Genomic DNA, 110,996 nt, shown 5'->3' with positions numbered 1-110,996 from the left:
TCTTTGATTTGTTTAAAAACAAGGTTCGTTGAATATTTATGCAAACATGTCGACATTGTGCTGTAAATTCACTCCAGGATTCTTTAAATAGTACTTGTGCGTAACAACAGCGCAACACGACGTACATCGCAAAAAATGCTCCCGCGGCGTTTCGGTTTCGTTTGCTATTTTTGAGGCGCTGTGGACATCCAAGTAACAGGAGAACATGCGTCCAGGAGGATACCTGCAATCATTGCCCCTTCGTACCAGCTGACGGAATTGCGCGCTCTCTCTCTACCTCATTGCGTACGCGAGCGGTACCGGTTTAGAACGGTATCGCATCGATCAGCTGATTTCCCCTCCGTGGATAGCGACAACGGTTTGTCTCGCTCTCGCCGTTAGAAAGGCGAACGTCTCGTTCTCGCGTGCGGATGATTACGGCGATCGGAACAGCAACCTGCCAATGTTCTGCGACCCTGTTACTTACCGGTGTTTTCAGTTCGCAATTGTCGATCCCGATTTTTTCGTTTTCAAGCGCTTTTTGGGTTTTGCCCAGAAATGGCAGATATGGCCATAAATTACGATTGGGGTCGATTAGACCAATTTGAAACGGGTTTTTCGAGTGAATGTGTGTTTCGTAATGATAAATACGTTAATCATAGTTATTTCTTTCGAATTCGCCAAAAGGATAAAATAATGGTTTAACAATACATCTTCAGCTTTTATTATGCTTTTTCACGTTATCATCATCCCTTCAGTGTTCGCGCATGCACACACACACAGATACATAGGGGGATGTTTCGGCGCATTCGTGCTGTGTGTTTCTGCCATATTTTACAACTTTTTACGTACTTTTTCTACTTTTCTCATCACGTTAGCTTAACGTCTCCCCCCTTCTTCGCTTCCATATCGATCTACATTTGCTACAATTTCTTATCACTTCTAGTACGCAGGAAATACGTTCACGTTTGAATTGGTTTTGTTTTTAACATTTGTTCCTAACACATTTTTTCCCATATTCCACTCCACGCTTCCAACACCCTGCCGGCATCGCATTCTGCAGCGCTATTTATTGTTGTGTCTATGTTCAACCCAGTTCTTGACCTATTTTAAAATATCCGATCGTTCGTTCCCTGCTACCAGGCTAATCGAAAATCATTCTTGTACGTAAATAGTTGCTTCCTGTTTGATTCTCATCTCAAGGATCTCGCCTCTGCTATGCATCGGAGTTCAACATCGGATGGGTTTCTTGACCTGCCTGGTTTAGCTACTATATATTTGTCAAGCAACCACATCTCACTGCCACGATTTGTGGGAATAGGTTGGCAAGCGAAAGGAAGGATGACAACGACGGCGGTGAAGATATATGCGCGGGTTCTGGAAATGGGAAAAATGTGCACTTTGGGGTAGAGGAGATGCACATTAACATAAACACTTTGAGATTTTGATTTACATACACATGCGAGTCAATGTAGGAGAGGGCAAAATGTTACCAACATTAGCTGGGGATCATTTTAACTTTTCCTTTCTTCGTCCTGTAATAGTGGTATTGAATTCGCCCCCACGAAAAGTGACGCGCAAGTTTGTGTTTACAAGGGGCAGCTACCGATCGACGGTTTTCCTATCTGCAATCTGCTTCGCATTGCTTATTCTTTCAACGAGTGCTGCCGTATGATCTTGTGCTCATTATATGACGATGGATAGAAGGTTTGGTATGGAGAGGGTATCCTCTTAGCTTCTTTACAAACTTTAGAGTATGCTGAAATTGGTTTAGTTTTTTTTTTCTGTGAGTTTAGTATGATTAGTGGTAATCTGCGGTAATAGCACAACAGGTAGTCAGATTCGTGTTGAAATTACTATGTTCACCAAACATGCATATGCGCCCTTTCCTGGCGTTTCTCTTACTACCTTGCCTTACACGCTACCGTAATAGTACACATCTCAGATCGCTGGTAGTTTTCGGTTACCTCCTGCACACTTAAGGACTCATTATCAAATATATTGCTTAAACTAACCTAAACCGAAGAGAACAAAGTAAAATATTTTCTTTTCGCCTAAGTTAGTCATTTGCTTTCTTTTTCTCAGCGAGATAACGCACCGTCGTGTGTACATCGATATTTTTGTTTCAGTTTTATCTAGTTTTTTTTCGCTCTTCGTTCGCAACTGCATCCGGTAGCTTACTTTCTTGCTTTACCCTCCACGATACAGTATGTTTGTAGCTCTTTTGTAAAGTAATGTTTATACCACCATCTATAAGGGTTCAGATAATTTATATATACTGTTCTTCCTCCTTTTTTTTTGCTTTCAATAACTACACCGGATCTGCCTGCCTCGTTGAGCTATTGCAGTTGTCGCTCCTTGCCTTGTTTCTTTGAATCTCACAAGCGCTCGAACAAATTCTACTCTCACTCTGCAGCTTCTGCTTCTCTACGTTTCCTTTTCGCTACAACAACAAAACACAATATAATCTATAGTTTACTCAAAAGTTTAACACATACGTAATATCTTTCTCGTCGCTATAGCCGAGCCCGGATGCTGCACGAGTGGGGCAATGGAAAACAGCCTCTCGATGCACTTAGCAAATGCATCCGAGAAAACGAGCAAGCTAAACTGATAACTGATGCACACATCGGCTTGGGGGTTTGAGCAAGTGCTGCATCTAGGGAAAAAAGGGCTATAATAGCTGATAAATGAACGCCGGAAATCTCACCCGAGTTAGCAAGGAAACCGAAAAGGGAACGATATGTATGGAAATCATTGGCGACAACCGCCACACGACCAGCGGGGTGGAGAGCATATATGAAACATTTACAACCTGCAGCGCCATCTATTGTTCGGGGATAAAGCGTTTCCAAGCGTTCATTTCTCGGACCGGGTGCTAGAATCGAATGCATTCTTTTGAAAACATTTTTTTCAGTCTAGCAAATTTTTAACCCATATTTCTAACGCGTTCTCGCAAGAATGATGTTGATTCCCTGCACATTACTGTAACTCCTACCCCTATCCGTCAAGAATGTACGCTAATTTTCTTTGCAGCTTCCGTTTGATCGAATCCACGCGTGTGTTTGGTTGTGTACGAATGCATTTGAAAACCGCAATAAAGTAAGGCAGTTATTGAAAACAAATGTAAAAAAGCAGGTATAAACGGGTCGATGGATTAATAAAAAAAATAACACTAAACATACTTCGATTACTAGTACACTATTACTCTCTACTAATAACATTTATCGAAATTCGCTGCTTCCTAATAATACAAAAACACGCTACACAGCACTACTTCCGAGCTCGGCCGCGGCGTTTCTTTTTTACTTCGGCGTCTCGATGAACGAATTTTGCCTGAACGATATTTTCCTTTTTCGCGAATATGTTAACAGCACCGCTTTGCTTTCCTTTACAGCACAGTGTGGTGAAACTAAGCCAACAAACAAAGCACACGCATGCAGTCACATCATCACACACTCCATAGGAGATGAAAACCATGTGTCTCGTGTGTCTGTCCCGTTGCGTTGCATTCTCAGGATGTTTTTTTTTTGCAGAAACACGAGCAAGCGGAGCAATATTATAACTACAAGCACTTGCTGGTGCTTGACGCTCAGTCCGTCGATTGCAAATCTCCGGCTTTGCTGCTTCTCGCCTGATTGCTCGTATCGTTTTTGTGTGTCGTCTATTGCCACCCACTATTTAATGTTCCGCCATCTCTCGCCGCATTGTCCGCCTATGTTACTTCGTGTCGGAGAAGGTGCGGCTACTGCTACTACACATCGCCTGGTTTTATCGTTCAATGCGCTTCCCGCGGGCATCGCTCTCGACCGTAATAATAATACCACGCTGATGCGGCCGCACCAGAGCAGTACGCGTCATCTCGTCGCCGTGATGGTGGTTACAGTATACAACAACTTGTGGAACAACATCTACTGGAACCGCCTTTGCTCTTCTGCCGCTGGTCTACAATGAATGCCAAAAACAAAACCAATATTTAGTTGAGTTGAATGGTCCTCCGCACGCACGTCCGTTATCTTGTAGCGCTGATTTGTCTTACTTACCCTGTGAGTTTGGCTCGGGTAGATTATCACGCGGTACCAAATGCATCACGGTTGTTTTGCCTAGTGGTAGTCCCAGCGCTCCTAACGTTACATTGCAGTGGAGAAAGCGTCCCTGGTATATAAGTCTTAAGATTTCTGCCTTTGCCACCGCTTCCGCTTCCCAATCTGTAAAACATACAATCAGAGGATTAGATATTTTAAATTGAAAGGGACAAAAACATACAAAACTATTGAAAACTTTTGAAAAAAAAACCTCTAAAAATATGAAAGACATGTCAAATGTGTGCGCTGTATAAGCTCGCTCTTCTCAACTGGTTCCATGGTGTAATGGTTAGCACTTTGGACTCTGAATCCAACGATCCGAGTTCAAATCTCGGTGGAACCTGTCAAACCAGAAACTTTTTTTCTTTCTATTTCTTTTTTCAACCAAGAACATATTTTGCCGTCATTTACAACAACCTAATAATTACCGATATGCGAGAATCGTTAATATGTATATTTTAAAATGATTTTTTCCGTGATTCTTTGTTTTACGTAGTAATATCTCCCACTGAAAAGGACACGCACACTCAAATCGAGGCAAGTTTCTTGCTTCTCCATCAATCACTATCAACGACATTTGTTCAACAACACGCAGCAACACGCAGCAACACGTGGGGCCACGTATATTCCTGCTTACTTGGCGTCTTAGTTACAATATTGCAAAAAACAATATTGTAAATGAAAAATATAACAAAGAAATAAAAACTCGTACAAATGTACGGCTTGCCCATACAGACAAAAGCTATGTCTAATGAGCTTTGGAAAACACCTGCCCAAGACCACGGCTGCACGGCACACAGGAATAGATATTATTGCTGCAGCGAAGGCTCATAGAGGCTAGAAGAAAATGGAAAAATCGTTATGGAAAAGAAAAGCATGCATGAAAGAAAAACTCTCCTCTCTTCTTCCCTTAACACCGTTGACCACTCTCTTTCTCGACGTACTTTCCACTGGATTTCTTCCCCGACATTGATTGTAATTAATGTTGGCAATTAATCACGGCAACGGTCCCTCTCTCCCTTCCTGCATGGTACCCGTGCTTCGCGCACCGCTCCACTGAGGACTCGGCACGACTGGAACACGGCTAGGACACGCGTTCATCCTCGAGAAGCAGTGCAGGAAAAATGTGAGTTTTTGCTTAGGCCCAGGCACAATTACCAAATCACCTAAAGTGCGGGCTGATGTATTTTCATGAGGGATCTACCGACGGAGGGAAAAGCACGAAAAGCGAATTGCATTGACCGTCGTCGACGCACCGAGCGCCATATTCACGCTACATTCCTTGGGGAATACGGTGTGTTTGGCGAATGGAAAGTTCACAGGGGAGCAGGCGTGTGGGTGGGCAAGAAAACGGAACGGGCATCTTCTTTTAGGGCAAGAAATGTGGATAAAGTGTGCCCAAAATAACGTACGCGAGAGTTTCCCGAGCAGCAGATACTCGTAAATACATTTGGAATCCGCGTTCTGGCAGAAGTTTTAGAACGGGAGGCACACGGATCCTACCGTGAAGCCTGCCTTTTTTTCTCATCTTGGAATAAGGAAGTTTGGCCTTTGGCCTGGAAGGCAGACGCTGGACGAGAAGCATAATTTTAGCTTCAGAAGCAGACACGTCTCGCGTTGCAAATGAACATCTTTTAAAACCGTTTGTGTTCACATTTTATCGCATATTTTGAAACTCTAAACACACGCCAATAAGCAACAACATTAGTTCAACAAGTAAAGCAAACGTGCACAATGCAACGACAGGTACCAGTGCCATTTATACGGTTGTTTCGAAGGGGTAAATAAAACAAGCACTGTTAGATTATTGTAAGCATTTTCCTGCGATTGAATGCTAGGTTTTTAAAAGACCACGAACGGAGCATGGCGAACCCAGGTGTAGGTACAAGCGAAATACGTTGTAACACCCTGGAACAAAGGGCTGTTTCGCTTGCTCCTGTAAGTGATTTGCCGTGCATGTTGCAATTGGCCGCGTACGATACACCTAGATCTAAAGACGAATCTTCTATTTCGTTTGGTTTCTGGGTGGTATCGTGAGCAGGTTCCCCCTATCGCTAGTTAGGAGCTGAAAACATCCCCAGACCAGAGATTTGTCTTCATTAGTGTCAAATGGAAATTTCGTTATCAACTTCCGTTGCTCGGCAATACTGTGCGGGATGGATAAGAGGGCTTTCAAGGCACGACCATTGGCACGCCCCAAAGCCATATTTGGGAAATAATGTTCGGTGTGCGCGAATTTATGGATTACATCGTAAATGTCCGTGCAAAATTGAAATGATGACAGGGGGACAGGACACTGCTTCTAGGGAGATGCTTGTTTGATGATGGCATTCCAGCTCCTGCTTTGTTCCTAACAGGCCTTCAGGGCGTCCAGTGTTCATGCCTATCACAGCTGTAGCATGAGTATGTAGCTCTCGATGCTTTGATAAAATTTGATGGAAGGTAGTCCATTAGTATTTCGCGAAAGGTAATGGCAGGTACATTTTTTTTTATTTCGTTTTGTGTAATATCCATTATCAATCGCATCCGATTCTATGCTTTGCCCAAGCAAAACAAGTGTTATTTGATCCTTTAACAGCCCCCTATGTACATTAAATCATCTCACACACGTGAAACGGCATATGCCCAACATGGTATCCCTAGTAAAAAGCTTCAATCTGTTTCGTTTCTTTTTTCCTTTGCTTTTCCACCCATGGAAAAAATGCAAAGCGAAGCATCTGCTGTTGAGATTAAATTATCAGCAAGAATCAGCTGATTTAAGGTTTTAAAATGCTCGCGAAATGGCTTTTGTAATGCATCATTTAGTGTACGGTTATACTTTTATATTATTGGTTTTTGCGCAATCTGTTAAGAAAGGGTTCGCTTGACAATTACCCTTTAGTTTGAAAAGCTAACCAATCGACATAGGTGTAACGAAGTGTGATCACTATGATGATTAATACTCAAGGAGCATTAAAATTATCTAAATCTTAATTAAGACATTGCCGCTCTATCTCTCAAGCTGCGTTTGGACCACTTGAATGGGTTTAGTGTCAAGTGATTGTTACATAAAAATGTAAGGGTAATAAACAACACGCACACATATATAACATAAAAGCAACAAAATGCACCTTGCAGAAAGTAACGAGAACTACTTACCATCGGGCCAGTTTTCGAATACTGTGAGTGCTATATCACCGGCAGAGTCCGTCTGACTGAAGAGGAATTCTTTCGTTTTGCCACTGACGAGTATTAGCCGCAGGTTTATCTGTATTACATTATTATACACCATGGTAAGAACGGAAAGGAAAAGAAAGAAAAGAAAGTTACATCAGTAAACAGAATAGATGGCAGCGGTTGACATGGAGAGGACGAATTGTTGTACTGCCGTTCTGGAATGCCCGGATAACACAGCTTATAAATGTCCGTTCGACGCAATAAATAGTTTGAAAATTGGTCATTTTTTACTAACATAAGAGAACAGGAAAGGATAAACATCAGTCGGCCGACGAATTCGAATAAATATAAATGTAAAGTTTAAAATAACACAACACATAGCACTGAAGCATGGAACGAAGCAACAGAAACATTTTCCTAGCCAACAAAAAGAATTGCAACACACGAACAACAAACAACAAAAAGGTACACTCGCCGCGCCATACATCCGGGGCTTGGTCAACAGTGCGCAAAGAAACAATATTTGATCATACATAAATAAACTGTAATAAAACGGGAACCCTCTCAGCTGTGTTCCGCGCGCAGCATCGTCTGCAAACCCGATAGCGCGAGGCCAGGTCGGAAAGCATAAGAACTGAAATAAATACAAATAACAGAACGGGATGATATCCTGTGCCCAGCTGCTGCCCTCGCCGGTCTCGCCTGGCAGTCGATTTCGATTATCTGATGTGTGGGGGGGAGAGAGAGAGTTCCCCGATCCGTTCTATATTAGAAGAAGGATTTTTTTCTTCCGCGGTTTCAAACATTCCACCATCATATGCTCTCCCCCGCGCACGTGAAACGACGGGGGAAGGGATCCCCCGGATGCGAAAATTGGTTAATCTTGGAGCGATGGTGGTTGTCAGTTGGGCCTTTCGCAAGAATGTTTCATCTCGTGGTAATGTGCGGCGCCGCAGCAACAACGCACCAGACGGACCATGCCGTTCGGCACATCGCTTTTCCGGGCGTGTTCCAAGGCTCCCGATTCGAATGGAGCAGCTGCTGACGCAACGCGCTATTGTGGCGGCTTTCGGAAGCGTTTTTGACTGTACATTCCGGAACCAGCGCCAGTTGTGGCATGAAACTAGACGATTGGAAGGAAACAGTCATGCCCAAAACGCCAGACACATGCGTGTTCGTGGACACGCAAGATATTGGGGGATAGTCGACCCAAGCCGGACTATTATGCGATCCTCAAAATAAATTCAAAACATAAATAATGTATCTTGGCGGAAACCGTAGCCATCGTAAGTTCGTTTCAGAAGCTCACGTGTGTTGTGTTGTGCATTAACAAAATGAAGAGAATTTGAAGCCCATCGTAAGTCCACAGTGTAGACGATTGGAAAGTGTAAGCCGAAGGACAACTTTTTTTTACAAATAATGTTGTTGAACACTTTGAAAAACATGCTGAATTAGACACTCTGTTATTGTCGGTTTCCGGAGTTAGTAACGCCACTTGTTACTTGGTTGTCGCCTTCGGGAAAGCCCTTCTCTCCACATCCTTTTCGTCATAAACGTGGATGGATCTGACGATGCAAAGCTAAGATCACTTGACGGCAAGAGACCACTTGATTTTGTTGAACGATTTAAAGGCTTTAATCGTGTTCGTTTTTTTTTATGAGCGTCATAGCCGGACCTTGTATTCAAGGATACGGTGGCACGATTTGAAAAGGAAAATTTCGCTGATTGTATCAGATTTGAAGCGCCATAAGAATAGAACAAGAAAGGAAACAAAAAAAAACACACACACAAATCAAGAACCATTGTCATGTTCTTTCACTAAGCACTGATCCAAGTGCCAATCGGTGGGGTTGCTGATTCGTTTTTCTTTTTTACATTATTAAATGGGAAAAAAGAAGAAAAAAACCATCAAGGTCATGATTTCCATTCGCGAAGAAAAAGAGCTCTGTTGAACGTTTCTTCGACAAAGCAACACCCTTCGCCTGTTGAAAGACGGGAATTGTCCAGGCCAAGGCTCGCGGATGACGCCAAGCATCGTGTGTCCTTGACCATGAAGAAAATATATTGGCTTGCTTCTTCACTGTTGCACGGGTGTGCTTGTTTAAACTTTCTTTTCGCAGATTCCATGTGAAGGAAGACGTCTTCAGGTGGGTTTTTAAAAAATGATAATAACCACGACGATAACAAAATGATAATTAATTTGAACAAACAATTCAAAAATGAACCAAAAAAACAGAACCAAATACAAAGCCATGTTATTACAAATATTTTATATTACATAAGTGAAATGCAAAGTACAATTCTATTTCATTTATCTTATATTGAAGTAATCGTGGAACACGTTGTTCGGATGCAGTATTGCAAGCTGCCTACCGAACGAACCAACTTACCTGAATGAAGCCGCGCATATAGTAGCCAATTCAAGCCAAAGTCTCCACAGGCGGAGAGCCATCTGTGTACGCATTTCGTGAGAGAGCAACAGAAATGCAATCAAAAAAGATGCTACCATGTCGCTCTGTGCACGCGACATTCGGCATTCCTGCAGGGTCCTTTTTCCCGATGCGTAAGCGCAACATGGCACTTGCGAAGTTGGCACCACGCTTGCCCGGCTCCGGCCAACCAAACAAGCCGGAGCACAGCAGGCCATCCGCCGGAAGTGTGAAGAGTACCGAGAAGCAAAGACAACGGTTAGCAACGGATTGTACGGTCCCGAGCCGGAAAACCGTTTTGATCGCACTGCCCACTGATTTTGGGGGTCAACCGCGTGACAAACTGCTTGCTGGGCAGGTGTAAGCGGTAACGACCGGTGGCCAACATTTAACGGCCACGGTGAAACAATCGCGAGTAACAACGCGGCGCCGTTTGACGCTGCCTGGTGGATGATAACGTTCGTGGTTTTGTTTTATCATTAAAAATCGGTGACAATTGACAGGTAACGTAACGTTCGTGACAGCCAATGGGTTTTGTGACAGGTGACAACAGTCGTGACGCTCAAGTGAGAGCAAAACAAAAAAAAAGTACACTAAACAAAAACACAACACAGCATCCGGGGGAGGGATGATTTTTCCGCGCGTTTTCACTCGGCGATCCTCCCCGTTGCTACTGGCGACGGTTGCGTACCTTTTCCTAGCTTTAACCACCGGTTTAAACGCAGACATAGCAGCGGCGGAGATGCTTTTCGGGTTGGTGGGGCGCAACAGCGGTACCAGGTAACCGGCCGAGCTCGGAACCATCGCTGGGAAGTGCCCGATCCCGTTGAACGCAAACGGTTGCAAACAGGACAGCTTGAAGCCGAAGTTAGCAGCCGCAACAGCAGCCGAGCTGGTTACCACGGGTGAAGTGACCGCGGCGTGACTGGACACCATCGCTGCTGCGGCGGCTGCTGCAGCAGCTGCAGCTGCTGCCGTGGATGCGGCCGCTACCGTCGAAGGACTACTGATGGGTGGTGCATGGACAGCCGCCGGAACCACCATCACCGGGCCAGCACCTACCGGTGGTACAATGGGCGGTCCAACGCCACCGTGGCCGTGTGTTGTCGGTGGCATCGTGGCACGTAATCCTGCACCACTCGTGCTGGAGGAGCTATTGCTAGCAAGCAGATGTGGAATGTGCGCAAACGGACTGGTGCTGTTGCTGCAACTATCACTGTTGTAGCTCACATCGATGGGTTGCTGTTCGGAGTACTCCTTCTTCGGGACGACCGGCAGGACGGCTCGGGAATCGGTAAGAACCGGTGCAGGCATTGCCACCAAAGCGGTTGGTTTCTCAAGTGTTGTCGTCGTCGTTGTAGATGGTGGCGGTGGCGTGTCCCGTGAGGTGACTGAAATGGATCCGGATGAGCCACCGGAACTGGCACCGCTGCTGGTAACCGCTGACGATTGGGCGGACATCGGTGGAGCTGATCCAGCGGCACCACTGTACTTGCGAGTCGTCGAGAGGATGTAGCGTTTGCGGGTGCCTCCGTTAAACATGGCCTTCACGTCCTCCCAGGCGTACACGATCTTCTCCGGTGGGCTGCCCTGAAGACGCAGGTGGCGCCGCCATGAGTTGAAGTTGGCCGCGTCCGGCTGCACGTACTTGTCGTGCGGGCTGAGCCGGTGCGAGTGGAAGATGAACTTGTTCGGTGAGAAGAACAGGCTGCAGTAAGCGCACTTGATGCACTTGGCCCGGGACGAATTGTAGCGTGCCGGGGAGAATGAGCCAGTACAACCCCAGGCGCACTCGTGGAATACGCTGAATGCGAAGCCCTCCGGTAGCGCGGGTTGCGAGCATTCCCCAAAAAAGGATTTGCATAACCGTTCGGCTTCACGGCGCGTGATCATACCGCAGCGGCGCGATGAGGCCGGCATTGCACCCGCTCGACGCAGGATCTCTAGCTGCACCGGCGTGCATTGGATGCAGGTGATGCCGAGCGCCACGCGCCGGTTGTGAATCTCGTTGTAGCTGAAGTCCTTTAGTAGCGTGCTGGAGATCTGCGCCAGACACAGGCGCTCTTGGTTCTCCACGAACAGCGAGATGATCGGTTGCCCGTAGATGTACACCGTCCGGATCTGCGAGAGTGTGAGGCGGCGAGACGAACGCGAACGGGTGGGAATGAGGAGGGAAAGAATGGCATGAAATCAAATATGGAAGCAATGGGAAACTGTTCGTCCTCGAGCAGCGCCGGCTCGTGTACTGGCCACGGGCCAATGATGGTTAAATTTATTGTTTCCACTGCAAGTTTTCACACAGTTTGACCTTTTTAATGAGCGTTTTCTATCTTCTCGAACCGCAGATCATCTCACACAAGGACGTGGGTCGGTTTCGCGTGTGTGATTTAACCCAGACACCGACGAAACATCCCACCAGCACACAAAACGCGGCCTCAACGAACGCGCTTCCTTCGAGGTCCTCGCAAGTGAAGACCCGCTAAACGCCGAGGATGTATTGCCGCTTCTCTCGGTCAACTAAAAACCAATGCCAGATATCCCTTTGGTGGTTAGCAACGCGTGTAATTTGAGCTGGGCAAGTCGGCACGTCGTCGGACGGAGCCATGATTTCCACCGTCGCAGGAAACCGGCACAAACCACTAAACAGGGCAATAACGAATTATTTATCGAGCGTACTACCGGCTGCGGGGTTTGGTGGCCTCGGTCACTGTGGAACCATTCGTCTGGGCCACAATCCGCGTGCTGTGCAATGGAGACACGTCTGACTCACACTTGTGGAGTATTTAAGGAGCGTGCTCTCGACAACCCGACACCGAAACCGGCGCAAAGTCCGCCCCAAGTCGAGGAGGTCCCCCCGGGAGGTCGTGGACTAATCGGTTTTAATTAATCCCATGGGAAAGCAGCGTACAGTTTATCGTTCGCGAAGGCGGTTTGAGTCAAGAGGACGCTAAAAGAGTGCATCGAGTAGGGGTTGGGATTTGTTCCGTTTTCTCCGAAAAGAAAGCGACGCACGCGATGTCAAGTACGCTTGTCGAGTGTCAGCTTGGGCCTAATTAGACGCAACGCAATGCAGGCCATGCCCGACCAGGATACGAATCCCCCCAGATAAGGATGAGCAAAGGAAGAAAGCAGACGTTGCAGTGCCACACCAAATACCGATCTCTAACCCGATGGGTTCTCGATCTGTTTGAACAAACTCGACCCCCAGGACTGGCCATTTAACGCAGGCGGCCAATTTACCATCATCAGCGACGTGGCCAAGCTCAATGAAGGCAAACGAACTTGCAATTGCAGATGCAGTTGTTAGATTCGCGTTTTGAAGTGGACATTTGCCGGCAAAGGCAAGGAAGCTCCAGTCGCCCCCCGATTGACGCCCGTCACGCGTCGGGAGTTCACTCCATTAACCCTATTATAACCGCGCTTCCCGGAGTCTGTATGTAGGGGAGGAGTTTGTTTCTCCTCCGATGGCGTTCAATTTAGCAAAAGATTATTAGCTCCGTTGCTTCACTGTCGCACACGGAGCTTCGGAAGGCAGACGACCCCCAGGCAAAGCGCCAAACTGCAACCCGCGTAGTCGATGTTGTGACCGATAACGACTTCGGTGCGACCACTGGGATGTGAGTCTTCATGGTCGATTTAACAATCCACCATCAGTATGCCACCGAACTGCGGATTAGTGCTGCTACTGTGGCCTGGTTCGAGGTCTCGGAGGTTTTCTCTTTTGACGCGCGGCCACAAATTCCTATCGGTCGAAGGATTCGTCGCTTTTATGTGTGCATAAGCTATCGATATCCGTTCGCAACTGTTAGTTTCTTCTGCACGAGTCGTGGATTGACCGCGAGCCGTAACTAATCCGTTTTTATGCCACTGTATCGAAATAAGTGTAATTAAACATCCTCGCCGATTTTCGCCTGTCCGTTGCTGAGACTCCTTCACGGTGAACTTCCTCGAGACGGATTCGTACGGCACCCTCCTTCCCTCCTTCGAGTGCCATCATCTATTGCACAAACCTATTTCTTTCACTCTTTCAAGGTGCCTTTTTTATTCACAACGTGGTTGAGGGAGTGAATTTTTATAAACACATCAAAACGAAAACTAAGAGTACAGTCATTTAAAAGTTTCTTCACTGCTTTTACACATTCCATTTTGAGTAGTAGCTCATGCGTCCTGATGTGGTAAAGTTTGCTGGCTTTAAATCACTGTTACTCATTTCAATTTTAGGTAAATTTTATGTCAATAAAAAAGCCATCCAGACGAAGTATTGTACTTTTTTCATACACACTGTCACAGCCAATGATTCGATGGTTCACAGTGCATTATCAATCAACTCTCCAAACAAAAGATGAAAACATGTTACACCAAATCCCATGGTCAGCTGTTTCATGGGCATGCTTACGCAGCCAAATGCTTTTTCTTTCACACACTCATGCACACATGCATACGTACAGTTTTGGAGCATAATTGAAGGAACAACTCCGTCCACCGGATGGTGGCCTTGGTTGAACTTTACGAATTCCCCGATTCGCCGTAACGTGACTCTACACTTCCTGTCTGCGGACATTACGCACACGAGACGAATTTCTATTCAAACAGCTGCTGTGCGCTACGGGATACACTTACCTGGGGAGAAAGAAAACATAAATGAAAACAACAAAATCGACGTTAGAAACATAGCTCATCATGCGCGGGTTGGAGGAGGTGAAGTCGAAAGTAGTCACAACATGACGTCGCAAAAGTTGAAATTCAACACACGTGTTCGCATATTTTTCTCCGTATTTCCCTTCGGATGCGCATCGCATTTGACGCACTGCACGCCCCTGTCGTTTTGCACAAACAAAAAACGATGACGAAAAAGGAACGAAAAAGCACGTGAGGAAAAAAAAAAGGGAAAAGCGCTACATACATCGCTATTCAGCTGACACCGCCATAAACGATTCATCTTCAAGACAATGACGGTGACCGCTTCCGGTTGGTGCTTTTTGTTTTGTTTCGTTCGTTTACTTAGTGTGATTTTTCCTATCATTCGTGTGGGGTCCACTGAATATGAATGAAAATGAAGCGCTTTGCGGGGAAAAACTTTCAATGAGTGTGTTTTAAAAGCAGGATTTTTTTGTAGATAAGACAGCATAAATATCGAATAGCAAAAGACCGTTCAACTATCATTAAATGATGGAATGTTATGAATCGTGCAAACTATCCTCCACAAGGCAGAATGTATTTAAAAAAGTGTTTGAACAATCATTCTTTAGCCGATTAGAACTTTGATAGCAAATAAACGATTTGACATGACAGTTGACGTGCTTCAACGCTAAAAAGAAAGTCCCAAACTACAGCTTCTTTGTAGGACATTAAGCTCGAATATGCTACCACCCCATCCACCCATCAATCGACCTACTGTAGAACTAGCCGATAGACGGATCATGTCACTGCTTATGTCAAGAAGATGTTTTGCGGTCCTTTGACAGACTCCTTCCATGTTCCGATCAACATCCTACTGCCGCGATTCCTGTCCGATAGAAGGCCAATCTACCTCCACCCGATGGCGAGTGGATGCTGTTTTGAAACGAGCTCTACACGTCCGCTTTGCAACTGTGTGTAACGTTGTCGCTAATTATCGCCGGTTGCTGCAACTTGCCACACACAGCCGCTTCGGAGTGGTGTGATAATTTTGCACCGTTTCACATTACGCAACGGATTCGATCTCGTAGAGCAAAAAACTCTCCCACACGCAAAGGGCATGTGTGGTGGTGCTGAAAATTAACGATGGCCAAAAACAGACCGGAAGTTCCAGACCGGGAGGTTTCTCGAACCATGCACTCTTTAGGCCCACGCAACGTTCTGCCCTGAACATATGTGTGCACATCCGCGAATGAGAACTTCTTATGGCTCGTCTTTCTGCATCATAAAAAGTGCCTCACTGTTCCGATAAATTCCCAATGAACCCGACCCTTGGCGATGCAAGGACGTGGCTAACGAGTGGTACCAAAAAAAGAGGAGCTTAAATTCGACAACTCGCCAGAGCGAATGGAGTTCCAAATTTGAACCCACACGCACTCAAGGGTTACAAACGGTCGTCCAAAAGACGACGATGACGTATAAACCTCGCACACAAAACGACGGTCCATTTCGCTTAGTCGGAGAGATGACCTACAAAAAATCGGTTGCCTCCGGTGCCACGGCAGCACCAAAAGCAAAAATTGCATCAGCTGGTGGTGGTGTGTTTCGCCTTCCTTCCTTCGTGCCATCCCTCACTTAGTGCATATTGTGCATGCATGCTATAAGCGGCCCGAAAACTATCACTAACGTCACGACGATGCTCATGCCTCAACTGAGTGTGGGTTTTTTTTTCTCGGCGAAGAGATCACAGACACCCACACACACACACACACACGTGGAACGCGCCCACTGCCATTCTCGTCCATCTGCAGCTAGCATCGCGTGCAACGATGCAATGGCTAAAACTGCATGCACGATGTAGTGAACACTAACACCAGCGAGCGAGCTTCACTGCACATAAATGCTGGTGCTGGTCATGGCGTATCACATGACAAGGCTAGCATCGTCGTGGTGGCGGCGCTCGTTTTGCCATGACTTCCAGCATCTCTCTCATTCTCTCTTTTCGCTTTTTTTTTCTCCGTACGCCACATGCAGGTCGGTGCATTCGGTGCACCCGAATCCTGGCAGTTTACCGAAGGGTGGTTATTTCTTGACCTCCCCGACTTATGGTCCTGGGAGTCCAGGTGAAAAACATGAAGTCCTGTGTTCGGGCGAATGCCTACAAGTCCCCACCACCAATGATGTCCCGATGATGATGCGGGCGAGCTAAGGACCTGAGGTTAGGACAGCAAGTGGCATTTTCCTGCTTCATGATGCACACACGCAAGCATCGTGGGATGCGCCATGCGGGTTTGCGTATGAATAAGTTGTGATTTGTGTTTTTTGCCTTTTCCTTAAACACTTCCACCTCGCCGCTTAAGAACGTAAAGGATACGGCAGTAGTTTGCGTTCAGGAGACGCTAAAGAAGATGGTGGTGGAAATGCAACTGTGTTCTTTTCTACGGCTCATGGCAATTTGTGTGCTAAATTTGGATTTTCCAATGAAGAAAATATACAGCGTGCTTTTTGTTTCATTTCTGCATTCTACTACGAGAAATGGATCGCTTACGATGTGGACGTACATGGGGTTAACATACATAATATTTTGCTTGGGTTCGATAATGTCCCCAATATGGAGACCATCGTCGGCGGGTATATAAATAATATATGCGATTTGTATCAATAAATTCAAATCATTTCACAAATATATATCGCGTTGCTTTCACAGTACTATGGAATTTCTACCTAAGGAAATAGTTTTTCTGCACATTTTAACATTACATCAGGAACTACTCTCCACCTCGAAAGCGAGTGGTCATGTTGTACAGCGCTCTTATCAACCAGCCAGACAATAAATCACGTGGCTCGTGCTTTGCTGCGCTTGAAATATTAATTATGCTCGCTTGGGGGAAGCAACCGGTCGGTTTGATCTGCAACCCCGGGCGGCACTGGGATTCGCATCTCGATTACAATTATGCTAACAGTGCCGCACGGCAAAACAGAGAAAGAAAAACTCCGGCAGGAAGAATTTTTCCGCCCCAGTAGTGATCGGCGGCGTTATTGAATTTGTATACTCCCGGGTCCATTACTTTGCCCATCTAAATGCCGGTGGGCCTCCGTGGCCGTCCCCGAAGTGAAGAAGGAAACAGCTCTTGCGCGTTCTTTCATTTTCGTTTTTCCTAGCCATAGCGAAAAATCTTTATCCGCTGTTTCTTCGTGGCAAATTGATTTGGGCTTTTGCCAGCGTGCCCTCCTGGCAGGTGCTTCGTTTGGGGATTTTTTTTGTGTTGCTTTTTCCGCCGTTAGTCTCCGTGTCCAGATCCAGCCGGCGGCGTAACGCGTTCAGCGAAGAGTAACGACTTTTAAATACTTCAAACCAATCAGTCCGTATCAATTATTCAAGAGCACCAAACTTACCCTACTTTATTTCGGAATCCCTCGACCAAGATTCGGCGATATTTTCACAGATAAAAAGGGAGCAAAAGCAGCATCCCGAGCATTGCGCCGCCGCTGCTACACCACTAAAGCGGAATTAAATGCCGTAAGCCTATCATACTGAACTTCACCGTACGCCGGTGCCAGACCAAACTTATTGGGAAAGTCAACAACGGAACGGAAGCCGCACGCTAGGTTTGATGAGTAAAGTTCGCACACAAATCCTTCCTTACAACCCCCCCCCCCCCCCACGTGAACAGAGACGTACGGCTCAATTTTTGGAAAAGAGCAGCAAAGGGGTGGGAAAAGTAATTATGCTTCCGTTGGGATTTGTTTTTTCGCTCGGCAAGCGACCGGTATGCGTAATTAAATTTTTCACCATTCCTATCGAGGGCCCACCGATATGTAGGGTGGCATTTGCACCCCAGATAGAATGGAAATTTTGTAACCAAGTAACATCATTAAGGACCACTAGGCGGGAGAGCGCATTTAACTCAACGGGCACGGTGTGAGTAATCGTTCAAGAACCGTAACGGAAGCGTGTATTGTATGGTGCAAATTCGTCGAGCTCCCGAATCCGTTCAATCATAAACGAATAGGGAAAAAACCCCATCACCCCAACCCAGCGTTTAAGATGGGAAAACCTCAGATAAACAGACCCCATTCCACAACGATCGATACGTTTTCGTACATCGCTCATTTGGGCCGACATTGTTAGGCTGCCTTGTTAGTACGCCAGCCACCAGGTTCGGGTGCGAATTCATGGTGCAGAACAAAAAGTACAATTATCGGCCTCAGCCATCACGATAGTAGCGATAAAATAATACTTTCCTCTAATTGATTCGAGCGTGAACGTGGAGCAGAGCACGAACGACGCCTAACAAGAGCAAACGCATCTTTGGTTAGGGATTGATGGATTACCATGAAATTTAATTAGTGCACATACTCACCACCACCCCTACCCCTATCGGACGTACCATAAACCGTAAATTGACCGCACCCCCCCATCCCCCATAAGCCACCCCATTCGTTGGTTGCTGAACGGACGGCACATGGAAGCGAGAATTTAACGGCTGTAAATGTGATGTGGCAGCAACACATTTTCTGTCCCATTTATTCACTAAAATGCTCGCTCTTCTCCCTGCAAGGGTAGCACACGAGCTACCCATCGAATGTGTAATAACCGGCACTCATCGGTTTGGTGAAAGTGTGCACAAATTGCAAGTGAAAACGAAAAAAGAAAAACAAACGGGCATCTAATATGGCCCCGATTTCACCCCGCAGAACACGCGTGTCTGCCACGGATGGAAATTAAATTTATATTCATCGAATCGGGACCTTCGCGGGGACGTGAAATTGTCGCAAACGACATTAAGCCACCGCTTGAACTCATCCCATTCTGATCCTGATGGCAAGGCCATGAGGATGAAGTGCAGCTTCTGAGGATCTGGGGAGTTGTGTCACATCGAATTTTCCACACAAAGAGCACCCCACCGGGTTGGGTGCATATGGTGAGAAACCGTTTAGTATTTGCCTTTCAGCTCGTGTAGCTCAAATCGAAGCGGGGGTTAGAGAACTAAAACAAACGACGACGTTAGCAGCCAAACGGCTTACAGGAATTTTGATTATTACATCAATGGTACCCGTGTACAATCCCCCGGACGACGGACGAGAGGTAAGGGCAAAAATGTAATTGAATGCTCGTCCTGCAAGCTGCAGAGCAAATAGTTCCATAAACAAGTGTTAGCAACGTGTAAACAGCGGAGCGTTCATCACTGAAACGGTGCTCCACCGGCAGAAGGGCTGGTGTATGAAAAAAAAAAGTGAAGCGGTTCCTACACGCTGCTGGTCCTTTTGCAAGGCTCTGGTAAGGCAAGGCGCAAGGCGTAAAGCAACCTCGAAGACCGCAAAGCCCGGACATCGTCTTCCTGGAGTGCTGGACAAACATATCCGTCCCGACGTCAGCTTACGTTACACGCCAAGGATCTTAGCCGTTGCGGTTACATTCGGGTGTAGCTTGTCAGATGAAAGGCATGCAGCTATCGGCTCGATGTCCCGAGAAGGTGGTGCGCGCGTGTTTTGCGCCCGGAAGGATGTGTAAAGTGTTAAAATCCCTTCCACAGCAGCCAGCGGTAACGAGCAGATGGATTTGCATAAACGTCACCACGGGTGGGGTTGGAATGTGCACAACCATTCCGTAATCAGAGCATCTTCCTTCGAGTATTATGCTCCGAGAACGACCTCTTGCTTACCGGGACCGAGTTCGAATTGCACGTGCGGAACCAAAAGCGCGCCTAACGCACACAAAAAAGGATTATCGTTGAAAAGATGACATCCCGGGACTCACCAAGAGGACGGTAAACATCCAGGACTGTGGGACGGGCAAGAAAGGAATTCAGTCACGTTGCCATGGTTACCGGGCATTGGCTCCTGGCGCAGCGGATTTTGACGTCAGAACGGCAAAGGGAGAACTCAAACCCCTTTCCCTGTGCCTCGCTGGGTGAAGAAGAGTGTGCTTATGAAATTGTCACGTTTCTCCCGATAATAAACTGTTCGAACCGATCCCACCTGCCAAAGGTTTGGCCGACCAACGAAGCGATACAAGGAGAGAAGCAAAAAAAAGGCTCCACCTGGGGGATGAAGGTTGCCTGCCTGTGAAGTGGAACCCGAGGAGGACTTGAACCAAGAGCAGGGTGTGGCAGATTGATTATATTGCCTCACACACACACCGACACGAACGCTCACGTTCCCGTGGGTCGTATGTCAAGTGCAGTTGGCGTGATCGGCTGTTGGGAGATGATCCAGGACGAAGGAAATTGCCACCAGCCATGCGAACGATTAAAGGCACAGGCTGCGGTCGGCCATGTGACGAACAAGCGGTTAACTAAGATGACACGTGTGCCGATGGTGGAATGTAAAGAGGAATGAGGGATAGGATGTCATTGTAGCGAGATAACGTAAGGAGAAACCACACTTTGCAGGTTAAATATCTGACGCTTTTTTTGTCCGATGTGCAAACAACTTAATGCCAGTGTGTAGTTGCAATTTATTCATAAACACTCACAATCAATCATTCGTAATAAAAGTAGTAAAATAATAGTCGTATCGTAGTAATCGTAGAAATATAAAAAAAGAGCAGAGTAATACATTCAATAATTTAAATCGGAATTTTTTAAGCACTGTGGGTTTTTTATTTTCCTGAAATAAGTTCGAATAAAAATTCCGTTCCATTCCTCAGTTCAATACTAATGTACGTACATCAAATACTCGCCAATCACGAAACATCGGGTGGCGTTAAATATTGTAAAAAGTCGTCCATGACTAAAGGAATACGGTACACGGTGGTGCAACCAAGTGAGGTAATGGAAAATACGTCAATACGTCGTCGTGCAGAGCCTTTTCAACTCCCGCTTACCCGGCACTTTTCATGCCCTGCCCTCAGCACCAGTGGTGACAACACACACACACACACACACACACACACTGCTCCAAAGTCAAAGGACATTTCTGCCACACACCCCCGCACCCGGGTTCGAGTGCCATCCGCCGCGTGTGGCGCGCATGACCTTCAGAAGCTTTTCGCGTCATCACTAAAAGGCTTGCACGGCCCTTTTCCTTGAGCGTTGGGCCTGGCCTGCTGACGATGGATGCCGATTATGCTCACTTCTGAACTTTAGTTGCGCAAGGTCGGCCCCGCAACGCGTATCAGGCGCGAGTTTTGCTGTGCGCGAATGCCACATTTCGTTATGCAAATGGGTGGCGCCGTGAGCTGACGGTTGGCGCACAATACTGCTCGATCTGCATTGTGCAACACACGCTGCTGCTGCTGCTGCTGCTGCTTTTCCCCAACCCAGACACTCTGGTAATCCTTCAACAACACCGCCCCTTCCCTTGGCCGGACGGAATCGACCGTTCGATACCGTTTTTCCGACTATCCGAGCCGTGCGCCATCGTGGTGGTGTAGTTTTATTTTTACTTCTTTTTTCATCGCTGCGCTATCGCACCTTCTCTCGACACCGGGGTTGGGCAGTTTTCTTGGCTTCGCCACTGACGCACAACACCACCGTTTTGTGGAGGGAAAAATTGGATTCGTTATGGCGTTGACACGCTTTGATACCGCGCGATCGAACGGGGCTCGATTGGTTAAATAACGCCAGCGTGATTGTTGTGGCCATTTCCTGCTGTTCTCGGGCACCGTTAAAGAGCTCGCTGCTGTGCATATCGGACGCGCTGCTAATTTGAGCATCCACTGGGTAGAAAAAATCAGGGTTCGGCCACTTCAACACCGATCAAACCCCGTAACTGGGCTGGATTGATAATGCAAAAACATAACGGAGCATGAGCTGGCATCGTTCCGTGTATCGTGAACGTTTTCAAAACGAACTGTTACATTATTTTTACTGTATTCTGTGCAATTTCCACTACCCGTGTAGGTGTGACAATTTTAACGAGGCAAATTAATACACTTATCACGAAGAGAAAATATTGAACACCATTCCTCAAAGCCAGTGGGTGCGGCAAAAATGCCTATTCGTGTGCCAATCGATGCGCGCATGTTTGCCGCAAGCAAATCATCATCATCAGTTAGAGATTGCCTCACCACCTACAACACCTTCTTGCTATGAAAAATGGCCCCCCAACGCATGAACTCCGCCCCCATCGTTAATTAGTCATCGACGTCGAATTCCCTACCGCAGTGTGTCACTTTTCGCGATCGCGAAAAGAACTGCCTCATTACAAAACTTCCGCCACGCACACCAAAACCAGCTACCACGTCACGGTAGCTATCGTAGGGGGTGATGCGCGAGTGCTTAAAACGCGATATCGGCATAATAAAGCAACAAAGACCCCGCCGCCGTTGTCGTTTTCGTTCCCGGCCAGGCTTGGCAGTTCAAGCGGAGGAGGTGTCCTTCGCATAGGACGGCTACTGTCTCCCTTTTTAGAGGGCGGTGTCGTGTGGCTCGTTTACACCTGGCACAGGTCTTTCACCACCGCTGGCGGCCGGGTGGGCCAGACATTCGATGAGTCGACAAAAACGAAGACGCACAGATAAAATGGCCCCTTGGGTGTGAGAGCGGAAGGAGTACGTATGGTGGAGCCAAAAGTCCATCAAGCCCCGGTGCCACGAGGTCTCAATGGACGGTGGACACGCAATGGCCGATGCATTGATACACTCTCTGCCATGCCACGCCAGTCATCGCGTGTGTGTGTGTGTGCGGAGGTTATTTACCTCCACTGGAGACAGAAATGTAAAGCGACACACAAAACCCGACTACTCACGATGTCGACACAAACAAACGGCACACGAGCGGAGGCTATCGCCCTTGCTAAGCTGAGGCTAGGCGACAGAGCGAATGCAATTTACACACAAATTGATAACGATCGCGAGTGGTGTATGCGTCACGCACACGAATCCCAAACGTCATTTGCTTCCCAGCTCCGGGGGCGTGTATGTCAAGCGGTATTAGCTGATGCGTTCTCGTAATGCACGCTTTTCTTAACAAATGGATCGTTGTCGGGGTTGAGGTACGACCTCAACCGGCGAACCAAGATAGCCGAAAAGGGATGGCATTCTAACTAGCCCTGTTCCGCCTCGATAAAGCGACGGATGTCGGGTCGAAGTCAGTTCCGGAGGCACGACACAGCTCGGTTCCATCATATCGCCATCGCTGCGTCAATAAGCCGAGATTTGAGCCCAGAACGGTGGCGGCCGCTAGCAGAAGGAGGTTGGCTATTCTTTGTCGGTCGTTTTTCTTTGTCTCACGCGAGCGTCGTGCCAACATGGCAACGAGATCATTGGGAATGTCGCTGCTACGACACCAACAACGCTGGTTGAGCTGCCGGTGGTGGCCTACTTGGTGACTCAAAGGCAAATGTTATGACAGCAGATCGTCGGGCAACAATACACAATGAGGCATGGCTAATGGAGCTGGCGTTGCCTTGGTGAGGTTGCCTTATTTTCCATGCACAACCCCAACAAAAGGTGGGCATGTTTGTGTGCGTGTGTGTGTACACACAAATGGCAAAGGACAGGATATATTTTGACATGCGCGTCATACGGTGTCCTATTCTAGAACTATTAAATGGAGTTCTACAGCGGAAAATTGATGGGTGATAAGAGACGAAAAATGGCACAAAGAGTAAAGCGAAAAAGAACTACAATCTGTCTTAAAAACTTGGTTGCATATGTCTCAAATCTGGTAAAAATGGAAATTAAAACAAACAAAGGAAAAATAGGATATACATTGATAACGCTATAACAGTCATAGTATTATGACGAAAATGATGCATTCGTAAAGCAAAATATTCGCTGTTGGTTTACGGTGTATGTGTACTGTATATGGATACGCAATTCCAAAAGATAACAAATATGTAAACTTTGGATGACGTAAATTACTGAAGTAGTTACATGGTCTTGTTTGAGTAAGTCCTCATCCAACACTTTACACACTCGGTGAAGCACTCCGTGAGGTGAAGCCTAGTAAAAACCTTTACAGTGTGCCAATGTATTTATAACTCGGAGAAGGTCATTTGAAGGCAATTTCCATCAATGATATTTGATAGCTGCGCAAGATATTCAATACCTTAGTTGAGTCATATTGCACTTTTATATCACTGGTCTAGTCAGGAAAAAATGCGGACCTGCCAAATGCTTAGACTCTGTTTGCCAAATACTCCTCAAATGCCAGCAAAACAACGCATCTATGAGTAAAAATGCCCTTTATCAGCTTCTTTTACAAGTTGGACAACAAATCAAGAAGTAAAGATTGTCGTTCGCGAGCACGTCGTGGCGCTTTGAAAGGACATTTCTAAGGATTGGATGTTTGCACGAGAAAAAAGGGACGCGAGCGAATGCGAGGAAGAAAGGTGAAGAGAAAATTAAACATGCTGCTAATCAACGATCCCCTCTGCCTGAAGCAAATGGCTCCAACAGGTTTCTCACGAATCCGATTAACGACGTGAACGGCGCGGCCGATCGATTGCGCAAATGTTTTACGATCGTCACCAACTCCTCCTTTTCTCCTTACGACCACCAACTCCGTGAACCAATCATCACAACCATGAACAGTGCGCGCGCGTAAGGGAAAAACACAATAACACGCGTGTGTGCAACTCACAACAACGCCACACTCGCAAGGATTGCAAAAAAATAAAATCAAATTGGTCCCTTCTTGGGTCGAATTATGGCGGCATTAGAATCACATTCAAAGGACATGTACACACACACACGCTTTGGTATCAGAAAATTTATTACGACGAAGCCAATAAACACACACACAAACTGGTGGGGGTGGGGGCCTTTTTCTCGCCATTTCCTGCCACCGGTGAGTCCGGTGAACCGTAACGGCAGGTGAGCGGCGGTACTCGTGGAAAAACCCACCCCGTGTGCAGGCGGAAAAGCTCGCTCGTAAAGTGAGCATTCGTCAGAACGTTACCATGGGAGTGGTTCGAAATTCGCACGACAACGTTAAGCTGCTGAATGTCCGCGCTCACTGGCATCCATGGAGTGTCGTTAGGCAACCGTGAAAAATTCCACCTCAACCCCCAGCGGTATCACATCGCGTCTTGCGTGCTCTGTCGATGGTATATGGCTCGAATCGGACGACATAAACACACTTTGTCCATGTCCAGATAAGGAGCACATCGGGGCAGGGGCCTATAGTTGAACTCCTCCAATACCTAGACTATGGTGGAGTCGATTGCACTGCGAAACACATGCACCGAGATCGGTGGCGAGTCGCTATCCGATCAATGCCGCTGCTGACTGGCCAATAATTAACGCTTATTTCGTTAGTCTCGCTGGCCAACCAATGGCCGTAGCGGTTCGCGTTTCCGACGCAACCATTTCGTCATCATCGTGGCCTCATCGGAGTGCTCTTTCTGCGCGTACGAGAGCTTGCGAGTGTGTGGCTGCCGCTTTGGGAAGGAACAGGTTTTTGAAGAAGAAAAAAAATAATACAATCATAAGCAATAGATCCGTCGTCTTCCGAGGCCGCAATCGAGGTGGTGTTGATCTCGTCTGTTTGAGGCACAATCTTCGCCTCGTTACGTCCCGCTCACTCTCACTCACAGTGGCCGGAAACGTGTGCAGATCAAATTGTGGCGCAAGATGAATAAAGATCCGTTGCTGGCCGAAAACACGCAGTATGCAACCAGCTGTGGGAAGCATATTGATCAATAGTATTGCTTTTTTATGGTGCACTCTGAAGCTCGACGAGCTTCAAGTCCCCAATACAGAAGCAAACATAGTTGCAAGAATCTTTCTTCAATGTAGTGCAGAGTTTTTCACTTAATCTGTGTGGAATGTATATATTACATGTGAAAGTACCTAATCTCACCATAAATACAGTAAAGATGACGGTAAATATCGCATTATTCCTTGATTGTGATAAAATCTCACAAAGAAAAAAATATTAAAAAAAATTACTAACAAATGCTTCTCTAATAACAATGAAATCAAGAAAAGTGGTAAAAATATGTTTCGTGTCGAAAGAACGGGCACGTTTGGGTTCCGTTAATCACCCAAAAGCTGTGGTGGTTAGCTCCGGAAAATAGCTTATTGTCATTAACATTTGATCATTGTCAAAAAAAAAAGAAAAAACAACACATCCCCCCACACGTAAGCCATCATGCACGACGCAATTTATACGAACCGTTCCATAGCCTGAAGAAACATAGCGCGACACTCGGGGACACTGGAACCATCTCTCACCACGAAAGAAGCCGACACCGAGAGAAACTTCACCTCGAAGTCCCAGTGCCTACATGGCCGTATGCTTTCGCAAGTACTCACTCTACCAAAAGACACCGACTCAATGGCTACACGCATCGCGAACCTCGCGACATGAGTGGGTAAAAAAGCGAGAAAAAAAAACAGCTATGCGACCAGGAAAAAGCGGTAATGCTGGTGGTTGTGTGGCGCACTTCCTCGCACTCACTTCTCGACTTCAGGGTTCAGAAATGGAAAACAAGCCGGCTCCGACATCCTCGTCGACAACGATGGCTTGAGAGAAAGTTTTCCACCGTCAGTGACGTCTGCCATTAGAGCGATCGTCTCCCTCCTGTCAACTGACGCAGTAAACTTCGCGACCGATCATAAGGGACCGATCGGTGAGGGCAACGAGAGGAGCCGTGTGTTAGTGGCCTAGTGACGAGTCGGAGCGTGGGGTGTTGTAACGGAGGAGAGGGCATTTGGTCGTGAAAGCGAACCTCCCACCAGTATCTCACGCGCGGAGGAAAGTTTGCAATTTGCACGACAGTTCCCGGCACACATACACACACACACGTGCCGCAATCTTACATACAACGCTTGCGAGAGGCACAAGCAAACCGTCAATTTCCCTTTGACTCCTTTGGGAAGGTTCCGGAAGAAACTATGATCCAACGCACTGTCGCACGGTTTGCTCACCGCACTGATCATTGGCGCCTTTGTGGGGTTTGCGAAGTCATAACGAGGGAATGTGCTTGATGGCGAATCGATGTATTGCGATTGCTTACCTGTAAGCGCAAAGAAAGAAAAGAAAACCAAAGTTAGTGTCCAACAGTGCCTTTTGTAGCATTCGATTCTAGGAAACAATTTCGAACGGAAACATCTGAACCATGTGTCTAAAGTTTCGCGAGGTTAAACTGGATTTTGCAGACAACGCGAAGTAACTTTATGAAGAGCGCGGTTTGGCTCATTATTGACAGGAGAATTGACGTGATGCCAGAAACTGAAGAAAAGTTTATTTTAGATACTTGACCCTACTTGCAGCCCATTGTATACATGGTTATGGTTCTAGCTCGTAGTCTAATACTTGTGAGGAGTTTCATCCTCAATTCCCAGACCTCCCTGAGTAAACTGGCCCGGAAGAAAAATGCAAACAAACGGCATTTTATAATCATTCCCTTATCAAAGCTGCATCCCCAACAGACGAAGCGCATCGAGAAACGCGAAAAACATAAACAAACGCACAAAACCGGACCAGGTCAGTAGGAAATGCATGCACACTTAAGGCGCGTGTATGGGAACAGCCCCTCCTCGTGGTCTTCTTTCCCACTTCCTCCCAGAGCGAAATGGCTGATGGACCAAGATGTGTAGTTTCGCCAACATTCACCCGAGAAACCGTGGAAAGCGAACAAGCGCGGAACAGAAAACCTGCCCTTCCGAGTAAGGGTGGGCAGCATGGATGAAACAAACAAAAAAATCACACCAACCCGTTCCCATCCCACCGGGTTCAAGCTATAAACCGGTGTGCACAAGGAAGTCCAACACACCCGATGTGATATCAAACCATCCACGGTAAAGGGAGAAAAAAAACTAAATAAATAGAAAATACACCTGATGTCCGTAACTCATGGGAACGCGCGTTCCGTTTGCGTGCATTGGCACAGAACACCACGTCCGGATGTTGTGGCGGCACACCGTAAACGTGAGTTGCGACAGGTCGTCTTTGCTTACGGGGCAGAAACATTTGCAACGGTAGCAGAAAATGGGTCTGGCAAAAAAAAAACAAAAACATGCACCAAACCCATTCGATTCCTTAGAGTACAACATTGTTTGCTGCGCTTTTACGCTGCGGTGCAAAAGATTCATGCACCTTTAACGAAACTCCGAACGCTTTTGTCGCGCGTTCATTGTGAAGATTATAATCATTAGCCGGGCCCGACGATCTCGATCCGAAGAACGGTGCCACCGGCTCTTGAGCAACCACCACCGCCGGCTCCGCGCGACGGGGTGGAAAAATCCGCTCAAGTAGCATACACACATACATACCGCGGCGCTACACGATGGCGAAAGCGAGCGTGGCGTGAAAAAAGGGCCCACCGGAAAAACGGCAAACGGCTCCATGAACCGACGGCCGGGCTCAGACGGGTGTGATGCCCTGGAAAGGGTGGGTGGAAAAGGAAGGGAGAGGGGGGGGGGTGCACTCACAAACTGCGCAACGCCCCGCACGTGCACACCACGAAACAATGACCTCTTTGTGCTTCCTCGGTAGGAAGGGCGGCATCGTATAATCGTCTTGGCTGGCTGTGCGATCTTATTATATGTTAATTACCCCGTGTACGCGCGCGCGTGTGTGTGTCGCTACACACACACAGTTTGCTTTTTCCACCACCTCCGCTAAGTGAGATTTTTGTTTTCCACGTTGTTGCACCTGTCAATCCTTCACTTGAACCCGCGCGTACGGAGTACTTCCTGTTTGTTGTCGATTGGATCTAAGCTCTGGTGTTTATAGTGCTGCAGTTCGCGTGCCGAGAATGCACACGCAGAGTGGGATGTTTGGTTGCCACGAGACGGACACGATCGCGCGTGTGCGTGTATGCATCTTGCACTGTAATACTAAATGCAGATCGCACAAATTGCCTCTTGCGTGCTATCAGCCAATGACTGTAAAGGGAGTGACATTTGAAAGGATACTCGACAAGGGCGGGTTAGGAGAAGCCAAATATTTTAAAAACCCATATACACATCACCATCAGTATCAAGTAGACGTTGTTTTTGTGCTTTCGTCCCCCCTCCCCAAATCCCCCAATTCTTCTCTCCTGCCCTGTGGCAGCGCTTACACGCGCAAGCGAGCTGAATTTGTTTACATACACACTTCGCGCTTGAATATCAAAACAAACAGATGTCAAAATCTGCTATCAATCCGGAACAAATGGGAAACAGGTCGAATGGCAATCGATCGGTCAAATGTGAGGGCTGTATTTTCTGAAAAGCTTCCAAGAACCGTGGCTGCAATCAAACAAGCTATCTAATCGTGCCATATAAAAAAAACGACATCGCTCGAAATAATAGAAATGTTCGCGCCAATGTCCTTCGGCGCGCAGGCTCGCAAAGAAGTGAAACGGTGCCAAGCGAGAGGAAAAGCATGGGGTCAAGAATTTTAGCAATTTCGCAGCCGTAGCCTTATTGCCAAGTGACGGGGTTTCGGAGGATCCTAGCAACCATCGCGAGGACGCCGGTGTTACTTGTTGACCGATCGAAAGTTGGGCTCCGTTTGTAGGTCACGCATCCGAAGGCCACAGAGTGTGTATGTGTGTGTGTGCGTGTGGTTTCCATCGTAGGTCAAACGAGAGTCACTGCTTGGTCTAGACGGGTGTGAGAAATATGATGGATTGGAAAAACATGTGCAATGATGCATTCACTGCGATAAGCAGCAGGTGGCTGGCAAATAAAGTGTATCAAATGAGTGCGCCTTTAGTAGAAACAAAGCCCTACGCTTACGTGTGATTGAACGGGAGTTTTGTGCAAAAAAAAATTTCTGCACATCTACCTCTGCAAACAGGTCGTAACCTTCAGCATGCCCTCACCATTAATCACGCTTTAAGTGACAGGAATTCACTCGGAAAGTCCCTCATTTCCATCGAAATTGCGAACCAATTCCATCGCCGTAAAGAGCAGCGCGCCAAAAATGTCCCCTATTTCTGTACGTTAAATCACACACGCATCCACATCTTTCGAAACCCTGCCCGGCGGATAATACGGTCGTCCCATACGGGAAAAATCAACCGTGTCCTTCCCGGGCCCGACGCACCACCACCACCCCCAAATGGATGCTTTCAAATGTGTGCCTTTATGGCGCGATTTTCCCAGATGTCCCCCTTCGATTGTGGCGCTTGGGGTGCGGAAATTGCGTGTGAAGGTGCAAATGAAAAGTCAACATTTCCTTTGTCCTCTGTGTCGCCACCAGAGCAGAGCAGAGAGAGAGAGAGAGAGAGAGAGAGAGAGAGAGAGAGAGAACGAGAGAACGAGCGAGCGACGAGAGCTTTTAACGTGCGACTCCCGGATGGTAAATTCTACCAACGAGGCCCCACTCCGGAAGGGCGGTAATGGAAACTGTGCGTTCCACAAATCGTACCAAATTTTCCCGACCACCGGGAACGCGCTCAAAGCACCGAAACAGCCGGCACCAGGTATTATATAGTATTCTCGCACCGTCCACCAATTGTTCGGCAGGAATCCAAGCACAGCACACGCAGTCGGACACGCTTTTCAGCGCTGGTGGAAAGCAAACCTTTCCCCAATCCATCCCACCCCCACCCCTGACCGAGAGAGAGAGGAAAATTGCCAGGAGGCCGGAGAATAAATCATAGACATGCCAGGAGGAAAATTGTGCAACCACTCTCTTTCTCCCCCAGGCGTTGGTGCCCATCCGCCTGCCTTTTGGGTTGGGTTTTAGGGCGCCATTTTGCACGTAAACGGGTCCCTCTTTCGCACGATGGGTGGTGGGTGTTTCGGTCAAAATAATAAATTAATAGACGGTTGTTTTGGGCAGGATCGCAATGTCGGGCTCCACCATAAATGGGTTTTTGGAGGAATGCCGAAAGGGAAGGATTTGATATCGATCTGCCATTTGGCCGGTTGAGCGTCGCAGCTCCTACCCCGCCTACGCGCGCACATGCCTTGCACCGCACCGCGTTCCCTGATACCGAGGGATTGTGGAGTCATGAGTGCGTGTTTTGAATCGTAGAAGAATGTCCTGTGCCCTTTTTCTACGATGGTGAAGCAGCAATCGTCAATTTTCTGCTTCTTCGGGTAAAACGTGCTTTTGATCCTTTCCCATTCGAAACCGGAAAGCACATCCTTTGCATTACGCGAGTCGGAATGGTTATAAGCATCATAACTCAATGAGCATATTGTGTTTCCAACAAAAAATGGACAGCTTTTCGAATCTAGCGTACGTAAACTACTGGAATTGCAAAGCTAAAAAAGGTTTTTAAACTAGCTTTTCCATCGTCCGAACTAATCGAACAAAACTGCTGAGGAATGCATTTTAATTAAATTCCCTTCGTCACAGTGGATGCAATTGGAACAATGCATCCATTTGCAGGTTGCATTAATTCATGCACGCTTAAACGATGCATGGAGCGATTTATGTTTCATTGCGAGTCCGATAAGCACTTCCCCCGGATGCCATAAATCTTCAGAGCAGGGCTTAAGTCAATAAATTATACGGGCTGCTTCTCTCCGGTTCCTAATTGTTGTGTTTTTACAGAAAGATTGCTCTAAGACACATTCCAATAGTTTATCAGTTGAGTTATTCAAAATGTTGCATCAATACATGCCAATGCCATAGCTGTGTCATTTAAGGTTTACACTTACATTTTTAAGGATATTTCGAACATAGTTTTTCTTCACCGGTCGCTCAACCAGCAAAAATGCAGTCCAAGGCGCTATTTTACAAGCGAATAGTTGCGCTACGGTTCATCAATTATTCCGCAAGGTCCAAGGGTCTTGATGAATCGGTCGGCCTGGTTATTTCAACACGAGACTTATAAATACACAAAGTCCAAGGCCTTTTGATGCACTTTCCAGTTACCTCGAAATGCTTCCATCTAACAAGGTGAACGTGGACTAGTAAAACGTGATTGAAACACATTACGATAAGGAGCAACCAAAATTAAACGTCACACTGAATATTGCCGGATATCAGACTAAAAATAAGTCCTATTCAAGTTTATGTTTTTTAGCCATTAACAGTTTAGCCATTATAATAAATGGAGTAATGTTAACAGTCAAACATAAATTATAATCTCGAATTTCTGTTCATTGAAAATGAAAAACGCTAATATCGAATGTGTGGCTTTATTTTTAAAATAAATTCAAATAAGGAAGCAACGGCTGGAGCATCTTTTTGACCTACATTTCCAACAGCAAACGAGGCTAAAATCCCTGCACACAGCCATCCTTCCTGTTAGGCAACCGGTTCTTCCGGTTGAAGACTCCATTTCAATGACTGTCTTTTTTTTCCCTTCCTTTCATTATGCGTTATGCTACAACACACTCCCTCCTCCTCTCCTCCGATCGTTGCATTATTTATTGCTGTTTGCTTCGCATGATGCGCGGGAATCTAGTTGCAGTTGCAGTATGTACCACCACAGCTCCACTAGTGCCATATTTCCGTGTTTTCTACGTAGGTAGGAAAACGTTGGCGATCAGAGGGAATAACCAGTTTTGTTTTGATTTCTGCTCCAGCATGTGTACGATGGTGGACCTACCCGGTGAGAGGACCTCTTTGCGAAAGTGGTTTAGTAGAATGTGAAAGCTCGCATCGAACGATGCAAAGAACATCCGGACGCGGTTGTTTTGTTTTTCATGCTTCAACGACTGGACTTCAGCATTTGTACGAGAGCAGAAAATTAAATGCTCTATGGTCATTCGAACACATATGTAACCTTGTTTAACGGTTTAAAATGGTTGGATTGTCACCATTGATTTCATATTGAAAGTTTTAGCCTAAAACATTACAACTGAATGTTGCTATCCAACAGAAGAGTGATGCAAATGATTCCTCATCATTTAAATTAATAATCCCTAAATAATGATCTTAAAAAATAAATCCTTAATACTGTTGTCCAAACTTTCAAGGTTCAATAAACCGATGAAGCCCGGGTTCACGCCGTAGGTACAATCATTAATTAAAAAGTAATTTAAGAGATTAAAATCTACAAAGGTCGCGAGCATTTCCATCTTTAGCTAGAATCTCCAAGGTACAATAAACTGATTGGAATAATCCGCGCTCGTGTTGTTTATTTATAAAAGCAACCCTCCCATCCTCTTCAATGAGGAGAAGGAGGAGGAGAAGCAGCAATTCCACTTCCTTTCATGTTACTTCAAACCGACCGTTGCCTCCGTTTGTCGTAAATTTGCGCCACGAGGTTTGGACAAGAGATGTGCGCGTTTTTCACCTTCCTCGTCTATCCGCCGCCCCACCCGTCGTCTTTTCCCCGGCGTCGTTCCAGCGTAAATGTGAGCCGATTATTTTGCTTCCTCTCATTGTCTCCCTCCTGCCTCCACCCCTCTGCCCTCTAGCAAGCCGGTAGACAATCTCTGCCAATGTCGCTAGGTGGCGCAGTTACCCACCGGTCGACCGGTGAACACGCGCTTAGGAGGTCAACGAGCCTCCCAACCGGCCCAGTCACGTATTTCTTCTCCTGTTCGAAAGGCGAGCAAAAAAAAAGGAAAAGGAAGGCATCATGTCGCTGAATCGCTCGCTTAAATATGGCACCACGCTGTTGGCCCGCGAACTGGGTCAATTACGCTCCGATTCCTCTCCTCAAGAAGAGGTGGCGGGTGGGTGGCGTGGGGTTTGCATTTTATGTACCACCACCCCTGGGGCTGCTGGTGTGCGTTGAGAGGGATGTAAGCGACGCATCATTTCTCAGCACGAACCGAACCAGGCCAGCAGCGCGATCTCGACCAGGAGGGAACATTAAGATGCGCACAATTTGGATCTGATTTACCCCCTTTTAGTGGGGGGGAGGGGTACTTGGAAGAGAAGTCGATGGAGGGGAGGGGGGGGGGGATTCCGTTAACCTGGCTGGCACAACAATAGGTTGTTCGGTCAGCTGACCAATCGCTTCCCGGTTGTTCGCGCGGTTCGTTCGCTTCCTCGAGAGTATAATTTTTAACGCTTTCATTTTCCCTCTCTCCAGCGAGCGGGTCGCTGGGAAAGGAAGATGCGATTTCTTTTGAACCCAATAGCAAGCACACACACCCACATACGTGTGCCACAACCTCGTTGGGCACTGAATGAAACCAGGGTGGCTGCGCAGAGCTACGAAATGCGACGGTTTTGATGATAAAAACCGAGCGAACAACTAAGTAGCAAATGAGCACAAAGAGCAAACGAATCGATGAAACCTGGTGTAGTAATTCCTTTAATATCCACCTCACCTAGCGGTATTAGCAACGTGTTTTCAACTGTACTAAGCGGCAGCTCACAAGGACTTTTGCCGTCCATTTGCATCGCGTTCTAGCGTGGCGTGAAGCGTAAATTTAGTTCGAACGCATCACCAAAGCACGCGCGCGTGTCTCCGGCGGATTCCGCACATCAGATGCACTCCGCCCACACACGCGCACGTGCTCCGGACTCAACCTCCCACTCACACGCAGGGCACGGCACGTCCAAGCATCGATCTCATTTTGAGTGACGCATTCCGCCGACGAACGCGCAGCACCACATCATCTTTGAGGCAACTCAAGCGCGTTCGGCTACGAGGAGCTCGATTTCTTTGGGCGAGGTCGTGGTGGTGAGAAAACGGTTCACTCAAGGTCGCGCCAACACGACCGATCGGCGGCTAATAGCGCCGGATGGATGCACACTACGTGAAAATTCTGCCATCCGGCGGCTGACGACGCTGAAGAACCATGAGTCGGATCGATTTCTCAACGATGCGGAGCGCCGAGCAACATTTAAAACGAAACGGCGAAAACACGATACCTCGTGGCGCTGCTGAAAGACCCTGATGATAGGGAGGGAAAGGAGGGGAGGGGGGGGGGGGTACGAATGTGGAGCAAAATCGGTTCAACTTGAACCTTGAAGCGACACGGCCGACGCACCGGTAACGCACAATTGAAACAATGAAACTGAAGCTCACGGTGATACTCATCTTGCTGGATGTATGGTTGATTATTAACCGTCTCAAGGCATCTTGCGCGTTTTACTAATTTAGCCTTTCGGAATCAGTTAGCTCTCACAATTAAATGGCACAAGAATTCACAATGCCAAGCAAAGGTTGTCCAAGAGAAGATTCTCCGCTCTAAAGACGGTTGTCTTAGCTAAATAAAAGTTGGATGAAAACGTTCTTGGATGACGTTCTGTAGCAGTAAGATTCAACTGAAACATTAACATTTTTAACCTACCAATTCAACACGTTTAAAGTATCACACTCATGGCGCACACATTTATAAAGCCAATTTGAACATCGAATCCATCATAAGCATTAGTGGCATTTATTGGCCCTTTCGAATGTAAAATGGAACATTCCCCACAACGAACAGTGCGCTCTCGATGAGAACATCGGCCGCAACACACACACACACACGCACACAAATGCCGCAACATAACAAGCGGTCATACACACGCCGAGAATGCTATTTTTAATAGTACAAATCAATAAAATTGATGGCGCAATTGTACCATTACCCCAGATCGCGCCGATCTGTTGAGTAACGAAGCGACGGCATTCAAGGAAGCCAACGGGTGTCACGGAACGAAGACCACGCCATTTATTGGTTTCGGGTTCCAACGAGTGAGACAGAGCCCAATCCTGCCCAGGGCCAAGTGCGAGTGCCGTTGAGTGAAGCGAACCAGAAGCAGCACTCTGCAGCAATGATGCAAAAGCTGGGATGAATCTTCACCACCCGGCCATTTTAGTTCCACACGTCGACGACGTGTGTGTTGGCGCGCGTGCGATTTTTCCATGCGCTTCCCATCATTGGTGGCCGATTATTTAGTACGGCGATCGGCGACCTTGGAACAATGGCACACTGATGTTGTGTCGCCACTTTTGACAGCGCTTACGGCCACGCACACGTTGTTAGCCTCAAACTGACAAACTGCCAGAGGTGATCAGGGGCAGTGACTGGTTAATTGAAAGGGGTGTCCGTTTGAAATACTCAACATAAGATGCTGGACCGTTAACACGAGTCACGAGTAAGTGGTATCGTCGTCGAGAGGGAGTTTTGTTTCAACGTAAAGAGTTTTAAAAACACTAACTCACACACACGTGCAGATATTACGTCACATGCCACTATGCGAAGGTCACGGCGCTTGGCGATGGTGCTGAAAAACCTCCGAACGGTCAGGGGTTAGGCCGTTTCTCCTCTACACGCGAGCATCAAAAGCTCGACCATGTTTCATGGTTGCGACACATGGGCAGCATCGTACGCATTCCTCACGCGATCGATTGTTTGATTTAACACTCCTGTTTTGTCTTGCTATCTTGCCCCTTCACATATGTCTATCGGCTCTCTCATATCTTTGGCAATTCCCCAAATGGCCGCGCTTTTTTCTTTGTAAACAATAAAAAAAAAGCTATAAAAAGGCACAGCAATCTGTGATCCACCGATGGATGGAGACAACATAAGCATATGCTTTGGTTCGAACAGTAGCATATACATAACCATTTGGCAAACAGGTGGTCGCTGGAAGCAAATATTGATTTTCTGCTTCTTTAATTATTGTTTCGTAAACATTCCCCACTTGCAACATCGCCGATACTCGTCATTTCTCCTACGCCACCCGTAGGAAAGATTTACGGTGGATTTTTGTGAAATATATTGCTTTCTATTGATGGTGTGGTTCGCAAAAGGCGGGTGGTTGGGTAACATGGGAAGAGAACACGTTGCAATATCATTGGAATTTGAATAATATATGTCGATGGAGGATAAATGTATGTGCATGTTTAGGAATGGAATTCCTGTACACACAAAAAAACCTTCCTGATGTCGCAATGATTTGCTATAGAAATAGTGTTCTTTTATTTCGAACACACTCGATTTCCATCATTCTTTGGGCAACGATTGCACTGACTCTAACAAATGTCGTGGAACAGAACAATTTAAGACTGGAGAAATGGATCGTGATATGCGCGTACAATGTTTGATCAATTGTACAGATAATTGCACAAAAGACATGCAACTGTTTGAAACGTTAATAGCCAGGAATTAAACAAGACTCCAGCAAGATCGGATTTCAGTTTCGAAAACTACCCCACCGGCTAGAAGAGCATGAGCATATCATAAGAACAGAGAAAGAAAGCAAGTGAAAAGGCAGACACACCGAAGGCGATTGACCATCTAGCCATTGACCTTTGCTACGAACTCAACCCGTAGTCGCGTTCGAGCGCAAGTTCGGTTCGACGACTGTGAACGGAAACCCAACCATTCATGGTTCCCTGAAAGTTCGAATCCTAAACGCATGAAAACCGGTGCCCAGCGATCCCTTGGGGTCAGGTAAGAGGCAACCATGGCAACCCTTTCATGATCCCGGGATGGGGCCAAAGAAGAAAGCAGTAAGTTCAACGACAGGAAAATGCTTCTCGCATCGAAACGGGAACCATCATCTCTCACATATATCGAACTCCGATCGGAGGTGAGCTACATGATCGTGATCGTCACTCCCGAACGTTCTTGGGAGCGAAAAAAGAAGACAACTAAGCATTCCGACTTCTTCATCCATACACGGAGGGAATCAGTTGGTATGGGAGGCGTTCTTGCCCTAGCTTTGAACGAATTTCTCCACCATCATAGATGATCATGGAATGCTTGTTTGCTCACCTTCGTGAAGGCAAGCAGCGATGTCTCTCTGCACTCTTTGCACACGGATCAAGGGTCGTCTCTACCGAGCCAATGTTCAGAAGCGAATAAAACACGCATCTCATTCCATGCCATCGTAGCAGCGCGATAAGAAAGTGCGTGCGAGATAGAAGTGGCAAAGGCAGATAAAGTGAAAAGGTCAAGATGAGCTACAAAAAAACAAGCACACACACACACCAGCATGCCCAAACGGTGAAGGCATTGGCTAGTAGCGATTGCTGACGTGATGCTGCCGAAGAAGGTGCCCAGCTAACGCACTTACGAGCGGATTAAAGAAGACCCGCAAGGTTGAAAGCGATGTATATATTCGAGAACAACGTCAGAAAGAGCAGATTTACACGTCCACCGTTCAGGTAGTGCTATGATCAGCTCCGAAGGGGCAGACTGCTTCGACCAAAACTTTTCCATAAATTATCACTACTTCGCTAACCGGGAACCGAAACTGATCCCTTTGAGCGCTTTGCTTGAGTTTGATTTCTGGGAAAGGAAAATCATAGCATTGGAAAGCCATTAATATGGATTTAGCTCGATGTTGCTTTGTTCCAAGTTCGATGGTTGATGCAAAGCAAAGTGCCGTTTGGAATATTCGATTATTTACAAAAAGCTAAACGTTAAAGATATGATGAAACCAGAGGGAACAAAATGCGAACATAAATTGATCGTATTGCTTTTGTAAATGAATTACAATGTTTGATGTTTCATCAATTATGCAAATGGAATTGCTAACGCACTTGTTTTTTTCCTCATTAATACAACCTTTAAATGTCATTACAACAAATACGGAAGCGCTCAAAACATGTTTTAAACGAAAACATGAATAATCAGCGATCCCAAGCACGTTATCAGAAACGTCCACCATCTCACGATAGAATCGATCGGCTGATCGTATCGTAAAATATTTAGCCAATAACGTGATGCACAATCGTGGTTCACAATCACTGCTAGCGTTCATTATAGCTGCCGGAACATCGTCCACCAGCAAACGACCGCATGTAGGAAGCAACGGAAATCTTCTTAGATAACCGACCCATGCGTAAGTAATACGATAGTATCATAATGGCAGTATGTTTACCAAACAATAGCTCATAATGGCCATTGTTCGGCCCGTGTCGCTCGTTTGGTGGCTATCCGTTCCCGTTGTCCCTAAACCCGTGACCCAACGGTGTAACGTCTTCCGACTAACGCAAAGACGTTACACCCTGCAAGACGTCACAATGCGTGCGGGCGACAAGCATCGGAAAATCGACCCAAAGGTTCGAGATCCATTACGACGCTAGGCCGAAGAGTTTTCTCCCGCAACATTGTCGTCCTCGTCCCTCTTTTCAGGGTTAATCTTTCCTAACATTCGAATAGTGAAGCCATCCCATAGCCGTTCTTGTTATCGACGCACTGATACTTGCTTGCGCTGTGAATGTTCCATTAGAATTTGTGGGTTATTGCGTACCGGTAGAACCCTTTTTCCTTCCTTTCAAGACTCACACGTGCATTGGCGTAATGTCACACAAGTGGCTTAATATCATTACCAAGAACCGGAAGCACCGCGCATCTTCATTCCGACAGTAATTTCCAACGGAAATGACGATAGACATTAAACACTGGCAGAAAGACGCAGCAAATATGGTTGTTTTAATATGAAATTAATATAAAGAGCTAACATCTGCCGCATGATTCAGTAATAATGATTTAAAACAATAATAGCTGTTTCAAAGGACTGAGCTAAAAACAGGGCACGTCATTTGATTGTACAAGCTAGCATGAAACATCTTTTTGTAAAAAAAAGCTGCAAAGAAACCCCAGCAAAAGGACAGTATGTTAGAAAGGGCATCTTTGACCGCAGGGACATCGAAGGTAATCCTCTTTAGGAAAACAATTCGTAATGACACGGACATGAAGCGGGACTCGCCTTGAACAGGGAACCAATATCCAATTAGCGATCGTTCGAACGGAACGCAGGGTTAGGCAAGGACCGAACCAGGACACGAGCCCATGCCGACGAAGAAGCCACGGAAAGAATACAAAATTTTCCAAGAAGTCGCTGGATAATATCTCTTTCAGGGTTCGACTCGTAGGCGCCCGCGTTCCAACGGACTTACGGAATTGAAGTGTGTAAAAAAACGTAAAATTTATTTCTATTTAGCTTGAGGAATTAGGTCAGGATCAACTGTGCTATGAACAGTAGGTTCATAATATTTAGATATTTAAAGTATAAATCCCTGCAAGGCACCAGCCTTTGTACCTTTTCAACACAATTGTGTGTTGTGTACCATTTCAACACAATTGCAAATTTACACCTTAGTAATTTCGTTCTACCCATCAAAACCTTCCAACTAGCGTGATTTCGACGTAGCGAACAGCTTTTTCAACAGCACAGCAGCTGGCAATCGTATTGCGTTCCACCTTTTCGGGGAAGTATCATCATTCACATCCGACTTGTAGTCTACGACCTGTAAATCATGTTTTCTGCCCTTCCTAAAAGCTACACTCCCGGTTGGTTGCTGTCCCAGATTACTAAGCATAAATTTTTACAAGCTAGGATTGCTCTAATGCCACATTTTTTAACTACGTGTCTCGCGACTCCCACGCTTGATTTTTTACATTCGCAGAATTTTTATCTCCACCAAGCCATTATCGACCGATATTAAATTTGCTTCCCATTTCGTCCCTTCCTCTCGAAAAAGTCACCGTAAGCCGAACTGCTGCCCGTCACTCCATTGCCTAGCGTTTTCTCCAGCTGCTAGGGACAACTTTTCCAACTCAAGCGCACACACATACACTTGCGGCAGGGTACATTTAATTTTTTCCCCTATTGTAAGAGCATCGATTTTTAGCTCCCAGCGCTCGGCGAAACCCGAAAGGATAGAAGAAAAATGATGGAAGACGTTCGCCTTATCTTCGCCTTCCCAGTACATCACCGATCGGTGGTGATTTGTACATTTTCCCTTTCCGTAAGGTTGCACACAATGGTGAAAATTGAAATTCCCTCCCCTTAGAGTCCTTCGTGTCCTTTGCAGTCCCTTCAAATAGCGGGAATAAAAATGTTGGAAAAAGGAGAAATTTGTAGAAAGAAGGACAAAACCAAGCTGGTGGGTTTCGAACATTTTTCCAGTCAGTGAGTAGGATATTTCGTTCCCTTGGAAAAGGCGTGGTTCAGAGATGGAGCCCTCTTTCCGCTATCTAGCCATACAGATAGCCAACCCGCCAGTATCACGATCGGATCTCAGCATGCAGCTTGTGTTGTACCGCGAGAAAAAAAAGAAGCATTAGCGATAAAAACGTGAAGTCGGCAATAAAAGAGAAAAAAAAACAACCGCGAAGGGAAAACTCATTCGCGAATGACACGGCAAGAGTTCTGGGAACACTCTCGAGAGAAAATTGCGCCACACAGGAAATTGATGCACTTTACTTCACTCTGCAGCTTTCGTCGCAAATCCATTTTTCCGGTATTTAAAACCAAAAAAAATCAACCACCACAGCCTCCCATCCAGAACACATTTTATGTTCGCGGAGGGCTCCAGGGCAAGTGAAAAACATCTAAGCTAACAATTGAAAACACGACGCGTAAGCCGACCGAAGTCTGTTTCAGGAATAGGCCACAATAAATGGTTGCCATTCGCTCAAGGGCGATGTTGAAGAAATTTCGTTTTCCCAAACGATGGTTCGCTTCAATTGATATCGAATTGTAAAAGCTTCTGAGGAAAGGAAGACTAACACAATAAGTTCTCTCATTGTTAGTACACAATTACATAAATCACATTTACTCTTGCTAAAACTTATATTTCCATGCTGTTCATTAATAGCTTGTAATGCTTACAGCATTCTAAGAAATCTAACAGATGCTATTTTTCTAAAATGGACCAACTCAGCGCGAGATAAAACGCATTCGTAATCCGTCGGAATTCCGAAAACCTAGGAAAGGCAATCAATGTCAAGTAGCAAGTGGCACACGCTGAACGAAGGATGCCTAAAGGACATTAGGACGAAAGTCATTAGCATACAGCTGACAACCCAGCCAGCGAGAACGAGAACCCGTCCGGAGGGGCCCATTCAGCAGTCTTTTGCCGTACAGGGGGTACGAAATAATATTCCACTGCCGTTGATAGTGGAAAGGCTGCCACATGTGGCACAAGAAGCGTGTTAAACAGGCAACCTCCACCACCACCATGTCGGCTGTCACGCGGCGTTTGAGAACCAAGTGAAGGATGCGCCACAAGTGAGAGAGCACAAGACGTCTTAAACCATAGATCCAGCGGGGGTGGCATCAGCTAAATTTGTCCTTTTCGATCAAAACATCGCGTTAAAAAAAATCCTTAAACTCTTGAAGTAATGTACGTTGCTCCTTCGCTAATGTTTCGATTCTAGAAGCGTATACCGTCGCCGTGCCTGCATCCGAGACTGCAAAATGTTCAACCATCCCGCGCTGGCCACGAAAACTCTGCTTTCTTTGCCCAGCCAACCGCGACCGAAAGGAAGCAATTTACTGCAAGCTGTCACCAGGCTGAGATTGAGTAATCAAATTTACCCCAAGAGCCACGCCTTGATGAACATGTGGCTTAAGCAATAGCATCAGCAGCAAAATCAATAACAAAATCCTCAACAGCGAGCGAGATGGAAGGAGAGACGCAACACTTCAAGCGTGGTAACACTCTCCCCCGCGAAGATAATTCCGATTGGCGGGGAAGAGAAAAAGAAAAAAAAACACATAAAAGTAGACTCCTAAATCAAAGCGAGCGAATTGTAGCTTTAAAATGCGGTGTAAAGTTATAAAATGTGTATCACCCGCGATAAGGCTGATGATGGAGTTACATAAAACTGATTCCTTAAAAAACAGAATCATTAACTAAACAATTGTGCATAGTGGACTGCGCATCCGAATGCTATCTGATAACTGATAGCTAAGGTAGCACAAGCAATAAAAGCTGTTGCAATTTACAAGATACGCTCGTATATTTGCTACGAGTAATAGCATCGAAGTACACAAGCGCATCCACAGCCTCACCCAAGCAAATGGACGATAGTGCGCGAATGCAAATGCATCCGGGGGCTGATGACGTTTGCAACGTTGTATGCGTTAGATTTTCCTCCAGCCGTCCGTGCGAAAGTGCAACGGCATTCAGGAGAGAGAGAGAAAAAAATCCACCAAACCACTGTAATACTCAGCAGTGGGCAGGGTAATGTAAACGCTGCTTTCCCGTTCCGGCAGAGAGTGCGAGAGCGCTACACTGGGACGCTGAGCGAAAGCAGAATGACGATCCCGATGGCCGTGGCAACCGGGATGACGATGATGATGTTGATGGCAAGGACGAACTTCCACATCCTGGTGGTTACATCGCGCATGCACTCCGTCGGTTGGCACAGGGATTCCGGGGCCGAAAAATGCCGATTGTTGTTGTTCGACCAGCAAGCAAAAGGGTGGCAACATTTCGCTCAACAACGGCTTGGATGGAGCAATGAACGAGAAGACTTCATGGAGCCGGGATACGGTCGAGCTGGTCGATGCTATGCATCATTGGAAATAATTATTTTAGCAAAGCGTTGCTTTGTTTTAGCTCTAATTTGTCGCCCTATGATGACGAAGAGGAAAGATTCAAGTATAATTCCATTTAAATCAAAAGGTTTGAAAACTATGTTTACGTTTCTATGCACAGAAAACATTAGCTACAGTGTACATTTTAAGCAACGTTCAATTTTCACCTGCCTCGCTAACAAAATGGTGCGCTAGTCTTTGATCAAATATTGTTTCTCCTGCACTCTTATCATAAATATGTTCACTTTTGGAATAAAGGTATAATCAAATGTGAAATTGCAACACTAATAGCATCGAAAATCACAGTTGAAACGCGAGAAAATCTGAGCTCCCGGGTGAATTGATTGCAGCGGAAGCATAGGAAACATCCAATAGCATTACGATATCGGCTTAATTTATCATCGCGCTCATTAGTTAATTAATTGATTTCACCATACAATCAGTAGCATACATCGTTGGTGGTGGTGTTTGTGCCGATTGTACAACGTGAGAAAAAAAACCCCTTAACATTCTGGTGAATCCACGAATATGAATCACGCGTCTTCCTCTGAAATATAGTTTTTGCAAATTGAAAATTGTTCACTATCAAAAACTCAATCTTCAACGGTTGACAGAAATTTGTTTTTTCATATTCCAGTTTAATATAGTTGCAAAATTTTTATTGTCGACCGTTCTATGAAATGGGAACGACATAACAAAAATGAAATATTAATCAAAACTGAATATCCCAGTCCAAAAAGTGCCAGAATCCAAAATCAAGTACTATTTCCTGTTATTCGCCAAGCAATCCTAAAACCGCCGGATGCGAAAAGAACACTTCAAAAATGCATACAAACTCAAGGATTCGTTGCTTGAGTGACAGAACCAGGAACAAAGAACATGGACTAACGAACATAACTTTGATTGGACTATTCGGCACTGTTTACTTTTCAAATCTATTGAATGAAACCCAAATACCAGCAACATATGAACTGCATATCTCTCGGTCTCGTCCTACACAAGGTTCATTTTGAGTGCATGTTCGCAATGCGCGGAAATACATATTGCATTTTTCGAATCGAGCCACTCACCTTATCAGCTGGTATGTTTTTGGACGACATCCTGCCTCCTTCTTCAGCACGGTCGTCTATCGTACAATATTGCCTGTTATCACTCTGCTGCTCCTCTTCGATGTTCACGTTCGTAGACGGTTGTATGGTGCGCAGGTGACTCCAAGTGCAACCTTTCCTGACGGCCGTCGATTTTCCTGCGTCCTTTCCCTTGCAGACCCTTCTTGTTGTCGCTTTCTCTTCACGACGGCGAAGGGTTTCACAACGCTCCACCCGAACGCCCCGGAGGTTGGGATTGATTTTTGTTCTACTTTTTCGTCGCTTTGTGTTCGCGGCAGCTACTACAGCCCTTCCAGCACGCAGAAGGGAATGCGTAGACGTTGCGTTGTTCCACCAGAGCGGCGAATGGACTCCAGTCGAAGGGTAACGGTAAGGAAAACAAGATGGTCGAGGATGATGATGATGACGATTTTTTGGTAGCGATGTTGTTGGTTGAGAGATTCTTTGCGAATGTTTCCTGCTGTCGTACGGGGCACTGCCAACAATTTTGCCTTTGCTGCACACAATCAATCATACAAAACGTAAGCACCCCGCCTTTCACTGCTTTACCATGAGTTGTTGAATTTTACAACCATCGATTAGCTGCGTAGATCGATGCACGCTGCACCTTGCTTATTAGGAGCTACCTTTATGATATTTCAGCATCATTTGCAGCCGTGCAGCACACACAACACCACGGACAAAATTCACATTATTATAATTTTCTTATCACACAGTGCCAAAATGCAGCCCACACACCGAACGACGGAAAAACTGGTGCCTGGTGGATATTTTTATTCACACAACTTCCGGAGCATTACCACTGAGCACTGCAGATGACCTTTTTTTCTCGTTAGCACACACTGGGAGCTTTCGCCACTAGCCTAGGGCAAGAGAACCTAAAAACACAGGAAAAGATTCGGGAGCGAAACGTTTAACTCGTCTGCAACACCACTTATTTTGCGCATGATTATGTTTTCACATGATCGATTTCTTTCCACGGCGTACCTCTAGCACACGATATGCAATTGTGACGAACCGTTTCCCAATTATCTATGTAGGAATGGATGGGAAGCGGTAGCAAACGGTTCGCTAACGCAACCTCGCGGACCAGCAATGACAGCGACGAGAAACCAGAAGAAAACCACTGCCCGTCGTTGCTGCTGCTTGGTGTTCCGCGGCAAAAGAGAAACAACGATGTAAACACCCATACAGAGAAGGGGTATTATTTTCAAACAACACGACCGCCCTCTCTCTTTCCTTTCTCCTACATCGATTCCGAGCGCACCAGCTAGCAATGCGTGGCGCAACTTCAGAATTTTCGCTCCCACCAACACCAACTTTGCGCTCGTAATACCGACACCCTCACGGATATGTAGTAGTCAATCAGCGCCACTGTTTGCTCTCTTTGGGGAGTGATTTTTTTTGGAAAGATGAAAAATTTCACCCAAAACCCGTCTACAACAACACTGCGCACACGTTCGCACAAACACACATCCCTACCAACTGCACACTCTTTCCCAACCGCGTGCCTCGGGCACACAAAAAATGATTTCCTTAGAAGAACGATAGTTTTGCTGCGTATTCGCACTTATCGATTTGAATATTCACTTTCTGGTATAAAAGTCTATCACGATAGGATAATGATATACACGAAACGAGCAGGCGCTGATGTGCCCAAAGAGATGCGAAACTTTGTACCGTTGCCAGCTCTTGAAGTTTTCTGTAAGGTTTGATGTTTCCTCGATGGAACGTACCAGCACCAGGTGTCCGCGGAAAGTGGTTGCTTGCTCTACAGCAACCACAACTTCGATCCGACTGCCGTCAGGACGACCTTAGGCGTTCACTCAGAGTTGGTACTTTTTGCTCGGGGCATTACTCTTCTTGTTCTTCTGCTTCTATTGTTAAGCCATCACGAGAAATACGAATAAAGAACACTGGGATTAGCCCGACAATGTATAGACCTATCTACAATCACACATCTTTGTTACATGTCCATGTAGCTGCCGTTTTGATTTAGCAGGTATAGATATACATAACGTAATATTCACTTTATTAACTTTTACAGCGTGCAATCGCTTCGATAGTCAGCCATATTTTGACAATAATTTGGTAAACAGCCGTAACATGACAGCAGTGTCTACATCACAACGTTGTGTTCTTCAAGCATTGGTACAACACCAGAAGAAGAAGTATTTTTTCATAAATTCAATACATTTATTCAGATGTTTAAGCTTGTTGTTTGATGTTGGAACATATTTCACTCCAGAAAAAATTAACCTTTAGTATTATATATCAAAATAAAGAGTTTTAAACATAGATCGAAATATATATTCATCCACAATATGCCGATGCCAATTCCGAATGAGCTAACCGTTTATACTTATAACAACAACACAACATTGTAATGTTTATTTTAGCGTAACCCATATCGCGGCATTCGTAACAGACAAACTGAAACTGAATAACTTTAGCATTAACATGGAATTTAGTGATTTGCTAATTTGCAGATTGTGTTTGAATAATTCTGATGATCTAAGATTGCTGTTTTATGCAGAGTTTAAAATAAATATTTTGCCCATCATACGACACAACGTCGGATTAGAAGTATGTACATCCTACAGTTATGAATATTGTTATTTTTCATCCTCTTGATTGCTATTTCGAATATTTGTAGATCACGGAAGACGATGGATATTCTAAAATGATATGCTCACAATGTATCACAAAACTCAAAACCATTAAAGAATATATCAAACTATTTCATGAATCTGACCGAAAACTTCGAGATACGATCATCGCGAAAACAAATATTGAAACTTCTGATAATGTGTCAATTCGAGATGGGTAAGTATAATTAAGATACTTCGTGAACTCGACCAATTGCTAATATGGATGTTATTGAGAGGCAGTATATCCGTTGGAAACGTGCCCAATCCTCTAATTGTAGTTAACGATTTGAAAATCAATTCAAATATTGAATTAACAACAAACTACTCCCGCAGGAACAAAGGATCTACCAAAATTCGTCGATCAGATCGTATCATAGCTAAAATCGACCAATCACTGCATTCGGGGACAGCTTCAGATTGTTCAGATACAGAATTTGTCCATGACAATGATAATGAGTTAGACAAATCATCTAAAATACCAGAAGTCACTACCGTTAATAGGTTTAATTCAGATGATTTTTCAGAATCCATCAGTATTGTTTGTGATAGAATCCCAAATTCGGAAATTAAAGGTAAATGTGAAGAGAAAACTATGGTACCCCATAAACCTAGGCAAAAGCTAAAAAAGGAGCATGAACATGTTCCACAGTTACATAGTTTCAAATGTTACATTTGCAACAGTGCTTCGCTGGGGTCTCGAAAGAATTTGATAGAGCATTTAGCTACACACGTGGATAAAGTGCCGTACACCTGCCGCCTTTGCGTCATGGATACGGTTGTTTTAACACGCGTACGAACCTTGAATACTCACATGAAAATGCATGAACAACCGGTTAAATGTGATTATTGCGATCGTCGCTATAGTAACACCGCTGGAAAATATTATCATACACAAACATACCATCTCGGTGGTGGAGCTCCATGTACAGTATCATGTGAAATATGTGGCAAGCAATATGGCTTAGAGGTATCTTTGAAACAGCACTTAAAATATCACACGACCATATTGAAGTGTCGTGTATGTGATAAGGTGTTCAATCACCCGAATAAAAGACGCAACCATGAACTTACGCACAATGAAACCAAGGGCTATGAGTGTGTTGTTTGTAAGAAGGTACTGCAAACGATCGAATCATACGATGTGCATCTTAAAAAACACACTCAAGAACGCAGCTATACATGTTCTCTCTGTCCAAAGAAATTCAATACCTCGTTCAATCTCATCTTGCATTTAAAGGTACATGCCAAGAATTATAATTACCGCCCAGCCCGATCATGGGTAGAACACTACACAATACTAAGTCGCAATCCTATGCAATACAAGTGCAAGTATTGCGAGCGATACAGCACCGATAAGGTAAAGAATATGATCTCTCATTTGCAAGCTCACTTCAAAGAGTACAAATGCGAAAATTGCGATCGATCGTTCGCTACCGCTAAACAATTACGTGCGCACTACACTACACACACGGGCGAAAAGTCCGAAATATGTCAACACTGTGGAAAATGTTTTTCAACTAAAAATAATTTACGTATTCATTTAAAGTCTCATAATCATGAAGTTGTTACACTAGTTGATCAACACTTTGCCTCAGTAGATAAGGTTTCTTCTCCCCAATCCTGCAGTAATTCTTCTGTAAATAAAAAATAATGTATAACTCAACGGTTAACATAAAGTTTTTAATATGCAAGTAGATATGTTTATAGATATAATGAAAACAATTTTTTAAACTATACAAAAATTCTTACAATGTTAGTAATCACCATCAATAGCAATATTTTAGCTCCAATTTATTTCAAATTTAATTCGTTTTCTTAATGAAGTTAAATTTAAATCTATCACTTTATTTAGTTACGCATTGATCGAGATGTTGATTGATTGAACTCATAGATACTACTTTACTACATATTGGACACGAACAGTAGTCATCTATAGAAACAAGCTGGACATCATCGTCGTCCGAACCATCATCAAGTGCTCGTATGATGTCGGTTTCCGTATAACCACACTCCCGTAAAACGTTTTGCTTAAGTGTTGCCATGTTTGGAGCAGCAATGTCCTGTGAAGTAGTATCCTCCAACACCTTTGATATCTCATCTTCTCCGTAGCCACAACTTCGCAGAAGTTGTTGCTGAGCCGTCACGACATCTGAAGCAGCAGTTTTTTTCTTGGATACTGGTGTACCTTTGGACGTAGATGGTTGGCTCAGGTCGCTGGACGCTACTAATTGAACACTAGTACCACTGGTTTTCGTTTCAGTTTGTGCGAAGCATACTTCGAAATGGTCACTGCTTTTGGCACGGGACATTTTTTGCAAGCATATCGGACAAGAGACGATTTCATCGTCGGAATTCTCTATCGTTATCCTCGCGTTAGTTCGATTGAAATCATCCATTAAATCGTCTCTATCATTGAACAAATCATCAATTACTGACCGATCCAGAATAGAATCATCGATTGAAGAAAGCTCTTCATCAGCTAGTTCATCATCAAAATCATCATCAATTAAAAATATTTCATCATTCTCTTCGTTGAGGGATGATTCAATAATTTCTTTCTTAATCGCATCCTGCCTTTCTTTTTTAATATTAGCAACAGTTTTTTCCACCTCTTTCAAATCAATCTCGTCAAATATGTAATCCGAGTCATCCGAAAGCATTACTGCTTCTAGCTCACGATTCGAGCTGGTACTAGGTAGCTGTTCCACACGGCGTTTTTTTGAAGCCGACGGGCGTGAACTAGTATCAGGAAATTTGTCTAATAGTCGACTTCTTCTTTCTCCAGAGTTTCCAGAGGATCCAGATCCTAAAACAAAGGCCCTTCCAGAAAACAGAGGCTGTGTTGGACAATTATGTTCGTCACTGGCTAAATCTCTAAGCTGTTTAACGTTCGGCAGATTGCCTCTTAAGAGTGAATGAGCCGGTGCTGTAGGGATTTCAGATTTTGGTGTCACGGCAGATGCTTTTGCTGCAGGAGGTTTTTGAATTACTAATGTACCACCACCGAAATTAGGTTTGGCTGCGGGAGTATACGTTTTATTTTTTGGCGGAACGGTACGTGCAGTGGGCAAAACTGCCGTTCCTTCGTTTTCACTGGAGGAATTGTTGAAATAGTTTGAAATCACATTTTTCTGTTGCTTGGTAGAGGTAGTTTTCTTGCTATCCTGAGAGCGCTCTTGATTAGAAGACTGAGACCCCATTACGTTTTCTTTATTTTTACTTCTGGGTAATTTCCTTTTGGGGGAGGGTTCCTTCACCTTTATAAATTCACCTCCACATGTGCGCTGATGTTCTTGCCACCAAAAGTCATATGTACCTGGTTTTCGATTGCTAGTACGTTTCACTACCCCATAAAAAGGGGGCTTATGTTGGCATGGTCCGTTACATTTCCACCAATGCGTTTTGTAAAGATTTACTTCATCATGAAAAGTATGATATACCTAAAATGATATAATGTTATGGTTATATATATGGGTTTCCATCGTTACATGTTTCAAATATTCTTTTCGTACCGTTATGTTTGTGCCTGCAATTTTGTTGATTCCATTCATAATTTTTTTGAACGTTGGACCATGTCCTCCATTTCCTTCACGAATTCCAAGTACAAAGCAGTACGCGTGAATCATTTCATGAAGGAGTGTTTCAATCAAATTCTTTCGAGTCCGTAGTTTTAGTAACGGTTCACTAAGTCTTATAATACAGCTCTTACCCAAACGGTTCGAACGTTGGTAACAAATTCCGGCACAATTGTACATTTTTTTACTCCACTCCAGTTGGACACACGACAATCTTTCTTGAAAAAATTTTCGATCGAATAGCGGGAAAAGCGCATAAATATCGGGTGTCGGGTCTAATATTTCCCATTCTGGATGTACAATATTTTGGGTACAATTTAAATCGTGATCTTTCCCCATTGTTTTTAGGTTTTCTTGTGCAGACCACAAACCGTAGCTTGCAACGTCGATTGACACCATAAATAAAAACAAACGATTACATTTTGACAATTACGCAGTTTCTGTGCTAAGCATCCAAGCTCACTTTGATCTGCCTTTTAGTTAACTTGGCTAAGTAATTTGTATGAGTATTTAGAATGCGAATACTTAGTGAACATATGTTGAAAGTAGAAGGTTCTTAAAGTTAATAATATATGCCGATTTTCTGTTACATCTTGTGAAAGAGATTATTTTCAACGTATTTCAAGAACGACAGATTTGAAACGCTAACTGTGATGTCATTTTTGACGTTGTAAATTTTATGCCTAAAAGATTGTTTTGGAAAGTGCGCGAGATCGTACCAAACATTTTCAGCATTTTACTTAATTTGAAACTACGTATTGTTTCTGAAGCTGTAAAAAAAATTAGGTTAGATTCGTAGCTAGGTAATTGGAGATTGCATTGTTTTTTAAGCCTCGATCACTGCATTAATTTTCTATAGCGATAGAAATAATAACACGAGGGATTGTAATCATGGCAGCCGATGCCCAGCAACATAGGTGGTACCTAGAAAATACGGCAAAAGTTTGCTTTTTCCCCAAGTGCATACCAAAGCATCGAGATTTTGTAGTGTTCCCTTTCAGCCGTACGAAGGAATTTGAAAACTGGTGGATCAAATCTGGATGGGTCAATGTGATACGACTGGAAAGTTTACCGTCTAAAATCCTAATTTGCGAGGAGCACTTCGAGAAGGATCTCATCAACAGACGGTACAAAGTACCGAGATTAGCACTAGGAGCCTTACCAACACGCAACGTTGAATGTCCAACAACAAAACGCAAGATTCCAATAAAAAATCCAACTAACGAGCTTTTCCTGCACAGAGTGTTTTGTCGACTGTGTGGCCAAATGCAGGCAGCAAAGCTCGATGAAGATATGTCACTATTAAAACAATTGGATAAAATTTTTCATCACCAACTGCAACTTTCCGATTCCGAGATGCTACCATTAGGAGTTTGCAGTACATGCAAGGAAACAGCAAATATTATACAAACGTTCTGGAATGAATGCAGTGAAGCGCAAGAGAAATTGAAAACTATTTTTAATGACGATCACTTAATAGACATTCCTAACCCTCCACAAGCGAACGATGCCAATCAAAACAGCTTTGACGATTCTTTCATGAGTTTTAGAGAGGAAGACGATCATATGTATTTAAATAAACAAGATTATTCGGCAGAATGTGAGGAAATTGAAATTGATACTACCGCATCCCAACAGTTAGACGAGGAACATTTTGGAGATGAATATGTGTACGAATCTTACTGTGAGGAATTGCCAAACCAATCCTGTATTACTGATGCATGCGATCAGATTGAGATGACGTCTGATGAAAATCAATTAATTCAGGAAAACTACGCAATCGAGTATGTTGATGAGTCTTCATCTCAAGAACTTCCAACGGAAACATTCTTCACAGGCAAAGCAGAAAGTACTGACAAAGGGTTAGAGAAAAAATCATCCAAACAGGAAGCACATATATGTGAAGTATGTGGTAAAACACTCAAGACACTGCATCGGCTAAGATCTCATTTAAATATACACAGTACAATACGTGAGCATCAGTGCAATATATGTGGCCATAAATTTAAAGCTCGCCGTGCACTAATGGAGCATATTGAATCGAAGCATGAGCGCAAACTCTTTCCTTGCAAAATTTGTGGTGTAAAGTATCGCTGGCAAAAAGGGCTACAACGGCACATGTCTAGCCACAAGGGAATGGCTCTGAAACACAGCTGCAAAGTATGCGGCAAGAGTTTTTCGGTCCCGCATAAACTGAAGCATCATATGATGTTGCACACTGGAGATCGAATCGAATGTGACCTTTGCGGTAAAGGATATAGGTGAGAAGTTTTATTCTTTGCATATTCATTCGTTTTGTTTGAAATGTATAATCAAACGTGTATTCTCTTTTCAGATTTAATTATATGTTGACACAGCATAAAATTCGAGTGCATAATATGGTAATAGAAGGAGTGAAATTGTATACAACCGCTAAGCAAAGGAAAAACGCAGATCGTAAAAAATAGAAAAGTTACTATTGTACAAACAAACTTGCAGTGTATGGCACGATGCACTAGGCCCTATTTACTTTCATTCATTTGCTTGTCAAGTGATACTAAATAAAAATAAATAGAAAATTTCTTTACCTGTAAGATAATGCAAGGAACGTGTGTTTGTTTGATAAATATCCAAAACTATTCCCAACTATTAAGAAATATTTACTTTACTTTTCATTAGTGCAAACAGGTTTGTAAATACAGTTGAGTTTAGTTTTAGGAAATAGCATTGCGAGTCACATGATAGATTATTAAAAACAATAAAATGCAAAAACATGTCGACAGATCTGTTTAATGATCGTTATCAACAGAATGTTAAGATACATCAAAGATTTTATATTTCACACTATTTAAATACTGCAATTACACACTCTTTAAAAACGTGGCAATAGACTTTCTGTACTGAAATTTATTGTTTAACATATTCAAACACAGCTATCCTTTTCTCAATTAGCCTTTAAAGCAGATATTTATGTTTGATGATATGCCTTAATACAACATTTACAAACAAAGTTTACGTATGGTACCCGTCAACTGGTAGCTTGCACGTGGTACTTTCAAGCTTGTTCTGTTTCCTCGCGGACGCGCATGTGCAACAATTTGCTTGGATATGCTTCACCTAACAAACAGTTGTATTGCGCTTACAATAGCAAAATAGGAAAAATCTTTAGAAAAACGTCAATACACAGCGTACGATATGATAGGACATGGAAGGAGATAGCTTACACAAGGGCCATCGTAAAGGGATTGCTGCCGAAGTCAAAGGCACAGTGTTTTAAAAATCGATGTTCTCTTGATCGTTCTTAAAAAATGTCAAACAGGTTTTCTTCCGTTGTTTGTGAAAAGCTAGCATAGTGTGTTGAACGGAAAATACGAAAGTTCTTCAATTCGATTGCATATGGTACTGAAGGAGGAAAAAAGCATACTAAATGTCTGCGTCAATGTAGCGCCCACACGTAAAATATTTTCCTCATGAACGTCACAGGTGTCCTGTTGAAATGACGTGAGAATTGGAAAAAAGCATTATTTACAAGCTGTGTAGTTTAATTCTGTCCGAGGATAGGCTGGTGCTAGCTTCATTACAACCGCATATTAAAGCTACGACGCTTTTAGAGGGACAAAGATGTCCGTTGGTGTAACAATTAATGATGTCCTCACCATGTCATCTCCGGATGAAGCAAGTGAACCAAAGGAGAATGAAGAATATGGCAATTGCGTTGATGGTGCTAATGATGAAGTCGAACTGAAATTTGGTTTGTACGTGGAAAATGAACATGCCGTGTTGAGAAATGTGTCCGAGGATGAGTTCGATTTCGATTCCGCCTTTAGTTCCGAGTCGAACCAGGGGCTCACGGATGAAAGCACTATCGATCAGCACGACGATAGTACCATGCCGGACGGATTGGTGGAGCGCGACCGCTTGAAATCACTGGAGGACGAACACGAAGTGTTATCCTCAAATCTGATTGCCTTAACATCACACTTTGCTCAAGTGCAGCTTAGGTTGAGGCAAATTGTTGAAGCTCCAGCACAAGAACGGGATGGGTTGCTGAAAAACCTCGAAGAGTTCGCCTTTCTTGGCATACCTGAAATACAGCAGAATCCGGTAAAGCAGAACATTCCCGAGATTGTCGCAAATCTCGACCGAAGTCCCGAGTCGGTGGAAAATCTCCGCGAAAAGCAGCAAGAACTTATAGAGCAGCTCAAATCGCAGCTAATGGATCTTGAACGCTATGCGTACGAGTCTGGAGCCGGTATCCTTCCGCAATCGATACTCCTTGAGAAGCAGAAGGTGATAATTGAGGAGATAAAGAAAAAAATCAATCTAAACCTAAATGAGCTGGATTTGCCGCAGCTCACCTCGGAGGACTTGCGGCAGCAGGTGGATAGCGCACTGGATGAACTGGTCAATCCGCTGAAAATGAAAGAACAGTTGGTAACGCAGCTTAAGACGCAAATCCAAGACCTGGAGCGTTTTATAAGTTTTTTGCAGACGAACGAGAAGGCAGAAATCAAAAAGCGTTTCTTCGAGCAACAGCAACAGCAGGAGAAACAGCAGAATCAACTGGGAGTAGGTGGTTCTAAGGATAATCGCCGATCGCAGAACGCCGCTGATCGTCGAACACTTTCGAAAACGGAGACCGAACGCTGTCCATCAAACAATGTTACCAGTACAAGCCAGGCAGCAACCAAACGAGAATCGTTCAACAGCAAGGCTTTCGGTTTGATGGATAAAGCTGGCACGTTGCTGCAAATGTTCGCTTTATCGCAATTCAATTGCGGAAGTGATCGAAACAACGACGCTCACTACCAAACGAAGATGATGGCTCGAACGCGTCAAAACTGTTGGGGTGATATACGGGCGAGGTTGGAGTACGACGTCCAAGAGATCGCCTCCTTGGCACTGACCTTGCAAGAGGAACTTCCGATCAGAGAAACGGACCAAAATGAGGACGACGAAGAAGATCCTACCCGTCCCAACGGTGGTAATAGAAAATGTTACGAGCTAACGCTATTGGTACGTAAACGTTTATCGAAAACCATCCAACGGTTAATGCAACATGGGCTACGAGGAATTTCCGAAAGTACGAGCAACAGCCTGGTGCCATTCATATCCGGATGTTTTTCATCTACTAGTGGCAGTAGTAATAGTAGCTCTAGCATGAACGGGAGATCGAATGAGGGATTCTACAGATCGGACGTAAGGCGAAAGAGTACTGGAGCTACAACAACTGCTCCGAAAAAACAGGCCACGTCGTGTACGGAGGATTTATCCAATGCGAACAGAGAAGAAAATATTTTTTCACAGCTCAACGACGAAGAAGAAGACGATTTGGAACAACCCATCGATAGTGAGGACATGATGCATGCGTGGGAGTTACTACTTGTGTACTACAATATTAAAAATGGCGACCGTTATAATTCGACACCGGCAAGAAAACTGTCCGAAAGCTTCAACTTGGACATTATCGATGGCAGACCATTGTCTAATAAGCAGGTTCATAATTGTTGGACACACTGAGAGTGGTATCGCATATTTAATGCATTTTGTATTTACTTGCAGAGCCTTCTTAGTACTATCGGATCAATTGTAGCATTGCATAGCCCTTACAAGAGAAGTTATGATTCGCAATTTAAGGCGTTCGTTTGTGCAGGATTGAAGTAAGTTGAAACAAGGGTTCGTCGCCACTAGTATATTCGTTGCAAACTTTCTAATTCATGTTAATTGATTTTTCCCCGTTTCCGTTAAATAGCGCGCAGAAGTTAACACAATGGCTGTACCTTATCTTCCAGTGTAAGGAGCTTGTCAGTTCTCATTACTCCAGTTGGAGCTATGTGGCCAACACAGGTTTTCGTGATGCGCTGAAAACACTCGATCGCTTAACGCAGTACCATTTTGATCTTCCGGTGGACTTATCGATTCGTCAGTTTAAAAATATCAAAGACGTTTTTATGTAGGTTTGATCAGTGTAACGTGGAGACAGTGTACATTATTTGTAATAGTATGCCGCGTAACACAATCTTCATTTCAAAAACAACATATTTCCGATACCTTAATAGCTATTTCGTCATTGTGGGAAAGTTCTTCTGAATTCCCCTCTATTTGAAACGATCTGCATAACTAACAGCACTGTTATTTAAGTTACAATTGCTATCGATACCTTACAACATAGAACTATTTGTTCGGAAAGATACATTTTATGGAATATTCTTTCAAATATCGTTGTTTGTCCGTAAGACATGGTGTATATGCAGAAGTATTTGAAAATGTGATGGAGAATGAAAGCTGTTAAAAATATCAATAAACACAGGACCTTATTATAATACCAATATTCAGAGACATCATATGGCACATTTTTTCAGAAGGTGAATAATTTTGATAATAGATGTATAATATATATATATATATATATATATATATATATATATATATATATATATATATATATATATATATATATATATATATATATATATATATATATTTATATATATATATAAACCTGTGTGGTTCAAAGTCAGCACAACTGGAAATTGAAAAATCAATCATGGATGTTGAAAACCGTTATTGTGTGAAAGTCGAAGTATGGCGAATTCATAAGGCGTGTTAGATGTAAAGATGAATTAAGGTATGTATAGATAAATGTATGTGCAGCAAATTTATTCAAAAGTTAGCACCGTCAATAGTATTAATATTGATACGTGATTTGTCCAATGATCTCGAACCACTTTTTGCTCCTTTTTGTGCGTTAAGGATGTTCCACGCCTGTTCAGAAGATTTTTTGAACTCATATGTACAGCACAATTGAAGAGTCGTTATAATGAGTTCTATAAGCTGAACATGCAGCGAATTAGAATTACCATGGTCATGTCATTACAATAGTACATTGCCCGTAAGGTCTTTTTTGGATGTCCACATGAACGTTAAAGCCATGGAAGGCCTAAATTGCAGTACAGTGATGTCTTGATTTTTCCACCACAAAGGCCAGAATTAGTAATAAGCTGGCGATATCTCTTCATAGCATGAGGTTTCAGTGTCTGTTTGAGCAAAACGCTAATTGGTTTATAACATATTAAATAGCATCTTTAATTGTTTTTATAAATAAACTTTGGCCAGTTAAGTAACGAATATTGATAGAACAGTTGGGCAATTTGAATGTGACGTTTGTTTTGTCAGTGATTTTCTTTTTATTGGCACCGGAGCATTTCTTAAGCATGGATTGATTCAAGAAAGAGCCTGTTCGGTTGCCTGTGCCATTGTTTATAATATCAAAGGTTAACGAGGACATCAAAGGATAACTGTTGTTATCAATTGTTATCAAAATGAGTGAAAAAAAGAAGGCCCTTTTCATCTGCCTAGGTAAGCAAGATAATGATATGCATAAGGTCGTCTTAGCACCTCTCGCTTCTTTGATATTGTAGGTAATATCTGCCGGTCCCCTATTGCCGAAGCGGTGTTTAATAAAACAATCAGTACTGCTGGTGTTGCAGAACAGTGGGAAGTGGACAGTGCCGCTATTGGTTCATGGCACGTTGGTCGTAGTCCTGACCATCGTGCTCTGGCAACGATGAAAAACCATGATTTACCGTACAGTAACAAAGCCAGGCAGATCAAGAAAGATGATTTCGAACACTACGACTATATATTTGGAATGGACGAAGAAAACATTGATGATCTTAAGCAAAGGGCGCCCAAAGCCAGTGTTGGCAAAGCAAAAATATTGTTGCTTGGTGATTTTGATCCCGAGCAACCGGGGGCAATTATCCGTGATCCATATTATGATAAAGGTTCAGAAGGATTCGAACAGTGTTACGTGAAGTGCGTAAGATGCTGTAGTTCATTCTTAGCTAAAGCTCAAAAGAATGAAATCTAACTAATTGATTTTCAAAAGTTTTAAATATGAACAACAGAATAGTTTTGTCCATGCATGGGTTTATGCTCATCATCAGCGGCTGCAATAATTTGAAAAGTGTATAATAATTCTTATATCCCCAAAATATGTTTCTAAATTTATAAAAAGCTGTATTCAGTTCGTTATTTGTTGCTTTCGGTATTAAATGCAGAGCGAGTTCTTCTCCACAAGTTAATAATGAAATGGTCCATCTAATATGCCAACCATTTAGAGCTGATTAATTGTTTTTAATGTAGATATTTAAAGGTCGACTTTATTCGGCTCTCAAATTGAGATAAAATACATTACTCAATCTCAGTATGGGCAGTTCAGTGATCGCCATAATGAGAAGTGTGTAAACTGATGTTGTAAACTCCTATGCTGTCAAAATTGGGCTGTTTTTACCCTGATTTCTCGTTTTCAATTCAAAATTATTTCAAGAAATATTTATATGCAAAGAATATTTGAATAAAAAATCAATTTAAATGAAAATAAATGTAATATTTTGTAGATACTGAAGAAGGGTTTTTGATTTTTTTAGGGCAACTCATAGTTCATTTCCTAGAAACTCATGAAGGGTAAGGAAAAAAGAAGAGTCTCTCTTCCTTGGTCGTCGTACAGTCGACGTCGTCGTCATTGTTGCTTCTTTTGGTGCGTGTTTTACAACGTAGGAAAATTATGGTGAGCCGGCTTCAATGTGTAAAGATATCAACATGATCGGTGCAAAAGGTTGATTCGTTTTAATGTCGATTACTTGCCTAATCGGCCAGTTTCCTATGTACATTACGGAAGCGCTATGCGGAAGTAGTGGTGCCCTGTGTATGGTGAAACTTAACAGTGTGCGTGCTACGGACCGCTTGCGTTTAGCAAGGAAGGTGAAAGATTGAGGCATCGAACAAGTCACACCGACAGACAAAAGTGAAATCGTCACACTGTACGTTCTGAACTGCATGGTCTGGGACTTAGAAAATTTTCACAGCTCGAGTGTCCTTCGGTCCAAGTGCTGCAGTTAGAACCGTGCACGGCGCACTGACGATCTCGTGCCCTCTTCTGAACTATCATCATCAAGATCAGTGCTATCGTGGCCGCCAAGTTGCTGTATTGCGAAGATCTGCAAAAATAGTGTGCTAACATGAGTGTGGAGACGGCCATTCCTCCACCAGCGGTAAGTTACATTGCTCGTTGTTAATCGAACAGGATCGCTCGGCAATAAAAGTGCACTTGTGCCCTGAACCGACGGAAATGTAATTCTTGTGCATAGGTTGGTTTTCTTATGTGATACCTTTCGGCTGCGGATGGATGACTTTTTTCATCGTCATTCATTCCATTGAAATTTCATTCGAGCATTCGTAGATGTCTATAACTTAATGAAACAAAGACAAATTAACTTCACGTTCCGTGTGCCAGCCAGTGATAGCACAAGTTCGATGCCCGCTACGCAACCACACCAAGTGAAGAAGGAGGTAGTCTATGAGTTGGTGGCCCATTCGGTTTCATTTTCGATATAAATACTATCAGAAGAAGCAATTTATCTGCTCGCTCGTTATCGGTATATTTATTATTCGCCATTAAATGCGTCATTGTTCGGGAGCAAGTCCTTGTGCAGGCTACTTGCAGACGAATGGATGTACGCAAGTTAGGTGTTCGTTCGTATTCCGACTAAGTGCGCGATGGCTAGCCGTCCATCCGTCCGTTCGCTCGTGTTCGCCGATGTTAGCGAGTGAGCGAACGAACGAGAAAAATGGCGTCCGGAGACTAAGTCCCACGTCGTTAGGTATAGGGTTGGAAAGTTTGAAATCGAATAAATCCGATTTGCTGCCTCGCAGCGACCTGGGAATGGTGGCAAAACGCGTTTCAAATAAAATGCCACATTCTGAGCGAGGGTTGTTTTTTTCGACATTTTTCGACTAAGTCCCAACATTTTTGGGGACTTAGAAAATTTTCGCTGCATGCTAGCGCGGCGCACCTTTCGCTCGACAGAGCTCGACATGGCATGACATGGGGGATGTGATAAATCACGGCCTCTGCAGTGTATTACTCGAAAGGTCACAAGTGCGTACTTAAAGCAATGGATCTCGAATGATATGCTGCTGACTGTAGGAACAAATATTTTGCCATTTTTGCCTATTTTTTGTGACGTGTTCAAGTGTGTCTCCACGGCAAGTACCGTACCGTACCGCACCGTATTTTACTTCGGCATCGCAACCTTGCTCAAGTGAGAGAAGAGTGAAATGTATTTTAAAACGCTCAATGCAATGCCAGCTTTTTTTTCGCAGCAACTTGCGAGGTAAAGTCGACGTTTTAGCTGCGATCCTTTCCTTTGCGTGAACGTAAATGTGGCGGTGCATTTTACTATCAGTCAAATTGTTGCTGTTCGATTGGAAATGAAAGAGGAAATGGTAGCGGCACACCACCATGATCGCGTTTCGTCACACTGTGCATGTTGTGCGAGTGATACTCTATCATATCAAGCGCTTCACACATTTCAGTTGGGTGAATGGAACAATTGGGAGAAAAAAAAAATCAACTGGTATGAACGCACGTTTAACGTAACGTGGTAATAGCCAGGCCGTAGAGTGGTATTTTTTTACAAGCCAGCGCTGTAAATTGAACAAGCATATTTAATTCTTTATGGGTCATTGCAGTCGGAGATATATTTTTAATTTTGTGAATAATTTTGTAGCTTCTCAGGGGTTCATATTTCAACGGGGGCAAAAATGCATCATAATTTGTACGTGTTTTGATTGATGTCCGGTAGCAAAACGAAATGAAAAGATAATAGATGGGGGGTAGTATGGTTGGGATATTTGTTCTAAAATACCGGATGCCTTTTTCGGGGTTGACCAACTAGATACGAATACGTGCTGTGTTTTGTGAACACGTGTGGGGTACCAAAACCTGCCTAACCTCTTTAACACAGCAACAACGCTAGCTTATGTAAAGTTGTTCTTTTTATTCATGTTTTATTCTTACTACAGCACCCCTATTTTAGCACACTCGTATTCGTGTTGTATGTTGACCAAGGGAGATATATGCGGGGTGATCAGCTGTTGCGGTGAATATGTGTCGCTGTGAGACATGGTTCAACAAGGCGCCTTGCTCAAGAATATGACATCTTAAACTCGGTCACTGTATGGCGATTCAATATAAAACTTTCCTATCCAAACACTTTTGTTTGGAACGGTGCAAACTGTCAGATTTTTTATTCTTATTGTGAATAGCACGTGGTCATTAAGCAGTTAGCACGTGGTTTTTAAACAATGATTATTATTGAAAATTGAAACAATCTGAAAATATGGCAGCGCTGGAATTTCTTTGGCAAAATAGAACCGTTAGTATAGAGTTTGTTGTATTGTAAAAATCTATAATAATGAAAGGGAAGGGAAAATTGGTATAAATAACATTTTTGTTCAGTTTCATCGGTCAATCACTTGTTGGTTTAGAGGCGAATGTAGCCAAGCTGGCTCAAAGTCTCTTTAAAAATGCACAAAAAAAAATCACTTGTTGGTCAATTTTCTTCCCAACTCAAATACCGTTTGATAGAAGATAATTTTCACATAAATCAAAAATGATAACGGAACGGGTTGGGAATTAATATATTCGTTTTTTTTATTTATCGACGCGGTTGCTGATGCTTTATAGATTCTTCGACTTCTCATAAGTCAGCAGCGAATGTAGCATTTTTTTTTTTTCAAAAGAAATCACATTCATACATTAATTATATTTTTGTCGTTTGTTTTCCTACAGGACTCCTCAAAGTTGATGAATGGTACAACGGATCGACCAAATGGAGTAAGCAACGGCCATTCTGTCTCCGGGGGCGAAAACGGAGATCGTCATAAAAGTCACAAAAGTTCAAGTAAGGATAAGCACCGAGACAAGGATCGCGACAAAAATCGAGACAAGGATAAGCACCGTGAGGATCGAGAGAAAGATAAAAATCGCGATAAGCACAAGAGCAGCAGTAGTAGTCAATCGACATCCACGAAGAGCAGCAGCAGCTCGTCGAAGTGAGTTGAATTGGCAGCCAAAGAGAATGTGTGTTATAGGTCTGACTGGGCACGATCAACATTCTTTTTAGGGATAAACAACGTTCGGATAAAGAGAAGCATAGCTCAAGCAGTAGTAGCAAGGACAAGGAAAAGAGTCACCATAGCAGCTCTTCGTCGCACAAAAGCTCCAAAAGTGATAAGGATCGTTCGAAGGATAAAGACAAGGATAAACATCGCAGTCGGGATGATGGCAAGGAACGCGATAAAAAAGATACCGATCGGGAGCGCGATAAAAGTAGTCGCAGTGACAAGGATAAGCACAAATCGTCGAGCTCTTCATCGAGCAAAGACAAGGACCGGGAGAAGCATAAGAGCAGCAGCAGTTCGAGCAGAGACAAGGATAGAGAAAAAGATAAACATTCCAGTAGCAGCAGTTCGAAGAAAGACAAGCATTCATCGTCATCGTCGTCCTCGAAACATAAGGAACACCGTAGACGGGAGGAAAAAAATCGCCGAGAAGATGGTTTGACTGAGGTGAAAGAGAATACGGAAGTAGCTGTAGCTCCGGAGGCTTTCCTGAACGGCGATGGGCATATTGTAGGACAAAATAATTCAATGCATCAAATTCATGATGGAGGAGTACCACCGATGAATATTTCGCAGGCCAGCTCGTGCGATTATTCTTTGTCGCAATTCCGCGACGACGAGACTCCTTTTGCACTGAAAGTAGAGCCCATGGGCCACGATACATCTAATCAGAACGAACATTACCGAACGAGTAATGAGGATGAGGATGATGACGATGGCAGCCACGCAAACGATTTTAACAATGAGAGCGTACATCATGAACAGCAGCAGCAAATGCAGCTACTCTATCAACAGCAGCACTTACAGCAACAACACCACCAAGGATATTTCGATGGCATGCAACAGCAGCATGGACAATATCTGCAGCATGCAGTAAACATCAAGGAAGAACCTGTCACCTGCAAACTGGAACCACACTCAAATGATGGATCTGAAGATGATATTCCGTTATCAAAGCGGAAGAAAAAGGATGTTGATGAGGCATTCGAGGATCCCGCTATCAAGAAAAAGATAAAGACAGAGAAGAAAGAAAAGAAAAAGAACAAGAAACGAGCGTATTTGTCAGATGACGACGAGGATGTGAGCACCAAGAAGAAAACGAAAAAATTAAAGCCTAAAACTGAACCAACAGGAGCGCAAAAGGTAAATATTGTATTGTTGTTTACTGTACTTAAGCTTTTTGTGATTCTTGTTGACCGTTCTATTTTCTCTTTAACGCAGTCCGTCACTATCAAGTCTGAACCGTCGACGGAAGCAAGCCCCAAGAAGGGCCGCAAGGTTAAGGAAGAAGAGGAACAAGAGGTGTGGAAATGGTAAGTTAGTGTATCGCGCCTGGATTGAATGTTTTTGCAAGAATCGTGTGTTGCATGGTTTGACTAATGGAAAAGAGAATTGTTTTGAAAACACCGTGCCGGCGAAAATATCACCGGCTTTTGTGTGTAGTGTGTCGGATCTTGTCACCAGTGCGCAGGAGTCGTTCGTCGTATTTGTGGAAGGTTGGTGTGGTGGAGTGAAGCGTTCAACTGTTGTGTTGGTCTGTCAGTGGAAATGATAGTTTTTGACCTATCCGTTTTATACCGAATGGCGCTACTGAGCGTACGTCTGCCGAAGTGTCAAAACGCCGTCATTGTAGCTAAAAAGTTACGATTTGCTTACGGAACTCATGGGGAACAAACGCTAGCAAAAACAGTTTCCAAAGTTAATGTGGACTACTTTTCGTTCATTCTGTTTCATATTTTCTTTGCATCATATTGCACGTAGAGTTTGCTTTCTCCCACCTGGATCATTGTTGATGGTTTCACCATTTTCTCGTGCATTAGTGACAAGCGGTTGTCGGCATGTGATTGGGAAAGTTTTTCGTGTTACCAATCCAACATTAACCTTCCATTGGACCAAAAGCCTTAAACACGATTCTGCCAATCGCAGGAAACTTGTTCGGTGTGAAAAACATATAAATGATTACAATGTGTAGACAACCATTGTGTGACGGTGCTAATGTTTTTTTTTCATTTTATAATTCATTCTATTCCATCGCTAGGTGGGAAGAGGAGAAACGCGATGATGGCGTCAAGTGGAATTTCTTGGAGCACAAGGGACCCGTGTTTGCTCCACCCTACGAAAGGCTCCCTTCGCACGTGAAGTTCGAGTATGACGGGAAACTAATGCATTTGTCGAAAGAAACAGAAGAGGTGGCAGGCTTCTATGCAAAGATGTTGGACCACGATTACACCTCCAAAGCGGCCTTCAACGAAAACTTCTTCAAAGATTGGCGCAAAACGATGACGGACGAGGAACGCAGTCGTATCAAAGATTTGGCAAAATGCAACTTCCGTCCTATGGCCGCCTATTTTGCAGAAATAGCGGAGCAAAATCGTAATCGTACCAAGGAAGAAAAGGCAGCTCTGAAAGCAGCAAATGAGGAGCTGGTGAAAGAGTATGGCATATGCGTTATCGATGGACATAGGGAGAAGATAGGCAATTTCAAAATTGAACCACCAGGCCTTTTCCGCGGCCGCGGCGAACATCCGAAGATGGGCATGGTAAAGAAACGCGTCATGCCCGAGGACGTCATCATCAATTGTGCGAAGAACAGCAATGTACCGCCTCCCCCTCCGGGTCGTCGGTGGAAGGAAGTACGCCATGATAACACTGTGTCTTGGCTAGTCTCGTGGGTTGAAAATGTCCAGGGACAGGTGAAGTACATTATGTTGAATCCAAGCTCAAAGCTGAAGGGGGAGAAGGATTGGCAGAAGTACGAGACGGCGCGTCGCTTGTTGAAGTATATTGATCACATTCGGAACACGTACCGTGACGAATGGAAGAGCAAGGAGATGCGCATCAGGCAGCGCGCAGTTGCCATGTATTTCATTGACAAGCTAGCGCTGAGAGCGGGTAACGAAAAGGACGACGATCAAGCGGACACGGTCGGCTGTTGTTCGCTGCGAGTGGAACACATTCAACTGCACAAGGAGTTGAACGGAAAAGAAAATGTAGTTGTTTTTGATTTTCTTGGCAAGGATTCGATTCGATACTACAATGAAGTAGTTGTAGAGAAGCGTGTCTTCAAAAATTTAGAACTATTCAAGGAGAACAAAAAAACTGGGGACGATCTTTTTGACAGGCTGAACACCACCGTAGTGAATGAGTATCTAAAAAACTTAATGGATGGTAAGTTATAGAAATTATAGTTTGAAATAGTTCTTCAGCAATGTAACATGTATTGAACATGCCTTAGGACTCACTGCCAAAGTATTCCGTACGTTTAACGCGTCATTCACCCTGCAAAGTCAGCTGGACGAGCTGACGGATCCCAATATGTCAGTACCAGAGAAGCTGCTGGCATACAACCGTGCAAATCGTGCCGTGGCAATTCTGTGTAACCATCAGCGAGCAGTACCGAAGACACACGAGAAAAGCATGGGCAATCTGAAGGAAAAGATTCGCGTTAAGCGTGAACAGGTCGACCAGTGCCAAAAGGAATTGAAGGTATGTCTTAATCCTTAGTGATCTAACCGCGTTGGATGAATTAGATACCTAAATTTGATTTGGATTTGGATTATTTATTGCAGGATCTTAAAAAAAGCAATGTTCGTGATGCAAATGCGTTGGAGAAGAAAACTAAGCAAGTGGAAAGACTAAAGGAACAGCTGAAGAAATTAGAGCTCCAAGAAACAGACAGAGATGAGAATAAAACCATCGCTCTTGGTACATCGAAATTGAATTATCTGGATCCTCGCATTTCTGTGGCCTGGTATGTATAACAATGACAATGAAGTCCCATTGGTCGTCGTTGACACTGGTTTTCCCTTTTATTTTAGGTGTAAAAAATTTGAAGTACCAATAGAGAAAATTTTCAACAAAACACAGCGTGACAAATTTCGATGGGCTATCGACATGGCGGATGAAAACTACGTGTTTTAAAAATGCCACATACAATCGGTATCTTTTTATTAAAGTCTTTCGCGAGAATGAAATGGAACTTCACAAATAGCTAATGAAGTCATGGATTTATAGGGCAGTGTAAATCGGCCAATCTGGGAATTCTTTAACTCTGGAATCACCTTTGGTAAGATCACCGTTGTTCGGTTGATGATAGTTTGTCTAAGTACAAGCAAAATTATCGTGACTTCATGACTATCGTTCACCCGCTTCCCATGAGTTTTAGCAATTGAAATGGCTGGCAATTTAATGTTGTTTAATTAGGGAATTGAAAAATAATTCAATTTTATTAAAAGTAATTTCACGCATTCACCCCATTTCCACTACGCTCAATTTTGCTTCTAGAAGCAAACGTAGTGGTGAATATTTTTTTATCTTTTGTGCTAAGATATACAAAAAGCTCAGTCAGTAAGGAAACAACAGTAATTTTAGTTAAACATTTTAGTAGGGGTCGCACACGTGATAGCATACTCCTACCTACAGTTAGGAGTCGGTATTGGAAAGATTTTCTTACCTGTGGATAAATAAAAACAGACGTAAATATCTAGAACAAACAATATAGAGTGAACCATTGCTAAAAAACAGAGGGAGTTCGTATGTTAAAGTTTTCATGAAATTCGTCGCGTAAGTGCTTAGAGATAAAGTTAAACGTAAAAAGATACGGCTATAGGAGCGAGATCCGAAAGACAGAGAACGTTTAATTTATTTTAGCAAAATTCCACCAATCAAAATGCTCGACTATCCTACTACTGCAACCCCAACGTCGGATAAGAAGGTTTTCAAGAGAGTTACAAACGGAAGCTCGTATTCCATCGGTTTTGGATTTTGCATGCGTCTGATTCTAGTGTTCTCTTACTTTCTCTTCCCGGTGAGGGGTAAAATGTCTCACAGTCCAGTTATTCTCTCTCATTCATATAAACATTTTAGGGCATAGACAAGAGTTTTGGAATTTTTGTTTCGTTTTTAGTAAAACAAAAACTGTTAGATAAATTAACGTAATTGTGAGTAAGGCGAGTGAGCGAATGAATTGAAATGTATGTGAAATTGCATTCGCTAGTGCAATTCGATTTTCGATCTATCCGGTGCGATGGAGGCAGAAACCCATGCCCATGCAGAAACGTGTGAAGCATTAGCAATAAGGGGTTGCTTTTTCATTATAATTACATGGGATGAAAGAACGCGGCTCAATTGTTTGTATGCGGCGCAAGTTTCTGTTCCCTCTATTAGATCGTGAAGCCGGGCCACTGCGAGAGCGGGGCCCCCAAGCACCATTCTCTTCCGGCAGACAAACTTCGTCAACGTATGCACACGCATACGTACATGTTTGCAATATCTGCACAATCATCAGTTTCATTTAATGCGATAGTGTTTAAGCGTATAAATTTGTTTTGATTTGTAACACGATGTTACTAGGAGTGCACTCAAAAAAACAAAACAAAAAGAAAGGAAACCCATCTGTAAAGTACTTTGATAGGATAAAGATGACTCAAAATATATATATTAAAATCATACTACATGTAGAACACATAATTACACAAAGCGGTATGAGAAGAATGAAGAAGCTAATGTCTAGTTTTTAGGAAATGACAGATATACACACAGCAAGACATAGGATCAGAAGATCGTGTTGTGCACTTGCTGTTGAATACGATTGCCTATCTTTGCAGATTACGCGAATGTATCTCTTGTGTGTTTTAAGTTCGATAATCGAGATAAAAAAAAGGAAAGATAAATACAAATTTCTTGATGCTACGGAAAATGCACAGATTTATAGAAAAAAAGAATGCCACCCCATCGGGCCGAGGTGTTCAAAAGCGGAAGTAGTGGTGATACTATTGCGAGACAGAACGTTTCGCTCAAGTGGTGATAAGGATCAAGTAACATCGTCGGTGTAACACAGGCGACGCTGGCTGTTTATAATTGCATCCCCCCTAACGCACCATATCCAGCATAGGCATTTTTAGGTTGGCCAAATTCGGTTCGTAGTAGCTTTTCTCACAATGAACCGCTAGATGGCGGTTGATCATCTGATCGACTGTTGCGGGCCAAACATGGAGAACCGATTGTCGATCGTCGCAATTTACTACTGGCGATTCCGTATGGCGATTGCCCAGACATCGCTACGTCGATTGTCTGTTGTAAGAGCTGTTAATTATTGCCGTTACCTTAGCGAAAGTATCACATAAGGGGCATGAACCACCAGAAACAGAAGATTATATTCGTCAGCTAAACAAAGAGAAGTAGCAAACAAAAATACGACACAGTTTACGAAACAGTTTAAAAAACGACGTAACCATGCCGAACCATGCAGCCTGCCGCGTACGGAACAAGAAATGGCTCAGACCTACAATGAACATAACAAATTGGATATAGGATACTGCAACACGTACGCTGTTTCTCTTGCGGAACACAAAGAAGCAAAGCAATCGACGGATAAGCAACGTACGCGCGAAGGAAATAAATTGCGGTAATAGTAACACGAAGGGGGAGGGAAATGCAACACTTACGTTGGGAGGAGAAACACATTGAGGAGAGAGAAGTGCGAAGGGCTGATGAATAGATGGATTGATGCAGACGATACATGATTTAAATAAATTAAATTAAGTGATAATAGACACACCGTGATTGGGCGAAGCACTATTGCGATCAAGCAGCAGAGGTACATTCGGAAAGAATCGTGATTCATTGTGATAATTTTTGTGTATATTTGCCGGCAGTGGCACCAGTTTTTGCCGTTCCAGCTTCTCCAACCCGGTACTACTGAATACTACGGAGCACAACATCAAGTGACGGCAGTTCCTGGAGTGTTCGATCCAAGACACATCTGCATCGCGATTAAGGTATTTTTTATTAAGCTTAACTGATCATAGTACAAGTTCACACCCCCTCCCTCTCAATGCCAATGTCCCCAGTGGTGGCGCGTCAACCTACGGAACCTCATGGGATATGTGATGCTCGTAGTGAATCACCCGCTCGCTAGCGTCGGATCCGTCTAGTGGCACCGATGCCCGATCCCGGCCAGACTCGGAGACAAAACTGCGGAACGACACCGTCCGCTTGACGGTTTGACTTTCCTTCGCGGGCCCACCGGTGGACGACGCCAGAGGCTCAAGGGCGGCCAACTCTCGGCGGGAAAGCGGCACCACTCGCTTCCTTTTCCGCAGCGCCGGTGGCGCTTGCACGATACTGGACGCAACCTGACGCGATTCCGACACGTACATACACTCCTCATGGTTCACGCCGGCCGCATCCTTGCACTGGTAGCACGTCAGCTCGTCATCCGCCATGCGTTTACCCTTGCGACAGTTGGACCAGTCACGCGTCCGGAACTCGGCCAGTACCTTGGCCACCTCGTCCTGGTCCTCGTAATCCATCACGTAGATGTTTGCGTCCTTCGTCGCGTCGGGTTCGGCCGCTCGCAGTTTCATGCTGGCACGGTTCGACCGGAGGTCCTGTGGCTGGTACCGATAACCGCCACCGTTCGTCGCCGACTGGTGCGGTTTGGTGCGCAGGGCCGGTTTGCGAAGTGGCAACGGAGGGACACGCCGTCCGACCGACGGAACCTCACCGTCCGTTTGCCGTTCCGCACGCGTCTCACCATCCTGATCCTGCTCATCCTCGTCCGCGCTGTCTGCGGGAGACGGCCCGCTGGCCTGCCGGTTCGGATCGTCCTGCTTGCTGTCGTAGTTGCGCTCCTTCACAAAGGCGTACTTCCGGTGGTGCGGTTCGGTGGCGTACGCGCAGCTCTCGGACGCACTGTCACTGGCCGGATCGTGGCAGACGCTGCACACCATGCCGTCCTTCTCGTACGTCCGGCAGTTCCGGGGGTCCTTCGCTAACCGGCGGCTCTGCTCCTCGGATTCCGCCTTAATGCGCTCGTAGTCCTCCGACGAGCCGTAATCGAATCGATCGAATTTGTAGTCACCATCTTCCTCGGCACCATCGTCGGCATCCTTGCCAGTGGACTTGGCTTTCGGGGCTTTACGCTGTGGGGCGGACTTTTTCCGCTCGCTGGCCAGATCATCGAAGTGTTTCGCGATGAACCGCTCGTACCGCTCGGCGTAATCCTCCACATCGCTGCGGTCGTGTTCGGGCGCATCCTTCGCTGCCTGCTCACCATCACCATAATCGTCCTCATCGTCATCCTCGTCGGCGTCGCGCTCATCGGCAAGTGGTTCCTTGTGCTGCTCTCGTTTGCGCTGCTTGGCGGACCTTCGCCGATCCTGCCGGTTGGCACGCTTGGCCCGGGCCGGAAGAACATCCGCGGGTGAAATGTACGACGGGTCCAGCGTGAAACCGGGCGTTGGCGATATCGGCCGGAACGTCGCTAGGTTAAAGTCGGACCGAAAAAGCTCGTCCTCATCGTCCGGTGCTTCTGGCACCGGCAGGAAGTACGATCGCCCGTCGAAGGATGGCAAAAGATCCCGTTCGATATCGTGCTGGTGGATGTCACTGGCGTAGTCGTACTCGGGCAATAGTAGTGCGCTGGCGGATGGTCCCGAGTGGTCAAACCCGGGCATTAAACACACCACCAACAGACACACGACCGGAAGCGGTTGGTTTCCAGCACTCAGCAAAAGTACCATTGTGCGAAAAGGACGAACCGCGCGTATGAACACACCTTTCCCGTTTGTTCACGGTGTTGATGGCGTTGATATGGAAACGGACACGATCGCGATCACACTCAAGCACGTCAGTTAACAACGAACAACAACAGCCTGCTTTGGGCTTCAGCAGACAACGGCCATTTTCCGACTGACAACGAACCGACTCGTGGTTAGACAATTTTATAAAACCCAGCCTCCTACCACAGCATCGGGGCTCGGTTGTTGAATAATGCGCTCACGCTGCCGTAGCCGTTAGCGACACGGCACACGTGCGTGGTGTGGTGGTGCTTTTTCTCCTGCTGCCTCGGAACCGATCAAGCATGTCCTCGCGTTTCGAGCGCGTTTTGCCACCTTCGCCATAGCGGATCGGTTCACGAAATGTTGGCGACAAATTGGTCTGATCGAGCGTACTCGCGCAAATCAATCGATGCAAAAAGAGATGAAGTAAAACGCCAGAGTCCCACTTTTCGGTGGGTTCCGCCAGCTCGTGTTTCTCGATGGCTGCACCGATGCACCGATTCCGTCATCCGACATCGCCGGCTATGCAAATGGGCATCGAAATTGGTTTCTTTTTGGCGCAAAAGCAAGCCCCAGAAGAAAAAAAACGTCACAACCCGTGGAAAGAGCCCCGGGTTAGCAGTGAGTTTGCGGAAAGGGACACCAAAAAAAAAACGCATTTGCGGTTGTTTTGCTTCTCTCCCATTTTACGCACTGATTGCACCGAAATTGAAAGTGTTCGTTTTTTTTTTGGTCAGTTCGTGAGGGGGGTTTGGGTAGCAGCTGGCACGCAGTTACTTAATTTGAATGATCATAGCAACCAGCGACAATGGCGTGCTATTGCGTGTGAAACAATTTTACGTTGCTCCTCGCAGACAAATGCAGTCAGTAACTCAGCGTTTGTAGAATAATGTAGCTATCAATCGAGCTTATGCTGCTGTAATAACCCTCAAAGGGCGTTTTTTTATCATTATCACATAGCGTAAATTTGATAAAATTAAATTATATCTTTCGTGCTGGGCGATTGCGTGCACTGACCATACATTGCGTGGTTAGCACGCAGGAATGAAGGCTTTAATGGGGTCGACCGTGTGTCACCTGGGGGAAAAGGAAGTATAATCCAAAATCAATCCTATCTGTAAACGAAACGGCCCGGGGACACGTGTCACACGTGTCTTGTCGCCGCTGTTAGTCCATCACTATGGCAATGCCGCGCCATAACATCATTTTCTCTACACAATTTCTACGTGTGCGGTCAAATCATAGGAATGTCGCGTAGTTTCGGTTGACCGTACATCAATCAATACTGGAGCGTGGTGTGTGCTGGAGGAATCATAAATTTTCGCTTCATTGCCGTGGGGCTCGCGTTTCCGCGCTCTAGCTGAAAGGGAAAGCTACCATATTTTTGTACAATTTGCAGTCGTTCCAGCCTATAGACGAGTGCCATGAAACACCAACAAGTGGTACCGGATTATGTGGCCATGGTAAAAACATCCGGCACGTGCTTGTGCCTGGTGTTCTCGGGTTGGGTGCTGTTCAAGTAAGCATTACTCTGTGTAACATGATGGAGGATTCGCGCAGATCCCGGGTTGATTTGTTCACTCACATTAAAGGCTTGTGCAAGCAATTTTCTGGCTTCCGGGATATTTGGAAAAGACCCAGGGAAATTTATACCGGCGACTAGAGCTACGGGCAACCGACGTTTGTGATGAAGCAGTAAAAAGTTCGCAGGATCAAAACGCCACCTCGAGCAAATGCACTCGTGAACGATCATCGCAGGAAGACCTGAACGCAAACGAGGACGATGCTCTCATCTCTGAGGAAAAGATGGAAAATGAAGCGATCGAGCCGGAAACCGACAGCAAGAAGGACAAATAAGCTAAGCGTACGGGAATTGTCTCATTTAATGACCGTTTGGACATTGTGGTGGAGAAAATAAAGATTCTTTTTGGGAAATACGCTTTAACCGAATCCTTTTTTGTATCAATGTTGATTTCATGTTAATTAAGTTGAATATTTGAGCCCCACCTTCTTGGTGTGCTGGAGAAATTGTGCATAAATAAAAATGAATGCTGATTTAAAAGCAATTTTATACATGTGCTTTTTATTACTTACGAGAGTTCATAGCTATATCCGAAAATAGAAGGAAATAAATCGGAAAAACTCGCTCAATCTTTGCATTTTTGCAGGTGGAAATTGTTGTCTTGATGCACAAAAACTGCAGCCAAACGCAGCATCAACCCTTAACCTTCTAAAACCCTTCAAACTCTCCCATTCATCCCCATCCGTTCGATGCTTTTCACTCCCGACTCGCGAAACCAAATTTTCTTCCACACGTGATCCGGACAAGAAGGCAGGCACCTCGTGACGACGCTCAGCGGGAAGATTTTCGACGTTCAATTTTGCTATCAAAAACCGGCATATTCTACCAGGAGAACATGCTCCAAAGAGGCTGCCTCTTGCCTGGTACTACCGCGGCAATCAGCGATCTCGCTCCCACGCATTTGCCGAGTTGAATTGCGTGCTCCCTTTACCGTTATCGATAACGTTAATACGTAGCGCCGCTCATTCTGGCGCGTGATTATCCGCATGCTATCTCACCTTTGCCGTCGATCGCTTATTTTGCTGGGAGCACTATGGACTATCGGTGTCATGGGATCATAACATTCGGGCTTACATTATTTAGCTGCACATGTAACTATTTCATATTGATTTTAAAACAAAGAAGAAAGCTATGTGAGATGAATGTCTATGAGGTACGTCTCTGCTCGCACCTTGAATTGAGTGCATTTGTTCGACAAAACCGAGTGAAATCAAACGCATAAATAAAAACGATGTGAGCTCAGTACGCATTGCTCCATAGTGCAGCGATGATCGATTAGTCCAATCATGTCGTCGCTCGTCCAGAACGAGAGAAAGCACCTTTCTTATTTCGTTCTCACGCCCACGTGCCAGTGATACGTTCATCAGCAGTGCCAAACGTGCGTTCACCGCGGGCGGATGCTACGCTCGGAGGCATCAATTATGACGCAAATATTGGAAAAGCTAACCGCTTTCGGAAGGATTTTTACACCGCAGCGGGTAACCATAGTAACAGGAGATCATGCAGCAAAGAGGTTGCATGCGTTCCATCTTATCGTTGATAGGGTTGTCACGTTCTCGCATCGATCAGCTAGTCATCTCTTATCGCTCTTATCGTTAAACCAAGCAAAAAAGCAGCAATCTGTTGCATTCTACTGCCCTATTAGTAATTTCGGTAATTTTAGCTCGGGTTGTGTTTGACGCGGATTCATTTTTTGCCGTGCCACGTGATTTTATTCTAATCAGTACAATATACCTGCCCTTAAGAAGTCACGTGCAATCGATCAATGAACGAAGGAAACAGTCCCAGTGTGGATGAAAAAAGATTATAATAATTCAAATCAAGGTTAAATACATATTCACTATTTTACTAAAGCCTAATGGCCAGATTAGGATATGGAACAGAATACCTTGTGGTAGCGAAAAGGTAAGTTCAAATCGATCAGAAACAACAGTATTCGACTGGGTGGACTCCATGCTGAAAGAAATAAGCTTTTAAACAAAACGAATGTAGCATAAATGTCCAGGGGAAAAGAAAATCAACACGAAGAGTTACATGTAGGTTACAATATGCTGCGTTTTGACAGATGTTTGGTTTTATTTTAAACGGTAAATCAATCCTCTTCCTGCTGGTGTAAGACCCTCTCCCTTGTCCCTAAGCTAATACCGGCACCGTCTACAATTGGCAAGGGACAAATTGTTTCACTTTTTACTATGCAATCGAATCGGAATCGGAAGCGAAAGGAAGCTGTACACAGTTTTAATATACGCACAAATTACACTCATGCACACACATACACGCGTTTACACACACACACACACACACACACGCACGCATGCATACAGTTATGTTGGGACGAAAGATTTGTGAATTAATTTCACAAAACACGAAAAGCAAACAGCACCGGGCGCGGTATTGTTCAATTGCACTTGAATTACGCTCACTTGCAGTGGTGCGGGATCGATAGATCCGGTTACGAAGCGATACAATAACTAAATCTTACATCCGATACACTAAACATTAGCCGATGCTTTAAGGATCTTCAATTCCTGCGCGTCAATCCCTGGGCGAAAAGACGTTCGTGTGTAAAGTTTTACTGTGAGGGTATGACCCGAGGGCTCACGCGTGAAAAATTACGCAGGTTCAAAAGTTCGCAGAAAAGATGTTTTACCCTGATAGCGTTACATCTGCACCTTATGAGGTATTGATATTTCGTGAAACTTCTGCTCCCTGTTCTATTTTGTTGAATTTTTTTCCTCCATCGTTTCGATGAGAGCCAAAATGATACATCCTCCAAACACGTTATCTTATTATTCTAGGGAGCATGTGAACCGGACTAAAGGAAAAAAAACATAAACTCATACCTAATCATTTTTATGACGCGGAGCGATATGCATTTCTGTGTACGTGGTGCGCTTATCTTTCTCCCTTGCAGCTCGCTTTCAAGCACATTACAGGCGTAATACTGCGTCGTCGTGTTACAGATAGTAACATCGATAATTACCGTCGGTTTCCGTCCAGCGTTTGCTGCATCCTGGTATGGAGTTTTTTTTCTACTGCTTTACACCCTTTACACAATATTGAGGGAAATGATAACGGCTCGATCCCCACTCAAGGTTTATCAATCTAATGTCCTTTCTAGCACACCAAATCATACACACACAAACACACACACTCAAATCTACCTAAATTGCCGTTATCCTACCCAGTGTTATTCCCCCAACCGGTTTTTAATTTGTTCGCTATAATAATGGTTACGCAAATGATTCCAGCAGCAAGGCGGCTATAAAAATTCCTGGCTAAAGTTAAGGGATGCTAGCGTTGCGGAAGCATCACAACGTTTTGTGCACAGATAGATACGTGTGCGACTAATTCTATAAACCGGAGGCCAATCGCTGTAAAACCGTGCACCTGAATGTGCGTCCACATGTACCGCGTGGCATTTTTGCGTTACCCTTTTCTTTATCACCCTCTCTCTCTCTCATTTGGCACAATTTGCTGCTGCTTGCATGCAACGAAAATGTGTTGCTTTCCAATTTTCGGTACTGATTTCAACAACCGAACACGCTTGCCAAATGCTTCAGATTCCTCATCAAGACCATTGCCGCAAAAATAATAATGCTTTACAAGCTAGTTGATAGTATGAGCTTTTTAAATCCTGCGCAAAACCTTTCTCACGATCTCCCCTCAATCGGCGTCTGGTAAATGCCAAGCACTCGTTCTAACCATATTCTGCGTTTGCTGATGCACCGGTTGCAGCTAGTTGCTACTTTTACGTCGTTTAATTTTACGAGTTTCCCCTTCCATAAACCAAAAACAAAACAATTTTTTTTGCCCATCAGCTCAAGTGATGAAGCGCAGTAATGAGCTAGTTGCTTAAGGGTTAATATAGGTAATATACATGCGCGGCTGCTCGTCGCCTATCGTCAGTTTTAGGTTGAGTTTGCAGGGTAGCGAATGTCACGTGCGTCATTTTAATAGTTTTTTTTTTAGCGCAAGTGTGTGTTTAGCTTACTCCAACGAGCCGTAATAAGCGCAGGCAGACGCGAACCCAAGAGCAACCTGAAGAAAATATGCGAAAGAGCACCTCCTTGCAAAAAGAAACCCTATAGTCTGTCGCTACTCGGCACCATCATAACATGGCCACGTGGTATATCTTATCCGAACCTTGATTATAGTTCCTGCAATTCTACGATCGCGTCTTAGCACCTCGCACCGCATCGTGTTACTGTTTGGTGGTATTACTTTTTATCCTTACCGTTACAATTATTACGAAAATTATTCGTACAGTTATTATTATAGTCATAATAATTATTATTATTATTGCATAGCTTCCGGAAGAATCCCTATTCCTTCCGCGCTTCCGTGTGCCGTGGCCGGGGCCATTAGTATGTTAGTGGTTTGATCACTCGATCGTAACGCAATCGTAACACTGCAATCTCCCATGCACAATCTCGCGCTCACGTACATGCATACTCGAACACAAACACACATACACTTTGACGCGTGCACCTTTTAAACGTCCTTCCCAGACACAACCCGGTACTGTGTATTGACTACTGACGGTCACTGTAAATGTCCCGCTTGCTTGCCTATTCCTATTTAACGTGGCATTCGGCGGAAATGGGCAGAACCGGCCGGGAAAGCGCAGTTTCATTCACTTCCCGCCAGCTCAATCCGCGAATTCATCCACAGGCATCGGTGATGTGGATATCGTTTCACTGGCAGCGGCCCCCGTCGATTCTGTGCCGGCCTCGTGATGGTGATGATCGTCCTCTTCGCCTAGAGCACCGTTTCCATTAGTACCATTGGTGACGACGGGCGGTTCGCTCTGCACGACGGAAGCAACCGGTGCTGCGGCCGGTTTCGCGCTGTCCATGTTCGGCACGTAGTCCATCGCCATCAGGCACGCGAACACGGTCATAATCATCTTCGCCTTCACCTCGGTGATGTCTTCCGGCAGGGCGTACACGCGCGCACCGATCTTGCGTGCCATCGAGACGGCGTACTTGGCGTTCTCGAGGTTTTCCTCCGGGTTGCCTCCCTCGCGCACGTTGTCGTAGTTGATGCTACCCGGCTTGATCGTGTCGATCAGATCGATGATGATCTTGCCGTCGGCGATCGCCGAATCCTGGAAGCTTCTCAGGCTCGTGCGCTTTCCGGCGCTCTGCAGCTTCGAGTTGACCCACTGCACGATTTCCTTCTCGATGATCGGATTGCCGGTGTTCGCCAGGCGCGACAGAATCGACAGCGTGTACGCTCTCATCAGCTGCCAGATCAGTGCTGTTTGGGAGAGGGAAAAAGCAGAAGTTTGAAACCGGGCACTTGTGACGGTCCTTCCGGAGGATGAGCCTACCAAGCGTGAGCGTCGCATTGCCATCGCTTAGATCCTGCCCGGCGATGCCGACCAGCGAGAACTTAAGCTGCTTGCCCAGCTCGACCGCGTAGTTGCAGTTTTCCAGCTTTTCCATGAATTTGCGCAGCGGCGTGAACTTCTGATGCACGCGTTTCCACTGAACAATGCCCGGCTGGATGATGTCGAACAGCTGGAAGATGATCAGCCCGTCCGCGAGGTCCGAGTACAGCCAGTTGACGTGCGGTTTCACGCCCATCGAGTTCATCCAGTTCCGGTACGCTATTTTACCCCCGGGCAAACGAAGGCAGAAAAGAACAACAGCGTTAGTTTCGCGCCCACTGTCGTCCTTTCAGTCGCGGAGGGAGTTTGCCTCTGAAAAGCGTGCTTACTCTTCTCTTCGCGCGTTTCCTCGATCGATTCCAGCCCCTCAATCTCTTCCGGCTGGTCCAGACCGGGGTGGTTGTTGAACAGATTGGCCACGAACGCTAAATTGAGCTTGTAGACACCGTTAACGACGTCTTGCGGGGTGACAAATGATCGGCAATTAAGCTTGGCCGCCTGCTGCAGCATCACTTCGGCACGGTTTAAGGCGTTTTGTTCCTACGGTAAAAGAAGCAAGAAAGAGAGAACGATCACGTCAGTGAACACGATCAGTAGTTTGTGTCGTCAGCAACCCTACCCTGAGTGCTTCCAAGTTGACGCCAGCATCCTTGGGCGCAATTTGGTTCAGCAAGTACGAGTACACCTCCGAATCGGAGATGTCACTCTGGAAGTTGGTGCAACGTCTCGCAACACCCGCTCGCTCTAGGTGGTGATTGACCCACCGCAACAGGATCGCCTCCGGGGATAGCTTCATCAGATCCTCGAGCCGTTCGCCATCCGACAGCAGTGTAGCCAACCCCGGACAGCTGTCAAGTGTGATGTGACTGAACAACCCGATGCGGATGATCTGCCACAGCAGCCCAAGCACCAAATGGGGTTTACCCTTCGCCAGATCGTGTGCGTCGATGTTGACGATGTTGCACCCGATCGCCTGCGACGACACCAGCGCCAGCGTGAGGTTCTCGAACTTCGTGTACACGGTTAGGTTCTTCTTGTTGATCGCTCGCTCATCGATCGTGTCCGGGCAGGAGTGGTTCACGATCTTGCACAGCAGGATGCCGTCCTTCATCTTGTCGTACAGCTGCTTGCCCTCCGAATCGAGCGGCAGCAGGTGCTTCAGGTCCGGGTCTTGCAGCAGGTTCGAGTTGATCCAGTCGCTGAATGCGAGCTGCTCCTCGACGCGCACCGAGTGCGTGGTACCGGCGGCCGACGAATCCGACATGCCGCCGAGCGTTTCCAGGTTTTCCTTCTTGGAGACGACCTTCTTGAACGTGCTTGCCACATCCTGCGCCTTCAGTTGCATGCACATCGTCTCGAACTCGTCGTACGAGAGCTTGCCGATGTGCTGCGATCGCTGCTTGTTCGTGTATTCGTCGATCATCAGCCGTATCTGGTAGCCGGGCAGTTTGAAGCCCACCTGATCGAGCGCATCCTTAAGCTCTTTCAGCTCGATGAAGCCGTCTTTGTTGGTGTCGATCTGGAAGGAAAGTAATCGAGAGAAAAAAAGAGGTGTACTTAAGGCAATTTGGTTCGTCGTATGACCACGCGGGGGCTTTGGTGTATATGATGACTCATGCGCGCATTTACGGGGTGTATGCAAAGTTTCACTTTCACATTCGCACGTCCCAGGTGAACTGGTGCTAATGCATTCTATACTTTCGTCCTCGAAACACGCCCTTCCGGTAGGGTAAAGACCTGCCATAACAGCGTACATGCTTGCGTACCGAAAGGCACTACTAGAATTCGAAATGAGTCATCGCCAACCCCTGGCACGGAGAACACGCTAACGCCACAACTCAATGGGGTGGCGGTACATCAACCAAAGCCCCACCGGGAGCCGGTTGAAGGGCACGTCCTTTCCTGGGAAATTGTGCTTCCCGCAAATCGCGCTAGAACGAAGCAATTGGAAGGAGGACAAAGGAAGGAGCAAAAAACTTGTAAACATTGATAATGGGGTGGTGTGTCGTAAAGTGGGTGAAATGGCCCTAATGGTATCGGCGTGCAATGACCTTGCCCGAAGGCTATCGGTCTTGGGCGGTTGTTTTCCGTCTAGTAGAAAGCATGACGAACCCGCCGCCCGAGGGCAACAACCAAAGGGGGTCGCATAAACGGGTGACTCTCTCGACCGTCCGTCGAGGGTAGGGTGGTGTTCGTCACCACCCTCTGAAGGGGGTGCTTACTCATCGTTCGATGTTGGTCTTTCGCTGGAAGCGGGTTCCGGAAGTGGGTGGAAATTGTGGGCGTTTCGAGACCTTCGAAAAGCTTCGTTCGTTTTTGGGTGAAAGGAAGAACGAAAAACGTAAAAACTACACAATTTTCTCCTGTGCCACCAAAAGCTACCCAGAAATCCGCCCAACAGCGCACTCGTAGGAGGTTTGTTTGGTCAATAGGGGTTGTTTAAAAATCGATCCATCGGCCGGGGTGGTGAAGGCTAAGCTTGCGCATTTTCGATGGTTTAAAAATATAATAAAAAGGGTCAAAAGGTTGCACCAAATTGCCACACGATGCCAGGCTGGAAAGCAATAGAAGCGAAAGTCGACACAAGCAAACCCGCCCCCCGTTGCTCACTTTCAGTTTTCATCCGCGTTCGGAAGGAAGCCATAAACAGCGACAAAACATAGCGAAAAAAAAAACAAACGTAACGCCGACCCACTTCCTTCCGGGCCAGCAAAAGGGCGCGAATATGGGGGGTCGATAAACATCTCGAAACACATTTAATGATCATCCACCGTTTCGGGTGGGTGGGTGTTGAGCGAGCGTGCGTCCGCCCTGTGCACTTTTCCAACGCATTTCCACTTTCGTGCATTTAACAGTTTTCCCTGCCGCGCGGCTTCTTCGTCTGCAATTTTGCCAACCAGACCTTGACACATGTGCTCACCACCACCTTCAATATGATGCTCGGGCCAATGTTAACCCACCAAAAGACGGAAGGCAAGAAGCAACACACCTTGACACGTACGATGAATATTGAGCGGCATAAATTAAAAAGCGACACAATTTTTCCGATGCGGGGAAAGAAATCGACCCACCCCCACCCGGCCTCGAGACACCCGGCTAGTTTCCACCCACACCCATCGTGGCATTTAATTGCGTACGTGTCATTTTGACACTCGAGTGAATTTTCACGTGTGCCCGTGCGAGCCGTTTAGAAAATTTCCTTTCTCTTGGGATCTCGTTTTTTTGTTATGATCGAAACGGTGATGCGTTTTCGAAATTGTTGCCAAAAAAATAAAATAAAATAAAGTAAAGAAAAAAAGACGGTGGTAAAAGCCCCACCAAAATGATCACTCTCCTTGCCCACCGAGTAGTTAGGTAGAGTTCGTATTTTATTTAACTGCTGTCAATTAATCTGCGGCTCGTTCCGGTGATCCGGCATCGTTGATAATTGCCCATTGCTTTTGGCTTCTTTTGCACTGATAATTTTAATCCCTTTCCGCACAAAAACGGTCTTGCGCTTCGCTTATCGAGCGAGTGGCCACTTGATGGTGCGTCCACGAGTGTCCTCTCTTGCCGGTCTCGAGGCGCGTGATACGTGTGTGTGTAGGTTTTTTTTGTTTCACTTATCACACCCCAGAGGCTCGCTCTTATCAAATCAGCACCCCACCACCACTCGATCGCTCTGCAGCGACTCTGCTCTTGAACCCCGTTTCAGCTGGCGGCCGTTGTGGCCAGGGGCTTGATGTCCCCGAAAACCACGCTGGAGGACGAACAGCTTATCGATACCGGCATCCAGCGGACGAAGCAGCAGCAAATTGTGCGGAGCATATTTTACAATCCTTTGAGCCAGGCACACATGACGCCATCAGTGTGCTTTGGGACTTTGGAATGAATGAAATCGGGATTTTTTTTCGCCTAAATATTCACGGTATGTCAGCCATTCGACATCGACAAGTTTGTCGCTAGCACCTGCGAAATAAAGGTGGTAGCAGCAAGCACGCTTCGTGTGCGATGAGTTTCGGTCAGAACCGCCGTAATCTTATCTACAAACTTTGGTCAAGACCGATCATGCACACACATGGGGGGTTGGCACGCAACACGAGCTGCACTCCAACACCTGACCACGAGAGTTGAAGGGAAAAGGAAACACGCTCATGAAAGAGATAACCGCCGATCGTCAAACAACAAACAATAGCGCAATATATTACCACCCCTAGGGGTACAAAAGGTTGGAGAGATGACAAATAAATATTTGCAAAGCCGTAATTGAAAGCTGTGCTTTAATAAGCTCCAATGAACGGTAGAAAGGTCGTCGTTTCGTTACGATACGAAGATCTTTGCTAGTGTGGTGGGTGTTTCGACCAACCCGTGAGGGGTTTTCTACTGGAAGGATGGCGTAACATTACCGTTGGTGGAGAATGGAGAAAACTAAAGCTTCCGCTTGGGAAAACCATCAGCAGAAGCAACGGAGGTACCTGCTGGGAAGATTTGGGGACAACACTCTCGTATTCTCGTAGGGCGATGCTCCATTGTGTGAGAAACGTTGCATTATTTATGGAACATTAGCGCCGGTGCTTCTCATGCCGAGTATGCATCGATACAAATTAATCGAATCGAATCTACTTGAAAGGGGGTTGGAAATTTTGATCTTACGAAATTCCCCTTTAATGACGCTGCTTATCAGGCACTTGCGATGAAACCTAGGCTAGGTTGAATTGAGAAGCGCAAATAGAGCTAAAAAAACCTCCGTTTAGCCGGGGAGCTGATACTAATATCCGTTCGGAATTCGAGCGGATGTTATCAGATCCGCTTGGCGGATTAGAGGAAGAAAAAATGACCTCGAGAATGAATTTTTCTAGTGACTATGGCTCGCACAGAAACTAGTTACTCACGCTCCTGGAGAAGATTATTAACACGATGCTTTTATTTTGTGAGGGTTCCCCGTTGAGGGGGAAAATCCAGGATTTCCCCTTAGTGTGCATGTAAACGCATGACTAAATAAAAATTGTTGTAAAAGGAAAAAGAAACAAGTACCATCACTGATAAGAGCGCTGTAAAATATATCTGCGCTGTCGCAAATTGAACACGTCGGGGGGGCACTTTTCCGCTTTACGACCCTTATTCGGCGAATTTCGCGGGCACCACACCCAACTGGCTGATAAATAATGTTTGCATTGTGTTGTACCCGCATAAAACCATAAAGCTCACCGGGTTTCACTTTCGGAAAGTGAAAATGTAAAGCGAATTCGTATTGATGAGTTCCTTTGCTAAAAACAAAAAAGAGATCGTACTCAAAAAATGTCGTATTTAGACGTGCCTTTTATTTTCAAACGCGAATCCAGTTAATGACCCACAAGCACATACTAACTGATTTGCGTGCAAAAAGAATGACTACTCAAAATCAATAGAGGACTGACCCGTCCCAAGAACGCGTTCCAAAACCTGCTAAAAGGAAGTGATTTAAGCCGGCAAAAGCATATACCAATGCCGGCGACTTCCGGTGCTGACTAATGGTGGCCACATTTGATAAGTTGCAAATCAAGGTGCCGTCCTTTTCGTTGGTGTTTCATTTCGGGTGTTGCGGCATTCCCGTTTCACCAGCGATGACTCAGGAACAGGTTGAGTCAATCGACCCTCTCATCCCACTGATTCGCATCGATCATGCGTTATTTATTCGAAACGCGCACACCCTTCACCTCTCTGACTCACACGCAGGCTGAAGAAAAGCACACGTGACGTCACACATCTCCAACACGCACTGTGAACGAAATAAAAGGGTAGCAAACCCTTTAGAAGCATGTGCCTTACTTGATCGTACAGATCCGGTGTGAAGAGGACTCGAAACTCCGCCAACTGATCCTCCTTCTCGATCTGGTGGATATCCATTTTCCGATGGCTACACCGCGTGGAGTCTACGTTTTCCACCGTACACCACACACACACACGTGATCACTAACGGATCAACACTGCAGCAGAGCGGGCTTTTGGTTAAGCACACGAAATACGCGAATAGTAAAACAAAATAACCCAAACAGATCCTTTGGCTAGAAACTATCACCCGGTCGCTCTCCCCAAGGAACTCGTACACGAAAAACACAGAGACCAAGCAACGATTCCGGTGAACGGCGGTCAAAATGGCGGTCGCTTGTGGCCGACTGTTGACATCAGACTGACCGGCCGCTGCACTTTTGGTCCCAAGCCGAGCCCCGCGAGTCACGCCCGGTGGGGTTTCGCCACCCACTTGAACGCTTCCTTTTGCCGTGCGGGTCTCTGCAAATGCTCTCTTTTTAGCCCCTATTCATGTTGGCCATTGGCGTCTCTGTCACGCTCGCGTGCTTGAAGCATGCGGGACGATTTGGGCTTATCGGTATCGGCACACGAGTGAGGGTGAATCCAGTCTCGAGGCCCCCACAATCAGGGGACCGATTCCTGCGGCCAAGAAAATAATTTGCCCTGCATGTGTGCAGGTCGTGCGTCGTTTTTAGCGCTCGCTTTTTCCTTCTCTCGCTGGCTGGTTGCTCGAGAAACCGATAACGGAGCTGCACACACCAGTGTCGTCCAAATACCACCCCCTTTGGGAGTGGGTTGATTTTTACTTTTTACGGCGCACCGCTGGTCATCCATTTTTTTGCGGCTACGATGAACGCCCAATTTGTGCAGTGGGTGGTTGGATAAACACATATTAGTTTTACAGCCAGCAACATTCGCGGTCGTCGGGAGGGAAAAGGAGAAAGAAGGATTGTAAATGAAACCGATTTGGCTCGATTTTTCCAAAGAAGATAAGCACAGCACAGCATGGTGATTGGAGTAGGTGGGGCAATTTAGCATGACCCTACAATAAAATTTAGCGCGAATAAAACTTTCAATTGGGGTTCGTAATTTTCACGGCATTTTCCACTGCTGTATCGACGTGTGGAGCTTTCGGTTATGCCGGCTTGTGCTGCTCGCCACAGCGACGCAAATTACCCGCAATAATGAAATATTATCGACGGGTATGCAATTATCCTAGCGTTTAATATTTTCCGATTGCATAGCGTAACGATTTCCGAGGCAAAACCTTAGAAAATTCGTCAGTTTCAATGCGTTAAAATTACGATATGCGAATTTGTAATAAAAATAATAATATGGTTGAAAATAACTATCTCTTAATTAAAACAGTTGATCGTTAATTCAATCATTAACAAGTGCATACGTCGTATCCGATTTCAAGAGAGGTGCAAAATGAAAATGCGATGTTTTCGATGTAAATCGGAATCAAGAAATACGCATCCATTGCCATATTATGCTCAACGAAAGCAAGTACTTATACTGCTTTAAACACGCTCGCCTCAACATGTCAGGATGGCCGAGCGGTCTAAGGCGCCAGACTCAAGAGCAATCTTGCCCGCACTTCCAAGCGGGTCCGAGCGTTCTGGTCCTCTCTGAGGGCGTGGGTTCGAATCCCACTTCTGACACATAACTTTTTTTTTCTACTTTCTCGAAATATTATTGAATCAACTAACATGGTATAGTGCTTCTAAATACCAATAAGTTTTCTTAAAAGAGCATAATCTCCTTTCAACATATAACTAGTTATCTAAAGATAATCACTATTAAGAGTTGGATATATTAAGCAATAGTTTTCAAAACGTCTCAGACCCGGAACATGATCTATCACGGCTCATATTGAAGTATACCTCGATATACGATTGCTCGTCATACGGCAGTTTGCTGTAAAGCAATTTCATTTAATATTTTGATTTTACGTCTACTTTTTGGCGACGATAAAACATCCGTATGCCAAAGATATAGATTTTTAAATGTAACGCAAGCCCATTGCTTGTATTGAAATACGTGTATGTTGTTAAAAATATTTAACACCATTTTTAAAATATCATTACCACAGGCTTTTAATTTGTTTTACATATCAGTTAATTAAACGAATTATCATCATTATTTTAAAAATATATAAACAACTAGTTGATAGAATATAGATGTTACACTCGTACAATGACTTACCGTAACAATACATTCTAAATTAGAGACCTAACAAAACCTAATCCAAGTAGTTTGATAAAAGCTTTCGATAAGGTATGTAAAGGTAGGCTAGGCTTTCTACATTAATAACAAATTTAACTAGTAGTATTCAAGTATGAAAACTATAATAGTGCTATATTTTCTGTCACAAAATATACGGTAAAAAAAGTAACACCGCCCGAATAGGGACTTGAACCCTAGACCGTTGGATTAAAAGTCCAACGCTCTACCGACTGAGCTACCCGGGCCTCTGGGAACCGAGATATAAATGCTCATTATAGAGCTTGTGCGCTTAGTTGATGCCGTTTCTACTGTTTACCAATGACAGGTTCTCATTTGATGAGTTACTTCAGTTCTGCGCATGTGCGTCACGTCCAGCGTTCTATTGTTGAAACAACCGAAACGCAAAAGCTTCAACATACGGAATGCCAACTACAAAAAAACTCTGAAACCGGATTGCGCCAATTCAATTTAGTAAGGAAATTGTAATATTCATTAGATGCCAAGTAGGAGCTTCGACAAACTTAGACATTTATTTTTTAGACAAAAATTATCAATAAATGAAAGATATACCTTTAAATTGTGGTATATACTTCACAAATTATAAGCGTGATGACGCAAAGTTGATAAAGCGCTTTTAGGACACCAATAAATGCAATCAAAATAGTTTTGTTTATTATTAGTAATACAATAATAACTGACTATTAATTTTATTTTCCGCACTTGTAGCTTTTTATTAAATAACTTTCTATGATTTAATAGTCAAACGTAACAGAACAGCATAAAAATTCACAAGCTTAAAAATTTTGATTATAAACATATGTCATCGTGAACGGTCTAAATCTTAACTGAAATGTAAAAACCTATAATTGTCCGTGTATAAAATAAAATAACACCATTGAAGTATTTAAAATAGTTATCAAAAAAAAGTTACACACCGCCCGAATAGGGACTTGAACCCTAGACCGTTGGATTAAAAGTCCAACGCTCTACCGACTGAGCTATCCGGGCTACAATCTATTCCGACGCTACACGCGTACTTATCTTTGGCGTGTTTGAAACGAGCAACAAGTTTCCAAGCGCAGCGCAGTAGAAAAAATGTTATAACCGGTTTTCAACCGCTTTAGAACTGATTGCTCTTTATGGAGTTCAAGCGTAATCTCTACAAATCGTAATATTTTGTATTTCCAATTAAATTCAAACTTTGTTTTGCTATCAAATTTAAGTCTATTTAGTAAAACCTATGGTTTGTAAAACACTTTTAGACACATTTGATTATTATTTTAGCGTGAATTCAAATAATAATTTCATTAAGCCTGAGAATCACTTGGCCAAGTGCTCAAATATGCATGAGTTATTTCCTGTTCTTTTTATTGGTGCCGTCTAACGGTGCATGCGTGCTGGTTCTGTTCTGGCTCGCCCCTCGCAACATGTCAGGATGGCCGAGCGGTCTAAGGCGCCAGACTCAAGAGCAATCTTGCCCGCACTTCCAAGCGGGTCCGAGCGTTCTGGTCCTCTCTGAGGGCGTGGGTTCGAATCCCACTTCTGACAAACTAAATTTTTTTTCTAACACAATACAGAAAATTTAACCGCAGTAATCATCGCTGTTCAGGAGAGACAACAATTAGAGCTAATTTTTTTCTTTGACGAATAGAAATTAAAAATCTATTTTGCTCGTCATAAGACTTCATCCTACTTAGTCTAATGCATAAAAACTTGTTTTATGGGTTGCTTGACTTTTCATGATAGAAAGAAATAAAAACCCTTCAGCCTTGAGAATGATTCCAACACAGACAGTTGTTGCACGAACTCGATCCTGCTTATCGGTACTCATAATTCAAACAAAAATCGATAGCATCAACCCACCGATAGCAAGTGTGCAATAAAAGTGGCTATCTCACCCAACAACAGGACAAGCACAAATTCATGTGGAAAATCGATCGGTTAGTTTGGCAAGCGGAAGAAGGCCAAACACAACATCGGAATCGGCACCACCTCACACATTTGACACGGAATGCGCGCGCTGGTGTGATATGATGTTTGGTTCCCTTTCGCTAGGCGCAAATGGAGATTCGGTGTCGCGATAGTGTTGCGATGTTTGCAATGTGACTTGTTATTTCGGGGCGGATATCTCCTCGGAGCTTCGGTGAGAATCGATGCCCTGTGCTCTGTTGTCTGACGTCAGCGTTGTTCCATCAGAGCACGTTTCAAGCAAACGTCTGTGATTGATCACCGGACAAGAAGTCGGTGGCAGGAATTTCAAAGCGTTGACAGCTGCCAAAAGTAAGAAACTTTTGGCAGGGATGTGAAATATCCACCGCCGGCGATCTGACGCCCATGGTGCAACAATCGCTAATTAAAAAAAAAACAACTACCAAGCGGGGGTTATAAATTTGAAAAACCTTATTGAATAACAAAGCCTCAGATTTTAAAGCCCCACGCAATCACTGCTCGCATTCCTATTTCAAGCGCAACAATTTTTCTTTTCGTTTGAAACACATACACATACCGCCAACAGATCGCTTTAGATTGCAGCAATTCATGCTGTCAGTTAACTGCTTGCATTCACAGTTCAAGTACGGTACACTCTCTTTATCTCTCTCTCTCTCGGCACAAGGTCAGCCAGCCAGGGTCTCGTATTCACGTGAAAATTGGTGGCTTTCCAAGCCCGAACGAAATCCGGGCGTCTTACTCCGCCGCCAACACCTCCTCCTCGGCCGGCCGCAAACAGTAAACAACCAACGCAACCACACACAGCAGCTTGCACTCATTCTCATCTCAAGCCTTCAAGCGGGCTCTGTTGCATCAACAACACCCGCTGATGGCGACTGTGTGGCGGATGGGAAGGAGTGGTTCACTCCACCTCCGTCAATGAGCGAGAAATGATAATGATCGCAATTTGTGCGCGATTAGCCGATCTCTCAGGATACCTCCAGCCAGGTTGAAAGCCGTTGGCACGTAGGGTTGAAATTATCACCCTGAGATGGTGGTGCGATTCGTCTCTTCTGCTGCAACCGAATGGTTGAGAGAAGCCAAATGCAAATCAGCAGAAAAACAACGCAACGAGACCGAATGCAAGAGGACGAATGTGCGTTGGAGGTGCTTTTCGATCTGTTTTTTTTAAATGCCACGCAACAACGGCACCAAAAACAGACGCGAGTGAGCGTTGATCAAGAAGAAAGAAGCTCAAGAAGGTCACTACCATTCATAATCTGGCTGGTACACGAGGAGAACTGATCGATTTACGATGAAACTGGATTTAATTTCAACCAGAACGGAACCACCAACCTAATGAGGGGGGGGCGTTCTATGGGATTAGATGTGGATTAGAACTGATTATTGTTATTATTATGGTCGATTGTATGCGTATACGGTTATATATTGGTTCTCGGGTGTAGATTGAAATGCTGATCTAGTTTGGGAATAAATCGAGCATCTCATCGAGCAACGAGCCGGAATATTTCGATAAAATCATTGTTTTATGATTATTTCGAGCCGATGAAGATCAATATTCGTTGTTGGTGTGCCTGTCTTGGGGCAAGAAAGTATGCTTGCTTAGTTGACCAATCGATCCCAGATAAACGACAATCTCGCTACAATGTAGCTCATTGTTGGCGCCCTAATGTTATTGCCAACGCGTGTTGTTACAAAACCCACAACGCTAGGAGAGTGTTAGATATTCATCGGTCGGCCTCCGGTTCTGGACCTCTTGAGCAATGGCGTGGAATTGATTAGATGCCGCCAAAGTGGGCCACCAATTGTCGGATCGGTCAAGTGGCACAGGGGCATAAAAAAATGTCGAGCAGCCGATAGAAGCGATTCGAGACCCAATAAAAGGCGAAAAAACCCTCCTAATGCCGGTGCCACCGCTGACAAAAGCCCTCCAAATCGATAACACACGGGGCGTTCAAGTGGGAAAATTGTAGCGACACTCGAGGGATCTCTGGTAGCCCGTGGTGGAAAAGTCCATCTAAAGCCGCTGTCATCAAAAGGCACAACGGAACAATGTCCCGCGCAAAACTCCCTTCACCATCGTCGTCGCCGCCCTCGCCACCGGTTCGGGTTGAGGAATGCGCGAAAAACTTCGACGCGACGTCATCAGCAACAATTGCGCCCAGTTCGCCTGGGAGGAAGGGGGGGGGGGGGGGGGGTAGGGGGAGCATTATCATTTTCCCATCTTACCCCACCTGCCCACTGCCCCTTGTTCTCATCACGCAACGAAACCGAAACGAGCGGAGAAGTTCAGTCAGCCACGAAATCTAAGACAAAACTCCATCACCACGCTCAAGGTTGTTCGCCAACCAGGGCCCGTTTCCCACAAGGGGAATTGAGTGGGGAAACAGGGGCTCTTCCCCTTCGTACACACCACCCACCCACCCACCTACCCCATCGGGGGAATGGAAATTGGAACGCAGCATCTCGCAGCTTTGCATTGCCCTCTGAGGCGCCGTTCGTTTTGCTTCCAGCCATTGCGGGGGCCATGAGTGAAAGAGAGATGGGGCGTGGGTGGCGTGGACGAAAAAATGGGGGGAAGCTAGACGATGGGAAACGGGAAAAAACGGCCTGGCCGACCGATCGTTGAGCCGTTTCCACGCTCGATCTACGCGAAGGGGGCCTTGCCTTTTTTTTTACTCACGCTTTCAAACCCACGACGAACTGCTGTTGGTTGCTGTGGGGGGCCCTTTGAATGGCCGCCCTTCCGAGAGCTGCACGGATTGCCTTTGAGAGCTTCCTCCCCTTCAAGTGGAAAGTATTTCATTCAGCCTCCCAACCCCCCAAGCGGCATCTTGAGCCGAGGGTCGTGGAAATACCTCGAGGATCGATGTGGAGAGCGACATTCCGGTGCATGCTTTGATTGCACTAATTTCCCAGCCCCGAAATGGGCGAGGAAAATGACGTCGTTTTAGTATGGCTTGAACCAGAGCACAGTGCTCGTGGTGGTATTCAAATTACGAAGCCTTTTCAGAGGTGCATTGAGCCATCGGTCGCTTGTCTTCAAAATCGATCGAGTTGCCGAATGCAAAGTGTCGGAAATGCGGAATATCGAGGCGGTCCCGTGGTGCGTTACAAAAGCAAGGCAGCAAAATCGATGCTACATAACATCAACCCCCCACGATCGCAAATCAAAGCCATACGGTACACAAACGCACAGCGAATTTGTGGCGCTTCCTTACGCAACACGCTCGAAAGAGGCCCCACTTGCTCCTGTGCCCAACGGCGCTCGAACATTTGCAAAAAGGAAGAAGTCAGCGGCAGGTTCAGGAAGCCGCGCAAAAGCCCCACACAAACCGGCCAAGGGAAGGGCAGGTAACCAGGGGGGGGTGAGAAGGGGACGAATTCGTGGTGTGCATTTTAATTAGAAACCATCGTTTCGAGCGAGTGTTGGAAGAAAACCCGGAGAGTTGCGCATCACCTCCACAACACGGTTGACAATTAATTACGCAACTTAATGCGTGTTTGAGGAGGGGGGAGAGGGAGGGTGGGATGGGGGTTGGGATCCATTCCTCCCCTTGTTACTTCCGCGTTAGGGGTGTCAATTGGTGTCACGATCGGTTGGCAGAGTGAAGGCTGCTAACTAAGCTCAACTCGACAAGGAAAAAGCGCATCCCAATGCCGACGCCAATCGCATTAGGGTTGTGTGCTGTCAATTCTTACGCTGGTGTGCACATTGGACCGGTTAGTTCCGGTGCACGGAAACCTGTTGTGTGTGTGTGTGTGTGGTGTGTGGTTCTGGGCTTTCCCTCACACTAAACCTGCTGCTCGCAGACGCCGTTTTGTAAACATCACCGCTGCACATTGCGATGCACCGCTAGGAAACGCGGCAAAAGAATTGCACTTCGATCGTTAAAAAAAAAATAAAAATAAAAAAGAAATAAGCAACCGTTGCCGGCATTACGACAAGTCGGGAGCGCAAAGAGAGAGAGAAAAAAAAGCAAATAAAAAAGGCCCCATCGCACACACAAAGCTGCTTAATCAACTGTGTAATCAAGAGGAGAACCCTCTATCTGGCTCTACTGGTTCGCAAACATGAGACACGATCCGAGAGGTCAGATCAACGGACAACGGAGGTGGGAGAATAAAGCGCACCATTGTGCTACCCTGGGAGGAAGGGAGGGTGGTTTGTTGAGATGCACCGGGGATGGAGGGGGGGGGGTTGCGAATTGCATCAACATCATTGCACTGCACTGTGGTGATGATGAATGTTTTTTTTTTGGTGAAGAAATTTTTGCCATCAGAATAAAACCGTTTCGCGCTCGTTCGCTGGGGCCCCTTATACGCTAATTGGAACCGGCTGCAATCACGATCCACAAAACGCACAATATTGGAAGCTGTTTCCGTTAAGCAGGCCCTCCGTTAAAGAGCGCCCCCCCCCCCCCCCCCCCGGCGGTGTCTTTTATCGCTGCCTTGTGGAATGCTGCAATGTTGCAGTTGTTGGTGAAGAAGCGAAAAAACGCGACCATAGCGCACACACACCCTTCCACAGCAGCCACATTCGTGGAGCATTTTTTTTGCAATTTACTGACAATCCCGCTTATGGATGTGTGTTAAAAAAAAGAAAAAGAAACGATCGATTTGGTGTCCGAATGGTGGCGAAATTTGCGCCATTTGCTTGCGTGATCGCACCAGTTCAGAACCAGTTCGCGATCATTCATCTTCATAAGTTTCAGGGACGCCACCTCCTCCCTTTACGCCGTCAGGATTCGGGGGTAAGCCCAAGGATCGGTACAGTTCTCGAACGTGGTGTTGAAGTTTTTTGACCTCACAGCATGATGCTTTTTCACATTTTTAAACAGCTTTCATCTCGTTTCATCGTTAGGGGGTTGCAAACATTAACCCTCCCTCTGTCCAACATACACACACAAACGGGCTTGATCATCACAAACACGAGCCATTTCTTCATTTGCCACGCCATCCATCCGGGGGAGAGCCCGGTCTCATCCCGCTAGCAACATGAATCTCCTCCATTTCCATAAACTGGCATCGTGTGGCGTTAGTGTGGCTTTTCTTAGATTGGATGCGTAAACAAAATAAAAAACCCGTTGCGGAGCAAAAGTGTGACCACCGCATGAGCCGCCTTTTGGGACGGCGAGACGGAGATGTGTGTTTGTGTGAGGAAGAAAAGAAAGAAGGCAAATGAAAAAAAAAAACATAACACAGCCACTCGGCATGCAAATACGCGCGCGAGCGCGCTATATGGCGGTATGCTCTAAAGCTCCGTTGGTCCGCGCGACTGTTTCATGCACATGTGGTTGGGCACATTTTCACAACAACAAAACCCATACACCCTCGGGTAGAACCCACCAGACCGAAGGGCCACAGGGCAAGGCGGCACCGAGGGAAGGGTAAGCAAAAAAAAGGCAGTCCCCGCAGCACGTTTTTGCGATTAATTCTTGCCAATCGGCCGGCGCATGTCAATAAATAACAACATTAAACGTTTTCGCGAGGCATAACCACACTTATGGTCAAGATTCTTGAACCCTCGGGTTTCGTCTGCCCTCGGCGCTGCATAATAATATTTCTAACGGGCGATCACGCTAAGATGAACGTTTCGCCTTCACTTCTAACGTGTCTGCGGCAATTTTTTATTTGCATATTTTTACACCCCCACTTGGAACCATGTGCGATCGTAGTTGAAGTAAGCGCATCTTCTAATCATGTGTGCAAATCCCTAGCGAGAGGGAAACCGAGAGATGGAGAGACATGCTTATGCCATCACGTGTTCGCGTGGGGAGTTTTTTTGTGTGTGCATTTCCTTTGCTAAATTGATAATTCGACCGGAGACTGGTGGTTTCTCGAGCAGACCTGAAGGTCCCTGGCGGTTGCAGCAGCCCTGGGGGCATAATTATGGGCGCGAATGCGATCGAAATCATTCCCATGCACGGATTGCAACGTCTACTGGCGCCGGTTTCAGTTTTCCAAACTGACCGCTTCGTGGGGGAGCAAACGCCTCTCAAAACGCCGGCGAGTAAACACCGATTCCATGTAAATTAGATAATGAGCCAAGATAATGATACGTTCGGGTGTGGAGGAGCGAGAAAAAGCGAGAAAAGAGGCACACCTCATCACACAAACACAAATAAAAACGTGGCCCTCTTCTAGGTGGGCGGGCGCCCACCCAACACCCCCCTTTGTGGGGGATGGGGCGGACAAGGGGGAGGGGAGCTCTCCAGCACCGACACCTAGAGGGCACGAGATCACGAGCAGAGAAGCTACAAAAAAAAGTGCCTCCGCAATGTTGCTACATTTTTCCACCATCATTTTAATTCATTACCTCATTTTTCGATACCGGTGGCCCCAAAAGCAACAAAAAAATATGGGCACCACCCTCCTACTGAACAACAAAAACACACACACTGCCACAAAGACGAGAAGCACAAGTAAAACTACCCCCAACGGCCCAGAAATCGGCTAACGAAATAAACAAAACGAGCAAAAAAAAAAGGAGGGAACGAAAACTCCACTGCGGTGTGTGCAGATTTTGGGCAGGGGCGTATTTTTTTTTCTTTTGGCCTCAGCCCACGGCGCAAGTTGTGCTAACGAAAAATTATCATCATCACCTCCTTATTTTCCTCCCATTCGCTAGCGCTACCACATTTCGTCGACAAAACACCCCGTCCTGCTCGGTCGAGGAATGCAATAGGGGTCCTCTTCTTTTGGGCCCTTTTTCGCGAAAGGGGGTTTTAGTTTTTCCAGCCAGTTTTGGGGTGGGTGGCTCGCGAAACGTAGTCTCAGCGGGTTCCGTGTGCCCGTTGGGGGTCTCCCAAAAGTGGGGGTGGAAAACGAAAAAACGAACACCCTTCCTGTCGGGCAATTAAAGGGCCACCCTCTCGCATAGGTACGTTGTTACGCGGTTCACTGAGGTAATCATCACACAGGGCCTTCGCTTCCGTCGATCACCGATGATCTAACCTGCGCGGTGGCCCTTTCGATGGTCAGCTGGAGTTCGTGAGTTAGCAAAACATGCAACTGGCGCGCTGGTACGGAAATGCTCAAAGTCGCACTTAGAAAAATTTGCGAGCGTTAAAAAGAAGCAACGAAAACGACTCCAGCAACGCCATATATAATCCTGCCACACGATCACGTCACGTAGCAGCAGGATAAGAGCTTAACCATCGCAACCAATGTTCGGCAACTTTGCGGCGTTCGCGGGGAGGCTTGCAAAAATCGCCAAAAATACGCCACCAGCGCCACACGCAAGAACTGAAATCGCACCCCCACGCACGCGTTAGGTGGACACGTGAAGGCCACAGACTCCTCCATCTCGACACCTTTGCAACCCCACCCAGATGGGGACACAATGCGCGCGAACGTGATAGAAAAGTCAATAAATGTCTCGATTGGAGGAGCCCACCACCGCACCATCGTCTCAATCACGTCCACGTCTCCTGAACGAAACTCCGTGACTCATCGGCGGCATGTATCGCGCGCCTGCCCTTGGGGAAGAGAAGGAGGGCAAGGGGACCACGGGGAGGGGGGACGGTTGTTCAAGCTCTGACCGTGGCGTGCATGATGCGGAAGTGCTGGTTTGATCTTTAAGTGGCGCATTCAAATGGCGTCGTTAGGAGCTGAAGCCAGTCGCCAGGGCGTGATGTCAGTGGAGAAATATTCCCTTAGCTATATGGGGGTCGTGCGTGTTTAACACACACACCGCGCAAAACAAAGACCATACGCCTGATCGTGTGCAATGGATCGTGCCCTTTTTGTGCTGCTGCTGCTGTTGTTGTCATCCCTGAAGGTGAATCACGGCCTGGGCCCGGTGGTGACGATGGAATCGAATCCTGGAATGCTCACGATGGCCATTGTTTTGTGGTCTTGATATCACCGAACGAACATCACCGACCAGGGAGGAGGAGTAGGAAGGTGGTTTGTGGAACGTGTTTATCCGGTTAGGCACAACAACGACGACAACAATGACAACACCGTCGATTTGTGTGCCGGAATGTGGCCAGATAAAGGCTCACGGTTTTGAAAATTACGCCGGACTGCAGCAACACCGCAATAACAACGCGCGCGACCTTCGCGTACGAGGAAACAACGCACACTGATAAGAACGCAGCGTGTGGAGGCGGAGGGCGTGACCTCTGCAAGGGAGTAGTTGGCAGAGGGAAAGCAAAAACGGTCTCAAAATGCGCCAACCAAAATGGGAAAGTCGGTGGGATTTCGAGTCCACACTCCTACACACCGACACACCGATATAGCGGAACGTGTGGTCCACCAAAGACACCAGACGCCTGGAGATGAATATTGCCTCTCGCTTTGATGTTTGAGAGGGCGTTAAGGTTTGCGTATAAGCGATGACGATCGTGCTTCACTCATGGTCGCGTACATCGCGTGGGATCCCTCCTTGTGACGTGAACGTAGTGGACCGAGGCGGTGCTTTATGGCTTAAAGATCGGGCCTCCAAGAACCGGGCATTGGCGAGTGACCTCAAATGGATGGACGCCCGCTTTCGGGACGGTGTTCGGGCACCCAATCGCGGTCCGAATTTGAATACGCACACAGGCAGAAAAGAGCAAAGGTTACTCTCGTGAATTCGTTTGGGATATCGAAAATGTTCGAACTTCAAGCGCACTACGAGACGCGTCTCGAATGAAAGAACCATTTCTCAAATAGGAGAAAAAAAAAGCCCCCCACACGGTGACACTTCCCGAGCAAACGCCACGTGTTGTTCTAACGGCGCGACGCCGAGTGCGCAAATCCGCCCCAAAAGCCATCGACCGGCAATTCCGGTGGCATCGCAGCGCCGAGAGCGAGCCCAACTTCCGGATGAGGGTGGGTTGGAGCAAACAACCCCCCACAGCCGGGCTCTTTTCCGGGTGACGCGAGATTGCGTTCCGACAGCTCGCCGGCTCTGGAATGTAACGGGAGTAAAGAAAGATATCGCATTTTTTTCCGCTTCTTCTTTCTCTTCTTCTACTGTTTGTTCGGCTCACAGCGAACGTTAGGAACCTTCCCGGGGAGCTGTCTCCACAACAGGGAGTGGCGTGGCATGCGCGTTCGCAACCTTCGAAGGGCCGGCGCTCTTTGCCGGGCTAGAACACGAGTGCCGGCGTGGCGAGACTGCGTCCGAGGAAAAATCAGGTCAAACGTCTGGGTTCATTCCCGGCGTGACGCGATACCGGCACGTGTATGTGTGTGGTAGTTGTGATAATGCGCTCTTAGAAGGCCTCGGTATGCGAGAAGGCGCGCCGGTAACGGACCCGGGTTTTTCGTCAATCGATCAGGGATTTTCCGTGCAAACTTCCGTAAATCGGTTGGCGAATTATACACGCCCTATGGTAGAGGGAAAACGAACAAACGAATGCATATGCCACTCGACATAGACCCCGGGGTTCGGTTTGCAAGGGTTGTGATGACGCGGTATCCACCTTTCACGTTCGTTGCTCGTGTAATCCTGTAACTGGAAACCACGATAGCACGGAACGTGGGGATTGTTTTTTCTTCTTTCGAATAATCAAGGGGGAAAACGCACCACGTATCGTGAAAAGGGTGGGTGGGTAGACTGAGATTTAGTGCGTTTATGCAAAATGGCGCTTGTTTAAGAGCCGGAGTCGGTCTGCAACTTGAGTAAGCCTTATTAACTGGCACCGAACCGGACAATGCCCCTCATATAAGAAGAATGGTACCACATCCCGTTTCGAGCCCGTGATTCAACGCCTACGATGGTAATAAAACCCAGCAGCACGAGGGGTTTTTCTTCTATTCAAATTCTGGACCACACCGTGAAGCAGACTAGCGGCAATGGCAGCTTGCAGAACCCACTTGGCGTAGTTTCCCGGTTTGCCACCACCCGCAACGCTGGGCCAACAGTTCGACGACTCCCATTTTCCAACGAGACCGGCAGGGGGGACACTCTGGGTCGACCGGGCCACCCCAGGGTGATGCGCGAGAACGACTCCTCTCGCGCACCCGGTTCCGAGCCCTTTTCCACTTACCTCTTCGAACTTCTCGCGCATCTCCGCCCGCTCCTCCACCGAGAGGCTCTTCTGGTGTGCCGCACTTCGAAAGGAAGCCATTTTTGTTGTATCTCGCACTCGCTCACTCTCGTGCTGCGCTAGGGAGGAATCCACACTTCGTTCACTTTTCCACGTTGGCCACCACCGGTTATACACTCACTCACTACTGGCTGGGTGCTGGGACGTTTGCGATGCGAATGCTGTTTGGGTGCGCTAGGCTGCTGGTACACAAACTGACTGAATTTTGATCTTATTTTAAACACGTATTTTCCATTGCCATCCGGAAAATGCAACTACGGCTTTTTTTTCGATGCCTGTGTTAACTCGAGACGCTATTATCACGTCGCGGTGCACTATGAAATTTGGACTGTGGAAAAAGGAAACCGCATAAAATGATCTGAGAAACGGGTGCCGTTGTTTTGTTTTGCGTAACAAAAACCGCACGACATTCGCGGAAAATAACGCTTTTTGCCCTACAAAAAACCCCAAAAACGCGCGGAACGAACACAGCGCTTTCCACGGCGGTGAGACCCAGTGGGAGAATTTAGGCTTTTAAACTTTGTATTGCTTCTAACTATTTTTTATCAATGAATCAGAGAACGAAGCATGAATCGGAATTGTGTTCTCTCTCTCTCACACTCACTCTGAATCGTCACATGCTCGTGCCTCCAGAATCATGCTTCTCCTTTTCCCTTTACGCTGGAAATTCTTCTTAGCAAGTTCCTGCCCACCAAACACCGCATACCGCTCGTCGCTCGAATCCTAAATCACATCCTCTTCACCGCTACGCTTCATACACTCTTTCTCTATTGCTTCCACCCCGCCACACCCACGAACTAAACGGTGTTTTCGAATGGCTCTGAAAAATGCGGTATGCTGGCTTGCTTGGTTTTTGATGCTCATCATAATCTCATGGAGCGCAGTTTTCGCTGTGTTGGTGCAAAAGTCGTCATCGCGGCGGGGCTAATTAACGACACACAACGCGGTCAGACACGCACGCGAACTTTGGCGAAAGGAATTCTCCGAAAATTACCTCGCGCAACAACAGTTACAATTGGCTGGTTTGTGCCCTAGGCGAATTAGAGGTTAGTAGCCAGCTACTAACGGTTTGTGAAGCCGACGCTGTATCCAACGAACCGAACAATGCTGCGTCAAAATAAAGACTAATGATAGTGTACAGGTGGGGCATTCGTGGGCCTTTGCGAGGTGCCGTGCTTGACAGCGCGTCGCAGAGCAATGACAGGCATTGCAACTTTTGCATGCTGTCACTATACTGACAGCATTTCGTCCGTGTAAGTGAAGAAATGATGAGCTCACAAGCGCGATAAGGTAAATTTTACTAATTATTGGTGTTTTTAACTTATTTGTGCCTAGTAATGATGCTTCATACTAGAATGCTCACTATGCCTCTACGTAATATGTACTTTATTTTTGTCTAGTCACCAATTTAACAGTTTCAAATACGGCCAGGACGTTCCTAAATAAATAACAACCAATTTAACAGTTCAATCTACGGGATGGAAACGAGCGAACGTAGCGTGTTTCCATTAAATATATTTTATTTAGCTAGGGTTCTATAGACACATAAGTTGTTTACGGTATGGTAGAGGTTAACTTGATGTTCATGTTTAATTTTTTATCTGAAAATATCATTTTACGTTTGATTCCGGTCAGGTCTTTATAATTTCATAATTTTGAAAATGTGCAGGTTGTTAATGCACTCTTATGACGAACTTATATGCTGTTGATGTCGAATAAAAAGGAAGAAAAAAAAACAAGGTTCTTTTTTAAAAAAAAAGTACCAATATTTTCATATATCAGATAATGTTGCATGAAACGGTACAAAATTTGAAAATTCGTCAAGCGTTCGTAAAGAGATGCCTGGGTTGTCAAAGTGCGCCTGAATGAACCAGCCTGCGCAAAGTAATTTTGTTTACATGTCAATACAAAATAGTTAAAATAAAGCGCGGCGGAAAGCCAGAAAATGAGTTCGTCTAATTTTCTTGTGCTTTTGAAAACATTTACTGTAAGTACTGTTTGAAAAATAAACAACAGTGAACCTGCTCTTCCGAAGAAATAGTATAACCTGTCGTTTGCTTTTTGTAGGAATCGCTTGAACGGGCTTTTACTGCGAACGACATCGAGTTGTTAAAGACGGATTATGATGCGGCCAGGGCTAGCGATAACGATAAAAAGACGGCATTACATCAAGCTTTTCGCGACATGTTGCTTACTAAAACGCAAGATATTCCGGCCATTGAAGGATTTATCAGCTTTGCTGTGAATTCTTGTCGAAGGGACATGACTGTCGCTACGATGCCGGTTGTGTTGCTGGGCGACATCTTCGACGCCGTCACGCTGGATCGCGCCGAGCAGATCTTCACGTACGTGGAAAACAACGTAGCAATATGGAAGGAGGAATTCTTCTTTACTGCCTGTAAGCACAATTTGCTGCGTATGTGCAACGATCTGCTTCGGCGGCTATCCCGCTCCCAGAATACTGTCTTTTGCGGACGGATATTGTTATTTTTGGCCAAGTTTTTCCCATTTTCTGAGCGCAGTGGACTGAACATCATATCTGAGTTTAATCTGGAGAACATTACCGAGTACGGTATGGATGCAAATGAGATGATTGTCGAACAGCTGTCGGCCGGTACCGATCCTGAGGTGGAGGCGGAAGTAGGAACGGAGGAAAACAAACTGAAAATTGACTACAATTTGTACTGCAAGTTTTGGGCGTTGCAGGATTTCTTCCGCAACCCAAATCAATGCTATAATAAGGTGCAGTGGAAAACGTTCGCCACACATGCTGGCAGTGTGCTTTCGGCATTCAGTAGCTTCAAGTTGGAGGAGCACCGGCCCTCGAACACAAGCACCTCTAAACCCTCCGCGGAAGGACCCGCCGCTGTTTGTCCCATGGAGGAGGATCAGATTCGTGAGGCGGGCCATTTTTTCGCCAAATTTCTCACCAACCCCAAGCTGCTATCGTTACAGCTATCGGATTCGAACTTTCGACGCTCGGTACTGGTGCAGTTCCTGATACTGTTTCAATATCTCAACTCGACGGTAAAATTCAAAGCAGAAACGCATGTGCTCACCACTGCCCAGGGTGATTGGTTGAAGGAAACGGAAACGCTGGTCTATCGGTTGATTGAAGAATCGCCTCCGAACGGGAAAAAGTTTGCCGACACCGCACGTCACATGCTTATGCGCGAGGAACTATGGAATAGCTGGAAGAACGAGGGTTGCAAGGAGTTCAAACGCCCTGAAGCCGTGCTTGATGAGGGAAGTTCGGGCACAGGTACAGCGTCAGGGGCTACGTCGAGCAGTGCAACACCTGCAAGCAGTGGCGGAGGTCGTCCACCAGCAAAAAGGCTCCGGCGGCCGTTGGGTGATTTAATACGCGAATCCACCAAACAGGGAAAGTTCTACATGGGTAATCCGGAGATAACACGCTTGTGGAACCTGTGTCCCGACAATCTGCAGGCGTGCAAGGGCACGGATCGGAACTTCTTGCCATCGCTCGAGACGTACCTTGAAAATCCGAAGGAAAAGCAAGACCCATCATTTGAATGGCGCGCTCTGCGGCTGCTTGCCCGACAGTCACCTCATTTCTTCACGCTATTCAACACTCCGTGCTACAAGGTGTCGGACTACCTCGACAGTGTGCGCAAGAAGATCCAAAAGGACAAGCTTGACAGCAAGTTGGAGCACGCGATACAAGAGGAAACGGCACCCGCGAATGCAGAACCGGCGGAAGCCGAGGGAGAAGGTCTTGTGGGAGATGAAGAGAATGAACAGATGGACAGCGAGCTATTGAAAACGGAACAGCTGACGCCGGAGGACAAAAACACCCACAAGACGCTTGCCGTGAGCAAGGAACAGCTATCCGAACTGGCCCCAAGTATTGGCCGCGATTGGAAGAAGCTGGCGACCAAACTGGGGTACAGTGCGGACGAGATTCAGTATTTTGAGTCGGAGAATGCCACCGTCGCTGATCAGTGCTGTCATCTGCTGACCCTTTGGTTCGATGACGACATGGACGCAAGCTTAGACAACTTGGCCTACATTCTGGAGGGCTTGGAAATGATGTCTGCGGCTGATGCGGTCAAGCAAATGATCACACTTCTCAGCGATAAGGTTGAAGAAGTGTCGGAGTGAGCTGTGATGTTGTGGTTTACCGCCTGATCAATTCTCTCATTCCTACAGACTTTCTTTTCAAATAAATCATGTTTTATGACCCAACTCAATCCTTGCACTATTTATTTTATTTGCCTAACTCACATTGAATGTGCGCATCTGGTGTTAACACTGATGCTGCTAAATTGTACATAAAAATAAATCAAAATCATAGACTTGACACATGATTTGAAATGATTTCATCTAAAACATCATAACGGTTATATCAAACGCATTAGCATTTTGGTTTGGCAAACTTGAACCATCAGTCAAAATCCAGGACATTCCATCGTCATATCTGCGCATGTCCTTTAGCAATCCTTCAACGGTAGCACAAAGGCTGCTGTTTTGTTCGTAAGCACAAAAAAAATACAAGATACTCGTTCGTTTTCTTCGCTTGTTTGTTCGACGCTAGTAGTAAGAAAATACATATTCCGTGGGCATTTTAGCTGGGTGAAATCCGTACCACAATCGACATGAAAAGCGCTATCTTGTAAGCGTTTTGCTTCAGCAGATCTGAGTGCGTGTTTGCGTTACGCGTGAGTGAAGTATTGCACACACAAAAAAAAGAAACAAAAAGCAAGCCATGAACCCGACAACGATTCCAAACCACGATTTCATGGAGCTGCATCCGGTGCATCCGCATCCGGCGGGTTGCAAGCAGCACTGTTTCGTGTTCACCGAGATAGCGGACATCGAGCTGCCGCCCGAGATCACCAAGTACCCGGAAAAGATCAAGAACGGCAGCATCCACTCGTACACGAAGGAAAGCATCTCGCCACCACCACCGAAGCTGGCCAAGGACCGCCGGAGCCGGAAAATCATTGCAATCGTGTCCGGGCTGCTCGTCTGCGTGGCGCTAGCCGCCGGGATTCCGCTCGGCTTGCAACTGCGGTCTTCTTCGCTGCTCGAGGCCAGGCTGGCATTCATTCGACGACTCTTGGTGGAGTCACCACTTGTCGAAGGCTACTGGGCACCGTCGATGGGTGCGAACTTCAGCAAAAGCTTCGCTGAAGTCAAGAGCGGTATGGTTGGGGCGCTTCTGTGGCCAATTACGGTGCCATGTGCGGCTCAGTACCTCGATGCGGTTCAGCTCACGCTGGAGGGTTTAGACGATGCGAGACGCCTCGTGGCTAAGAACGGCGATATGGCGATCGTGGCCAACGCGGACGAAATGGAGCAAGCCCACACCGAAGGTAAGCTGGCGATTCTGTTCGGTCTCGAGGGTGGCCACACGCTTGGATCCAGCCTGGCGGTTTTACGCTCAATGTACTCGCTTGGGGCACGGTTTGTCTCACTGACCGGAGTCGGTTGTACGACCCCGTGGGCCAGCGCATCGATAAGGAACGACTTCTTCGAGGAAAACCTGCCCTCAACGCTGACGAACTTCGGCGAGGTAATTATTTCGAGCACGGCTAACGAAACCCCATTCGACTCGTAGTGACCGTGACCGGTCTCTCCTTTGCAGGTGGTTATTCAGGAAATGAACCGATTGGGCATGCTGGTGGAAATTTCACGACTCTCCGAACCGGCCATGATGGTTGCCCTGAACGTCGCCAAAGCGCCCCTGCTCCTGTCGAACGCGCTTCCTTCCTCGATGGCGTGCAACGGGACGACGGCTGCCGTGCCGGATCACATCCTGAGCGCGCTGTCACAAAATGGCGGCGTGCTGATGCTGAACGTTGAGCGGTGCGGTGAAAAACCGATGTCACTGAAGGACGCCATCACGGCAATCAACTATATCCGCGCGATCGCTGGTGTGGACCATGTCGGACTGAGCGGATCGCCGAAGAACTATCCGCTGCTGCTGGCGGAGCTGGCACGGGACCGGCTTTGGGGTTCGGTGGCCATCAAGAAGCTGGTTGGGGGTAATATAGTGCGGGTGTTGCGTGAGGTTGAAACCAACAAGAACCGTCTGCCACTGTCCGAGGATTGGATCCCGTTGGAGGCTATCGAGGGAAACGCGTACTGCCGGTATCCTGAAACGTAAGCCCATCGGGTTCCTTCTGAGCGCAAGGACGACGCGTACGAGTATAACAAGTATTATCTTCCACACTGCGTGGACAGAGAGAGAGAGAGAGAGAGAGAGAAGCAGTAGAAAATGCACCTTTATACACCTACATAAACTAGCTAACAAAGGAACGCGGATTACGCATCCCTGTGCTCTTACATTGATCTTGATCACGAAGAGCGAATGAAAACGAGACAAACTTTATCGCATATCAATTCTTCCTAGTAGAATATAATTTATTACGCTGTCACGTTCCCTCGTCTGTTGTTTCTGGTTTTCAAGACTCAAACCCCTTCTTACAAAAGAGCTCAGTGTCTATGTTCCAGCGTCAGTAGAAGCAAAATGGTGTGGTTCTCCGTTCCCAAGGGACCTGCAGACGGTCCTTGGACGGTTGAATACTGGTCGTTTGATTTAGGGAACAAGGATCAGTGGGGTTAAACTATCCCTTCTTAGTTACAACTAGTCGAGTAGCAAGAAAGGTGACAGATTTGAAGAGAGCCAAGCGGAAAATCGTCAATGGACAAACAATCAAGCATCAGCAATGATGGACAACAGTAATGTAAAGATGGTATAGTATTAGCTTCTGATTATGTTTCGTGTTCTTAGTGCGTCGTACAAACGATTATTCTATTTACGCCTACCTACGACGGCAGGCTGTTACCTATAAGGAGAAGTTACTGTCCTATAAAGAGAATGAAATAATAAATGTTTTAACAAAACAAAAACAACAAACCATTCTATGTCGTTTCATGCAAAGCAAAGGACTCTAAGCACCGCGGGCTAATGGTTTTTCGCTCCATTTTTATTCATTTGCTCAAATACACCAATTTTTGCCGCATGCGTCTCATGGCCTAACGAGCGCATAAACACATGCACACTTACACGCGCACACATACACACAGCCAGTTTTCGTATGAAGTTATCGTGCCTTAGACTTGTGGAGCTAATCTGACCTTCGTTAAGCAATTCTCGGTCCGGTGCCGTCTGGCTTACGCCTTTCCCGCAATCTACCGTAGATTAGTATGGCATGATGATTATCGTAGCATTATCTCGGGTAATTTATATAGTTGTTAAACCATCTTCACATCAATTCAAAATTTTGGGTAATTACTTAGTGCATATTCTGCACATCAAACCTGCCTCACAGACCACGTGTTCCTTTTGAGAACCAGTACGGTACGATAATTTTGAGCTTGCTGCTACCGAAACGGTGTAATCCAAAAAAGGCCTCAAGTTACGGTGAACGATGGAGAGAGTGTAAAAATACGTTCAATAGTAAATCCGTCCATCCGTCCATCAGAACGGACCGGTTAGGGACGCTTCCCGACCACATCCCGGTCAATATCTTCGAGTAGTGGATGCCGCCTTGGGTTTCGGTTTCGGTTTGTTGTGCAGCATCGTTGCACACTTGGGAATGTGTCGTTCGGCCGCAGTTTGATTGAACCGGCGCGAACAGTGCGGACACTGGATGTAATCCGGATTCTCCGACGGTGGTGGAGGCGGCAGATCGGACAGCTTGCCGCCCTTCGCTAGGTATGTTTTCAGTTCCTTCGCGGCTCGAATTGTGGCGATAAATTCCTCGTGCTTCTTGCGCCAATTGTTTGGCTTTCCCGTGGCTCCCACACCAGAGCTGGTTGAGGACAGCTGGCTCGATTGTTTGCGCGCCACGGACACACCTCCGGCCGTAGATTTCTTGCCCTTCAGCACGTACGTCTCGGCGTCCGTGCCCTGCACGCGGTGCTTGGTAGTATCGAATACCTTTCGCTTTTTAGCTTTCGTCTTCTGGCAAATTTGGCGATGCTTTTCGATACGTTCGGTGGCGAAATTGCGGCTGCAGATATCACACCGGCTTAAGCCCTCCGGAATGGGTTCGTTGGCGAGCATTGCGTTACCGTTCGAGGACGAAGCCGATGCTGCTGACGAGGCTCGGCGTACGGAACCGGCGGAACTGACTGGGCTTGGTTGGGTGACGGCACGTGACGGCCCGCTCGATTTTACCGATGGCACGGATCGTGGCGTGATCGCTCCGGACTGTGCAGTGAGGAAGATAGAGAAACCGAAAAAAAAGCACAGAGTTGCGTTCTAAGTGTCAGCAATCTGTCAACATCCTTGCGAGTCGTGAACTATCATGGCTTACTTTGGCGGATCCATTTGCCGCACGAGTTGCTGTAGATACCGCGCCGGTTGATGTAGCGATTGGTGATTTTTTTACAGCTTTCGTGGGAGTGTTGCTTGGCAGCGTCCGTGCCGTTGATCCGTTCAATTTTGACGTTTTCAGCGCCGTTACGTTCCCATTGGCTAGGTTAGCGTGATGAGCAGAATCCAACGAGTCTTCGTGCATGGTTGCAGAATCTGTGAGCGAAAATAAGAAATTAGTCACAAACTTGCTTCTCGGTAACATGACAAACATAGTAGACAGATTAGTTATTACTTAACAATACACCACCCAAAAGTAGATGGAAACAAACCCCTGTCTATGTCACGAATCGATGTAATGGCTACTTATCGAGTTATAGCTAGCGGAATGTTGATTTTTTAGGAACACTCCCTTTCCCATTTTTCGTACGGAGTCTTTTCAACCTGGGTAGGCAGCAATAGAACATGCAAGCACGCTAACACGACTGTTTCGACGTAACCGGGACCCCCCTTTTCTCCCACGTGCTTTCGAAAGAAAGCGAAGGATTTTGTAACTCAATAATATTACGACCGGTGCCGTGGGGCAATAAATTATCGAACGGTCGTTCCGCGTTCGCCACAAGACGGTGCTGGTGATCAAAATTTCACCCATCCCATATGGTAACCATGCGGTTTGGAGCCTTGAGCGACGTTGATTGGTAAATAACGTAACCTAACGCCCCCCACTGTATCCTTTTGCCCGTCACACGGAAGACGGGATCCATCACGTCGCGTTTTGTAACGCGATAATCGATTTTTGGTGAGACATGCACGAATCCTCCACCCTTAGACTCCCTGCGCGCAGGAAGGAACCATAATTGACCGGCTATCGATCGTTACTCGCCTGGAAGCTTCTCCTGTTCCAGAAAATTATCGTTGTCATCGTAGCCACCGTCATCGTCCCCGGCGTTACTGCGATTGGTCTGCAAGAGAAAAAGCTTTCGATTAGCGCTTTCGGAACGGCGCATCCTTCGTGCAGTTGAATGGCAAACAAAAGCACTACACACAGTCACGCGCGCTGGCTGTGCAACTTACCTGCAGGCCAGTCTGGAGGCTATCCTGGCGCAGATTAGGACCTCGCGTTTGGTTCTGCTGCTGCATAAGGCGGGTACGTGAGCTGGCCGAGATCGGTGGAACGCGTTGTTTGTTGTTCATGCCTGCCTTGGCCATACCGCGAGCTACACCAGCAGCGTCACCAGCGGCGTTGCCGGTGTTGTTGTTACTGTTGACAGGGTGGTTGCCATGGGCGGTGGCCCCAGCTATCGGTTGGATTGGTTGCAATGGGTAGCTCTTGTCGATGCCGGCCACCCGGTGGCGCCGTTCGTCGAACATTTGGCGCACCTTGCCTGCACCTAGCGTTGATGACAGGGTGGTTGCGTTCAGACGATCTGACAGATCGACCGTCGCGCTTACGGCACTGCTGCTGGTTGTCGTCGTCGTGGTTCGGCCTCCGTGGGATGATGCCACTGTTGTGGTCGTTCTGGTCGCAATCTGTTCGATCTTCCGTTGGTCACGTTCCTGCTGCTGGCGCTGCTGGAAGCGCATCTGAAACGAACCAACACGGAACGGAAAACCGAGAAATTGTGAGCACGAGATGCGGTAGCACGGGAACACACGTTTTATAAGCGCAAGCGGCAGGTCCTTTTAGCCCCTTTTTGGCATCCTTTGCACCTTTTTCACTATGTTCTCATATCGATTCGTGAAACTCTCGATAATGTCACCGTAGTCCAGCGATTTCAGCTTCATGTTCGCCTGCCACAGGGTGACCACTCGGCGCCTGTCCGGTTCGCTCCAACTGCGAGCGTCGTCCTGCCGCGGCCCGAACGTTCGCCTTCCTGCGAGGTACATCCGCGTCTGAGCAACCGAATCATAACAAAAGTTCCGCCCTCGATTCAACACGACAATGAAGGTGTGCTTGTGTGTGTCAGTGTGGGTGGAAGGGTGAGCATCGCTGCATAGACTGTTCCAGGCCGGCCGCGTGGGCTCCTTTCAGGACCCGCGGGCATTGCACATTTTCCGGACCCAAGCGGGCTGTCGAAAAGTAGGGTAGATTTATTTATAGCAACCCTTCATGGCGTGGGGCATGCAGCACGGGGTGAGGAATTTATGCAACACGAGACGGGGCACACGCGCCTGCTTTGTTCCATCCGCTCGGTGAGCCTGATGGGGTGGTTTACCATCAACGGGGGAGAGTAAAAAAAAGCGAGCAAGCGAACACACGTGGAGCTAGAAATCGAAAGCGACCGGCCGGATAGCACGCCATGAAACGTGCGAGAGCGCTGCTACAGGACTTTTCCTTCCCACGGGCAGTTCATGGGAAAAAAGGGACATCAATTTCGAGCGGAAAAACACGAAATCATGATGACACCGCGGTGGTATGGGTAATGGCCTCGTGTTGTAGTGCAGCAACCACGGTTGGCCTTCGCCCAAAGCCGTTCATTTTTGGATGGCAAGGATACGAATGGGTGGTGCGGTTTTGTCGGCCAGTGGTCGACAACCAGCGGTTCAGTCACACTTTATGAGCCCTGTAAGTTGAATCATTAGAAAGCGATATACTTCGATTATCGAACTACGCGTTTTGACTCCAACCATGGTGATTGTTTTTAAATATCCTTGATCGTAAGGATGTTAAACATCAATATGCCTATTTACATTCCACAATTAAACCCCAATTATTTGCGCTGTGGGTTGTTAGAACATACTAATACTCTAACTGTTGCTCTTCGTTTAATATTATACACCCACACGTAAAATGGTTATTCGGCACTTTAAGCTAAAAAAGTTGCCGTTCACTGCCATAAGAATTTGAAGGGAGGGACTTTGAGAGTGACACCATCAAAAAAGGTACATGAGCTTAAGATCCATACGCAACAGTAGAGCGTTCATTATCATCATTGGCAATGATTTGATTGCTGCGTGTTGAACGCTTCGTTAGTTGATTTTCACGCCCTTCGCTGTATGTACACCCTTTTGTGGTGATAATGAATTGATGGTTTTTTGAAGAAACCTCAAACGTTCCACGAACTCCAACAGCTTGGAACTTACATCCAACGCCCGCAAGGGTACACGTCCTAAGGCCTCCAGCAAGCTGCGTCCCGTCCAGGAATCATCCAAACTAACGCTCACCGCCCCACTAACGATCGTACCGCGCGTCAGCAAGGAATCGGATTTATTCACACCTCCATCCATCGGCCGGCATCACAGAATGTCACGGTATCTGCCTCGACATGTGCCACCGTACGTGAACCGACAGTGACGCACTCGACACGCGGAACAACACTGCCGTAGGCAGCCTGTTCAGGGTCTCCGGTTCGCTCCAACAAGGTTCCGGTCCGTGTTGAGCCGGGGCGTTTTGTTAGTTCCGTGTGTGTACAGCGCGGCCCCTTTGCAATGTGCAACTTGGGGCATGTTTTCGAACCGGTAAAAGCCACCGATTACAACTACACGACCCGCCGAATTGGCACGGACAAAGGACATCACGGTTGGGGCCCCTTTGGTTGACGGCGTCGGTGGGAGCAGCAGATCACTGAATCATTAATGGAACGCTGTGTTGGCAGCCCGGTTGGGAGGGAAAAAGAAAGCGCTTGCAAGCGTGTGGTGTATGTGTGTGTATGATTTAAATATCGATTGGTACGTTGAAGGACAACGGAGGCCGTACGTAGCGAAGCGGACAATGCCATTATTGTATCTTGGTTGAACCGAAAGCTCGTGTATGGGAAGCTTCCGTGGATGTTTGTTGGAGGAAGCTGCAGCTCACTACTTTAATGCTTGTGCTCAGGAAATGAGGTAAAGCGAGCAAACGTTTGACGTAAGGAACGAGCTGAATAGTATTTTATTTAGTCCTTGCAAAAAAAACACTTCAAACTGGTCGTCGGCTTCAATCGGGACCGTACGTTGCTGCAGTACAAATCCCGAGTGCTTTCTTCATTATAATGCAAGCTTTCGATACAAAATCATCTCTAATTGGGCTGCTGGACGATCCGCAGCCGTATCGTAATTGCACACAGCTGTATCCAACGTTCTTCGGCGTAAACATCTCCGTAAACATTAATTGGATTCAAGTGATGCTACCCAACGTAACGATTTTCATTGTCTGTAGAAGATTCCTTAGCTTTTGCCGAAGGCAGTTACCCTAACGCGCACATTGAAAGGATCAGATTCCGGTCAGTTAAATTGAATGCGACGCTTTCTCGTCGTAATTATGTTGCCTAAGTGGTAACGACACAAGAGATGGCTGGTCTTTTTCCACTTTACAATTGCTTCTCGGTTGGGACGATTCGCTCTGCCAAAGCGTTACAAAGTGTTGGTGCAGGTGACTGTGTAAAAGGCGGCACGGGAAAGCATCCTCTTCAAAGGCTATGGTAGCGTAGTTTTTTTAATGACCGCAAGCCATAATTGATGCGCATAAATCAGTACGCAGACAGTCAGAAGAATCAGTGCCCACGTGGAAGCAGTAAGAAATTAGTTCCCGCTTCAGTGAGACATTTTCTAACCTAATGTATTCCGCTCCGCAAACTGTATTAATGAATTCCAGCAAGGCATGCACGTTCGTGACGAATCGTGT

At 45.8% G+C, this 110,996-nt stretch overlaps 13 protein-coding genes and 5 non-coding genes across 18 annotated transcripts; 11 read left to right on the top strand and 7 right to left on the bottom strand.

The window, feature by feature from the left end:
- Positions 1-3,632: 3,632 nt before the first annotated feature.
- LOC128731871 (SKI family transcriptional corepressor 1-like) lies at positions 3,633-44,390 on the bottom strand. Its single transcript, XM_053825026.1, has 5 exons — positions 44,361-44,390; positions 10,358-11,770; positions 7,203-7,311; positions 4,023-4,187; positions 3,633-3,924 (listed from the first exon to the last, which is right to left on the bottom strand). The coding sequence occupies exons 1-5, from the start codon at positions 44,388-44,390 to the stop codon at positions 3,860-3,862; spliced, it is 1,782 nt and encodes a 593-aa protein (XP_053681001.1). The 3' UTR covers positions 3,633-3,859.
- Trnaq-cug (transfer RNA glutamine (anticodon CUG)) lies at positions 4,336-4,407 on the top strand. The gene has a single exon. It is a non-coding gene; the product is annotated as a tRNA-Gln (tRNA).
- A 2,333-nt stretch (positions 44,391-46,723) lies between the features above and the next one.
- On the top strand, positions 46,724-48,701 carry LOC128731862 (zinc finger protein 43-like). Its single transcript, XM_053825015.1, has 4 exons — positions 46,724-46,782; positions 46,889-46,985; positions 47,056-47,225; positions 47,663-48,701. The coding sequence occupies exons 1-4, from the start codon at positions 46,724-46,726 to the stop codon at positions 48,699-48,701; spliced, it is 1,365 nt and encodes a 454-aa protein (XP_053680990.1).
- A 178-nt stretch (positions 48,702-48,879) lies between these two features.
- Positions 48,880-50,964, bottom strand: LOC128731538 (DNA-dependent metalloprotease SPRTN-like). The gene is made up of 2 exons (XM_053824662.1): positions 50,563-50,964; positions 48,880-50,490 (listed from the first exon to the last, which is right to left on the bottom strand). Exons 1-2 carry the CDS (start codon positions 50,962-50,964, stop codon positions 48,895-48,897), a joined length of 1,998 nt encoding a protein of 665 aa, XP_053680637.1. The 3' UTR covers positions 48,880-48,894.
- A 552-nt stretch (positions 50,965-51,516) lies between these two features.
- On the top strand, positions 51,517-53,185 carry LOC128731852 (zinc finger protein 59-like). Its single transcript, XM_053825003.1, has 2 exons — positions 51,517-52,886; positions 52,961-53,185. Exons 1-2 carry the CDS (start codon positions 51,517-51,519, stop codon positions 53,070-53,072), a joined length of 1,482 nt encoding a protein of 493 aa, XP_053680978.1. The 3' UTR covers positions 53,073-53,185.
- Positions 53,186-54,261: 1,076 nt separating this feature from the next.
- LOC128731841 (RUN domain-containing protein 1) lies at positions 54,262-56,918 on the top strand. Its single transcript, XM_053824992.1, has 3 exons — positions 54,262-56,100; positions 56,167-56,264; positions 56,357-56,918. The coding sequence occupies exons 1-3, from the start codon at positions 54,262-54,264 to the stop codon at positions 56,559-56,561; spliced, it is 2,142 nt and encodes a 713-aa protein (XP_053680967.1). The 3' UTR covers positions 56,562-56,918.
- A 1,008-nt stretch (positions 56,919-57,926) lies between these two features.
- On the top strand, positions 57,927-58,861 carry LOC128731539 (low molecular weight phosphotyrosine protein phosphatase 1-like). The gene is made up of 2 exons (XM_053824663.1): positions 57,927-57,963; positions 58,026-58,861. The coding sequence occupies exons 1-2, from the start codon at positions 57,927-57,929 to the stop codon at positions 58,475-58,477; spliced, it is 489 nt and encodes a 162-aa protein (XP_053680638.1). The 3' UTR covers positions 58,478-58,861.
- A 568-nt stretch (positions 58,862-59,429) lies between these two features.
- LOC128731537 (DNA topoisomerase I, mitochondrial) lies at positions 59,430-69,128 on the top strand. The gene is made up of 8 exons (XM_053824661.1): positions 59,430-59,660; positions 62,243-62,505; positions 62,577-63,717; positions 63,796-63,887; positions 64,613-65,742; positions 65,810-66,060; positions 66,144-66,325; positions 66,393-69,128. Exons 1-8 carry the CDS (start codon positions 59,628-59,630, stop codon positions 66,493-66,495), a joined length of 3,195 nt encoding a protein of 1,064 aa, XP_053680636.1. The 5' UTR covers positions 59,430-59,627; the 3' UTR covers positions 66,496-69,128.
- A 296-nt stretch (positions 69,129-69,424) lies between these two features.
- On the bottom strand, positions 69,425-71,099 carry LOC128731831 (uncharacterized). The gene has a single exon (XM_053824981.1). The coding sequence runs from the start codon at positions 71,097-71,099 to the stop codon at positions 69,441-69,443; it is 1,659 nt and encodes a 552-aa protein (XP_053680956.1). The 3' UTR covers positions 69,425-69,440.
- A 1,124-nt stretch (positions 71,100-72,223) lies between these two features.
- Positions 72,224-73,099, top strand: LOC128731540 (uncharacterized). Its single transcript, XM_053824665.1, has 2 exons — positions 72,224-72,657; positions 72,731-73,099. Exons 1-2 carry the CDS (start codon positions 72,563-72,565, stop codon positions 72,993-72,995), a joined length of 360 nt encoding a protein of 119 aa, XP_053680640.1. The 5' UTR covers positions 72,224-72,562; the 3' UTR covers positions 72,996-73,099.
- Positions 73,100-77,371: 4,272 nt separating this feature from the next.
- On the bottom strand, positions 77,372-98,127 carry LOC128731822 (plastin-1). The gene is made up of 5 exons (XM_053824969.1): positions 98,047-98,127; positions 78,735-79,634; positions 78,445-78,655; positions 78,056-78,334; positions 77,372-77,982 (listed from the first exon to the last, which is right to left on the bottom strand). Exons 1-5 carry the CDS (start codon positions 98,125-98,127, stop codon positions 77,372-77,374), a joined length of 2,082 nt encoding a protein of 693 aa, XP_053680944.1.
- Positions 85,430-85,548, top strand: Trnal-caa (transfer RNA leucine (anticodon CAA)). Its single transcript has 2 exons — positions 85,430-85,467; positions 85,504-85,548. It is a non-coding gene; the product is annotated as a tRNA-Leu (tRNA).
- On the bottom strand, positions 86,286-86,358 carry Trnak-uuu (transfer RNA lysine (anticodon UUU)). The gene has a single exon. It is a non-coding gene; the product is annotated as a tRNA-Lys (tRNA).
- On the bottom strand, positions 87,049-87,121 carry Trnak-uuu (transfer RNA lysine (anticodon UUU)). The gene has a single exon. It is a non-coding gene; the product is annotated as a tRNA-Lys (tRNA).
- On the top strand, positions 87,543-87,661 carry Trnal-caa (transfer RNA leucine (anticodon CAA)). Its single transcript has 2 exons — positions 87,543-87,580; positions 87,617-87,661. It is a non-coding gene; the product is annotated as a tRNA-Leu (tRNA).
- Positions 98,128-100,051: 1,924 nt separating the features above from the next.
- LOC128732162 (THO complex subunit 1) lies at positions 100,052-102,296 on the top strand. Its single transcript, XM_053825331.1, has 2 exons — positions 100,052-100,093; positions 100,174-102,296. The coding sequence occupies exons 1-2, from the start codon at positions 100,052-100,054 to the stop codon at positions 102,226-102,228; spliced, it is 2,097 nt and encodes a 698-aa protein (XP_053681306.1). The 3' UTR covers positions 102,229-102,296.
- A 389-nt stretch (positions 102,297-102,685) lies between these two features.
- On the top strand, positions 102,686-104,934 carry LOC128731968 (dipeptidase 2). Its single transcript, XM_053825127.1, has 2 exons — positions 102,686-103,642; positions 103,715-104,934. Exons 1-2 carry the CDS (start codon positions 102,833-102,835, stop codon positions 104,234-104,236), a joined length of 1,332 nt encoding a protein of 443 aa, XP_053681102.1. The 5' UTR covers positions 102,686-102,832; the 3' UTR covers positions 104,237-104,934.
- Positions 104,935-105,047: 113 nt separating this feature from the next.
- LOC128731811 (uncharacterized) lies at positions 105,048-109,621 on the bottom strand. The gene is made up of 6 exons (XM_053824956.1): positions 109,478-109,621; positions 108,104-108,286; positions 107,468-107,977; positions 107,277-107,355; positions 106,395-106,609; positions 105,048-106,288 (listed from the first exon to the last, which is right to left on the bottom strand). The coding sequence occupies exons 1-6, from the start codon at positions 109,619-109,621 to the stop codon at positions 105,596-105,598; spliced, it is 1,824 nt and encodes a 607-aa protein (XP_053680931.1). The 3' UTR covers positions 105,048-105,595.
- Between the last annotated feature and the right edge of the window lie 1,375 nt (positions 109,622-110,996).

Source organism: Anopheles nili, chromosome 2 (assembly GCF_943737925.1).
Source record: "Anopheles nili chromosome 2, idAnoNiliSN_F5_01, whole genome shotgun sequence".
Lineage (NCBI taxonomy): Eukaryota > Metazoa > Arthropoda > Insecta > Diptera > Culicidae > Anopheles > Anopheles nili.
Note: the sequence above shows the minus strand (reverse complement) of the source record. Positions and strands in the feature narration are given on the sequence as shown.

Bases quoted from the DNA above. Each gene is read 5' to 3' on its own strand.
- LOC128731871 (XM_053825026.1), bottom strand. From the start codon at position 44,390: ATGTCGTCCAAAAACATACCAGCTGATAAG. The intron at 7,312-10,357 runs GTTAAAGCTAGG...AATGTAATACAG, and splicing joins TGTCTGCGTTTAAACCGGTG to ATAAACCTGCGGCTAATACT. The intron at 3,925-4,022 runs GTAAGTAAGACA...CATTCATTGTAG, and splicing joins ACCCGAGCCAAACTCACAGG to ACCAGCGGCAGAAGAGCAAA.
- LOC128731862 (XM_053825015.1), top strand. From the start codon at position 46,724: ATGCCGATGCCAATTCCGAATGAGCTAACCGTTTATACTTATAACAAC. The intron at 46,783-46,888 runs GTAATGTTTATT...GCTAATTTGCAG, and splicing joins TATAACAACAACACAACATT to ATTGTGTTTGAATAATTCTG. The intron at 47,226-47,662 runs GTAAGTATAATT...CCATAAACCTAG, and splicing joins AATGTGTCAATTCGAGATGG to GCAAAAGCTAAAAAAGGAGC.
- LOC128731538 (XM_053824662.1), bottom strand. From the start codon at position 50,964: ATGGGGAAAGATCACGATTTAAATTGTACCCAAAATATTGTACATCCA. The intron at 50,491-50,562 runs GTACGAAAAGAA...ATATCATTTTAG, and splicing joins TTGCAGGCACAAACATAACG to GTATATCATACTTTTCATGA.
- LOC128731852 (XM_053825003.1), top strand. From the start codon at position 51,517: ATGGCAGCCGATGCCCAGCAACATAGGTGGTACCTAGAAAATACGGCA. The intron at 52,887-52,960 runs GTGAGAAGTTTT...TTCTCTTTTCAG, and splicing joins CTTTGCGGTAAAGGATATAG to ATTTAATTATATGTTGACAC.
- LOC128731841 (XM_053824992.1), top strand. From the start codon at position 54,262: ATGTCATCTCCGGATGAAGCAAGTGAACCAAAGGAGAATGAAGAATAT. The intron at 56,101-56,166 runs GTTCATAATTGT...ATTTACTTGCAG, and splicing joins GACCATTGTCTAATAAGCAG to AGCCTTCTTAGTACTATCGG. The intron at 56,265-56,356 runs GTAAGTTGAAAC...TCCGTTAAATAG, and splicing joins TTCGTTTGTGCAGGATTGAA to CGCGCAGAAGTTAACACAAT.
- LOC128731539 (XM_053824663.1), top strand. From the start codon at position 57,927: ATGAGTGAAAAAAAGAAGGCCCTTTTCATCTGCCTAG. The intron at 57,964-58,025 runs GTAAGCAAGATA...TTGATATTGTAG, and splicing joins GGCCCTTTTCATCTGCCTAG to GTAATATCTGCCGGTCCCCT.
- LOC128731537 (XM_053824661.1), top strand. From the start codon at position 59,628: ATGAGTGTGGAGACGGCCATTCCTCCACCAGCG. The intron at 66,061-66,143 runs GTATGTCTTAAT...TATTTATTGCAG, and splicing joins AGTGCCAAAAGGAATTGAAG to GATCTTAAAAAAAGCAATGT. The intron at 66,326-66,392 runs GTATGTATAACA...CTTTTATTTTAG, and splicing joins CCTCGCATTTCTGTGGCCTG to GTGTAAAAAATTTGAAGTAC.
- LOC128731831 (XM_053824981.1), bottom strand. From the start codon at position 71,099: ATGGTACTTTTGCTGAGTGCTGGAAACCAACCGCTTCCGGTCGTGTGT.
- LOC128731540 (XM_053824665.1), top strand. From the start codon at position 72,563: ATGAAACACCAACAAGTGGTACCGGATTATGTGGCCATGGTAAAAACA. The intron at 72,658-72,730 runs GTAAGCATTACT...CTCACATTAAAG, and splicing joins TCGGGTTGGGTGCTGTTCAA to GCTTGTGCAAGCAATTTTCT.
- LOC128731822 (XM_053824969.1), bottom strand. From the start codon at position 98,127: ATGGCTTCCTTTCGAAGTGCGGCACACCAGAAGAGCCTCTCGGTGGAG. The intron at 79,635-98,046 runs GTAAGTGGAAAA...CTTTCCTTCCAG, and splicing joins TGCGCGAGAAGTTCGAAGAG to ATCGACACCAACAAAGACGG. The intron at 77,983-78,055 runs GTAGGCTCATCC...TCTCCCAAACAG, and splicing joins CAATGCGACGCTCACGCTTG to CACTGATCTGGCAGCTGATG.
- LOC128732162 (XM_053825331.1), top strand. From the start codon at position 100,052: ATGAGTTCGTCTAATTTTCTTGTGCTTTTGAAAACATTTACT. The intron at 100,094-100,173 runs GTAAGTACTGTT...TGCTTTTTGTAG, and splicing joins TGCTTTTGAAAACATTTACT to GAATCGCTTGAACGGGCTTT.
- LOC128731968 (XM_053825127.1), top strand. From the start codon at position 102,833: ATGAACCCGACAACGATTCCAAACCACGATTTCATGGAGCTGCATCCG. The intron at 103,643-103,714 runs GTAATTATTTCG...TCTCCTTTGCAG, and splicing joins CGCTGACGAACTTCGGCGAG to GTGGTTATTCAGGAAATGAA.
- LOC128731811 (XM_053824956.1), bottom strand. From the start codon at position 109,621: ATGGATGGAGGTGTGAATAAATCCGATTCCTTGCTGACGCGCGGTACG. The intron at 107,356-107,467 runs GTAAGTTGCACA...TTTCTCTTGCAG, and splicing joins GCCTCCAGACTGGCCTGCAG to ACCAATCGCAGTAACGCCGG. The intron at 106,610-107,276 runs GCGAGTAACGAT...TTTCGCTCACAG, and splicing joins GGAACAGGAGAAGCTTCCAG to ATTCTGCAACCATGCACGAA.